General features: G+C 37.0%; 4 protein-coding genes and 2 long non-coding RNA genes across 7 annotated transcripts; 2 read left to right on the top strand and 4 right to left on the bottom strand.

Annotated features, from left to right (window-relative positions):
• The first annotated feature begins 6,559 nt into the window (after positions 1–6,559).
• Positions 6,560–73,783, top strand: LOC140136786 (uncharacterized). Of its 2 annotated transcripts, none has more exons than XR_011856762.1 (4): positions 6,560–6,634; positions 8,892–8,964; positions 10,989–11,111; positions 73,365–73,783. It is a non-coding gene; the product is annotated as an uncharacterized lncRNA (long non-coding RNA). The 2 variants fall into 2 exon arrangements; XR_011856761.1 differs by lacking the exon at positions 73,365–73,783 and adding an exon at positions 13,003–13,335.
• Positions 52,642–68,129, top strand: LOC140136781 (uncharacterized). The gene is made up of 3 exons (XR_011856760.1): positions 52,642–52,722; positions 66,795–66,873; positions 68,015–68,129. It is a non-coding gene; the product is annotated as an uncharacterized lncRNA (long non-coding RNA).
• An 8,757-nt stretch (positions 73,784–82,540) lies between the features above and the next one.
• Positions 82,541–106,848, bottom strand: LOC140146569 (DDB1- and CUL4-associated factor 11-like). The gene is made up of 15 exons (XM_072168442.1): positions 106,586–106,848; positions 101,051–101,151; positions 100,249–100,280; positions 99,347–99,442; positions 99,108–99,172; positions 96,726–96,929; positions 94,409–94,452; positions 93,100–93,223; positions 92,766–92,823; positions 91,440–91,625; positions 91,017–91,176; positions 89,471–89,580; positions 88,145–88,184; positions 87,418–87,524; positions 82,541–86,193 (listed from the first exon to the last, which is right to left on the bottom strand). The coding sequence occupies exons 1-15, from the start codon at positions 106,681–106,683 to the stop codon at positions 85,999–86,001; spliced, it is 1,620 nt and encodes a 539-aa protein (XP_072024543.1). The 5' UTR covers positions 106,684–106,848; the 3' UTR covers positions 82,541–85,998.
• A 7,112-nt stretch (positions 106,849–113,960) lies between these two features.
• On the bottom strand, positions 113,961–114,290 carry LOC140142496 (uncharacterized). Its single transcript, XM_072164485.1, has one exon. The coding sequence runs from the start codon at positions 114,288–114,290 to the stop codon at positions 113,961–113,963; it is 330 nt and encodes a 109-aa protein (XP_072020586.1).
• Positions 114,291–115,986: 1,696 nt separating this feature from the next.
• Positions 115,987–122,562, bottom strand: LOC140142505 (N-acetyllactosaminide beta-1,6-N-acetylglucosaminyl-transferase-like). The gene is made up of 4 exons (XM_072164493.1): positions 122,146–122,562; positions 121,530–121,658; positions 120,699–120,737; positions 115,987–116,823 (listed from the first exon to the last, which is right to left on the bottom strand). Exons 1-4 carry the CDS (start codon positions 122,560–122,562, stop codon positions 115,987–115,989), a joined length of 1,422 nt encoding a protein of 473 aa, XP_072020594.1.
• A 19,427-nt stretch (positions 122,563–141,989) lies between these two features.
• On the bottom strand, positions 141,990–142,370 carry LOC140142512 (uncharacterized). The gene has a single exon (XM_072164504.1). It carries the CDS (start codon positions 142,368–142,370, stop codon positions 141,990–141,992), a length of 381 nt encoding a protein of 126 aa, XP_072020605.1.
• Between the last annotated feature and the right edge of the window lie 1,809 nt (positions 142,371–144,179).

A 144,179-nucleotide genomic window follows, 5' to 3' on the forward strand; every position in this document is an offset into this window, starting at 1 on the left:
CATCAACTCCATATCAGCAGTAGATAGCTACTTCATCGACACCATGCATATCAGCAGTAGATTGCTACTTCATCGACACCATATCAGCAGTAGATAGCTACCTCATCGACACCATATCAGCAGTAGAGATAGCTACTTCATCAACACTATATCAGCAGTAGATAGCTACTTCATCAACACTATATCAGCAGTAGATAGCTACTTCATCAACACCATATCAGTAGATTTCTACGATATCTACTTCAATACCATATCAGCAGTATATATAGCTACTTCATCAATACCGTACCAGCAGTAGGCCTATATAGCTTCATCAATACCAGTAGGCCTATCAGCAGTAGCTTGCTACTTCATCAACACCATATCAGCAGTACATAGCCACTTCATCGACACCATGCATATCAGCAGTAGATTGCTACTTCATCGACACCATATCAGCAGTAGATAGCTACTTCATCGACACAATATCAGTAGTAGACAGCTACTTCATCAACACTATATCAGTAGATTTCTACTTCATCAACACCATATCAGCAGTAGATAGCTACTTCATCATCACCATATCAGCAGTAGATAGTTACTTCATCATCACCATATCAGCAGTAGATAGTTACTTCATCAATACCATCCCAGCAAACACGAAACGTTTTCAAAATGTTTGAAACGAGTTATATTATGGGTTTGTAAAAAACGTATTGATAAACATTTTGTATGAAAACACTACAACAACATTTTTAAAATATTGTCAAAATGTTAATGTAAAATGTTTTACAATAATTTTGCATTTATAACTTTGATGTATTTACATAGATTGGAGTGCACTATTAAGCAGTAAGGCCTATCTCTTGTTGGATGTTTGTAGTATTATATATTTGTCGTAGTATTTTTAGGTCTGTCAACTCTTAAAATGGTTGCTCACGAACATATAATGAATTCTTCACCATGTTGTACTCGTGGGTAAGGATAGATTTGGTGAGTATGGTGGCATCATAAATCATTTCAACTTGAGAACTAAATTGTAATATCAAGCTGCTGATATTTATGACGTTATCAGTGATAAAATAGTAATCATAGATAGACAGGAATCGAACGTTTTGTGCATTTTTCCCACCCAGTAAATATCAAGCAGTAGATAGCTACCTCATCGACACCATATCAGCAGTAGAGATAGCTACTTCATCAACACTATATCAGCAGTAGATAGCTACTTCATCAACACTATATCAGCAGTAGATAGCTACTTCATCAACACCATATCAGTAGATTTCTACGATATCTACTTCAATACCATATCAGCAGTATATATAGCTACTTCATCAATACCGTACCAGCAGTAGGCCTATATAGCTTCATCAATACCAGTAGGCCTATCAGCAGTAGCTTGCTACTTCATCAACACCATATCAGCAGTACATAGCCACTTCATCGACACCATGCATATCAGCAGTAGATTGCTACTTCATCGACACCATATCAGCAGTAGATAGCTACTTCATCGACACAATATCAGTAGTAGACAGCTACTTCATCAACACTATATCAGTAGATTTCTACTTCATCAACACCATATCAGCAGTAGATAGCTACTTCATCATCACCATATCAGCAGTAGATAGTTACTTCATCATCACCATATCAGCAGTAGATAGTTACTTCATCAATACCATCCCAGCAAACACGAAACGTTTTCAAAATGTTTGAAACGAGTTATATTATGGGTTTGTAAAAAACGTATTGATAAACATTTTGTATGAAAACACTACAACAACATTTTTAAAATATTGTCAAAATGTTAATGTAAAATGTTTTACAATAATTTTGCATTTATAACTTTGATGTATTTACATAGATTGGAGTGCACTATTAAGCAGTAAGGCCTATCTCTTGTTGGATGTTTGTAGTATTATATATTTGTCGTAGTATTTTTAGGTCTGTCAACTCTTAAAATGGTTGCACACGAACATATAATGAATTCTTCACCATGTTGTACTCGTGGGTAAGGATAGATTTGGTGAGTATGGTGGCATCATAAATCATTTCAACTTGAGAACTAAATTGTAATATCAAGCTGCTGATATTTATGACGTTATCAGTGATAAAATAGTAATCATAGATAGACAGGAATCGAACGTTTTGTGCATTTTTCCCACCCAGTAAATATCATGCATGGTGTGGAAATTCGCCACTTGCACGGTTCCGCCATTATGCACTATGTGCGGGGAGAGCCTCGAACTGGCAGCATACATGAATGGGAATTGAACCAGTCATATAACATTCTGTGTAAGGTTACGTAATTCTTCCTTTCATGTATGCTGCCAGTTCGAGGCTCTCCCGCATATAGTGCATAATGGCGGAACCGTGCAAGTGGCGAATAGCACCCCTTATATCACCCTGGTAATCTCCTGTATATAGGCTTATAATCCATACTGTTCCTCTTTTGTGTCAGCTTTACATGTGTCAATATTTGAGTGCAGACACAGCTAAGTCATGCTCCTCTCGGATCGCCTTATTTGGAATCAGCTAAAGACCTATACAACTTTGTCATGTTCACGACACTGATAGCACAGACCCTATAGTCGACACTGATAGGCCGAGCCTGTATTCGTTGTTATATTTTGTCATACGTCAAACAGCTGCAAATGCAATACAACGTGTGTTTCAAGGTATGCAGCCATCATGGTCCACAGACAAATGCATTGACGTTATATTCGCGTACTATGCAGCAACCACAGGTTGAACAATTTTTGATACGCCAATGTTAGTACAGGTGTCTGTTTGACGTATGTCACATTATGTTTAACGTAAAATGGCGTTAACTAACTTCCTGAACCCAATATGGCATCAACAATGTTAAAGATTTGAGTATACGCCAATCCAAAAATCAGGGATGTCATTATGACACGACATGTAAAGCAACGCAGCGCCTCATTCGGGCTGTTGTGGCGTTGCGGGGAATTTCCAAGCTATTGGGGGCGCAGTTATACTTGGTTTTTCATTCTGCTGCAGTGCGATGACGGGCGGCATTCAATAAATTCTTTTCATTGTTTAAACGGGTCACTCCAGTAAAAGAAAACAATTTGACAACAAAAAATCTTGGGCGGATGGGGATGGGGCTGAGTCAGCAGTAGATAGCTACTTCATCAATACCAATATCAGCAGTAGATAGGCCCTAGCTACTCCATCAAAATCATATCAGCAGTAGATAGGCCTAGGTACTTCATCAGCACCATATCAGCGATAGATTGCTACCGTACTTCGTCAACCCCATATCAGCAGTAGATAGCTAATTCATCAAAACCATATCAGCAGTAGATATATACTTCATGAATACCATATTAGATAACTACTTCAGCAACACCATATCAGCAGTAGATAGCTATTTCATCAATATTATTCCAGTAGTAGATGGCTACATCATCAATACCATGCCAGCAGTAGATATCTACTTCATCAACACCATATCAGCAGTAGATAGCTACTTCACCAATACCATATTAGCAGTAGATAGCTACTTCATCAACACCATATCAGCAGTAGATTGCTACTTCATCAACACCATATCAGCAGTAGATAGCTACTTCATCAACACCATATCAGCAGTAGATAGCTAATTCATCAACACCATATCAGCAGTATATAGCTACTTCATCAACACCATATCAGCAGTAGATAGCTAATTCATCAACACCATATCAACAGTAGAAAGCTACTTCAACAACACCATATCAGCAGTAGATAGCTACTTCATCAACACCATATCAGCAGTAGATAGCTACTTACTTCATCAACACCATATCAGCAGTATATAGCTACTCCATCAGTACCATATCAGCAGTAGATAGCTCTTCATCAGTACCATACAAGCTCTGGGATAGCTACTTCATCAATTACCATATCAGCAGTAGGCTATAGGTAGCTACTTCATCGACACCATATCAGCAGTAGATATCTACTTTATCGACAGCATATCAGCAGTAGACAGCTACTTCAGCAACACTATATCAGCAGTAGATAGCTACTTCATTAACACCATATCAGCAGTAGATAACTATTTCATCAACGCCATATCAGCAGTAGATAGCTACTTCATCAACACCATATCAGCAGCTTCATCAACGCCATATCAGAATTAGAAGTAGATAGCTATTTCATCATTACCATATCAGCAGTAGATAGCTACTTCATCAATACCATGTCAACAGTAGATAGCTACTTCATCAACACCATATTAGCAGTAGATAACCAGTTCATCACCACAATATCAGCAGTAGATAGCTACTTCATCATTACCATATCAGCAGTAGAAAGCTACTTCATCAACACAATATCAGCAGTATGGCTACTTATCAATACCGTGTCAGCAGTAGATACCCAGCAAACACAAAAACTTTTTAAATAAGTTATATTTTGGCTTTTGGTTTAGGTAAAAACGTTTTAATAACATTAAAATGTTGGGTTATATAAAGGTCATGATAACGTTTTAAAACGTTTTGTATGAAAACACACTACAACAATATTTTTAAATGTTTTCAAAAATGTTATTTTAAATTATTTGCAAACATTTTTGCCAAATATTTTGTCAATACTTAAATAACATTATGTTAAAATATTTGAACCCAGCAAACACAGAAATGTTCTTAAAATGGTTTTTTTTTTTAAACCTTTTAATAACATTTAAATGTCTGGTTATATAAAGGTCATGAAAACGTTTTTAAAACGTTATTGCAAATATTTTAGGCAAACATGTTTCACAAAATATTTTTTCAACCCCAATAACATTCTGTTTAGAATGTTTTGTATCAAGTTTTCAAGAATGTTTTTGGAACGTTAGTAAAACGTTTTATACCCTTTATATAACCCGACATTTAAACGTTTTCTGTAAAACATTTTTGTTTGCTGAGCAGTAGATTATCAAAAATGTTTTTTAAGGTTATGAAAACGTTTTATACTCTTAATATACCCTTTATATAACCCGACATTTAAACATTTTCTGACAACGTTTTATAACCTTTTGCGAATGATGTCGAAAACGTTTTGTGTTTGCTGGGTAGCTACTTCATCAACACCATATTAGCAGTAGCTAACTACTTCATCAACACAAAATCAGCAGTAGATAGCTACTTCATCAACAATATCAACAGTAGATAGCTACTTCATCAACACCATATCAGCAGTAGATAGCTACTTCATCAACACCATATCAGCAGTAGATAGCAATACTTCATCAATACCATGGCAAAATATGAGGTTATTTTTGTCAGAAACCCACATACAGGCGTCAAAATGGGGGGGCGATTGTATGGACCATTCCCGTATCAAAATAGTGGGGAATTTATTCCTCTCCCCCCCACCCGGGTTTCCACATACCCCTGACAAGAACCCACGCCACTCGCACTGAGGGTTGAGTGAGTGACTGGATGAGATGGTGAGTTAGTGAGTGAGTGAGTGAGAATTGCAAAATCATCCCGCTTATTCGCTTCGCGCAACAATTTGTAATTTAGATTCAATAACATCTTGGTCGTTGCCCCTTTACCGGTGTAAATGCACTCTACTATTAACAATAAATTACATTTGCATTCATGGTATTCAATTTTCAGAGAAATGGTTGTGTTTAAAATTTCAATTCGGTGGGTCGGCATGACGTCACTTACAACACCCTCTGACACGAAGGGGACACTTACCGTTGCATTCAATGGAGGGGGTGGAGGGTCACAAACACGAAATAAAAAAAACCCTCATGCATGGTGAAACAATTGATAAAGTTTGATTTATTATCAGGGGAATAAACTCTGAATAATTACAAAATAAAAGGCAGATTGGTATTTTCTATGCAGAGAGAATTGGCTGAACTGAAAGGCCCTGTACAAATCAATGGGGATTTTTGCGAGGGTGTCCCCTTTGACATTCGTGAGAAAAGCGCAATAGATGGAGCAATTGTACATTGGTTTAAGGTTATTAATTATTTTAAACTGTTGTGATTTGGTAGTTCACAGCATCTTACGAATGGTAGTGAGCTTTGGCAAAAACTGTATTGCTCAATTCATAGCGAGTGTGTAGAAGAATTAAAATATCACAGATATACTTTTATAGGTGCTGCGGTTCTTGAGTTACGTTGTAAAGAGGGCTGAAACAACAACACTTTTGTAAAACGTACATAACTCATTTAACAACAATAAATTAAGCAAGTTTGCAAAGTATATGATTTGCAGAATGAACTTTTGCAAAACATCAAGGTGTTATTTTTCAATAATATATTGATCTAGATAATGAAAATCGATTTTTAGGTTGCTTCGACCAACAATACCTCGGCTACCCTTAAAATAAAACTATCCTAGCATTTAATAAATGTAAATGGTTTTAATTAATATGTTGATTTCTCAAGACAATGGTTGTGATTAATATGCAATACATAGAGTTCATTGGTTGAAAACAATACCATCCTACCAATTAATTAATGTTAAATTCATAATGTTGGAATCTCACTCGACATGCACCTGGTCATGATATTTGTATAAATACGCATGAGTCGATCAGGAATTGATCATAACTTGTTTGAAATATTTCGGTTCGATTACAGGGACCTGTTGAAATCTTCACTTGATCATCAACATCAAGAGGGACATTTCTATCCAAGGTAAGACGAGACAATTATTTTAGTCTTATTCATTTGTGCACAAAAGTATAAATTTAAGTAATCAATAGATATGGGTAATTTTGTTCTGCGTATTTTGATACCTCATTCGGCACAATGCCATTTCAAAAATGGGATATTTCCTCTTTCAGGGCGATTCACACCGGCGCGCCGCGGCGTTTGTAACGGGTATATTACAGCGTGACATGACCAACATGCACTCGTTGTACTCAAAATTAACGTAGCAGTGTAGATTTTGCCAATATTAGTATAAGTTGTAGGCCTAAATGAAACCACATCGTGCCGAATGGGGGTATAAAAATACGTAGAAGAAAATTCTTCATTTATTGACTGCTTTCTTTGGGAATTTAGGTTGAGTGTCTTTAAGATATTTCTTTTGTTTTAAGTGAACGGATACTGTGCGCAGTAAACATGTGGTATAGGCTACACGATATTGTATAATGTAAGCGAAAAGAGAGGTCCTAAGGAACCAAATAAATTATCTGATCAACGCGTCGGTGGATTTTCATTTTTTTTTCGACAAAACACAGTGTATCCACAAGTTTGATATACGTGCGATTAGAAAATAATAAGCCTTTATTATACGCGAGTACGTGAGCAGCATCCTCTTTTTATGACATTTTACAGAAGATATCTACGAAATGCCTCTTTCAGCAAAACCTAATGTTGGGTTCCTTGCAACCATCAGCAAACACTCACCTGTGTTGGTGGATTTGGGTGGCCTTGTACAGGGTGTCCCATAAAAAACAGAACCCTCATTGCGCCCTCTTTTTCTTCCATTTCTGAAAAGTTGATCAAATATATTTTGGTACGAAAAGAACCCTTTAATCGTTAGCTTAAATAAACCAAAACAATTATTTCAATCGGCTTACAACTTTTAGGCACATGGGCCTATTACCAGTTGAAACTGCGTTTGAGTGGGGATGTCAATGCGAGGGCCCCGTGGGGTGTCAATATAAGGGTGTACAGGGATGTCAATCTGTTTTGAAAAAGAGTAAAAGAGGCCGAAAAGAACAAATTGAGTAATTGTGTCCGGGGGGGAAGGGAGGCATTTTTTGTACTTTTTAGCCCAGTTTTGACCATATTCGTGAAAGTTTGCCATGCCCCCCTTAAAAGTTGTCTCCACATTTGCCCACCCTCTGAAAAAGTACTGGCTATTGGCCTATACGCCACTGATGCTGTGGACTTCCACTGCTCATAACTATGCTTTCTTTATCTGTAAAATACTGGTGGAAGCTAAACGAAAAATGTATGAATGGTAATGATTCTCTTGTAATTCAAGCACTTGTAGATAACAGAAAGTTAGTGTGTACTAATAATTTCACATGGTCGACAGATATAAAAAATATATTTAGCCTTATCAATAGGATTGATATTTGGGATAAACCAAATACGATCACCGCCTCCAATTTTAATGAAATTATTATATCTAAACTTCAAATCGTCTATAACAATCTTTGGGTTAATCATATTAATAATTTTAGTCCTAAACTCAGAACATATTGTACATTCAAAAATTCTTTCAGTACAGAAAATTATATTATTATCGCTAAAAGATCTTCCAGGGCTGCATTCTGTAAATTAAGAATAAGCGCACTTAATCTCATGATCGAAAAGGGGCGTCACTTCTCTCCAAAAATTAATCCAGAGAATAGAATTTGTACAGTTTGTAATAATTAAATAAGGTGGAGGATGAATTTCATTTTGTAATGATATGTCCTTTCTATACCAACCCTCGCCAAGATTTATTATCTACAATACATGAAATGTATGATATAGATGGTATGGTAGACACTGACATTTTCAAACTTATATAATGAGTGCAAGTGATTTTGACAGTATTACTCCAATAACCAAATTCGTCAAATCAGCTTTTGATTCACGATCGAACATGGACTTCATAGATAATAACAAAGTTCCCATTTGGGCTTAGAGCAGCAACCCCCTGTCATATTTTCATTCTATAGGCTCAATGCAACGTGGACTTGAGCGCCACTATTAATATTGTCTATTATTATTAAGACTAATTTATATTTCTTTTATAATTATTGTAAATATTTGTACTTGTAACTTTAATATAACAATTTCAATTGTAAATATTTGTATTTGTAAATATTAACTATACCAGTTTGTTTGGTGAATGTTAATAAAATATTGATTGATATTGATATTATGCCAACTTTATAATTGTTGTAGGTCTACTCATCACATCTCTGTAATACTGACTTTGTTCTTTTAGTGTGAAATGGGTCGACTGTTGCTGTTCACGACGATCTGTCTCTGTATTTTAATACAAACTGAACTCAGTTTGGGTAAGTAGTCGTAACTTTACACAAATTCAGTTGCTTTTCACCCTGTTCTCAAGCCCGTAACCGATGGGTGGGGTGGGGTGGGGGCCGAAGCCGACCCCCCACACTTAAAACTGCAAAAGGTCTGCTTTGTTTGTAAGAAAAAATAGCGAAATTGGACCAAAATGTCAAAAAATTGACAAACATATACCTAAAGGCGTAGATCCCGATGGGAGTGGGAGGGGGAATAAATCCCCAATATTTTGCTAGGGGTATGATCCATACAATCATTCCCCCGTATGTGAGTCTCTGATCAAATCAACTTCATTTTATTTATTTAATCTTTCTCTAACCAGGATTTTATTTTAACATTAAAAAAAAATTTTTGCGCGCTTCTCGCGTATTTATTCCACTTTTGTATTATTTCCCAAGTTTAGGGGCCGTCTACAATTTTCGCCATTTTCACTTACGTACAAAGCGTACGTAAGAGGGGGGGGGGGTAAAAATCCTGGGCATGTGTACGTAAGAAAAATGGCGATTTATTTGAGCAATAAAAAAATGAAAGTGACAAATTATGGTATTTTCCTTTATTTGATATCTGCGCTATCAAGAGTGGATTGTCACTGTTTGCGACAAAAGATATGAAATCCATAGTTTAATTGCAAGAACATACACCATGCCAAAGGGATGTCCCCCTGGTTCCCCTATATATGTATGATGTGATCCCGGGGGTTCTTAGTGGAATAGAGAGTATTGGGGTGCATTAGTCATTTAGTTTAGATTCGGGCTGCATTTTAAGCTATATTTTAATTTATTGATGGCTCTCGTTTTCATGAAAATATGATTTAAATGGAAGTTTTTTTTAGCATTTCTTAACTTATCTGTAAAAATATTAATCCAGAACCAACTGGCCTCCTGGAACACTAACCCTAACCCTAATCAAACCTTTAACCTAAAGTCTAACCACAAACCAAACCCAACATCTCAATTTTGCTATAAGTAGTATACGAGAAATACTTCGCCATTTTATTTGTACGTAACTCGAGGGAGGGAGGGGGCGGGGGGTAAAAAGTTACGTAGGCCTACGCTTTGTACGTAAGTGAAAATGGCGAAAATTATGGACGGCCCCTTAGCTTGCATTACCAAAATTTTGTACCATAAACGTATTATTTTGTCGCCAAAAGGTGCTGGACTCACTCTACCAAGCAAAACAATTCCACCCCCCCCCCATGTCAAAAAGAAATCAACGCCACTGAATATACCCCCAAACCATGAACTTTCTGTGAAATTTTTTTTTTAAATGGGATCCAAAAATCCAAAAATTCAATGATGTACTTAAAGTGTATGTATAGCTGGGATGAAAAGCTGTCAATCATATATGAAAATTTTAACCTTTCGCCTGAAAATACAAAGTTTTGTTCCCCAAAACACCCAAAAAAATGTCTTTTTGGAAAAATTGATGGTCGGCTTTTCATCCCAACTACATACAATTGAAGTACATATCATTAGATTTATAAAGTTTATTTCGAGGACTGTTAAATATCAAAAATATAATAAGAAGTATCAACTTTTAATAATTTGCTATAAAATTATATCGCGAATTTAATTTTTTTTAAATCAAAATCATTTTCAGAACTCGTATTCAGAATGCAATTCTATATGTGACCGTACATGGCGAATGAGCCGTAAATTCCTCCTCCGGTCAATTTTGTTTTATTTCGTGTTTAGAACATATACATCATAAGCTTTAAAATGGTATATCATTTGACTTCAAACGATATCCAGAAGCGGGGTTATGGTTTGTTAAACTTTGCTCCTTCAACAAAATGGTAGCTTCTTTAGTTTCTACATGTGTCTCTTTTTCCACATTGCTGGCAATAAATATCAAACAGTCATAATTAGCGGTCATTTCAAATCATCCCCAAGTCAACGAGGTTTAAGAAAGTTCTCTCATTGTTAATTTGGACACCCCTTACGTAGAGTAACCTGAGGATCAATAAAACCGGGCAGAAAAATGACTGTGTATGATGTTTAATATCTGTGGACAGGTTGCAATGGGTGTACTGGCGATGGAAAATGTGCATGTTGTTGCATAAACGGCAAATGTCTACCGAATGGCGCATGCTGGTGTTCTTCAGGTTTTAGTGGCACATTCTGTCAGAATAACGAAGGTAAGTAATACGTAATATCTGAAAATATACCGTTTTATGCAGGGGGGGTCCCAAGGATTTTATGGGAACCCATGCTAGATCCAGGTTTCCTGGAGGTAACCCTATACTGGGACAAGTTTTAAATAAGGCCCCCCAGAACACCAGATGTACAAATAAGTTTTGAAAGTCAAAAAGTCACATTTTGTTCTTTATATCCCTTTGGAGACTAGAAGAGGCAAATTTGATATCTCTAGCGGAACTAGAAGAGACTTTTGGAATATGATACCCCTAGAGTCATTTTTTATGTGATACCTCCAGTCTCAAAACTAGTGCTAGTCTCGCTAAAAATGGATCCAAGGGGGTTGCGTGTTTAGTTGGGGTTCTACCCAGCAAACACAAAAACGTTTTAAAAACGTTTTAAATAAGTTATATTTTGGCTTTTGGTTTAGATAAAAACGTTTTAATAACATTAAAATGTCGGGTTATATAAAGGTCATGATAACGTTTTAAAACGTTTTGTATGAAAACACACTACAACAATATTTTTAAATGTTTTCAACAAATGTTATTGTAAACTATTTTTGCAAACATTTTTGCCAAATATTGTGTCAATACTTAAATAACATTATGTTAAAATGTTTGAACCCAGCAAACACAGAAATGTTTTTAAAATGTTTTTTTTAAAACCTTTTAATAACATTTAAATGTCGGGTTATATAAAGGTCATGAAAACGTTTTTAAAACGTTATTGAAAATATTTTGGGCAAACATTTTTCGCAAAATATTTTTTCAACTCCCAAAATAACATTCTGTTTAGAATGTTTTGTATCAAGTTTTCAAGAATGTTTTTGGAATGTTATTAAAACGTGTTTATACCCTTTTTAAAACCCGACATTTAAACGTTTTCTGTAAAACATTTTTGTTTGCTGAGCAGTAGATTATCAAAAAATGTTTTTTAAGGTTACGAAAACGTTTTATACTCTTAATATACCCTTTATATAACCCGACATTTAAACGTTTTCTGACAACCTTTTATAACCTTTTGCGAATGATGTCGAAAACGTTTTGTGTTTGCTGGGTAAGCTACATTCTTGATTTTCCTAAAATGCTTTGTGTTTGCTGTGTTATATGTGCTGTAACCAAGCAAAATCAGTCTGAAATCGGGCGTATTAAATTTTAATTTTTATACTTTGATGTATAAAGCATTTGCAAAGCTACATTTTGCAGAAAAAACCATTGAAATTGGACTGTTCCAAAGATATGAGCAGTTGAAGGGTTTCAAAACAATAGGAAAGAGAAGAAATTATTTCCTTTGTTTGACTATCTCAAAATCAATATTTCCGACTTCTGACTGATTTTGCTTGATCACATTACATAAAGACCCTTTGCGGTTATTCATAGAATCATTTAGAAAGGTTCTGTACAGAAGACAACAGTTTTTTATTAAAACAATCAATGTATAAATATAAAAAAAAGCATCATGGATTTCTTTTTATATCATTTTTTAATAGATATGCACAAAAAAGCTTACTCCCAAAATTTCATTTGATTCCGATTTTGCGTTTGCGAGTTATGAATGTTAATGTGTATTACGCTGCTCCGTAGACAATGTGTTGTAATTTCGTTCTGGTATACCAGAACAAAATTCAAATTTGACGATTTTTTTTGCTAAACGAATTAACCTGCAAGAAATTTTTGGTACATAAACATTACGTATCCAGAGGTTTCCAGTGGTATAAAAATCTCAACTTTTTGTGAGAAAAGTAGGGGATGAGGCTGTGGATCACGAAATGCCTTTTTAACGATCAAATGCTAAAAGATGATTATTTACAACTGATGATGGCTGATATGTTTCTAACATACTTAACATCAAATTTCAATTTATTTTTTTACTTTCTTTCTGTTCATGCAGGACTGTATGGATGAGATGGGGGAATCTTCCAAATCTACGACAGAGATAATATACAATAAGCATGTAATGCAGTGTGCTCTTTAATGAATCAGGGGGTTGACATTTCAATAAGGGGTCAACAATTTGAAAACAAACAAAAACAAGGGCACATTTTAGGTGGTTAGAGCTTTATTTGAGGGTGTCGGGTTCAGGTATATTAGTCTCAGTTCGTAGACTGGGGTGGTGAACTCCAAATCGGCTGCAAAGACCAAACTGATGTAATGACAACTTGAATGAATGTTTCATCGGAGAGAAATGGGTTTTTTAATCTAAGCAGAAAAATCCTAAAACTCTAAGGGCGAATTTCTCGACGGGTGGCTTAGCAATTGGCTTGTCTAGCCTCAAGGCTTAAGAGGTCGTAAGACCAGGCTTAACTGAAAACGTATTTCCCGAAGCACGGCTACCATAGCCTCGAGGCTTAGTTAGCCCGTGGGCCAGGCTTGTAGGATTAGCCCCAGGCTTCAGTAAAATTTGCATTTCTCGAAATCAGTCTACTGTAGCCGTAGTCTACGCAAGCCTGTTAGACCAGGCTTACAGCGGCTTTTCTTGGCCCTGCCTCCGAGCAGGTCTTAGGTCGTAAGCCTTGGTCTATTTCAATTTACAAATTATTTGAATTGTAACGCAACGTTTATCTTTCATATTTTTGACGGTCTTTCAATTAACATGAGTAAGCAGTCGCGTAACTGGGGGGGGGGGAGAGCCCCCTTGAAAAAGGTAAATTAGGCCTACTTCTGGTAGTTATTAATTAACCTCATATTTGGTCATTTTAACTTTAAAAACTCAATTTTTAAGGTTAAATAAATTGCATTTATCCCACTTTTGTACCATTGGCCTATATGTCACCAGCTTTAATAGCTTAAATATGGCATTTGTACCATAATTTTTTCAATCCCACCTCCCCCATGTCAAAAAGAAATCTACGCCAATGTTCCGGAGACACATTCCAAGCAGATCCCATAACTCCTCAGACCCACTCCACCCCTTACAAACCCAAACAGCATGAACGATGCCTGCTCCTCGTTTATTATGTTGGCCCCAACCTTCCCCCACCCCACCCCCAAATGAAAATGTCTAGTTACGCCACTGTGGGTAAGTAATTGTTCGATTTAGTTGAACATTTCAGCATTTTATTTTAGTGTTCATTTGAGTTAGTTGAATTTTTTTAAGTAGCTGTTGCTATCATAAAACCTACTCATTTTGAATGATGAATTTTTTAACAACGAATATAACTTTTTAAAAATTCTTTCATCATCATCATGATCATCATCATCATCATGATCATCATCATCATCATCATCATCATCATCATCATCATCATCATCATCATCATCATCATGAAGCCCCTTCAATGCTAAAACACTGATTTCCAAGGAGGCCCTGCATCAAAAGTACAACATTCTTAAGTTATAACAAATTTAAAATTACATATAAATACTGTACATACATGTAAATAATATAAATTATTTTACGATACAACTTAAAGATTACATATGAGCACACAAATAGATTAATATGATGCAGATGGAATAAACAAAATTATGAAGAATGAATCATATGCTTAAATTGAGAAAGGCTCATGGATTCATAATTGCATTTAATATCAGCAGAAAGACTGTTCCAAATTTTAGCAGCACGTGAATTAAAAGTCCTTTTCCCTGCATTAATATTCCATGACACTTCGTGGAGATTAAAGTTGGTTTGACTCCTTGTGCCTTTAGAATACATGCTATACATGAAATTAAATTGAGATGATATGTAACTTGGAGCCATACCTTTAAGGCATTTGAATATTAGAACTAACATTTGGTTAGACCATCTATCATTTAGTTTGTTCCATTGTAAGATACTCATCATATCATTAACAGGTGTTCTAATATCAGCAGATAGGATAATGCGAGCTAATCTGTTATGCAGAATTTGAAGAGTGTTTGAAAGATCAGCACAACAATTTGACCAAACAGAGCTACAATAATCGAAGTTTGGCATGACAAGTGCATTAGCAAGCATGATGAGAGTATCTTTTGGAACAAAATATTTAATACGTCTGATAATACCACAACGTTTGGAAATACAAGAAGACATTTTATTAATATGATTTGACCAAGACAAGATAGGGTCAAATGTGACACCAAGGTACTTAAATTCTTCGACACGCTCAATGTTATCATTATTATAATATATGTGAACATTTTTGAACTTTTCTAATATATGACGAGTACCAAAGACCATAAACTTGGTTTTCTTAGCATTTAAAGTAAGATTGTTACTCTTAAACCAATCAGCAATAATATTGAAGTTTGTCTGGAGTTCTGATTGAAGAGTTGAAGGGTCATTAGCAGTACAAAGAAGTGTGGTATCATCAGCATACATAGTACATTTACAATTTACAGTATCAGGTAAGCTATTTACAAAAATAATAAAGAGAAGTGGACCAAGTATAGATCCTTGAGGAATTCCAATATTGATGTTTTTAAAGTTAGACAGTGTGGAATTTATATTTACAGCTTGAGCTCTATTATTAAGGTACGACTTGAACCACTCTAATACATTACCTCGAACACCATAACAATAAAGTTTCTCAATCAAGAGAGAATGATTTACACAATCAAATGCTTTTTAAGGTCAAGAAAAATTGCTCCAGTAGCACGTCCACTATCCATGTTTTTCAATATATAATCTTCAACATCAATAAGAGTAGTTGCAGTAGAATGATTTGCACGAAAACCAGACTGATTATCTGATAGAATACCAGAGATTGTAAGGTATGAATAAAGTTGATTGTGCACAGATCTTTCAATAATTTTTGAGATAAGAGGCAAAACAGAAATAGGTCTATAGTTCCCAACATCTAATTTGTCACCAGCTTTAAAGATTGGAGTAACTTTGGCCAATTTCCAATTTGTTGGGAACATAGATGTACCAAGCGAAAGATTACAAATATAAGAAAGTGAATGACATATATACGGTGCAGCAAGTTTAAGAAGTTTTACACTAATATCATCAATACCAGTTGACTTGTTGTTAGGAATATCACAAATTTGCTTATAAACAAAATCTGAAGAAATAGAATTAAAGCTGAAAGAACTATCAGAATCTTTCAGAATCTATCAGAAGACCTATATGATACCACCTGTCCCTATCCAAGCCTTAATAGTTTGATACTTTTACTTTTCATAAGTAGGCCTATTATTTTGGAGTGCCTATATTATACCAGGTTGGACATCAATTTAATACAATAGAAGAAGGACAAAATTGGTAAAGATATAGTAAATATTTGACACAAAACAATAATGCATGCAGAATTAAAACTGAATTTACGGATAAGATGCATATAATATTGCTATATCTTCTACTTTAATAATTATAAATATTGTACCAACAGATAACTTCATGTGAGATCTGAGAAGACTACTGATATCAGCAGTAGATAGCACGTTGGTTGCTTTCCTTTTTAGGGGAATCACAGATTCCTTTCCATTTAGGCTTACAGTTTTACCGGGAGTTTTATGATCAATTACTTACTTTTGGTGCAAATTTATGTCAATTCACACCGTGGCAGGTGAAAAACAAGTGAGGCCCGACTTAAGTCCGGAGTAGTACCAAAGTGTCGGCTGACATGTAAAGCGCAAATCTAATGGTCAGGGGTCCAGGGGCAATGTTCCAGATGGGGGTCCAGGGGGCGAAGCCCCCTGAAGCTCCAGGATTTTTGAGATGCAAAACCATCTGACCCCCCTTTCAATAACTAAAAAACATCTGACCCCCCTTTTGGCCTGACAAAAACCATCTGACCCCCCCATGTATTCGCCCCCCCTCCGGTGGAAATAATGAACGGTCCCTTAGGCTTACAGTTTTACCGGGAGTTTTACCCTTTTTGGGATGCAAAAAAAAAATCACGAGTATAAAGCATATACGTATCATTCATACAAGTTGGACTCATAAAAAGTAAAGTGGAAATAAAACAATACATAAAAGACACGAAAACAGACACAATAATCTTGCATCAAGTTGTGTAGGCCTACGGTATTTAGCCCAAGCACAAGACCGCGGGTCCAGGCTAGTCTTTGCGCCGGGAACATTGCGATAAATGAGACGGCAACCTTGTTAGTACGGTAACCGTGAGGACCACAGCTTATGTACATCTACCTCCAACAGCCTATACAAAATAATACAATTAAGTCGCTGGTTGAAAGGGACGAGGTTGTCAAGCGTTAAGCCTACAAGGCCACTAAGACTAGGTTAAATTTGCGTTGAAGAAATCCGGCTAGAGTTAAGACTCGGGCTTCGAGAGCGGGCTAGGCTTAGTAGCCTCAAGGCCACCTTAAGACTACGGCTTAATAAGACTCCTGTCGGGAAACTCGCCCTAAATGTACGCTACACTGCAAAAATATTTTAAACTGTTTAAATATTTTAAACAACTCAGGTTGTGTAAGCATCAGGTTTAAATTTTTAAAAAATTACGTTATTTAAATGTGGCATTTAAAATAATCCGAGTTTAAAACATTTTTTAGTGATAGTATATAGCAAAACATACTTGTAAGCAATATTATTCAATAAATACATTCATTGCACCATAAAATGTTGTAAATCTGTTTACTTGAATGCTCCGTTTGTTGCTATAATTATGTTTGTAGCATGGTTTCAGAATGATGTAGAATTCCATCTAGCAAATATGCCTCTAAAGGAATGGGTTTTTTTTTTACTGGTCTGGTAGACGTCTGCATATAACCACACGGCTAAATATTACTTGGGTGTGCCGGGAGATGGTGTAATATAATTGTTTGACAGAAAATGTGCTTTCCATTAGTTTACATTATGGCGCTCATAATGTAGTGAATTAGCCTAAAATGGCGGATTTAAGGAGACTGAATTTGATTTTTGTGGGGGTAAAATTTCTGAATTCGAGCAACATTATTCTGATATCATCAAATTTATTGAGGTTTAAGGCGATTTTACTGAACCTAAATACCAATAGGTGTTCGTCAGAACCGAAATGCTCCTGTGATCTACCAGTTTTGAAAGTGGGAGGAGCTTTAAAAAATATGGCTCTTAAAAGTGGTACGCACTCAGAAAGTTTGAATGGTCCCCTGGAGCCAAATGTTATAAACTTACTGTACACAAAGAAATAGTGTGAGTTCATTGGACAACCAGGAAGCCGTACAGTTGTTTTTGTACCGTAAATTTATAACATTCGACCTCAGGGGGCCATTTAAACTTTTTGAGTGCGTACATCTTTTAAGAGCCCTGTTTTTAAGCTCCTCCCCTGTTCAAAAATTTGGTACATTGCTGTGATGAATGCCAGTTCCTGACGAAGTTTAAGAAGTATCACCTCAAACCCATATAGATTTGATAATAACAGAACCATGTTGCAAAAAGTCCGAAGTTGTGTCCTCCACAAAGCTTAAATTCAGCCTCCCTAAATCCGCCATTTTTGGCAAATTCGCTACATTATGAGCACCATAATGTAAACAAATGGAAAGCATTTTCTATCAAACAATTATTTAACAACATCTCCCGACACCCCCCAATTGATATTTAGCCCGTGCGGTCTATGCAGACTCCGTCCAGACCAGTCTTGGAATTGTACGAAAATTATTCCATATTAAATGTCAAGTCTGTATAATGAGACCAATCTATTGTAATGTTTTGTGGAGTGTATTTGCCTTTCATCTCTTTCATCAAAACCCCTCATTTAGAGGCATAGCCTTCTGATTGTATATAGATGGAATTCTACAGTATTGATTCCAAGTATTTTAAATACACTCTAAATATGAGGCAAAATCTATAATAAGTTCTCACTGCATATTTTGTGACAAATTTATTATAAACCAGTAAATCTGTTTATACTATGTACAAGAGGTTTTCACTCAGAACGCAGGACAACCGATTCTTTTGTTCTGCTTAGCTCACTCAGTCATTTAATGAGGCAATACAAACGATCGAATTTGGTGTTGAAATGTTCAAAATTTTGAGTTACACCTTTTCAATGTAAAATTAATTTTCTCGGCCAAATGAAAAGCAATAATTTTCATTTTTCAGGAAAAACTGTAATGCTTGATACTGTATTTTTTTCGAATCCTAGTGTTAAACTTAGGCGTGGAATTCAGTCATTTAGTGTAAGATTTTCGATTTTGATAGGCTTCAACTCTGCCCGCGAGCCTTTTTTTGGATCAACCTTTTAGCTTTTCAAAGTAATATAGTTCGCCAATGAAGGATTTTTCCCAACTTTCTAACGCACATCACCGTGAGCAATATATCATAGATTTGTCAGAATTTCCGTTTTGATTTCACCATTTTTTACTGCCGGCTGAAAATTATCAAAATCCACGTGTGAAATCTGAGGCTAATATTAGCATTGGGGATCGATATCTCTGGGTGCCCGGCCTGGCTACAGTGTTGCCAGAACTTCAATATAGCAAAGAAATTCCCAGGCCTAGCGCTCCTATGACACTGATCATATTATGAGGATCTTTCATGAGTGATTAATTATTTGATTTCTTCATCACCGTGATCATCGGACCAATGTGTTGAAATTTGCTTCTCCTCAAAACAACTTTGCCCAACATTTGGTTAAAAAAATCAACAATCTTACATCTATTGGTCAATATTTTAAACAAAACTTTCATTTACAAAACATAAATATTACGCTGTATGTTTTATCAAGCAAACTGTTTCGAACACACTTCCAAATAACCTTCGTAACATCCCCAGACTTTCGTTATTTAAACGCCAGCTTCAAACCAATCTTTGTAAATTGATTGTTTTTATGTTTGTTTGTCAATTTCGTGCTTTACGCGCTTTGAGTTCCTCATCGGAAGAGATTGTGCCTTATAAGAACCATTCATTTATCATTGTTAATTTAAACAGGTTTTTGTTTTTAAACAAAAACCTGTTTAAGCAATTAATTAAAAAATGCTTGCCTAAAAACAGAATAACTTGGATGTTAATACTTGACCTAATGTTTCAGGTGTCATGAAGGTGACTGGGTATGGTGCCTTTTGTTTGTGTTTGTTTGAAATTGCGTAAATTGGAAACCCACCAAAACTCATAATGAAGCAGCCAAAATAATACAAGGTTAAACATGGAATTAGTAGGTTTTTAGCGGGTTCGCCGTCGGACAAGTTTAGAACTGTCAAGCTTTCGTCAGGAGTAGCTCTGACTTCTTCAGGACAAAGTACCTAAGAATGAGACATGTAGACCGCCCTTGTCTACTGATGACTCTGAAAAGAGCCGCTTGCTGAAGACTGCCCTTGTCAGCAGAAACTAGCAGATCTCGCCTATCTGCTGATTTTGTAAGTTTAGTGGCTCTGAAAAGAGCCGTTCAATGAAGACTGCCCTTGTCTACAGAGAACTAGCAGATCTCGCCTATCTGCTAATATAAAGGTTTTGGTGGCTCTGAAAAGAGCCGTTTGCTGAAGACTGCCCCTTGTCAACAAAATCAGCAGATAGGCGAGATCTGCTTGTTTCTGCTGACAAGGGCAGTCTTCAGCAAACGGCTCTTTTCAGAGCCTCCGAATCTTACAAATTCAGCAGATAGGCGAGATCTACTGGTTTCTGTAGACAAGGGGCAGTCTTCAGCAAACGGCTCTTTTCAGAGCCACCAAACCTTTATATTAGCAGATAGGCGAGATCTGCTAGTTCTCTGTAGACAAGGGGCAGTCTTCATTGAACGGCTCTTTTCAGAGCCACCAAAACTTCCAAAATCAGCAGATAGGCGAGATCTGCTAGTTTCTGTTGACAAGGGGCAGTCTTCAGCAAACGGCTCTTTTCAGAGTCATCAGTAGACAAGGGGCGGTCTACATGTCTCATTCTTAGGTACTTTGTCCTGAAGAAGTCAGAGCTACTCCTGACGAAAGCTTGACAGATCGAAACATGTCCGACGGCGAACCCGCTAAAACCTACTAATTGTTATGAATTCCCGTCGTAAAAGCCTATCCCACAATTTAAACATGGAAGTTTATAAAAACCTATTAAATGACCTAAATGAAAAAACATTTGTGGCAACAATGAGCCTTGTATTGCAAGTCATGGTTAAAATGTGTTGAGTACGGTACCACCCCTACCATCCCTACATACACCCCCACTACCCACCTCACACACCTCTGCACCCACCCCACCCCCATAGGCCTACATAATATTACATGTATAACGTTACATAATAATATTTATATATAGCACGGCTATAGCTATACATTTAGATTAGACAAATAGGCCTACATGTCCAATTAAAAACAACCCCGAACACAAGTCCGAAGGGTGTAATAAAAATGCCAATCCGTGATTGGGGGGGGGGGAGGGGTCATACAAAATTCACCTGGAGATAGGAGTGACAGAAAATTAGAATCCCCTATAATAACACGCTAATTTTTCTAGGTTTGGACAGTGGATTTTCCCATGGACCTCATCCTAGGTAAATAAACAAACAAACAAACAGACAAAATGGTTTTCATAATCATGGAATCCATAGGCCCTATAAATTGAAATTGCAGGCTATCACGGGAGCAAATGTCCAAAATTCACCTCATTTACCAGAACACCCAATTGGGGATTTGGGCTACCAAATCGCTGGTCGGGCAATCCTTGCTTTCAATGGAAAAGGGATCTGGATGATAACAATGGAAATATCGATTATTTCTGCTGGTTGCTCTCGAAATAAAGTACTGAGTTTGACATTTTCGGAGCATGAAGGGAAAAAGGGTAAAATAAAAACGGAAATGCTGACAAAACTATAATATATAGACCCACACGATGTGCCTTACAGAGGTGGGAAATATCTTTCTTTAGCAAACTATATTAGTTTGAGACGCTAAAATGAATTCCGTAAAAAGCTCGCGGGCGAACTAAAGGCCTATACAAATAAAAAATGTCACACTAAAAGACGCAATTTCATGGCTAATTTTAACACTAGGATATTTAAAAAAATGTATATCCAAGCACTATGTTTTTAACTGACATTACAGAAGAAAAAAATAAATATTGCTTTATATTTGACCGAGAAAATCAATTTCATAGCAAAAAGGTGTATCTCTGAATTGTGCTGATTTTAACATGTATCGATCGACTTTTAGCGCGACTAAGCAGAACAAAAGAATCGGTTGTCCTGCGTTCTGAGTGTTTTGTAGATATAGAAATATATAATATAAAAGGAAAAGGTCCATATCACCATGGTAACAGTGTGGTACAATATTCTAAAGGGTAGTGCATCAGGGGGTAACCAAATTTGGTTGGTTTGGGTAGGTATGCCCCCAAGAATCTGAAAGAAGACCCATATTTATGCCAATTTTCTCAAATAATTAGGCACTTTTGTTTTACCAGAGGCCCAGATTTTTGGTCAAATTTAACACAAATCCGTGAAATGTTTACAAAATATCAGAAGTTTTGTGAAATTTGGGTTTCAGTTAGGTGAAATTGGATTCGCTGTAGAAGTGACGTAATAAATCGGATTAACTATCACAGCAATAGATTAATACAATTTTGACTATAACGCCCAGCATTTTTCTCATATTTAGTACTCTTATGCTGGTTTCATACTTTCCCTTTCTGCCGCTTGCCGCTGAGCGACGGGACGCTTCATCATGCCGGTTGCACTTTTCTGCAAGCGGAGCGGCACACTGCTGAGCGACAGCGGCATAACTCTGAAAGCCACTCTTGCCGCTCAGCACCGCTCCATAATCGTATTTTGTTCTGATACGTCAGAGCGGCACCGCTCCGAGTTGATTTGAATTCATCTCCAAGCGGTGCTGCCGCCGCGGCAAAGCGGTGGAGTGATCGATACATCGGCTTGCCGCTGGTCACCGCTAGCGTTTTTGGTGTGACTGCGCAGTGAAGTAAAATCATCTCCAGAGCGGCAAAGCGGCAAGCGGCAGGAAAGTATGAAACCAGCATTAGGGTCTTTTTATCTTTTCAGTTTTCGTAAGTCTATTGTTCAGATACGAAAACGCAAGGGATTAAGTAAGTTTACTGTAATCTGACTTTATTGTTAACTTTGAAGTACTAATCAGTTTATTTTAATAGAGGTGGATGCCTATGTTAATAAAGGCTGGAGAGACAAGATTATGGAACACCGGTGTTGTTAATGGCCTAGCGCCCTCTCGTCTTTGACATTGTTAAATTGATTCACATTAATATGACAAAATGCCAATCCGAATGAAAAGGTCCATTTTTTTCTGTAAAAACGTTAAAAATAAGCCCTTAAATCACAAAAGGTTCCCTTATGAGCCTGTCGTACCCCAATAAATCCTGGCTACGAGCCTGTACAGGGCCGCAGTGTCGCCCTTCCCTCGTATCAATGTCTATCTCCCTTGTTTCCTCCTCCCCCCTCCGAATGATCAGTCTCCCACTCCCTCCCCGGTCTCTTCTCTCTCCTCTCGAGCTAGATCGAGTTCTTCTCTTTCTAGTCTTTCCGTCTCTCCTTCTCCTCTCTTTCTTTCTCGCCCCCTCCCACTCTCACTTGTTCAGTATCAAGTATCCCCCTCCCTCTTTGCAAAATTTATCAGTATGATCCATGACTGAAAATAAGCTCTGCAAAAATAAACATTTAACTTGCATATAGACGAATAGATTCATCAGGATTGTATAAAGTCATAAAGTTCGTTAATTATGTAGACAAATCCAATATTCTACTCACGGTTAGACAGTTTCGTCAACCAGGTCGGTTGACTTCTTCAGTAATGCGATGATCCGCCTACACTCCCGCGAAATTTCTCATTCCTATGGTGCACAGCTCTTAACAGCGGATCATACATGTGATTCCCTCGTCACGGTTGATGGTCTGGGTGCCCCTCTTTCTGATCCAGAGTGCTTCGCGTATCCATCTGGTTTGCCTGTTAGTGTCCTTGTCAATTATGCTTGCCCCCTCCCAACTGATGACATGATTCTCTTGAGCTACGTGGTCTGTGATGGCTGATTTATGCTGTTCCGAAACTGATTCTTGTCTTTTTCCCCTAGTGTATTTGATGTCCTTGACTTTTTCTACGTCTTTCCTGTGCTCATTAAGTCTTGTTTGAAATTTCCTTCAAGTTTCACCGATGTAAGTTTTGTTGCAAGTTAGGCACGGAATTTCATACACACAGTCGCATGTTTGCAAGGCGTCGATCTTATCTTTCGGATGAACCAGCAACCGTTTCAAAGTAATTGTAGCACAACTAATTCTGCAACACAACATAATTGTAGCACAACTAATTCTGCAGCTCATACATGTCATATGTTTTAAATACTTCGTGTAGCTTTTGAATTATTTTTAATTACAAAAACTTGGTTTTCATGCTGTATAATATTTATATAAGGTATTTTAATGCTGTGTAATATTTATGTAAGCTCAATTTTTATGGTTTTTAATAATGTATAATCTACGTGTATTTAATGCTTTTATATGTTTGTCTCAGGGCCCTACTGAAAATCAACATTGTAATATTTGTTGAGTAGGTTACCCTGTTTAAATATGGTTAATAAATAAATAAATAAATAAATAAATAAGTATTATAGGGCTTCATATCTGTGTTTATGCCGTATTTCTTGAATGATCGCTGAAGTCTTTCCGAGACTCCTTGCACGTAAGGGATGACGACCATTCCTTTGCTCTGTTCTGTAGGCCCCTACTGTCTTTTTTGCTCTTTGTTTTAGACGGTTTGTTTTGCATTTGCTGCTTGGTTTTGTCAATTGACCACTTTAGGGTATCTGTAATATCGTTACGCCCATGCCTAAATGAAATACCACACAACACTACAATCAATGGCCGCTGCCATGAATATATCTCGAGTGAAGCCAGGTGAATAAATACATGTATGAAATGTTATATCTATTGGTTTAGTCCATTTCCTGTAGTTTGCAATACTATTTTACATTGGCGACGAATGCGGAAACTGTAACCTACGCTACAACACAATGAACAGGTACGATCTTTAAGCTTACCTATACCATGCAAAGTCCAACAGTGACTACAGTCAAGACAGAGTCAAGAGTGCAGTGACGATCGTCAAATGGAGTGTCAGCTAATATAACTACGACCCTGTACATGAATATCGCCAGAAATCTGTTAGACTATTTATCTGCTTATCTGAATATTGCCATAAGACTGCTTAACACGTATATTTTAAGCACAAAACTGGAGTTAATTGACACTTGAGCTGGATAAATATAAACAATAAATCATGTCATCGTCAATGCCCACCCTACCAGAATTTGATCCACACTCTGATCCTGCCAGCCTATCCATACGCTGGGATAAGTGGGTCAGCCGGTTCAAGACAGCGATGGTAGGTTTCGATATTAACTCAGAAGCTAGACAGCGTTCTCTCATGCTCCATTATGGCGGCGAAGCTCTACACGATATCTTCGACACACTACCAGACACTGGCACCACAACTGAGCTCAAGCCAGCAATCGATGCGCTTACGAAATATTTCAATCCCAAAAAAAACATAATATACGAGACAATCATGTTTCGGAGAACGACTCAAGACGCCGATGAGAGCGTCGATCAATTCTGCACTCGTCTGCGCAAGTTGGCCATCCACTGTGACTTTGGTGATAGTACTGAAAGAGAACTAAAAACACAAATCATTGCCCATTGCACCTCGGATACCCTCCGTAAAAAAGCACTAGAGAAGGTAGAGAAGGACGTTTCTCTGGAGAAACTCCTTGAATTGGCCAGGACCCTTGAACTCTCCACAACCAGGGCCCTAAATCTCACATCGCCTCCACCTAGCACAGTGGCTAAGGTAATTCAATCCGCCACTGCAGCAAGATATGCTCAACCCCGCAAACCTATGAACTCATCCAACAAACTCTGCTACTTTTGTGGATACGATTACCCACATAAAGGTCAATGTCCAGCGCACGGCAAAGAATGCACATCGTGCGGGAAACTTAACCACTTTGCCCGTGCCTGTCAAAGTAGTAAACGGACAGATACAAGATCAAGTAACTTTAAATCTAAAGAACCACAAACAGGAGAGACCAGTAGTAACAGAACACAAACACGGAGAGACCGAGTCAAAGCTCTGAATGATAATACAGGTAAACGGGTTGATGAGTATGATGATATCCACAACATACATGTAAAACAATACAGTTCAGAATCAGATGACGACAACTTTCATGTGTTTTCTCTCAGCAGCATACATACTGTGAACAACATGCACAATGACCATGATGACATATCAATGACAACAGTCAACATCAACAAAACACCAGTACGCATGTGTATAGATTCAGGCAGCAAATGGAACATAATTGATGAAGTAACATACAGCAACATTAAACATAAGACAGCACATAATATACAGCTTCAAGACACAGACATAGAGTTGACACCATATCGCAGCACTGACCCCATTCCTATCATAGGTGTATTTCAAGCAAGTATTCATACCGGTGAACGAGAACTTGATGCAGACATATACGTTGTGAAAGGTAAAGCTAACAATCTTCTTGGACAATACACATCAAGAGATCTCAACCTTCTTCACATCAACACAGTACACAACATCAATAATGATATTGCTAAACAATATCCAGAGGTCTTTAACGGAGTAGGAAAGTTGAAGGATGTAACTGTTAAACTCCATATAAATGAGCAAGTACAACCTGTTGCTCAGACACATCGCAAAATTCCCTTCCAACTCCGTGACAAGATAGAGAAAAAACTGCAAGAACTTCAAGACCAGGACATAATTGAAGATGCCACTGGTCCAACACCATGGGTATCCCCATTAATCGCGGTACCCAAACCCAAATCACAGGACGACATCAGGCTCTGTGTTGATATGCGTGCTGCGAATAAAGCGGTCATCCGCGAGAGACATGATACACCAACCTTGGATGAAATTGTGGCTGAGTTGAATGGTTCAAAGTACTTTTCAAAACTTGACTTACGATCGGGCTACCATCAACTCGAACTAAGTCCTGAGAGTAGATATATCACTACATTCGCAACTCATGTTGGCCTCAAACGTTACAAGCGTTTAAACTTTGGGATATCTTCAGCCAGCGAAGTATTCCAAGACACCATCAGACAGAGTTTAGAAGGCATACCGGGAGTGTTGAACATATCTGATGACATACTATTACATGCACCCACACAATCAGAACACGACACCAGACTCACACAACTGCTACAAAGACTAGCAGATAAAGGACTCACACTCAACAGGGAGAAATGTGAATTCAGTAAAACACATCTTGAATTTTTTGGTCTGACCTTTGGGGAACATGGTGTATCCCCAGACCCCAAGAAAGTCGAAGCACTCAAACATGCCCCACCTCCGCAGTCTGCTGCTGAAATCAGTAGCCTACTGGGCATGGCAACCTTCAGTGCAAGGTTTATACCTGACATGGCAACAATTACTGAACCGTTACGCAGACTAATCAACAAGGACACACCCTTCACCTGGACAGGAGAACAAGATGAAGCTCTGCAACAGCTCAAGAACGCCCTCTCTAGTGAGACAGTCATGTCCTATTATGACACTAACAGACACACAGAAATTTGGGTGGATGCCAGCCCAGTAGGACTCGGCGCTATACTGGTTCAGATCGACGAGCATGGTGAGAGGAGAAATGTTTGTTATGTGAGTAGATCCTTGAAACCAACAGAGACCAGATACAGTCAGATAGAGAGGGAAGCCCTTGCCATAGTGTGGGCTGTACAGCGTCTTCATCTCTATGTGTTTGGGAAACCATTCACTGTAATTACAGATCATAAGCCCCTTGTGCCGATCTTCAGCAAACCAAAGATCGACCCATCAGCTAGAATCAAGTCCTGGCTACTGAAGGTTCAAGGTTATGACATGCAAGTTCGGTACAGCACCGGCAAAGACAATCCTGCAGACTATATGTCTCGCCATCCTGATCCAGCAGGCAAGCCAGGTAGATCGTCAGAAAGAGCTGAAGAATATGTAAACTTTGTCAAGACCAACTCCAAACCACAGGCAATAACACAAGCTGAAATACAAGAAAAAAAAAAAAATGACATTGGACTCCAGATTGTCATAAAGCACCATCGTACAAACACAATGCACAAAGTCAAGGACACACACAGGTGTTATTGGAATATAAGAGATGAAATCTCAGTGACAGAAGATGGGACTGTCCTCAAACAAGACAACATCATTGTCCCTGAGTCCCTGACAGATCGTGTTATCCAACTCGCACATCGAGGACACCAGGGAATAACTAAGACGAAAGCCCTTCTGCGTACCAAAGTGTGGTTTCCCAACATGGCTACCAGAGTCGAACAGAAAATTAAAGAATGCATTCCATGTCAAGCCACGACACCAAAGGTGCAAAGATCCCCACTGCAAATGAGTCCTCTACCAGACTACCCATGGCAGAAAGTAAGCATCGACTTCTGCGGGCCGTTTCAATCAGGTCACTACATTCTAGTGGTTGTAGACGAATATTCGCGCTACCCCGCGGTAGAAATTCTGACATCGACATCAGCGAAAGCGACAATACCAAAACTAGATAAGATCTTCGCTGAGCATGGAGTCCCCGAGGTTGTCAAAAGTGACAATGGACCCCCATTTCAATCAGATGAGTTCCACAACTTTGCAGAACATCTGAACTTTAAACATAAACGCATCACCCCACTTTGGCCTGAAGCCAATGCCGAAGCTGAAAGGTTCATGCGAACACTAAAAAAAGCAGCACAGACCTCAGAGACTGATGGTCAACCTTGGCACAGAAATATCTGGACCTTTCTTAGACAGTACCGTGCCACACCACATGCAACCACTGGTATTGCCCCAGCAACAGCACTTAATGGAAGACCTATGCGAACCGCTCTTCCACAAGTCTCAGCTAAACTTCAACCAGTCAACCATTCAAGCACACACAAAGTGATCACACAGAATGATAAGCAAAAAAAAGAGGGATGAAGGAGTATGCAGACAAGCACAGACACACCAAAGAATCTGACATCAAAGTAGGAGACAGGGTACTTGTCAAAAGCCAACAACAAGGGAAATTGATACCATTCTATGACCCCATGCCCTTTACTGTGATGAATAGAAAAGGATCACAAATAACAGCCACAAACAACACTAAAACAATCACAAGAGATGTGTCACACTTCAAGAAAATAGAAAGAAGTAAGGATGCATACAGGAGAGCTGACAGGGAAGAGAAGTGTGAGGAAGTGGCATACACAAGTGATGAAGAAGACACACAGGAGATACCGGTACCGGTACAAGTACAAAATAACAACAATAACCCTAGACGTAATCCAAGACGTGATACAAGGCCACCGGTCCGTCTAAATGATTACATAACATAATACCATTCACTGTATATGCACACAAACTTGAGTCATGTAGTGTATTGGTGAATGAAGAAAAAACTAACTGAACCTTGTTACACACATGAATACATGTATTTACATGTAGCAACTGACTGAACTTTTTACACTTAATATTGGTGTGCACCATTTGTTTACACATCAGTGATAGTTGGTTATTATTGGATTTAGACTAGATGCTATTATACAAAGCAACCTGTTGACATTAGACTAGCTGCTGCTATACTAAGCAATATTTCTGTTAAGGGCATGTTGATCATGCCAGCGTTGTTGTTCTCCACATACATGTATACTTCTTACGCATCACAACAGGTGATCTACATTCACATTACATTCATCCATGTTTGCACAAACACTCTCTATTCCATTTCATGCTCATGAACAACGACTCTCTCAAAAAGAAGGGAGCGATGTAATATCGTTACGCCCATGCCTAAATGAAATACCACACAACACTACAATCAATGGCCGCTGCCATGAATATATCTCGAGTGAAGCCAGGTGAATAAATACATGTATGAAATGTTATATCTATTGGTTTAGTCCATTTCCTGTAGTTTGCAATACTATTTTACAGTATCCACACTGGGATAGTGCAGTTCTGATTTTCCTTTCTTCCTCTAATTTATCAGCATCCCAGACCATCAACCGTGATCATCAACCGTGACGAGGGCATCTACTCTCTAAATCACATGTATGATCCGCTGTTAAGAACTGTGCACCCTAGGAATGAGAAATTTCGCTGGAGTGTAGGCGGATCATCGCATTATATTACTGAAGAAGTCAACCGACCTGGTTGACGACACTGTCTAACCGTGAAGTAGAATATTGGATTTGTCTACATAATTAACGAACTTTATGCATATAGACGAATCTAACGAGCCAAGTCATGGTCAGAATTCAGTCGGCCATTACTGGATCCCGTCTGCACCAAACTGGTGTTGTTACTGCCAAATTGTGTGGATTAAATCCGCTTAAAAATCGATGTTGAGTTGTATTGTGTTGTAAATTTTCATCATTCTTTTGTCTACGTGTAACACGGTTGATGAAATGCAGTTTAATATCCCCGCCAAGGCCACATCATTTCACATTTTAGGTGGAATAGACCTAAGGGGGGGGACCCAGCCATGGCTGCCATTGAGGTGTAGGAATGCGTGAAAATGGATTCGTCTATTGGCCCAACCAATTATCAGATTAGCTTGCCATTGTTACGAATGAATAGAATAATTTATCTTTAATGCTCCAATGCAATTCTTTTGTATTTCATTTCAATATAAAACATGATTACCAAATCGCCACTTGTACGCACCTCATTGGGAGATATTTGGCTATTTCAGACATTAACATAATTTACCAAAACGAAAACTGAAATTCACTTGCTTCAAATTATTAGTAACTAACAAAAGGATAGAATAAAAGATTGGTCACACCTGGGAGGTTTCCACTTCAGAATAACAATGACTTACAAAAACGGATACGGAAACAGAAACTGATAAGATAAAACGACGGTTAGTTTTTAAAAATCCTCTAGCATATCGCCCTGAGATGTGGTCAATGTACAATGATAATTTCCAATCTATTAAGGGATCGGATAACAACATTTGCACAGTATTTTGTGTAGGACAGGAGAGCACATCAGACATCAAATTGCATTCTGAATACGAGGAATGTCCTTCTGATATCAAATATCAAGAGAGGGCGCTGTCGACTGAGCAGATACGAATTTTATTTCGCGGGGATATTTGATTTGTTTTCTTTCGAAAATTATCCCTTTTTATCCGGTGCATCGTCACCTTTTAATCATTCATACTGTTTTTAATGACTTTTACGTCGGTTTAAGCTTCGTTTTAGAAAATTTTGATGTCAATTTTGGATGTATTTTTGATGTTTGTAACTTGGTGCTATTGTGGATTTGTGACGCAGTGACTTTTTAACTACCACCAGCATAGTGCAATTGCCGACTTCAACTTCAAGCTTGTAATACGTGGGAATTTACCAGAGCAACCGGCCGTGCAATACAATTTAAATATGCGTTTTACCCTATATCTTCTTGCCATTTTCGCCGTCATATGGATGAAATATCTTGATTTTTGCTATGGAAATGTACATGTGGGCGTGGCTCAACTTAGTAACTCTACCAGCTTAGCTACATTCAACAACACTCGGGTGAGTCTGTTCCATGCTTCTGTTTTCACCACAATTAAAGGCCCAGGAATTTTCAGAAAAACTCATTTATCACCGTATAAACGTATGGCTAGATCAACACAGACTATGTTACTTTTGTTAATCTCTGGTGACGTGCAGATGAACCCAGGTCCCAAGTACCCCTGTGGTATTTGTAACAAAAATGTAAATGTAAACCAAAAAGCGATGGAATGTGAAGACTGTTTCGTGTGGTATCACAATAAATGTACCGGTATGAAGAATGAACTATACGGAACATGCCTCCTACACATGGATATGCTACAAGTGTGGGGTTCCGAACTTTACAGACTCGACTCTGTTTTTGTCCCTCAACATGTCAAACTCCTTTGAAGTGCTCGCAAATATGGATTCTGACATGTCCTCAATTGGGTCAGATGTTACGCTTGGGCCCCGGGGGGGGCACTCAAATTTTTTTTTTGTTTGGTTGTTCCACCGCCAGTTTTGAACTTGAGGTCTAAGGAACTGATCGGACAGCCAAAAAGGAGGGTCTAGGGAACTGATCGGCCGGTCAAAAAGGGGGGTCTTGGGAACTGATTGACCGACAAAAAGGGGGAGTCTTGGGAACTGATCGGCCGCCAAAATCCGAAAAATCCCGGAAACTAAACCCGCAGGCCAAACCAGGGTTCAATTTTGTTGCGTTTTTGCCACAGATTTTTGAAGGAATCGATTTCACTTTGAATTGTGCATTAGTTAAATGCAAAATAGGTCTGGTTTAGCCTATTTATACGATGGAAACCTCAACAGAGCAAAACAGCATTCAAATCAAAAATTACTAGACCCTGTAGACCTACAATCTATGCTATTAGCCTACTGACAATTATAGCAGCAGCCCACCATAAAAACAAACACACAAGATTTTTTTTTCAGTGCCGAAAAGAAAAACTTTTAGACAACATTGAACTGCCATGCGTAACATGAGATGATTGAGTGAAGTGTGCAGAATTTGACACCCATTCCACTCCCGATTTCACTAGACCAGTAGATCGTAAATTACCTTCTAATTCATTGTTTATGGAGAGCTGCAAGGATGTGTACATAATTATTTAAGGTACCTTTCCTCATATTTGGCAATTTTATTCCCAAAAGAGATCTCAAAATCATTTATTTCTAGCTAAATGTTCACCAGCTGGAGGCATCGCCGGCGCAGCAGCTAGCAGTGCAGCAATGTTTATAACCAGTCAGCCAGTGTTGCCACTATAAAAGGAGCCCAAATCCCGCCCAAAGTTCACTTTACAATGTGTTTCAATGGGGAAGAAATTAATGGAAAATTCCCTTTGAAGTTTTTGGGCTCGCAAAAGTAGCTTTTGCGTCTGCTTTTGGGCTTGAAATAGTAGGACAGAAAACACGCCTCTCAAGATGCCGATGAGAGCGGAAATCGATGATCTGAGGGTCTATGGAACGGCTAGAAAAATTTTGGGGCTTCAGAGCGGGCAAACAATGAATTCAGAGGGTCTAAGGAACGGCCAGCGGCTCTGAAAAAGGGGGTCGTCGCCGCGGCACATACCCGTATAGCTGGGAAATGTGAGTGCCCCCCCCCCCGGGGCTTGGGCACTTTGGCAGCCCAAAGCATTCTTCCAGCCCAAATAAAAACTTGGGCAACTGTACCCTGAATAAACCGCTCTCAAACAAAGGCAGACCAAAATCTGCCAAGTCTCAGAGACCTTTGAAATTTATGAACATAAACTTCCAAAGTATTGGGAATAAAATCCCTTCCTTTCACGCATTTCTTGAAAAAGAGAAACCTGATGTAATAGCAGGCACAGAGACTTGGCTTGATAACTCCGTTTACTCAAGTGAAATGTTACCGCTTACCTACCAAGTATTTAGGAAAGATAGAATAACCACCACTCGTGGTGGAGGAGTATTTTTTGCTATCAGAAATAATTTAATTGCTAAAGATGAACCAGAACTGTCTGCAAACTGCGAATCAACATGGGCTAGTATCCACATGAAGGGCAGCCAGGCTGTCTACCTCGGTGTGTTTTACAGACCTGATGGAGGATGTAAGGCTGTTGATTTGGATTGTATAAATAACCTTGAACAGATCCTTCATAAGATCCCTAAAAACTCTCATATTTGGCTCGCAGGAGATTTCAATCTCCCCGACATAGATTGGGAAATTTGTCGTTTTAAAACAGGCGGCAGATATCCAGCTGCCAGTAAACAGGTGCTGGAGATGGCCCTTGAATTCAATCTGCAGCAAATCGTAATGGAGCCTACAAGAGGCGAAAGTATTCTGGACTTAGTGTTTACCAATACACCAACTTTTGTGCAAAACGTTGCCGTGCTACCCGGTTTTGGTGACCACGATGTTGTTTCTGTTAATGCTTCGCTATCCCCTCAAAGAATAAAAATTCCCCGCAGGAAAGTTTACCTTTACAAAAAAGGCAATTTTGAACTCATTAATGAAGACATGCAAGACTTTAGAAAAACTCTCACTGATGACGTCATAAAACATTCAACTGTCAACCAACTTTGGATTGCTTTTAAGGACGAAATTCTCAATTCTGTGGAAAAACATATCCCCAGTAGATTGTCTAAAAGTAGCACCCAATTACCGTGGGTGAATAGTTCCCATATTAGAATGATTCGTCGTAAACAACGTATGTATAATAAAGCAAAACGTACAAACAATACTGAGGATTGGAACCAATTCAAAGACTTCCGTAGAACTTCGGACCGCAGTATCCGTAAATCTAGGGCTGAGTACTTATTTGAAGTTGGGGAAAGTTTGGAATCTGGTGATACAAAACCTTTCTGGCGGTTTATTAAAAACACTCGCCAGAACTTTTCAGGTGTCGCGGCGCTGAATACTGTGAAGGGCATCGCTACGTCAGCTATTGAGAAAGCTAACATGTTAAATGAACAATTTCAATCTGTGTTCACAAGTGAGGACCGCAGCAGTGTTCCAGTTCTTGCACCTGAGTACCCAGACATTTTACCTATTCATGTAACTACTCCGGGTGTAGAAAAGCTTTTAAAAGAACTAAATGCTCAAAAAGCACCCGGTCCCGATGGTTTAACCCCGAAGATTCTTAAGGAATGTGCTAGCAGTGTTGCTCCTATATTAACCATCATTTACCAGAAATCCATTGCAACAGGTGATCTCCTGAGGATTGGCTGAGCGCAAATGTCACCCCTTTATTTAAAAAAAGGAAACCGCTCTGAACCGGGAAATTATCGCCCGGTTTCCTTAACGTCAATTCCATGTAAACTTTTGGAGCACATCATTCATTCAAATGTAATGCATCATCTGGAAGAAAATGGGTTTCTCAATAACCAGCAGCATGGTTTCCGAAAGGGGCGTTCATGCGAGACGCAACTTGCTTTGACTGTCGACGACCTTGCAAAAATTCTTCACAACAAAGGCCAAGCTGATGTCATCATCATGGACTTCAGCAAAGCATTTGATGCTGTCCTCACGAAAGACTCCTTGCTAAGCTTAGTCATGCAGGAATACATGGTTCGCTCCATACCTGGATTAGGACATTTCTCACTCAAAGATCCCAGCAAGTTATTTTGGAAGGCGCAGTTTCAACCTCCATTCATGTAACCTCTGGAGTGCCACAGGGCACTGTCCTAGGCCCGCTGTTATTTTTGATGTACCTGAATGACATATCAGATGATCTTACGTCAGAAGTCCGTCTGCTAGCAGATGACTGTATCTTGTACAGGCAAATTGAAAACATCCAAGACAGCCTTGACCTCCAAAAAGATATTGATCGCTTGTGTAAGTGGGAAAAGCGTTGGCAGATGAAGTTTAACAAGTCCAAATGCTACGCTATGAACATCACCCATAAGAAAAATTTGCTCCAGACAAGTTATAAGATGGGTGATACCATCTTAGAAACAGTGACAAATCACACCTACTTGGGAGTAGAAATAAACAATAAATTGAGCTGGGCAAACCATATTCAAAAAGTCACATCAAAAGGAAACCAAATTCTTGGTTTGCTGCGTAGAAACCTCTACAGCTGTTCAGCTGAAGTGAAATCCGTGGCATACAAAACTTTAGTTAGGCCGCGGTTAGAGTACTGCGCATCAATCTGGGATCCATATCAGAAAGACTACAAACTCCAGTTAGAAGGGGTTCAACGTCGTGCCGCCAGATTTGTTTTAAACAATAACAAGAGGAAGGAGAGTGTCACTAAAATGCTTTCTCAACTTGAATGGGAGCCTCTGGAACACCGTAGAGCAGCCCAGAGGCTAACACTTCTGTACAAGTCTGTCAACAAGTTAATTGCCGTCGACACCAGTCATTACCAATCCAAAGTTCAAGGGGTCACCACAAGAAAACAAGCTTCCACTGCATTTGTCAAAATACCTGCGCTTAAAGACTGTTACAAATATTCGCTATTCCCAAGAACATTTGCCGAATGGAATAGATTATCACCCGATGTTCGGGAGGCACCATCTTTAGGAACTTTCAAGACAAAACTTCAGGCAGTCAATATTGGGGACGTCATCAAGCTGCCTCATTTCAAAAACTAATCGTCATCTGCTCAGTCGCGCCTGCATTATACATCCCACGATTGAGGAGATTATGCAGTAACCACCAGAAGCAGAAATGATTTTTAGTTTTAGAAATTGGCAAATTATTTAAAATTGATATTTTTTTATTTTTCATATTTAACAGTACTTGAAGTAAAATTGACAATGATATGTACGTAAATTTTATAGCTGGGAGGAAAAGCCGATGATCATTTGAAAATTTTGAACTTTCGTTTTGCAGATACACATTTTCCCCCAAAAGACCTTAAATTTTTAGGTCTTTTTGGAATATAATTTAATACGAAAAGTCAAAATGTTCAAATGTTCATCGGCATTTCGACAGAAATGTTCTGACAAAATTTACGATTTACATTTTCCTTTGGACAAAATGAACCCCATTTTGGCCCGTTTCGTATTACAATGCCTAATTGTCGCTTGGGTTACAGTTGTGATTACAGTTGTGGGGGAGGGATGTCTTCAATCCGATGCGGTGACGAGGCAGGGGTGGCAGTCATGTTGCCATGCCCAGGTGCCAGCAAAAGGTAAATCAGGCCATACAACCCCCTGAGAAAATGGTCTAGCGACGGCCCAGGCTGCCCGGGCCATCCATTATACTATAGAGCTCCATAGTTAAAGGCCCATTCAGTGATTTTATCATCAAAATTCAGATTTTGGTACCTTTGTCATTGTCATAGTAGATGTGCTAACATAGCCTGCTAGTGGTTCAGTCGAAAGCCGTGTATTTTTATATATCCTTCACTTTTAAGCTATTTATAAACAATTTTATTTTTTACACTTTCGCTGGCATCACTGAATGGGACTTTAAGTGGTCAAGTATGTGGTTTTCGTTACTTTTACTTCATGATTGCAACTTAAGATGGACAAAAAACCTTTCTAATTAATGAATACTATTTCATAAAGTTTGGCAAAGAATAAATAAATCCAAATTTAAATTTGACCAAAATCACGTTTTATTTCAATACTTTGAGTCAATGTGAAGAAGCGTCGATGTATTATTTCGACGTATGAGTTATAATTATTTTTGTCATGTTCACGACACAACCGTGATATGTTACCTGTTTCAACCATCGAGGTACCCCAAGTGTGATAGATTATGCATTATGTAGTTCCAACATATTAAATGATATTGAATATTTCCGTGTTCATGATTTAACACCATCCTCCATTCATTGTATGATATCTTGTACTGTAAAGTCAAATTGGTGTACCTACAATGACATCTTTGCTGAAGAAACTCCTCTTCATGTGCTTCCTGATCAGTTTATATGGAACACTCACGCTTTACAGGCATGGAAAGATTTTATTAGAAACCCAGATGCTGAATCATTTGTTAAGTCATTCACCCAAAACGTTCAAATTGACAATTTTTCAGATACTTCTGAGGAATTACGTAGTAATAAAGTCGTAGATAACTTTTACGATCTTATTGAAAACATGGGCAATTCAGCGGGCTTAGTAAAAGGCAAGAAGTGTTCTTCTGATAAATTACATAAATGTCGTAAACGCAAAGATGGTAAATGGTATGATAAGGATTGTAAACTGTCATTTCGTCAACTGCAAAGTTTGGCTCGTAATATTAAGAAACAACCATCTAACATGTTTTTAATTCATAAGTTCCGTTATATGAAAAAGCAATACAAGAAATTGCTTAATATGAAAAAACAGAGTTTCCGTGATAACATTTTTGATATGCTAGATAATATGCAGGAAAATAATCCTAAAGCATTTTGGAACTTATATGATGATTTATGCAGTAGTTCTCACACTGATTCTACTAATCCTATCAGTCCAAAAAAATGGTTAGATCATTTCTCAACACTGATGAACAGAAATATCGTACACAGTGATAAAGATTTTGAGGCCTCTTTAAACAGCCTCTGGGATCATTATGACTTCTCGGATAATGAATTAAATTTTAACATAACTCCAGATGAAGTCATTAAAGCAGGTCTGAAACTGAAGAACAACAAAGCACCAGGAGTTGATGGTATAAGAAACGAAATGTTAAAAGAAGGTATTCATATTCTTGCACCTGCTTTATGCATACTATTTAACACAATTTATACTAGCGGTAAATTTCCATCAAGATGGAGATTAAGTACACTGACTGTTCTTCATAAGAAAGGTGATAAAACAGATCCAGGAAACTATCGTGGTATAGCAGTGTCCAGTAATCTATGCAAATTATTTTGCTTAGTTTTACATAATCGTCTTGTTTTATTTACAGATAAATACAAGACCATTCCAACTGAACAAATTGGTTTCAGAAAGGGTAGCCGTACGAGTGATCACATTCTCGTTCTTAAATCTCTTATCGACAAATACTTGAACCAAAGCTTGAACTCAGTAAAGTCAAAACTTTTTGTTTGTTTTATTGACTTCTCAAAAGCCTTTGACACCGTATGGAGAAGCGCACTGTTATATAAACTGATGCAGGCTGGAATAGGTGGTCACTTGATTAATATTATCCGTGATATGTACTCTTCAGTCAATTTTGCTGTAAAATATGATAGTAAGTTAACCGACACGTTTTATACAACAGTTGAGTCAAACAGGGATGTATTCTTAGCCCAATGTTTTTTAATATTTTTACCAGTGACATTCCAAAAATATTTGACAATTCATGTGATCCAGTATTGCTTGATAAATATCGTCTATCTTGTATAATGTATGCTGACGATCTTGTCATTCTTTCTGAAAGTGCTCAAGGTCTCCAACAAGCACTTGATAATCTAAATAATTATTGTTTAAAATGGAAGCTTTCTGTAAATATTAACAAGTCTAACGTCATGATCTTTAATAAAAAAGGTCATCTCATTCGAAACTTCACATTTACTTATGGCAATACTGATCTTAAAATAACTAATGAATACTGCTACTTGGGTGTTATTTTCACACCATCAGGTTCATTTCAAAATGCTATGGTTAGGCTGAAAGATAAAGCTTTAAAAGCATATTTTAAAGTTCGTGAAAACCTTTATAGCAACTCTTATAAGTGCAGCTCTACATTATTCCGTACTCTCATTCAACCAATCTTAAGTTACGGCAGTGAAATATGGGTGCCTTATTTATGTAAAAACATTAATGATACTAATTTTGTAAATATTTGTGATAAGCCTCCTGGCGAAAATGTACATATAAAATTTTGTAAAACAGTACTGGGTGTTCATAAGAAAGCTACAAATAATGCTGTACGTGGAGAATTGGGAAGTTACCCCATTCTCATTACTATGATTGCTTTAGCTATAAAATATTGGTGGAAACTTAATTTAAACTGCATGTTAGGTTCAACCTCTCTTGTAACAAAGGCTCTGATTGATAACAGGAAACTAAACACCTTTTCTTGGTCCACCGGAATTATGAATGTTTTGAAACTGATTGATAAATATGACATATGGAATAGACCTACCATGATTAATAAGGCTAATTTTAACACATTAATTGTAGATAGTCTAAAAACTGTTTATAATAATTCATGGTTAAATGTTGTAAAAACCATCAGACTAAACTTCGAACTTATTGTCAATTCAAGCGTTCATTTTCATTAGAAAATTATGTTACATTATTAAAACGTAGGCATAGATCTACTTTTTGTAAACTTAGAATTAGTTGTCATAAATTAAGGATTGAAATGGATAGATATGTTTCACCTAAATTGCCTCCAGAACGGAGAATTTGTAAATATTGTAATCTCAATGAAATTGAGGACGAATTTCATTTCATTATGAAATGTTCCTTATATAACGATATCCGTAATAGATTTATGACGTTAATAGATGATATTTTTGTTACAAACAATTTAACTGAAAATGATAAGTTTCTTCTTATCTTGGGTGCCAATGATTTTGACACCACCAATGCAGTTGCCAATTTCATTTATACTGCATTTGAAAAACGGGATTTAAATAATAGGCCTATGCCTAGTTAATTTATATTATATTCTTTATAGTTGTAAACTGTATTGTTCTTGTACTTTATTTGTATTATATATATCGTATTATTATATATGTTTTGACCATATCTTGTTGTAAGATGAATGTCAATAAAATCTGATTCTGATTCTGATTCTGTTGGTTCCATATCCCATAGCTTTCAAAACGATATAATTATGGATTTGATTCAAAGCTATATATGTGACGTGTCTCATGTCAAAAGGAGACACTTTTGGGCAGGATCGTAAATGGGGATATAGACAAAAATTTGCCCGGGGATTATTTTATCACAATTTGGGTTTTGTTGCGAATTTGTGATGTTATTAATGTTTAAAATATTATCTGATAGTTTCAGACCGGAATATAACTGGCATCTTGTATTTTATGAGACATTTTCCAAGGCAATTCCTACTCTCAACATTGTCAATAATATTCTTAAAAGCCGATATCTCAATTTCCAATTTTATAATACCATAACTTACGAACTCAATATCTTAGCTTAGGAATGTCCGATTTCATTGGGGAAAACGGCGTTGTGGAGCAAAATATCTCTATATTTAAGATATGTAAAAACCTCAAAATTAAAAACCTGCCCAAAAGTGTCTCCTTTTGACATGACACATCACATATTTGTGCAGCATTTTATTTAGATTCGTTGGTAACTCAATTACATTGAAGTCTCCGTCATTCTCAGTAACGATACCATAAAAAGGCTAAGCAAAACATTCCAACATGCTCTTAAACAACTAAACAGAAGCAACACGAGATGCTGCATTAATCATAATGGAAATTCCTCTTAATGATATGCAACATTAATGTTATTTAAGTGCATATTTGCAAACGTTTCGTGAGAATCGACCATATAGCTACTTCATCAACACCATATCAGCAGTAGATAGCTTCGTCATCAACGCAATATCAACAGTAGATAGCTACTTCATCAACAACATACCAGCAGTAAATAGCTACTTCCACCATATAAGCAGTAGATAGCTACTTCATCAATACCATATCAGCAGTAGATATTTCATCAACAGCATACCAGCAGTAGATAGCTACTTCATCAACACCAATATCAGCAGTAAATAGCTACGTCATCAACACCACACCAGCAGTAGATAGGTACTTCATCAACACCATATCAGCAGTAGATAGCTACTTCATCAACACCATATCAGCAGTAGATAGCTACTTCATCAACACCATATCAGCAGTAGATAGCTACTTCATCAACACCATACCAGCAGTAGATAGCTACTTCATCAACCTCATATCAGCAGTCGATAGCTACTTCATCCACAGTGTGGATTCCACACCATATCAGCAGTACTAGCTACTTCATCAATACCATACCAGCAGTAGATAGCTACTTCATCAACACCATACCAGGAGTAGATAGCTACTTCATCCACACCATATCAGCAGTAGATAGCTACTTCATCAACACCATATCAGCAGTACATAGCTACTTCATCAACACCATATCTGCAGTAGATAGCTATTTCATCAACACCATACCAGCAGTAGATAGCTACGTCAGCAACACCATATCAGCAGTAGATAGCTACTTCATCGTAACGTAAATCACGGAGAAAAAATCAGATCAGATATCTTGACAGCCTTAAAAAAAATAATAAAAAGTGCCGACCAATCTTTCATAAGATAATAATATACATATTATCATGGGGAAGAAAATGAGTGCGACTGCCCACCCCCTGAACGAAACATATGCATTTAATTGTGGGCTCGTCCCTTGCAGTTGTGAAGCTATATTTTTGTGACTTTTTGCTTGCCCCTTGACAAATATCCCACGCTACTCGCACTGAGGGTTGAGTGGGTGATGGGATGAGAAGGTACGTTAATGAGTGAGTGAGAAATGCGAAGTCATCCCGCTTATCCGCTCAGAGTTACGCGCGAAGCGCGCAACAATTTGCCATCAACACCTTCAGACACGAACGGGACACTTTCACTCAGTGGAATAAATCACCAAACATGCCATAAAAAATCCTCTTGGTGAAACAATTCATCACGTTTGCCTTCTTTTCAGGGGAGTAAAGTCTGAGCTGAATACAAGTAATTACAAAAGAAGACAAATTTGTATTTGTGGCAGAACAGAAAGGTCCTGTAGGGATTTTGCGAGGGTGTCCCATTTGATAGACGTAAAAAATGGTGGGTATTAAGCGCATGAACAATAATTGTACATTGGTTTAAAGAACCCTTTTTTCTGGAGGATGCCATATAGGGGATAAAAGAAGGTTCTTTAAGGGTAGACGAGGTATTGTTGGTCGGAGCAACCTAAAAATCGATTTTCATTATCTAGATCAATATATTATTGAAAAATAACACCTTGATGTTTTGCAAAAGTTCATTCTACAAATCGTATACTTTGCAAACTTGCTTAATTTATTGTTGCTAATGAGTTATGTACGTTTTACAAAAGTGTTGTTGTTTCAGGCCTCTTTACAACATAACTCAAGAACCGCAGCACCTATAAAAGTATATTTGTGTTATTTTAATTCTTCTACACACTCGCTATGAATTGAGCAATGCAGTTTTTGCCGAAGCTCACTACCATTCGTAAGATGCTGTGAACTACCAAATCACAACAGTTTAAAATAATGAATAACCTTAAGGCTTTTTAGAACCTTTTTTGCTGGTTATGTTATGTAAAGTTGTTTTGTTTTGTGAATTTCATTTGATTTTAGGGAAAGGCTAACTTTCAGGCCTTTTTGGTTTCCCAACATTTTCCGCCATATGTATTGCGTTTGTAATTTTTTGATGTCTTTTGTTGAAATGATTTAGATTTTTATGGAAATAAAAAAGAAATATGAATGAATAGCAGCAGTGGATAGCTACGTCATCATCATCATCATATCAGCAGCGGATAGCTATACGTCATCATCACCATATCAGCAGCAGATAGCTACTTCATCAACACCATATCAGCAGCAGATAGCTACTTCCTCAACACCATATCAGCAGCAGATAGCTACTTCATCAATACCATATCAGCAGTAGATGGCTACTTCATCAACACCATATCAGCAATAGATAGCTACTTCATCAACACCAATATCAGCAGTAGATAGCTACTTCATCAACACCATATCAGCAGTAGATAGCTACTTCATCAACACCATATCAGCAGTAGATAGCTACTTCATCAACACCATATTAGTGGTAGATAGCTACTTCATCAATACCATTATCAACAGTAGATAGTTACTTCATCAATACCCATATCAGCAGTAGATAGCTACTTCATCAATACCATATCAGTAGTAGATGGCTACTTCATCAACACCATATCAGCAGTAGATAGCTACTTCATCAACACGATATCAGCAGTAGATAGCTACTTCATCAATAACATATCAGCAGTTGATAGCGCCCTTCATCAATACCATATCAGCACTTAGATAGCTAATTTATCAGCACCATATCAGCAGTAGATAGCCACTTCTTGAAAACCATATCAGCAGTAGATAGCTACTTAACCAATACCATATCAGTAGTAGATAGCTACTTCATTAACACCATATCAGCAGTAGATAGCTACTACTTCATCAATACCATATCAGCAGTAGATAGCTACTTCGGCAACACCGTATCAGAAGTAGGTAGTCACTTCATGAGCACAATATCAGCAGTAGATAGCTATTTCATCAATACCATATCAGCAGTTGATAGCGCCCTTCATCAATACCATATCAGCACTTAGATAGCTACTTTATCAGCACCATATCAGCAGTAGATAGCTACTACTTCATTAATACCATATCAGCAGTAGATAGCTACTTCATCAACACCATATCAGCAGTAGATAGCTACTTCATCAACATCATTATCAGCAGTAGATAGCTACTTCTTCAATAACATATCAGCAGTAGATAGCTATTTCACCAATACCATATCAGTAGTAGATAGCTACTTCACCATCACCATATCAGCAGTAGGTGGATATTTCACCAATACCATATCAGCAGTAGATGGCTACTTCATCAATACTATATCAGCAGTTACTGTAGATAGCTATTTCATCAATACCATATCAGCAGTTGATAACGCCCTTCATCAATACCATATCAGCAGTAGATAACTACTTCATCAACACCATATCAGCAGTAGATAAATACTTCATCAATACCATATCAGCAGTAGATAGCCACTTCTTGAAAACCATATCAGCAGTAGATATCTACTTAACCAATACCATATCAGCAGTAGATAGCTACTTCATTAACACCATATCAGCAGTAGATAGCTACTACTTCATCAATACCATATCAGCAGTAGATAGATACTTCATCAATACCATATCAGCAGTAGATAGCTACTTCGGCAACACCATATCAGAAGTAGGTAGTCACTTCATGAGCACCATATCAGCAGTAGATAGCTATTTGATCAATACCATATCAGTAGTAGATAGCTACTTCAACAATACCATTATCAACAGTAGATAGTTACTTCATCAACACCATATTAGTGGTAGATAGCTACTTCATCAATACCCATATCAGCAGTAGATAGCTACTTCATCAATACCATATCAGTAGTAGATGGCTACTTCATCAACACCATATCAGCAGTAGATAGCTACTTCATCAACACCATATCAGTAGTAGATAGCTATGCCTTTTTGTTTTATTATGTGTCTTACTTTCTTACTTTATTGTTTCTTGCTTTACTGAACATTTTCCTCAGGACTGTTGTTGATAAATAAGTGAAGAGATTTCATACTTCTAGTCCAATAAAACAGTACTCACTGTGGACGTTTCGAAGTCTTGCAGACTTCTTTTTCAACACTGATGTTGTTGTGATGATCTTCTGTTTACCGCGGTAAACAGAAGATCATCACAACAACATCAGTGTTGAAAAAGAAGTCTGCAAGACTTCGAAACGTCCACAGTGAGTACTGTTTTATTGGACTAGAAGTATGAAATCTCTTCACTTATGTTTCTTGCTTTCTTTTTATTGACAACATAAGTCATTTCTCTTTTTGGAATAAACGGTAGCCCTGAAAAGGGCTGTTTAGTTTGTCTTGGGTTCTTTTGAAGTGAGTTTACTTTGCTGCTCTGCCCTCTACCTGGTTGCCTCCTTGACGAATACAGGTTTCATCCCCAGTTCTCATTGCATCAATTGCCTTGCGTACCAAGCTTGTGCGCCGGATACTTGCGAATATAGCAGTAATACGTTTGCAAAGATCTTGGATTTTGCCACAAATGAAGAAATCAAGTAGTGTGAGGTCTGGTGATCTTGTAGGGCACTCCACAGCATGACCCATCCCAACCACTCTGTTTGCTATCCGTGGACAGAGTGAAAAACGGATACTTTTCTTTAAAAGGTCATATCTTCAAAATTTGTGAGCCGATTGAAATAATTGTTTTGGTTTATTAAAGCTAACAATTAAAGATTTCTTTATATACCAAAATATATTTAATCCCCTTTTCAGAAGTAGGCGAAAAAGAGGGCGCAATGAGGGGCCTATTTTTTTGGGACACCCTGTAGCTACTTCATCAACACCATATCACTTCTTGAAAACCATATCAGCAGTAGATAGCTACTTAACCAATACCATATCAGTAGTAGATAGCTACTTCATTAACACCATATCAGCAGTAGATAGCTACTACTTCATCAATACCATATCAGCAGTAGATAGCTACTTCATCAACACCATATCAGCAGTAGATAGCTACTTCATCAATACCATATCAGAAGTAGATAGCTACTTCATGAACATCATATCAGCAGTAGATAACTACTTCATCAACACCATATCAGCAGTAGATAGTTACTTCATCAATACCCATATCAGCAGTAGATAGCCACTTCATTAACACCATATACATAGGAATGTCTGTACTAATGAGACCAATACGTATATCCTTACTTCTTAATTGCTCGATATATTGACCATTGAGTCAATAAATTAAGTGAGGGATGAGTTAGGGGTTAGTGGTGATTCCACTAGAAGCATATGATCTGGGGTTGGCAGGGACGTAGCCATGGGGTGGGGGAACTGCCCCGGAATAAAATGGGGGACAGTAAAGACTAAAATGTCCTTAAAATGACTATAAGATGGACAAATGGGACGAAAATGTAGGGTTTAATTATGGGCCCGTCCCTTTTTGCAGTTGTAGAGCCATATTTTGCCTCTAAAAACTACGGTGTGAGCTTTTCCCTTTTTTGCTTGTAGGTTTTTGTAAAGAAGATCCTAAAGAAATGCACGCCAACGTGCACTTGCCCCTGGAAATCCCATGCCACTTCATCAACACCATATCAGCATTAGATAGTTATTTCATCAGCACCATATCAGCAGTATATAGGTACTCCATCAATACCCATATCAGCAGTAGATAGCTATTTCATCAATACCATATCAGCAGTAGATAGCTATTTCATCAATACCATATCAGCAGTAGATAGCTATTTAATGAACACTATATCAGCTGTAGATAGCTACTTCATCAACACCATATCAGCAGTAGATAGCTACTTCATCAATACCGTGTCAGCAGTAGATAGCTACATCATCAACACAATATCAGCAGTAGATAGCTACTTCATCAACACCATATCAGCAGTAGATATTTGCTTCATTAACACTACATCAGCAGTAGATAGCTATTTCATCAATACCTTATCAGCAGTAGATAGCTACGTAATTAACACTATATCAGCAGTAGATAGCTACTTCATTAACACCATATCAGCAGTAGATAGCTACTTCATCAATACCATATCAGCAGTATATAGCTACTCCATCAATACCCATATCAGCAGTCGATAGCTACTTCATCAATACCATATCAGCAGTAGATAGCTACTTCATCAACACAATATCAGCAGCAGAAAGCTAATTCATCAATACCATATCAACAGTAGATCAATACCACTTCATCAACACTATATCAACAGTAGATAGCTACTTCATCAATACCATGTCAGAAGTAGATAGCTACCGGTACTTCAACAACACAATATCAGCAGTAGATAGCTACTTCATGAACACCATTATAGCTACTTAATCAACACTAAATCAGCAGTAGATATAGCAAACACAAACACGTTTTTAAAACGTTTTAAATAAGTTATATTTTGGCTTTTGGTTTAGGTAAAAACGTTTTAATAACATTAAAATGTCGGGTTATAAAAAGGTCATGATAACCTTTTAAAACGTTTTGTATGAAAACACATTACAACAATAGTTTTAAATGTTTTCAAAAAATGTTATTGTAAACTATTTTTGCAAACATTTTTGCCAAATATTGTGTCAATACTTAAATAACATTGTGTTAAAATGTTTGAACCCAGCAAACACAGAAATGTTCTTAAAATGTTTTTTTCAAAACCTTTTAATAACATTTAAATGTCGGGTTATATAAAGGTCATGAAAACGTTTTTACAACGTTATTGAAAATATTTTGGTGAAACATTGTTCGCAAAATATTTGTTCAACCCAAAAATAACATTCTGTTTCGATGTTTTGTATCAAGTTTTCAAGAATGTTTTTGGAATGTTATTAAAACGTTTTATATCCTTTATATAACCCGACATTTAAACGTTTTCTGTAAAACATTTTTGTTTGCTGAGCAGTAGCTTATCAAAAAATGTTTTTTAAGGTTATGAAAACGTTTTATACTCTTAATATACCCTTTATATACACCGACATTTAAACGTTTTCTGACAACCTTTTATAACCTTTTGCGAATGATGTCGAAAACGTTTTGTGTTTGCTGGGTAGCTACTTCGTTAACACCATATCAGCAGTAGGTAGCTACTTCACCAATACCATATCTGCAGTATATAGCTACTCCATCAATACCCATATCAGCGGTAGATAGCTACTTCATCAATACCATATCAGCAGTAGATATAGCTACTTCATCAACACAATATAAGCAGTAGATAGCTACGGTACTTCATCAACACCATATCAGCAGTAGATAGCTACTTCATCCATACCATATCCGCAGTAGATCAATACCACTTCATCAACACCATATCAGCAGTAGATAGCTACTTCATTAATACCATGTCAGCAGTAGATAGCTATTTCATCAACACAATATCAGCAGTAGATAGCTACTTCATGAACACCATATCAGCAGTAGATATTTGCTTCATTAACACTATATCAGCAGTAGATAGCTATTTCATCAATATCATATCAGCAGTAGATAGCTACTTAAACCATTGCTGTGACGTCAGTCTATTCAATAAACTGTAGAATATTTTCTACGAATCAACACTTTTCTGCACGAATCTACAGTTAAGTGTGGATTCGTACAGAGAAGTGTGGATTCGTACTAAACAATCTAATAGAATTACGGCTGTTTCTAAATTAAGTGATAGGAAAAGGAACATTATCATGAACAAATAAAATAAAATGAACAACATTCAAAAATTATGAAACCATTTTACACTAAAGAATACAAAAGTACATGCGCTGATCTTACGTTTTCCAAAATTATATAGCCTATACCGAGCTTTTGTATAGGCCTACAAACATGACAAAATTGTATTGTAAAATAACAACGCAAATTTGGCATTTTTAGTGTAACTTGGCCATTACACTTTCATTTGTGTTATAAATCTATTATTCCACCAAGATTTGCATAGGCCTATGCAGGGACTGGCATTTGAAATTTTCAGGAGAGCATTAAATAGCTTTTCTGGGCCATCAAGGAGAGCTGTTCGGAGCATTTATAATAGAATGTAGGAACAGAATGGTTCACTAAGGAGAGTAAAAACACTCTCCAATATCAGATTTAAGGAGAGCATTAGGAGAGTAATTGCTCTTGCTCTCCTCAAAAGGCAGTCGCTGCCTATATGTTCTGTTTTTTTCTACTTATTTTAATTAAAAATGTATCTTTTGTCGGTTTTTTCTTTCCTTTTATGTTCTTTTTTCTTTTTCTTCCTTTTCATTTCAGTCGCTTACATGTTTTTTATTTAGGAAACTTTGCTACATAATACACATTCTGTATCAATGCATTTAGGCCTATGTATTTATTTGTTTATTTATTTGTTTGTTTTGCACATGTTTAGTAATGATAAAAGCCACCGTAGATCTATTTTCTGTTTAATTTTTATTTGTCTTTCGTGTACAAACTGCATTTTGTTTCATCTGGTGGTATTTTGGCACGCTTGAATATTTACTTATATCGATCAGTAGGCCTATCCGATAATTAAATATTATAATGTTAGCATGGTTATAGGGACACGCCATTTGATTTCCAGGGGCTGGAAGTTGAGGTCGAGGCTTTTTTTCCGTGTCGAAGGCGGCGAAGTTTTGTTGTGGTTTCTTTTTTGTTTGTTTGTTTTTTGCTGCTGCTGAAATTCAGGGACAGTAGGTATTATTAATAGGACCAACCAAATAAAACGAATTCTTCCTCTGTTTACACATTTAAAATGGACATATGCCTACCTTTGTTCGGCTAAATGTAGAATCATGTTTTAGGTCCTTTTCCCTTTTCGAAAGACATCTTCAAAACAAATCCCATGAATCAACAATATATCCTTTGAATGATTCCATCGAAAAATTGCAATTATCCAAATTACTATGAATACGGGATGCATTTCAACGAAGATAACAAGTTTCCATAATTGCATGGTTGTTCCTAAACCGAACACTCGATTTACGGAAGAATAGTTTCATTGCTTTGTATCCTTTCTTCTGAGTATTTTCGATAATTTCCATATGGCAAATAACTGCAAATCATCATGAAGATAGGACATCCTTCATCTTCAATAAAATCGTGTGTAGTAATATACAGAACACAGCACAGGTCTAGCTATCTTCAGGTGTAACACTGCAATGATTTTGTTATTGGCCATTTGATATGAACCCGTGACTATTATGGCAATTTTCCTTGTTATTAAAAACAGAGACCTATAAACGCATCTACTTCAGTACTATACATCAGAAGTGCATGGTATAAACAACTATTGATTGTCTAATTATGTACGAATCTACAGATATAGAAATTACAGGTGTGAGATACTTTGTAAATGTATATAATATATCAATAATACGAATCAACAGATAAAGAAATTACAATGGAACAATGTAATGTTTGCTTTTTCCATTTATTATTACTAGTAACTTACGAATCCACAGTTTTAGAAAATATTAAGTTGTTAGTATAAAGCAATGGTTTAAGTCAGAGAATACACTCAAAACTGTTGATTCTTGAAAATAATCCACTCGGCTAACGCCTCGTGGATTATTATTCAAGAATCAACAGTTCTTCGTGTATTCTCCTTAACATAATCAACACCATATCAGCAGTAGATAGCTATTTCATTAACACCATATCAGCAGTTGATAGCTACTTCATCAATACCATATCAACAGTAGATGGCTACTTCATCAACACAATATCAGCAGTAGATGCTACTTCATGAACACAATATCAGCAGTAGATAGCTACTTCATCAATACCATATCAACAGTAGATAGCCACTTCATCAACACAATATCAGCAGTAGATAGCTACTTCATCAACACCATATCAGCAGTAGATAGCTACTTCATGAACACCATATCAGCAGTAGATATTTGCTTCATTAACACTATATCAGCAGTAGATAGCTATTTCATCAATACCATATCAGCAGTAGATAGCTACATAATCAACACCATATCAGCAGTAGATAGCTACTTCATCAATACCATATCAGCAGTAGATAGCCACTTCATCAACACCATATCAGCAGTAGATAGCTAATTCATCAACACCATATCAGCAGTAGATAGCTACTTCATCAACACCATATCAGCAGTAGATAGTTACTTCATCAACACCATATCAGCAGTAGATAGCTACTTCATCAACACCATATCAGCAGTAGATAGCTACTTCATCAACAACATATCAGCAGTAGATAGCTACTTCATCAACACCATATCAGCAGTAGATAGCTACTTCATCAACACCATATCAGCAGTAGATAGCTACTTCATCAACACCATATCAGCAGTAGATAGCTACTTCATCAACACCATATCAGCAGTAGATAGTTACTTCATTAACACCATATCAGCAGTAGATAGCTACTTCATCAACGCCATATCAGCAGTAGATAGCTACTTCATCAACACCATATCAGCAGTAGATAGCTACTTCATCAACACCATATCAGCAGTAGATAGCTACTTCATCAACACCATATCAGCAGTAGATAGCTACTTCATCAACACCATATCAGCAGTAGATAGTTACTTCATTAACACCATATCAGCAGTAGATAGCTACTTCATCAACGCCATATCAGCAGTAGATAGCTACTTCATCAACACCATATCAGCAGTAGATAGCTACTTCATCAACACCATATCAGCAGTAGATAGTTACTTCATTAACACCATATCAGCAGTAGATAGCTACTTCATCTAAACCATATACATAGGAAATACTAATGAGACCAATACGTATATCCTTCTTAATTGCTCGATATATTGACCATTGAGTCAATAAACTAAGTGAGGGATGAGTTAGGGGGAGTGGTGATTCCACTAGTAGTAGCATAGGATCTGGGGGAACTTTTCAGGGATAAAATGGGGACAGCAGAGATGAAAGTGTCCTTAAAAATTAATGACTATAAGATAGGGCAAAAATGGACAAATGGGACGAACATTTAGGGTTTAATTATAGGCCAGTCCCTCCTTGCAGTTGCCATGGTTGCGGAGCTATATTTTGCGTCTAAAAACTACGGTGTGAGCTTTTTCCTTTTTTGCTTGTAGGTTTTTTGTAAAGAAGATGTGCCCCAACGTGCACTTGACCCTGGAAATCCCATGCCACTCGCACTGAGTAAGTGAGAGGGTGGGTTCGTTATTTAGTGAGTGAGAATTGCGAAGTCATCCTGCTTATCCGCTTTGAATTACGCGCGAAGCGCGCAACAATTTGCAATTTAAAAAAATGTCAAGACACCCGGCAAGACACAATCAAATAAGGTTTTGATATCCATGCATGCAATAACATTATGGTCATTGCCCCTTTACCGGTGTAAATGCACTTTACTGTTAACATTAATTTTGTATTCATGGTATTCAATTTTCAAAGAAAGTGTTATGTTTAAAAGTTCAATTCGGTCGGTCGGCATGTCACTTGCGAGCTATTCGGCTGTTCCATATCGCACCCTCTGAGCTCTAACACGAAGGGAACACTTACCGGTATCGTTGCACTCAGTAGGATAAATCACAAAACATAAAATAAAAACTTCTTGGTGAAATCATTCATAAAGTTTGATTTCTAATCAGGGGAATATACTTTGAATAATTACATAAGAAAAGACAAGGCCCTGTACACAATCAATAGGGATTTTGCGAGGGTGTCCCCTTTGACAGACGTGAAAAATGATGGGTAAGCGCAATGGATGGACCTGGAGCAATTATACATTGGTTTAAAACAAAACCATCCTAGCATTTAATTAATGTAAATGGTTTTAATTAATATGTTCATGTCTTACGAGCAAACACAATGGTTGCGATTAATATGCAATAGATAGAGTCCATTGGTTAAAAACAATACCATCCTACCAATTAATTAATGTTAATGGTTTGAATTCATAATTTTGATATCTCACTCGACATGCACCTGGTCGTGATATGTGTATATAAAGACCCATGGGATCAGGAACTTGTTTGAAATAATTTCGGTGCGAGTACATCAGGGACCTGTTGAAACCATCACTTGCTTATCAATATTAAGCGGGACTTCTCTATCTAAGGTAAGACGAGTCAATTATTTTAGTCTTATTCATATGGTCGAATCCAACCAAAAGTGTCCACGGGCCAAAAATCAAAGTCCGAAATAAAAATGTCTCCACAATGTTTTCCTTTTGCCCATTGATTGATGACATATTGACCAAAAGTGCCATTACTAATCTTGAAAAATAAATCCAGGACGTGTGATAGTAAATGTGATATCAAAACCCAATGTTACCTACGAATACCACTAGGATGCTTTCACTATCGCAATACTAATCAACCTAAAACAAATGGAATATTCCCATTAACGCTTTTTTCGTGTAATGTAGACCACAGTGTGTCAGGAAAATGCTAGCTCAACCAGAAAATATTTGTTTTTATTTTTATAACGCGATCAATATGATCTTAGTCAATTTATGCTAGTTTATTTTTGAAAATGAAGTTTAGGTCAGTTTCTGTATTTTATTTATCAAATGAGCATGAATCAATTTACACATTGTATAAGAACGAGTAGGATATATGTTTTCAAGAATATTAGGAATTATACGCATACACCTAACGCTTTATACAATGAAAAGGTGAAGAAACCCGGGTATTCGTAGGTAACATGAGCGATTTAACAATATCTATATTGAGTTTAGAGGTTTAAATTTTGCTATTATGGTAATGAATTAATAAAATGGTAGTTTTTAGATCTCTTTCAGATGGTACGTCCAAATGAATAAATGCTATTACCTTAGATCAAAATTTTGATGCTTTTAGGAAGATTTTGACCACTTCATTTTGATATACAAGTAGTTGATCAGCAATTTTACATAATAAATAATTGTTGAATGAATCCGTATATGGGTAATAATAGTGTCCTGGGGTACCGCTTAAAGTTTTTGACAATTAATTTCCATTGGTAGGGACACTTCATTACACATGTCATGTATTATCCCAGCAAACACAAAAACGTTTTAAAAACGTTTCAAATAAGTTATATATTGGCTTTTGGTTTAGGCAAAAACGTTTTAATAACATTAAAATGTCGGGTTATATAAAGGTCATGATAACGTTTTAAAACGTTTTTATGAAAACACATTACAACAACATTTTTAAATGTTTTCAAAAAATGTTATTGTAAACTATTTTTGTAAACATTTTTGCCAAATATTGTGTCAATACTTACATAACATTATGTCAAAATGTTTGAACCCAGCAAACACAGCAATGTTCTTAAAATGTTTTTTTCAAAACCTTTTAAAAACATTTAAATGTCGGGTTATATAAAGGTCATGAAAACGTTTTGAAAACGTTATTGAAAATATTTTGGGCAAACATTTTTTGCAAAATATTTTTTCAACCCCCAAATAACATTCTGTTTAGAATGTTTTGTATTAAGTTTTCAAGAATGTTTTTGGAATGTTATTAAAACGTTTTTATACCCTTTATATAACCCGACATTTCAACGTTTTTTGTAAAGCATTTTTGTTTGCTGAGCAGTAGATTATCAAAAATTGTTTTTGAAGGTTATGAAAACGTTTTATACTCTTAATATACCCTTTATATAACCCGACATTTAAACGTTTTCTGACAGCCTTTTATAACCTTTTGCGAATGATGTCGAAAACGTTTTGTGTTTGCTGGGATGCTGTATTCGTAAGTAACATTTCAGTATTTGTAGGTAAAAATTAGACTTTTGGTGGATATCGCAATCAAAACTTCATTTTATAAAGCACTTTGAATGTATTATTTTCTTTATGTGCGTTTATTGATACTTTAGACCCTATCATGTATTAATAATGTCGGTTCACAGCGGTTGAAAGAGGATTGAAGTAAGAAACAAAGGCACTAAAGTGACTTTAATTTGCTTAATTGCACACAAATCGCTTAAAACTGTTATTGCAGACTTGTGAAGTCCATCTTGGAGTCAGTTACGTCTTGTGGCCTTTCGTTTGAGGGCAACTACAATTAGCTTTATACCAGGGTCCATCACTGTGTTGTCTACATCATGAGACAATGAGAACAGTCGTTTTTCCATGGTATTCGTAGGTAACCTTAGCGAAAACGTCAAAAGTTACCTTCGAATAAATCAATTTGGACACAAATTACTCAGAAACCATTAGTTCGTTAAACATTTAAAATGAAGCACATATGACAGTTGACAAATCCAAGTATTTATCCCCTTCTAATCTTGTTTGAATCTGATTTTTCTTTCAAATGAACAGACCGTCGTCTATTTCAGTACATATTTTTCAACAATTAAGCCGTATTCACTTTTGCATGGTGGGCATGTATGTGAATTCGCAACTTTCATTGACATATGATTTGATAGCAAACATACAGGCCTTCGTTATGTACCAATATGGGCATTGGCATGAATGGCGGTGTTTCACAATACTGTCATGATGTCAAATTGTATTCGTAGGTAACATTCGGTTACCGAAATTGACCTACGAATACTTGCTTTTATTGTTGACATCTCAGAAATATTTAAACGCAGGCTATTGAAACTTGGTAGAAATAAAGAGTGTATTACCCTGCACCTATTGCTTAACTATTGTTTACTATTCTCTCACTTTGTGGAAATGACACAGCTTTTAACATGTATTCTGAGGTAATGCATATTTTTTACCAAACCTACCTTTGTGCCATTTAGAATTTCTGGCAGCTAAACACAATAATAAAGATGTCCGAATGCAATGCATTTCAGTATTGGACATATCAAAGCTTGTATCAATGGCGCATTTATTAGTGATTTCCATTTTTTAAAGATATATCTAGTGCTATGAAAAATTGTATTCGTAGGTAATGTAAAAAATACCACTCAAAAATTATCACAAAAATTCATAATTATGTACAAATATGTGAAAAATTGAACAGGCAATCTTTGAATACACACCTTTCAGGAAATCAATTTAGATTCAATCCAATGACTTCTTTTCATAACTGATTTAGATGTTTTTAAAATACTTTAAGAAATATTTTGAAAAATGGGTAAAAATAGCATGTTTTGGGGACTCTGTGTCTAAGTTTTTCACAGAAGGGGGTCTTATTATATATGGCGCGAAGCGTATGATCAAGGCGAATAAACACAATACAAAAACGAATGCCAATTGATTAATCCGATTCCCGTTCGTCTCTCTATGCGTTGTGGCCGCTAATAATCCTGCAGGCGTTTTATATTCAATCGTTCAACGTCCGACAAATGACCGGCGAATCCGTCGCATGTGGCACCAACAGAGACGTCCACCCTATCAGAAAAGTGGGGGAGGAGAGGGTGTTTGAGAGGGTTTTTGACCCCTAAGAGGCAAGCACTTTTTCAGAGGGTGAACAAAGTGGGGAACTTTTAAGGGGGGAAACTTTGACGAAAATGGTCAAATATTGGCTAATAAGTACAAAAGGGCTACAAATCTGATATATCAGGGCAACCAGCGTCCGGGGGCAATAGAGGTGAGAAACCTTTGGACAATGAAGGCCCAATTGAAGCCATTTGTCATTTTTTGGATAAATTTTAGCACTATTATTGGGTACTATTTTAGTTGGAAACAGCCGCAAATTGGTGAAACGAAAGCCTAATTGAAGCCATTGAAAAGTTTTCACCATTATTGTATAATATAAACAATTGTTTTAAAAATAACACGTGGATGTGTGGACATAGGCCTAGGCCTATTGTGTAAAAATTTAGTTTTAAAAATGGAAAATTTGGAAAATTGTTTTTAGTGCATCATTTTTACACTATTATTGTCTAAACAAAAAACAAAGAAGGCCCGAACTGAATTTGCAAAATTTAAAATGTTACACTGATCCACTGAAGACTTCAGACTCGTAATTTCAGGTAAAGCATGCATGGATTGATATGTTAAAGTCAGTAATAGACCTAAGTCCGTCTTAAATACTGACTTTGGTGACAAAATGTCACGGACCCTATATATCGACGGGCCGGCAGTAATTTTCACAGGCTTTTGGGCCAAGGAACCACATTAATTTTAAGCACTGCCTATAATAATCACATGCCTATACTTAGGCATACTACTATCCTGGGCCTACTCAATAACGTACAATTTAACTTTTTCCATGTTTTCTCTTCTTTTTTCTTTCTTGTCAATCACTAAAACTGGTAGGAATTTGATATTGCGTCCTCTACCCTTCAGAAAGTGCCCCTCCGTCCATGCATAGGCCTACTAAATTACGTGCAATTTAACCTTTTCCCTTCTCTTCTCTCTTCAATTTTTCTCACTTTCTTTTCTTTTTTTCTCTCCTTTCCCCCTTTTTCTACTTGTCAGTCACTAAAGTACTGGGGGAAATATAGGCCTACATCCGGCACAAGCGCCTGCGAAACCTTGCAAACACCTGCGGTATATAAACGAAAGAATAACGAACAAACCCAGGGTATATATACAGAGCAGTACGAACACACATCGGACAACTTCCGAACATGTGTATTCGGCACACTCCGTTTCAAGTTTTGTGCATGCACAAGACACATAACGTACATCACCGAATGCAAAAATATGCTATCCGGTGGTGAAGGCCTCACAGGAACGTATTTGCAACGAACACGGGCCGAGTGCAACGAACAAAGAACGAACATGAACGAAAGGAGAGCGAACAAACTCCGGCAATATGCAGCACCATACGAACACACATCGGATAAATACCAAACATGTGTATTCGGTACACTCCGTTTCAAGTTTTGTGCATGCACAAAACTTGCCGACGGACTTAACGAACATCACCTAACACGAAACGCATTTGGCGGATGATAGCAGGACATAAAAACGATCATTTTAGTTATTTACTCAAATATAATCCGTTTCTTGTACGGAAGATTAAGACCTATTCGGTGTAGTGTGACAGGCGCATACGAACGGGGTCGTTACAGCGTGACATGATCAACATGCACTCGCTGTCATCCATGCTGTGCTCAAAATGAGTGTGCCAGAGAAAAGTCTATAATTTTGCAACTTTTGAAATGCTCTTTTTTTTTCACTCAAATTGGTATAAGTTGTAAATGTAACCACATCGTGCCGAATGGGGTAACAAAATACGTAGAAGAAAATTCTTCATTTATTGACTGCTTATTCCCAAAATTTCAGTTGATTCCGATTTTTCGTTTGCGAGTTATGCACGATATGCATTACACTGCTCCATGCCACTGTGTTGTACTGTACCTAATTTCCTTCTGGTGAATTATAATTCAAAATTTAACCATATTTTTGCTAAATTAATCTGCAAGAAAGTTGTTGTAGGCCTATATATATAAACATCATGTAGCCAGAGGTTTCCAGTGGTATAAAAATCTCAACTGTTTTTTTTTATAGAAAGGTGGGGGATGAGGTTGTGGATCACGAAATTATCCTTCAACCAAATGTTGCAGGGGTTCCTTGCAACCATCAGTAACCCCTCTCCGTGTTGGTGGATTTGTGAGATCCGTAACTTGCGTGGCCTTATATTATTACTATAGTCATGATAGTGCAGATATTCAGTATCTTAAATTGGCTATTCTTTGCTATTTGTTATTTAGTAACAATTGTCAGGAAAGTTTTCTGGTCATTTTAAGCGAAACTAATGAGGTAAAATGACAGAATCATTATTATTCAAAGGGACCCTTGCCGAATGACGGCATATCTGCCAGATTTATTCTCCTCGACGTGGAAGAAATGACATTGCAGCGCCCCGATATAAACTGTAGGCCTAGGCCTAATACCGTCGCCTGAGCGAGTCGGAGGGAGCAGTGTCAAAGGGGGAAGAGGGGAGGTTGCCTCCTCCGTAATAAGTCTTACCCCCCAGGATGTTGGCTGCTATCATATTAAGAATTGTAGGTGTTTTTGTGCTTTAAGGGATGGGATCATTAAAGTAGCGTTCTCCGAAAAGTTTTTCGATAAATTCATTAATTTCTCAAAAAGTAAAAATCTCAGTTTAATAAATAACGGTTAAAATGAAAGCCATTATTTGGGGCCTAATTATCGTATCATTATAATAGGTCTGGCACCAATGCAAGCATTTGTTTCGGTGTCTCAAATTCATAGTAAAATATGCTGACGCTGGAATTGCATATTTAGGCTTCAGCGATTGCTGAAAAAAGTGGGGTATGTTTCTGAAAAGCGTTTCCGCTTGCAATGTAGATGCCTATTGTTGAGCTAAATGTCCGTGATTTTAATTTATAAGCTCTTTCATTGACAATTTTCATACCATACGGGTCGCCTGCTTGAATCCCGATATTTAAAAAAATATCGGGAGTTTTAACCAAACAACCAGCAAAAAGAGTTCTCTAAACTGTCCTCTAACCGCAGATAACATTAGATCGACTGTGCTATAGGTAGAATTTAAACGAGAACCAAAAGTGTTCGCCGAAGTCATGCAAATATGGACTATCGGAGAATATAGCGTTTTTGTAAGAAGTTGCATTTTGACAATGTTTTATATATGTTCTTGCTATGAAGAACATTAAGAATTTACTTCAAACGTCGTATGTAGTTTACATACCTATTCCGGTTCAGCTATGTACATACAGAAATCCTTGATCGTCGTTATTTGCAATGTCTTTTGCACTTTTCTCCTCCATAAAATGGCGAAAATATTCCTAAACAGAAGACCACCTCCAAGTCACTTTAAAATACCACAGCACTACCATAGCTTGCGTTGACAGTTCTGACAGAATACAAGCAAGGGGGTGACACTAACTTCACGGTTGTTCTATTATCAACGCAAACCTATGACAAATCCCGCTGGTTTGCTAGTTACAAAATGAGGCCAGTTATCGATCGGTTATGAATAATTAATTTCGATCCCTTTTAGGGTTGGCAAATAACGACGCCGTTAGTTTTGCGAACTCTGCCTGTTCAATGCGAGTAGCAAGCTTGAAAGTGCGCCAGCTAGCAGAGCAGGGAGTAATCCGGTGATGGCGCACTAGTATTTCCCATCAGGCACCAGTGATTTGTTTTTTACAGAAAGTCTACTAATTTGATAATGGAATAACCTTTCGCAATAGTAATGTCGAAATTAGGAATTGGTGTCAATAATACGACGGTAGTGTATCACTTGAATTTGATACGATATTCAGCCAGTGATTTAGCGATGAAAAAACCTTTGACCACTGACCTGACCTGAAGCACGTGAGGCGCCATATTCGTTTGTTTTTATTTCCTCGTGTGATAATAAATATCATTCAAACTATAGTTGTCGGCCGTGAACGTAGTTTATTACTGGCCTAAGAAGTTTGTTTTTAAAAACAAGTAAATAATCATCACTCACCATTCTATTTGATCTTGTGGATTTCCCAACACGTAATAAATTGAAACGCCACTACCGGATTGCTCTCAGGTAGTAAAGCGGGAGCACTTTCAACCTTCGAAGCTTGCTATTCACTACCGGTAGTAATATTAATTAAGTGATGTCACTGATTTGCAGCGTTTCTGGAATAGCACTTGTATCGTGCATGTATAATTTGAATGTAGCTTGCTGTATTTAATATGTGCATGCAATTTTGCATATTACAGGAGTTTAGGCCCATCGAAAAAACAATTGAATAATTTAGGAGATTATCAGGGGCTGTGCAATAATTATGAGTTTTTCGACGGAGATGTGCGGCCCGAGCTTACGAACCAATAACCATTTCTAAGGGTCACGATTTTACCGAAAATAGATATAGGCCTATATAAGGATTGTCAGGAAAGTAAGGACCCATATCTAAGAATTTGAGCTTGAAAATAGTAAAAGCAACATGTTTTCCCGCATGTTTTTCACACATAGCACGAAAAATCTAAAAGGGAGACCCATGTCTAAGGATTTTTCGTGGAAAACCTTGTACGTGAGTACCCCCCCCCCCCCCCCGGGGAGGATAACAGTAAAGGTCCGGAAACGCTTATGATATGGAAATTTTATTTTGAACCAAAAAAGTTTTTAAAAAAAAGTTTTCTTACTGTAGGCCTACATCTACAAATCTGATGTATTTAATCATTATTTGGGATCCCAATAATTTGAATGTCCAACAGGGGTGGTCACAATATTTTTGGCAGGCTGAGAGGGGGAAAGCGATTTATTTATTTATTTATTTATTTATTTATTTATTTATTTATTTATTTATTTATTTATTTATTTATTTATTTATTTATTTATTTATTTATTTATTTATTTATTTATTTATTTATTTATTTATTTATTTATTTATTAAGGCTTGTTCAAGTAACTCACCTAACATTTCACGCACTCATTTGCGCCGGCTCAACAAATCAATCAATCAGTTAATGAATCAATCAATCAATTCACAAACAATGAATATGAATAAATTATATGTTATTCAATTTCGATCAATAGATATATCAAACCATCAAACAATGAATAAATGAACTGATCGACCAAGAGCCCTTTTTTCTAAAGAGTGTGAGTGAGTGATTAAAGAAAATAAATACATGCATAATTATTTATAAATAAACAAATAAATAAATAAATAAAAATAAATAAATAAATAAGAAAATTTGAACAAATGGTATCGTAGCATTGCATTCCCAAAAATAAACATTGCTGACAGGAGAACTCGAACCAACAATCTTTGCGTCACTAGTCTGAAGCTCTACCACTGAGCTACGACGGCGTCTGGTGGTGCGGATCTAGTTTTTAGCCTATACAGTGTTCGTCTGTGACAATGCCGCCTCGTGAAATAAATATAAGTTATTTTGATATCAATCTTTTTTTTTTCTCAATAGAGCCGTAACATTTTGTTTGAAGATCTCAATTTTTATTTTCTTTAGAGCAAAGACAAAATATTTCCCCTTTTCTACAATTTGAGCCCAAAATAAGAATCTACTTCTTTTATTACTGATTTAATGTTACACGTCTCACAACTGATATAGCTGGCTTAGTGGTCTTGTACTGTGCTTTTTAACCGAAAGGTACCGAGATCGATTCCCACCTCTGCCTGTAATTTTTTTTCAAGCCTGGGAAATAATAGGTTTATTTGACTTCATAACGCTGAATTATTCATGACTTGCCCAACCTGGTGGTGTAAAGTGCTCCCCATAACATATGAATATTAAGCAATAACACAATGACTAATTTAAATAAGAATGCGTCACATGCAAATGAGGGATTGCCCTCTCCAGGAATTGCTTCATGATACAAGTCACTATGCATTGAGCGCATTGGAATCCCAATTCTTTCTCACATTGATTGATTTCAAACAATTGATTCGAACCAACGCCCTTGATCCTTATGTACTGTGCACAGAGAACCTATTCTTGAGAGGGCACTCTATTCACGTGGTTTCTTTTCCAACGCTAAAAGATCACGAATTTTGGTGGTTTGCAAATGAAAAGTGTCCGCACTATCGATCGATTACGTAACTGTTATGAATAATTTATTAGGTTTTTCAATGCAACCGCCTCGACCCATTAATACATATTATCTGTATTATCAAAGTACTTGGAATAGCAATCTGGTGAGTTCACTGAACTACGCCCTAATCATGCTAATACTCAAAGAGCTTTTAAATAGAAATAGAGTCGCAATAGATTATATAATCTTTTGTTCGTTTGATGCCGATTAGAAGTTGCGACAGGCTATTCATAAAAGTGGTACCATTGTTTCGAATAAAGGGAATCCGCCATTAAATTGGTCACTGATCCGGCATCATATTAACGCTCTACACAACAGGCGAGTATCAATAAGTGACCACACTACAGTCATGTGTAAGGGCAGTCATGTGTAAAGTGGTACCATTGTACTTACATATCCCAAATGTGTGCTTGTGTGGGTCTGGAGTCTATAGGATTAGCTGTCGATGCAATCAACTTTACCACCCACCTGACGTTAGGCGTTTCATTTAAATAAATTGAATGCTCTTGCTGATCGATTACACATTAGAATGTATGAAGACTGCCATGTTCAGTCCATATATCTATATTACACTATAATGGTAATCGCTATACGTATACATGTAACTTGTAAGTATAAGTATAGGCATATACTATAAAGGTTATTTTTAAGAAATGTCCATTTAATTTTATTTTAAGAAGGAGATTGGTATAGAAATAGTGGCGTACCCAAAGAGGGGAGGGGGTTGGGGAGGGGCATATTCACCTCTGTGAGAAGTCTTGGGAGGGAAGGAGGGAGGAAGATGGGAGGAGGGATATGGAGAATGAGAGAGGGCTGGAGGAAGGGAGAAATAAAAGATATAATAAAGACAAGTAGATAAATAGAAATATAAGGAACATGATGGGAATGAGAGATTGAGGGTGAGAGGGGACAATGAGAGCGAGGGAGTGATAAAGTGTAGGCCTAGGAAAGGATAAGTACAGAGAAGGGAAAAGAAAGGAATGATTAATACATTTAATAATAATTATTAGGCCTATATAATAACTAAACACATAACAGCACTGGGCAGCCATTCGATGATGTCAATGCCTTTATTCGTTACGTAATTAAAACGCCCAGTCAGGTGTATTTCACACCTACTAAACACAACTCACCCAATTTCGCAAACTGGACGTTGAATGTACACTCTCATGAATATTGATTGGCAACATTTTCCAATATGTCAGCGCTCTAATCGGAAACAATAGAACAATAGACCCTGCAGAGCGTTGCTAATACTGATGGAGTTTTAATGGCGTTAATCCTCTCCATACACAGATGAACAAATACAATAGGAGAAGGTCAACACATATGACCTCCTACATGACATGTTATATGAGATGTACAACAACCTGAATATCATAAAGATCAGTGTTCGTTTGTGCATATGAACTGCATATTTACAATACTAAATATTAGCCTACTCGTTATATATTATGACAAATATTGGTATTATGACAACACGGTATATACATTGTATATAAAACGACTAATAGATCCTACTATCATGGCGTCAGGTCATTGGTTCATCATATCCCGTATGTTTCTTAAAATTCATTCATATTTGAGACAAATTTCTGTGCCCATTTTATAGGCGCACAGGTGGATCCGGTTTTTTTTTCATTTTCATTTCTTTTTGATGAAACAATTAAGGTTTTCCACTGCACGGAGGCCACTAGGTGATACTAATTTAATGCTATTTGTAAATGAATGCGGATTCCCGGTTGTTGTTTTTCCACAGTGTGACAACTGTCCACCCATCCAGACAACATCATAACATGATAAAACGTCTGTATTTGTACGATGAGTAAATATTAAACTGAACTTTGCCTTGGAACATTGTGTAAGAATGTGTAAGATTTTGTGGGCGCCCTCAACATTACTATCCTCTTTGTATCCGTAAATGACATGGCATAGACTGTGTGAATTCTATGAAGACTACTTATACATGGGGTCATATCCATGGACACAAGTAACGAAGTGTATACATTCTGTTAATAATCAAGAATAATTGACAACACGATACGCGACTGTAGGCCTATTTAGGGGCTAACCACTAATAATTAATAATGCCGGGTCGCAGACCTGCAAAAACAGATAGTAATGAAACCAGTTTTTATTTTCCTTGCTCTAGCGAGTTCACAGAGAAGGTGTTTCTAGTACAATGCAGCGTCGGACTCTAGCTGAGAGCGTAGCAAACGGACTCCAAGAAGGGCTCTCCATACACAAATGAACAAACACAAAGGAGGGTAGTCTCCTCCGTGACCAGCTTGATTTCGACGGAGCGAAACCAAATTGGCTGCAGAGGAGACGGGTCATTTTGCTATGCAAATGAGCTGAGTAGCATAGCCCTGCTAAGCATACGCCTGTCATTATTTTGCTATCGGGGGAGCACTTCAATTATATGAGATCTACTAATGACGCCTACTAATTTCAAAAGACTTTTTGGCAACATTATCAGTGATAAATATAATAAAAGTTGTCAATGAAACAATAAAAGCGTCTAAATCATGATGACGATAGATCCAATGGGAAACAAGTGTGTGTGTGTGTGTTTGAGGGGGTGGGGTGGGGGGGGGGGGGTGGATGACAAACCATGTGCTGGGTGATAGCGAAAGGGGGGGGTCTTAATTTAAGGGCTATTCATTGATCCCAGCGAAAGTATAAAATGGTAAAACAAAGTGAAGGATAAATCATTAAAATTGTCATTAGATATTTTAAAACGTTTTGGCAAGAACCGAGGAAAGCAGTAGTATTGATAAAGTTTAAGCCCCGCACAGTGTCATCGACCCTATATCTTCATGGCAGAAATCGCCATGGTAGGTTGAATCCACAGCCACGATTGGCCATTTGGTTCAGACCTTTGAAGCTCTTTGAGACGAATAATTAGTCGAGGGACATGACTAAGGCTACTCACAATAGCCGGGTATTGATCTTGGTTGTGCGTGAATAAGCTTGTATACCCCATTGAGGTCAATGGTCATCGACTTTTATACTGCCTGCAGCTGTACTACACGCTGTAGCCATACTGGACCAACGCAATATAAAATTAGAGTTTTGGTTAGATTTTGAGTTCAAAGCGCACGGCCAATTTTCAAAGCGCATTCTAGCGACTATCATATCTGTTCAACACGTATTTTCAAGTGTATGAGACCAAATCTGGTTTCTTGAGAAAAATCATTTACGGGAGATATTCATCATTTTCTAACCCGGTATCCGAAGATTTTCGTCTGATATCAAAATCGTGCATAGCAATTCACGTGTATCGATCCCGTGTATTCATTTTAGTGTCCCTTCTGCACCAAATAATTATTAGCCAGGCGGTGTCGGTGTGCCCCGTTCCATATTTTGTTAATCTTTTAAATCTCCTCTTGGGATTGTTCTTCATTGCCAATGCCATGATTGCTTTTTATAGTCTGGTACAACTGTTATATTATGTTTGACATATTTAATCAGTGGCGTAGATTTCTTTATGACATTGGGGGGGATGGAGTTGGAAAAAAAATTGAAGTATAGTCAATCGAGCGACAGAATATTTTTATGGTACAATTGCGCGCTAAGCGCTCGAAAATTTTTGGTATTTTGAAGCTAAACTGATTAAATATGGTGTAAAAGTAGAATAAATGCGCGCGAAGCGCACGAAAATTTGCACTTGTGGGGCTAAAATGGGCAAATATGAGGTTAATTTCATCAGAAACCCATTATCAGGCATCGAACTTTGGGTGGGATGATGGTATGGATCAGTCCCCTGGCAAAATATTGGGGGGATAAATCCCCATCCCCGGGATCTACGCCTATGCATGATATTTTGGATTTTAGTATATTTTGATGTTTTTCATAGTGCAATAGTATTTTGGTTAAATTAATATTTTGCGTGCAATAATATGACCGAGTGCTTTTCTGATCTAATACTTTTTTCCCTATAGATGCAATTTTGATGTCTTTTAAAAGTTTTCTTAAAGTGTTTAATATTTATATGTATGTTCAAATTGTAATTTTACATGTAATTTGGCCGTTTGGCCACGATATGTGTAAAATAAAATACCGATATTAAATAATAATAATAGCTGATTTCTCTACTAAGTAGAGAAATTACAGATTCATGTAAAATAACTTACTTTGTCTTTAATACAGGGCTTAAGGTTTGCACATCGAAACTAACAAAGGTGCTGGGCAAGGTGCTAAAATCTAAATTTTGCTGATTCATGGATTTCTACATTCTCCGGATGAAATCACTGAACAGGCTTTTTACAGCCCTACATACATGTATGCCTACTACGCATCAGTCACATTCACCATATACCCTAGAAAATAACGCCACTGAGCTATATGGAATTCCCCCCGGACAAGACAAATTTCAATACCATTTAAAGTTAGAGGTAGGCCTACTTGCCCACTGAAGCATGATTAATAGCTGCTAGTATTGGATAATATTATTACTATAGTCTGGTCAGTACTAAAATCGCAGAGTGATTTAAAAATATTACTATAGTCTGGTCAGTACTAAAAGCGCAGAGTGACTTTATTTATTGCATTTTTAATTAAAAGAACCACTTTTTAGGTAAGTTACACAGCTGAAGTTGTGATAGTATTGAGATACAACAATATCATGGTATAAACAAGAATATGTTCCTTTGGTAAAAATTTCTATAGTCTCTACCCTTAACCAATATTTTAAAACTGATGATGTGGACTTTATGCCAACTTTATAATTGTTGTACTCATCATCTCTGTAATACTGACTTTGTTCTTTTAGTGTGAAATGGGTCGACTGTTGCTGTTTGCGACGATCTGTCTCTGTATTTTAATACAAACTGAACTCAGTTTGGGCGCCAGTAAGTAGGCCTAATTTCGCAAATTTAATTTACTTTTCATCATGTTCTCAGGCCCGTAGCGGGGGGGGGGGGGTGCGTGCGGCGGAGCGACGCACCCCCATAAAACTGCAAAAGGTCTGTTTTGTCTGTAAACAAATATAGAGCAAAATTGGACCAAAAAATGTTTTAAAAAATACTTTCTGTGATTCAAAAATCCAATCAATTGCAGAGGGGATAAAGTTTGGCTAGATTGAAGGTTGCTCTTTAAAATTAAAAGGTCTGCATTTCGGAAATCGTCACCCGCCGAAAAAATTATGGTTACGGGCCTACATGTGCTTGATCGAAACAATGTTTGTTTGGTTGATTGTTTAAGGTGGTACTACACCCCCTGATAAATACGGACTAATTTTTCATTTTTCTCAAAAAAATAACTACGGTACTCACTGGGAACAAAAGTTGTGTATATTACAGGGGTAAGGAATCCAACTACTTCACTGAAATTTCAGTGATTCGAGACAAGGGGTTCATTATATATGTTACGAAATGAGGTACATTCTAGCGGTACCTCTTTTCTTATCATAAAATAACGTACCGCTTGTCTTGAGTCACTGAAATTCCTTGTCCCTATAATTTACATAACTTTTGTTACCAGTGTGTTATTAGTTTTTGAAAAATATGCAAAAATAGTCACAAAGTTATCAAAGGATGTAGTACCACCTTAATGGTGGTCTTAACCCTGGCCCTGAAATTATGGAAACTTATGGGCCTCATAGCTTCTAAATTGTTGGTCTATTTAGAATGGTCCAAAAATGCTAAATTTTGCCCAAAAATCATAAAAAAGCCTGATTTTTGCCCAAATTTCAAATATTTTTGGCAAAGTTGATGAAAATTAAAAATTAAAAACAAAACAAAAACGGGTCCCAGATATTTTTATCTAGTTTTTAAAAATTAATAATTTTTTTTGACTCAAGAATTTTTTTGTTACATTGTCCGAAAAAATTTGGCCTAAAAATTGCTATCCGATTCCTTAACCATTCATTAAAGTATTCCATTCATTATAAGTTTTAAAGGGATACGCAGTTTAATTTCGACACCTAACGTAAATAATCTACAAACCGGGCATCAAAATGACTGTGTGTATCCCTTTAATATCCGTGAACAGGTTGCAATGGGTGTAGTAGCACTGGAGTATGTGCATGCGGCAAAAACGGGCTGTGTCTATCGGATGGCAAATGTATTTGTGCTCCTGGCTTTAGTGGCTTATTCTGTAAGAATAACGAAGGTAAGTAATACAATTATGTTCCCCTGTACATTACACAGTGTCATCGCCCCGATACCTGCATGGCAGAAATCGCCATAGGTTGAATCCACCGCCACGCATGGCCATTTTGTATCGACCTGTTTAATAGTTTTGAGTCGCATAATGGGCCGAAGGACATCTGACTAAGGCTACTGACAATAGCCCCGATTAGGCCGGTGACTGACCTCGCTGTGTGTGAGTCGAGCATGGTACGCCATAGGTCATATCATCGAGATTTTTATCTCGATGGTCATATGCTTTAGACTACCTCCACGATTGGCATATACACTGCGCTATATAATTCGGCACATATAAATCAGAATTATTGTCAGTTTTTGACTCAAGACGCAAGCTTGTTTCTCAAGACGCAAGCTAACGACTATCATATCTGTTCAAAATGTATATTCAAGTGCAAGGAACCATATCTGGTTTCTTTATACGAAATCATTTACGGGAGATATTCATCATTTTCTACCCCGGTATCCAAAGATTTTCGTCTCATAACAAACTCGTGCATAGTACATTCACGTGTATTGATTCCGGTATTGATTTTAGTATCTCTGCTGACAAAGTAATTATTAGCCAGGCGATGTCGGTGTGCAATGTACATGTTGTAAAATCTGAATGCCCGGGGGAGATCCCAACGATTTTCTGGGATCTGGGTTTCCTGGAGGTGACCCCTATATACTGGGACTAGTTTTAAATAAGTCCCCCTACAATCCAGGAAATAAATAGTTGGCACACTTGCACTAAAAGTGTGCCAACCTTTATTTCCTGGATTGTAGGGGGACTTATTTAAAACTAGTCCCAGTATATAGGCACGAAAATTTGCACTTTTGGGGCTAAAATGGGCAAATATGAGGTTAATTTCATCAGAAACCCATTATCAGGCATCGACATGGGGGGATGACTGTATGGACCATCCCCTGGCAAAATATTGGGGGGATAAATCCCCATCCCCGGATCTACGCCTATGCATGATATTTTGGATTTTAGTATATTTTGATGTTTTCATAGTGCAATAGTATTTTGGTTAAATTAATATTTTGCGTGCAATAATATGACCGAGTGCTTTTCTGATCTAATACTTTTTCCCTATAGATGCAATTTTTGATGTCTTTTAAAAGTTTTCTTAAAGTGTTTAATATTTATATGTATGTTCAAATTGTAATTTTACATGTAATTTGGCCGTTTGGCCACGATATGTGTAAAATAAAATACCGATATTAAATAATAATAATAGCTGATTTCTCTACTAAGTAGAGAAATTACAGATTCATGTAAAATAACTTACTTTGTCTTTAATACAGGGCTTAAGGTTTGCACATCGAAACTAACAAAGGTGCTGGGCAAGGTGCTAAAATCTAAATTTTGCTGATTCATGGATTTCTACATTCTCCGGATGAAATCACTGAACAGGCTTTTACAGCCCTACATACATGTATGCCTACTACGCATCAGTCACATTCACCATATACCCCAGAAAACAACGCCACTGAGCTATATGGCAGACTCCCCCCCCCCCCGGACAAGACAAATTTCAATACCATTTAAAGTTAGAGGTAGGCCTACTTGCCCACTGAAGCATGATTAATAGCTGCTAGTATTGGATAATATTATTACTATAGTCTGGTCAGTACTAAAATCGCAGAGTGATTTAAAAATATTACTATAGTCTGGTCAGTACTAAAAGCGCAGAGTGACTTTATTTATTGCATTTTTAATTAAAAGAACCACTTTTTAGGTAAGTTACACAGCTGAAGTTGTGATAGTATTGAGATACAACAATATCATGGTATAAACAAGAATATGTTCCTTTGGTAAAAATTTCTATAGTCTCTACCCTTAACCAATATTTTAAAACTGATGATGTGGACTTTATGCCAACTTTATAATTGTTGTACTCATCATCTCTGTAATACTGACTTTGTTCTTTTAGTGTGAAATGGGTCGACTGTTGCTGTTTGCGACGATCTGTCTCTGTATTTTAATACAAACTGAACTCAGTTTGGGCGCCAGTAAGTAGGCCTAATTTCGCAAATTTAATTTACTTTTCATCATGTTCTCAGGCCCGTAGCGGGGTGCGTGCGGCGGGCGACGCACCCCATATAAAACTGCAAAAGGTCTGTTTTGTCTGTAAACAAATATAGAGCAAAATTGGACCAAAAATGTTTTAAAAATACTTTCTGTGATTCAAAAATCCAATCAATTGCAGAGGGATAAAGTTTGGCTAGATTGAAGGTTGCTCTTTAAAATTAAAAGGTCTGCATTTCGGAAATCGTCACCCGCCGAAAAAAAATTATGGTTACGGGCCTACATGTGCTTGATCGAAACAATGTTTGTTTGGTTGATTGTTTAAGGTGGTACTACACCCCCTGATAAATACGGACTAATTTTTCATTTTTCTCAAAAAAATAACTACGGTACTCACTGGGAACAAAAGTTGTGTATATTACAGGGGTAAGGAATCCAACTACTTCACTGAAATTTCAGTGATTCGAGACAAGGGGTTCATTATATATGTTACGAAATGAGGTACATTCTAGCGGTACCTCTTTTCTTATCATAAAATAACGTACCGCTTGTCTTGAGTCACTGAAATTCCTTGTCCCTATAATTTACATAACTTTTGTTACCAGTGTGTTATTAGTTTTTGAAAAATATGCAAAAATAGTCACAAAGTTATCAAAGGATGTAGTACCACCTTAATGGTGGTCTTAACCCTGGCCCTGAAATTATGGAAACTTATGGGCCTCATAGCTTCTAAATTGTTGGTCTATTTAGAATGGTCCAAAAATGCTAAATTTTGCCCAAAAATCATAAAAAAGCCTGATTTTTGCCCAAATTTCAAATATTTTTGGCAAAGTTGATGAAAATTAAAAATTAAAAATAAAACAAAAACGGGTCCCAGATATTTTTATCTAGTTTTTAAAATTAATAATTTTTTTGACTCAAGAATTTTTTTGTTACATTGTCCGAAAAAATTTGGCCTAAAAATTGCTATCCGATTCCTTAACCATTCATTAAAGTATTCCATTCATTATAAGTTTTAAAGGGATACGCAGTTTAATTTCGACACCTAACGTAAATAATCTACAAACCGGGCATCAAAATGACTGTGTGTATCCCTTTAATATCCGTGAACAGGTTGCAATGGGTGTAGTAGCACTGGAGTATGTGCATGCGGCAAAAACGGGCTGTGTCTATCGGATGGCAAATGTATTTGTGCTCCTGGCTTTAGTGGCTTATTCTGTAAGAATAACGAAGGTAAGTAATACAATTATGTTCCCCTGTACATTACACAGTGTCATCGCCCCGATACCTGCATGGCAGAAATCGCCATAGGTTGAATCCACCGCCACGCATGGCCATTTTGTATCGACCTGTTTAATAGTTTTGAGTCGCATAATGGGCCGAAGGACATCTGACTAAGGCTACTGACAATAGCCCCGATTAGGCCGGTGACTGACCTCGCTGTGTGTGAGTCGAGCATGGTACGCCATAGGTCATATCATCGAGATTTTTATCTCGATGGTCATATGCTTTTAGACTACCTCCACGATTGGCATATACACTGCGCTATATAATTCGGCACATATAAATCAGAATTATTGTCAGTTTTTGACTCAAGACGCAAGCTTGTTTCTCAAGACGCAAGCTAACGACTATCATATCTGTTCAAAATGTATATTCAAGTGCAAGGAACCATATCTGGTTTCTTTATACGAAATCATTTACGGGAGATATTCATCATTTTCTACCCCGGTATCCAAAGATTTTCGTCTCATAACAAACTCGTGCATAGTACATTCACGTGTATTGATTCCGGGTATTGATTTTAGTATCTCTGCTGACAAAGTAATTATTAGCCAGGCGATGTCGGTGTGCAATGTACATGTTGTAAAATCTGAATGCCCGGGGAGATCCCAACGATTTTCTGGGATCTGGGTTTCCTGGAGGTGACCCCTATATACTGGGACTAGTTTTAAATAAGTCCCCCTACAATCCAGGAAATAAAGGTTGGCACACTTTTAGTGCAAGTGTGCCAACTATTTATTTCCTGGATTGTAGAACACCAGAGGCAAATTTAATATCCCTAGCGGAACTAGAAGATACTTTTGGAATATAATACCCCCAGAGAGTCCTGTTTTTTGATATGATAAACTTAAAGTCTCGAAACTAGTGGTAGTCTCGCTAAAAATGGATCCAAGGGGGTTGCGTGTTTAGTTGGGGTTCTAAGCTACATTCTTGATTTTCCTCAAATGATCATTTCAGCACTTTTTGGTAAAAGATGATCTGAGACAAAAAAAATTATAAAGCTGAAAAGGAACAAAAAGAGTTCTTTAGAGTTCATTTGCTTAATGACAAAAATGTTCTTAAAACGTTATAAAAACGTGTTGGTTTTATTCAAACCGTTTTAATAACATTTAAATGTTGCCTTATATAAAGGTCATGAAAACGTTTTTAAACATGAAAAAGTATTACAACATTTCAAGAATGTTGTCAACATGTAAAATATTTTTGGGCAAACATTAAAAAAATATTTTGTAAACACTTAAAGGCCCATTCAGTGATTTGCTCAACCGGACGATCATAAAAATCATAAAAATTCAGATTTTGGTACCTTTGTCATAGATGTGCTAACATCGCATGCTAGTGGTTCAGCTGAAAGCCGTATATTTAAGACAAACGAAGGCATTTACATGTAATCTGTAATTTATATACTGTCAGTATATAAATTAGCTACATGTACATGTATTATTTGAATGGGGCTTCAACTTCGTCAATACTGCTGTTTTCTTCATTTTTTGCCAATTTTTTCATTAAAAAAAATCAAATGACAATTTGAATAACTTATCCTTCACTTTTAAGCAATTTATATTTTTTTTTTACACTTGTGCTGGGATCACTGAATGGGTCTTTAAATAACATTGTGTTTGAATGATTTGCATCAAGTTTTCAAAAACGTTTCTTGAATACATTTAAGCGGGCATTCAAGGAGCTTTTTTGGTTCTTCAGAGAACTATTTAGAAAGGTTCTGTACAGAAGACAACAGTTTCTATTAAAACAATCAATGTATAAATAAAAAAACATCCTGGATTTCTTTAACGATCAAATGATAAAAGTTGATCATTTACAACTGATGATGGCTGATCATGTTTCTAACATATTCATCAAATTTCTATTTTTTACTTTCTTTCTGTTCATGCAGGACTGTATGGATGAGATGGTGAATCTTCCAAATCTACAACAGAGATAATATATAAATACAATGAACATGTAGTGTAGTGTGTTCTTTAATAAATATCAAGGGGTTGAAATTTTAATAAGGTGTCAAAAATTTGAAAACAAAAACAGGGCAAATTTTAGGTGGTTGGAGCTTCATACAGGGTGTCCCAGAAAAAGTTACAGAGTGAATAAAATTGAACGTAAGTCGAGAAATGGACATCAGAATCAAAAAATTTAAAATGTAGCGCATAGCCTATTTTATTGTGCATCACATACAAAAATTTTATTTGATTCAGTTGACTGGTTGCGAATAAATTAACGATTACATAATGCGCACATCAATGCAGTTCATTCCAAGTTTGATCAACACACGCTTTTTTCATACTCGCTCACCGCTTCCTAAAGTTTGTGTATCTCATTGAATTTAGTCCACATTATCTATTGAATCGAACGTGGGGACATGGGGAAAGCCTGAATATAGTAAATTACATTTACCTTCATTTAAATATTTATGACACGTACGTCAAAACAAATATTCAAACGATGATAATGTGTAATATAATAAACGTGAAATTTTAGTATTTTCTACGGTGTCTGATCTCCGCCAAACTCCCCCTTTTATAATTCATCTCCCCAATTTTCAGTTTTCACCCTTTTTGCGAAACTGCTTTCCCCCCTTTTCAAATATTTCCCCCTTTTAACTTTCCCCCTTTTCAAATAGTTCCCCTTTTCGACTTTCCCCTTTCAAATAGTTCCCCCTTTTCGACTTTCCCCTTTTCAAATAGTTCCCCCTTTTCGAATTTCCCCTTTTCATATAGTTTCCCCATTTTCGAATTTCCCCCTTTTCATATAGTTTCCCCCTTTTCGAATTTCCCCTTTTCATATAGTTCCCCTTTTCGAATTTCCCCTTTTCATATAGTTTCCCCCTTTTCGAATTTCCCCTTTTCATAGTTTCCCCTTTTCGAATTTCCCCTTTTCATATAGTTTCCCCCTTTTCGAATTTCCCCTTTTCATATAGTTTCCCCTTTCGAATTTCCCCTTTTCATATAGTTTCCCCCCTTTTCGAATTTCCCCTTTTCATATAGTTTCCCCTTTTCAATTTCCCCCTTTTCATATAGTTTCCCCTTTTCAATTTCCCCTTTTCATATAGTTCCCCTTTTCGAATTTCCCCTTTTCATATAGTATCCCCTTTTCGAATTTCCCCTTTTCATATAGTTTCCCCCCTTTTCATATAGTTTCCATATAGTTTCCCCTTTTCGAATTTTCTTTTCACCTTTTACATAATACCATTTTACAGATTTTTCCCCCATTAAAATAGTTTCTCCGTTATTTTTTTATTCCCTTTTTTTTTACTCCCTTTTTTTTATTCCCCTTTTTACGATGCGTAGGCACGGACCATCTATAGTACCGTGCATTCACGTCCCATGTAATAGGATATAGATCTACATTTAAGAAAAATCATAATCTGAATTATATCATGCAACTAAATAAAGACCCAGGAAAAGGCCAGGAGATTGGAATTCGAATCAATTAGATTGGCTTATTAATCGTTATTATTTTGGACTTGTCTCGACTTTTAAAAAGACTAGGCTTAAGGGGTACTACACCCTGTCCAATTTTGCGCCTATTTTTGCAATTTTCTCAAAAATTATAGCACATTGGTGTAAAGTAAGATATGTATATTATAGGGGCAAGGACTACAACTACTGTACTGAAAATACAGCAACACAAAGCAAGTAGTTATTGATTTATTGATCAAATATTGGGTTTCCCTCATTTTTGACTGTAACTCCACAACTGTTGGCTGTGCTGAAATAAAATTTCCAGTGCAGTAGTTGTAGTCCTTGCCCCTATAATATACATATCTTATTTGTCCCCAATGCGCCATAATTTTTGAGAAAAATGCAAAAATAGGCACAAAATTGGGCAGGGTGTAGTACCGGTACCCCTTAATTGCTACTTAATTCTTCATCTAACATATAGGGCCTACTAATTCTTTTTGGATTTTTGAGGCGTGCACCAGTGACCGAAGTCCCTGGTTCATTTGTCTGGTCAATTGAATATACGCCATAGAGCCTTTGATTAGAAAGCACATTTTTATTGTTAACGGGATTGTTGACAAACAAAGAATAGAGAAAATTACTCGGAACTGGCTTAAAAATAAAGTTGCATAAAATCACACAGCCACACTTGTCATAAATATGCAATGCCCATTTTGTCCAGGGCCGTTTTATAAATGTATGCTTTTATTGTCATTTCACTGTTAAGACCGCTTGTTTTAAACTTTGGTGCTAACTTTAAAAAAAACTTTTGAATAATTATATAGCACAAACAATTCTTATTATCTAGGCTTCTGTAACAATGGCAGCCAGTTGTTTGTTGTCTCTGACATATCACTGTTTATAGACAAGTTCTTCACAGACTTTCAAACATCATTGCTATGAATTTGACCAGCATAAATATTTATGCATGCCATTTCACCCGTTTAACATTCTGAACATCATTTGGTTTATCAATCATATCGGATTTGCTCTTTGTACAGCCCTCTATAAATGTGCATAAAGTTGACGGATCCCTAACCCATTGAATTTAGCGGCGCTTGCACAACAGGCTATAAATCTACCTACGTTGGTATCCAAATTCATGTAGAACGCCTTTCCAATAATGGATGTAGCGAAATGAGCTCTAGTGAGTGCACGGTACTCTCCAGGGTCCAGGCTTACTGGTAAAGCCTACGCACGGAAAACGGGGAGTACCCAAACAAAAAGGAGTATTAAAAACAAAAAGGAGTATTATTTAAAAGGAGAAACTATTTAAAATGGGAACCTATTTGTGAAAAGCGGGAGGAAAGTTAAAAGGGATTATTTGTAAAAAGGGGAACTATTACAAAATGGGTGAAAATAAAAGGGTATTATTTGTAAAGGGGTAATTCGAAAACGGGGAAACTATTTGAAAAGGAAATTAAAAAGGGGGAAACTATTTGAAAAGGGGATTCGAAAAGGGGGATCTGAAAAGGGGAAACTATATGAAAAGGGGAAAGTCGAAAAGGGGGCACTATTTGAAAAGGGGCAAGTCGAAAAGGGGAAACTATTTGAAAAGAGGGAAAGTCGAAAAGGGGGAACTATTTGAAAAGGGGTTAAGTCGAATAGGGGGAAAGTCGAAAAGGGGGAAACTATTTGAAAACGGGGAAAGTTAAAAAGGGGAAACTATTTGAAAAGGGGGAAAGTCGAAAAGGGAGAAACTATTTGAAAAGGGGGCAAGTCGAAAAGGGGGAAACTATTTGAAAAGGGGGAAAGTCGAAAAGGGGGAAACTATTTGAAAAGGGGGTAAGTCGAAAAGGGGGAAAGTCGAAAAGGGGGAAACTATTTGAAAAGGGGAAAGTCGAAAAGGGGAAACTATTTGAAAAGGGGTTAAGTCGAATAGGGGGAAAGTCGAAAAGGGAGAAACTATTTGAAAACGGGGAAAGTTAAAAGGGAAACTATTTGAAAAGGGGAAAGTCGAAAAGGAGATACTATTTGAAAAGGGGGCAAGTCGAAAAGGGGGAAACTATTTGAAAAGGGGAAAGTCGAAAAGGGGGCACTATTTGAAAAGGGGCAAGTCGAAAAGGGGGGAAACTATTTGAAAAGGGGAAAGTCGAAAAGGGGAAACTATTTGAAAAGGGGTTAAGTCGAATAGGGGAAAGTCGAAAAGGGGGAAACTATTTGAAAACGGGGAAAGTTAAAAAGGGAAACTATTTGAAAAGGGGAAAGTCGAAAAGGAGATACTATTTGAAAAGGGGCAAGTCGAAAAGGGGAAACTATTTGAAAAGGGGAAAGTCGAAAAGGGGAAACTATTTGAAAAGGGGTAAGTCGAAAAGGGGAAAAGTCGAAAAGGGGAAACTATTGAAAACGGGGAAAGCATTTCGCAAAAAGGGGGAAAACTAAAATTTGGGGATATGAATTATAAAAGGGGGAGTTTGGCGGAGATCAGACACCGTAATTTTCAGAGTTTTTGTATATTTTAGACGTTCTATGACTTTTGTTTGCTGTGTAGAGGCTGAATTGCACGTCAGTGATAGTCATGGGCAAATTGATTGGGGTGTTTGATAAAATTCCCTTAAAGGGAAAGCTTCCTGGAAAGCTTAAGCAACATAATACGTCACTAACTTTGTCCGATCGGGCTCAAATTTGGTGGGTGGAATCCTTGATACGAGGGGAATATATGCCCGAAATAAAATTGAGGTCAAGCGAGGTCAAAGGTCATTACGGAGAGGTCAAATTCAAAACTTTGTCCGATCGGGCTCAAATTTGGTGTGTGGAATCCTTGATACGAGGGGAATATATGCCCGAAATTAAATTGAGGTCAAGCGAGGTCAAAGGTCATTACGGAAGGGTCAAATTTCAAACTTTGTCCGATCGGGCTCAAACTTGGTGGGTGGAATCCTTGATACGAGGGGATTACATGCCCGAAATAAAATCGAGGTCAAACAAGGTCAAAGGTCATTACGGAGGGGTCAAATTTCAAACTTTGTCCGATCGGGCTCAAATTTGGTGGGTGGAATCCATGATACGAGGGGAATATATGCCCGAAATAAAATTGAGGTCAAGCGAGGTCAAAGGTCATTACGGTGAGGTCAAATTTCAAACTTTGTCCGATCGGGCTCAAACTTGGTGGGTTGAATCCTTGATACGAGGGGATTACATGCCCGAAATAAATTCGCGGTCAACCAAGGTCAAAGGTCATTACGGAGGGGTCAAATTTCAAACTTTGTCCGATCGGGCTCAAACTTGGTGGGTGGAATCCTTGATACGAGGGGAATATATGCCTGAGATACAATTGAGGTCAACCGTGGTCAAAGGTCATTATGGAGGGGTCAAATTTCAAACTTTGTCCGATCAGGCCCAAACTTGGTAGGTGGAATCCTTGATACGAGGGGAATACATGCTCGAAATAAAATTGAGGTCAACCGAGGTCAAAGGTCATCACAGAGGGTTCAAATTTCAAACTTTGTCCGATCGGGCTCAAATACAATACAACAAACCTGGGGGTCGTACACCTAACAGTATTAAAGTTATAAGAAAAATCATAAAATTTGGGTCCCTATTTTCAAGGTTACCTATTTCTCCAATGCTTAAGCAATGAAATATACGTCACTTATACGTTGAACACGGATCGATTGGCGCGAGGTTCATATTGGTGCGTATGCACCAAATATATATCTTGTAATCCGATGTGTTGTGTTAATCATGCTTTCACTGAAGATGAATAACAGTTTGTCCTAGAAAACTTTGATTTCTGTAATTGGAAGCTTTCCAACTTTAGGTTATGCATTCTTTAGGTTGTGCAAATATGTTATATTTTAACTTTCCAAAGAACATTTGAGCCAAGAATTACAATGATCAAGTGTTTACAGCTTAACGTGTGATTTTTTAAACTATGCAACATTAATGTTGAAGTTTTAGAAGATTTAAACTTTGCATTACAATTTTTTGGAAATAATTCCAAAAACATTAATGTGTGTGAGAAATTTTGTAAGCCAGCTGGAATTCTTTATGCAATAATTCTTCATGCAACATTCATATCTACGAGGGGGTATCAAAAAGTTTTAGAAATTGCCCAGAAGTGAAAGAGCTATATCAATGAAATTTTGTCAGTGCAATCACTGGTCCTTATGTAGTAATATGTACACTATGATGCAAAATTGGTCTCATAAGAATGTTTACTTTTTTTACAGGCGTAGATGTCAGTACCTGCCTATGTAACCGCATAACCAGCAAAATGGAGAAAATTGAGGCATGTAGCATGATTAAGTTCCATTTTAATGGTTACAGTGCCCAAAAATCTGTGATGAAATAAAATTCATTTTCCAAAAAGCAACAGTGACAATATCACAATCACCACCAAAGATAACTTTCATTTCATCATCAATTTTCTAGGCAATGCAACCCTTCAAAAGCAGGATCTTAATAACGCTGCTTGCCTCAATTTTCTCAATCTTGCAGTTTATGCGCAGTAACTGGGGCAGCAGGTTATTAGCATCTAGCGTCGCCTGTAAAAAAAGTAAACATACTTATGAGACCATTTTTGCACCATAGTGTACATAAGGACCAGTGATTGCACTGACAAAATTTCATTGATATAGCTCTTTCACCTCTGGGCGATTTCTAAAACTTTTTGATACCCCCTCGTACATTAACGAAGTGATATTTACAAGTACCGAGCATCATCTTACATGCAAGCTTTCATTTTCAATATCGTGCAGGTTTTCAAATTTTCAAAACCTAATTCAATATTTTGCAAGAAACAGATTGTTTAAAAAGAACGAAAAGGATTTAATCGAACAAAATATGAAGAAAGATAACCACTAGTGCGCATTGTGTTGAATGATCATTCTTTCAAACTTGGAATGAAGTGAATTGAAGCATGCGTTATGTAATCGCTCATTTCTTCGCAATCAGTCAACTGAATCCAGAAAAATTTGCATATAAGATGTAAAATAAGATGAGCTACACGCTGATTTTTAGATTTTTGGATTCTGATGTCTATTTCTCGACTTACGTCCTAATTCATTCGCCCGGTAATTTTTTCTGGGACACCCTGTATAAGGGTGTCGGGTTCAGGTATATTAGTCTCAGTTCTTAGACTGGGGTGGTGCACCCCAAATAAAAGCCCAAAATCAGCTGCAAAGACCACATCGATGTGATGACAACTTGAATGAATGTTCCATCAGCAGTGGCGGCGGCACGGGGGCAAATTATTATTTTTTTGAGGCAAACCCCCAACATTATGTAAATTTCCAGCTTTTGCGGCAATTTTGCACAAAATTGGTTGATTTTGCCCCCTGAAATTCACTTTGCTCCCCAATGCCCCCCCTCCCGAAAAAAAAATTCATGGTGCCACCACTGTTCATCAGAGCAAAATTGTGTTTGAATATAAGCAGGAAAATCCTACATAACTACTCTAAGCACCATGTTTAAATAAAAAAATTATGTTTTTTTAAGTGCCAGGTTTAAAAAGCCTAGCACTTAAACAACCCAAGTTTAAAACTTTTTCCTGTAAAAGTAGTAGCAAAACATACTTGTAAGTAATATTATTCAATAAATACTCTTATTGCACCATAAAATGTTGTAAATGTGTTTTCTTCAATGCTCCATATGTTGCTATAATTATATTTGTAGCCTTTCATCTCTTTTGTCAAACAAACGAAACAAAACATAATTTGATGCGTTTTAGGGGAATTCTACAGTACTATTAGTCGAGGAAAATTGCCGTATGAGCGTGAAATTGCGTATTACTGCAATTTGTTTCTTTTAAGATACAACCAGAGACAGATGTGTAAATTCAGACTCCGCCAGGAGCCAAAAATGGTACCCTTGAGCAAATTGAGGTCAAAGGTGACACAAGGGAGTAAAATTTAAATACTTAAATCAAAGTTTAAAATAGCAGACATTTTTCTTTGTGTCCTAAGGAGTCAAAAAGTCAATGGTCATATATCTCTAGAATGCCCAATTAATGAGATATACATCAAAATAGGTCAAAGGGTAAAAACAAAATTTAAAATAAAAATATATCAAAATGTTCCAATTGCAATGAAAATGATCTCAAATTATCTGTCTTGACAAAATGAAACACAAAATGTATAATTTGCTATATCTGAGAAGTCATCTTATTCTAGAATCATGGGTCCGAGTTCAACAACCCTATATATCCTACACAATATGTATAACCATGGCATTTCAGTCGTCATAGCATAAAATCTATACTCTGCATGCAGATATGGTAAACTATATATTTGGTGAGTGTACCAAATTTGAGTAGCGTAGAAGTATAAATTTGCTTTCTATTTATATATTTTATGTTTTATTTTGTCAAGACGGATTATTTAAAACATTTTAATTGTAATTGGAACATTTTGACAATTTTACCCAGTACACTTTTGTTTTTGCCTTTTGACCTATATCTCATTAATTAAATATTCTAGAGTTATGACTATTGATTTTTTTAAATCCTTAGGACCCAAAGAAAAAAATTCTGCTATTTTATACTTTGATTTAAGCACTTTAAAATTTTATCCCCTTGTGTGACCTTTGACCTCAATAACTCTTTGCTCAAGGATGCCATTTTGGCTCCCGGCTGATTCTGAATCTATACACGCCTGGCTGTTACTTGAAGAAAAAATGGTGGTAGTATGCAACTACATGCTTATACTGGGTTGTCAATGGTCTCTATCCTCGACTATATTGTTTCCAAGTATTTTAAAATACACTCTAAATATGAGGCAAAATCTAAATTAAGTGTTCACTGCATATTTTGTGACAAATTTATTATAAACCAGTAAATCTTTTTATAATATGTACAAGAGGTTTTGTAGATATATAGATTATATATAATATAAAAGGAAAAAGTCCATATCACCACGGTAACAGTATGGTACAATATTCTGAAGGATAGTGCATCAGGGGGATTTGGGTAGGTAGAGATGCCCCCGAAAATCTGAAAGAAGACCCATATTTATGCCAATTTTCTTAAAAAAATTAGACACTTTTGTTTTACCAGAGGTCCAGATTTTTGGCCAAATTTAACACAAACACAATATCGTGAAATTTGTACAAAATTTCAGAAGGTGAAACTGGGGTATTTTTTTTGAAAAAATTATAATTTTTAATATCAAAGCTGACAAATAGGGGTCATTTGCTATACCATAGGCTCGAAAATGATATCCATATTTCAGTGCAGCACATCTCTGTATGGTATTATAAACATAATATAGCCAGAGCTTTCCTGGTTTTTTTTTGAGAAAAGTGTGGGATGAGGCTGTGGATCACGAAATGCTCTTTTAAGTAGAGAAGTAACAACAAATTCTTGTTTAGGGGGAAACACAACTCGCATCAGAATACTGCCCAGACCAATGACAAAAAATTGCACAATACACAAATTATTAGTCACTTCCAAATTTCATTTCTGTAAGATTTTCTCCCTATATGTGAAGCTTAACTGTATAAAAACCTGTTCTTTTCCGTTTTTAAATTTTTGTTCATTTCTATTAAGCATGTTAATGAAAGTCCCAATCAGTGTGACTGAAAATTTGAGGTAAAAGTGTTAAATTGGTGTTGATATTATAAGTTAAAATAACAAAATAAAATGATTGAGATAATTTTCATTCTTTTGTGTAATTCCAAGATCATTTTAGTGAGATTTCAAAGAACAAAAAGATATAAAAGAACACATGATGTCTATCAACAGTTTTAACAGAAGCCAATTTACTGGATGACTAATGTACATAGAGATATAGGATCGACAACTAATAAGTTCCCCCTAATACTTTTTGAAATAAATCAAATGTTTTATGAAATGTAAAAAGGTTTGTGTAGCCTTATTAGTTGTACATCTGGATCAATTTCTCACATCACGCATCATTGCGATCAGTCACAATGGTTCATTATGAGCCTGTTTTTAAAGTTACATTCGAGTCCCAAATAGTGACTTTCCGTAACAAACGCATGAATAGGTCTGACCTACAGCATTGTTTGACAGTCTACTCCTATGGACTCGTATGCAACTTTTTAGTTTTTTACATAATGAATCATTATGACCGAATGCAATAGTGTGTGATGCTATAAATTGGTCCAGATGTGTAAAACAAATGTGATGTGATTAAGCAAAATCAGTCGTAAGGCGGAAATATTGATTTTGAGATATAGCCAAGTAAAGAATTATTTCCTTTTGTTTCCTATTGCTTTGGAAGCTCTTTAATTGCTCATATTTTTGGAACTGGTTGTTCAATTTCAGTGGGGTTTGCTGCAAAATGCAGGCTTTGCAAATGCTTGTTACAATCCAGTAAGAAACTGAAAATTGAATATGACTGACTTTAGACTGATTTTGCTTGATCACACCACTAATAAGGCTACATATACCTTTTTAAATTTCTTACAATATTTTTTCGATTTATTTCAAAAAGTTGTAGTTGTTAGCTTACAAGCTTTACATTGATGAAGATACCGCAATTCCTTGTGGAGTGGAGTGATATATTCTACATAAAATATAGGTAGTTTACAAAAATATTAAATTCAACCCATTATTTTCTAACACCCAGTATAAAGACCTCACACATAAAGTAACTTAGCCATTACATGATTACAATATGTTTTATTTATGTGCATTTTGATACCCATTCATCCAATGTAGTTCAATATTAACAACAGAGTAGTTTTCATAAAATAATAAAAAAATAAATAAACACCAGAATTTAGAAGCTGCACATACAGCGATCAATGATAATTAAACACAAGCATAGTGGCATTATCTCCGCACTGAATTCAAATTAATACAATTTACTGCAAAAATGAAAATGGGTACTTGTCACTCCATACTTACACTGAGACCACATTACTCAATGAATTGTAACAAATTTGGTGTCATAAGTACTGTAATTAAATTGCCTTTCTCTTAAATACCAAATATGATGAAAAGTTCATGAAAGTTCATCTGTGTTGGCATAAATCATGATATTTGATTTAAACTTTTGATCCAAAAACAAGGAATTAATTCCTACCTCAGAATTTTCAGATGTTATTCCATCTTTCATCAGCGAGTGAGTGACTGTATCAGGTTGTGATCTTTTGACTTTTAATCTGATAACAGACTCGTCACATCAAAGCCAACCAACCATCTCTCAACAAAGATGGGAGAGGGGGGATCCAAACTTTCAGGAGTCTACAAGTCTGTTATCAGATCAAAGGTCAAAGAGATCACGACCTGATAGTCACTCAATCACTGATGAAAGATGGAATACCATCTGAAAATTCCGAGGTAGGAATTTCTTGTGTTTGGATCAAAAATGAACAGTTTTTAAATTATCAGCATATTTCTAATGGCTGAGTTACTTTTTGTGAGATTATCGCATTGTATATATAAAACCTATATATAAAACAAATACAATACAGACAACTAAAAGACATAATTTGATGGTTGCACATATTCAATGGCATGTACCCTTCAATCACAACCTTGTTAACTTACTTTGTATGAACCTTAAAAGTGGAAATTTTCGCACTACATATATTTTCACGCTTTTCTCGTTCCAAGCTGCTACCGCAAAAATAACAATGCACAAATATATTCCTTTTGTGTATAGGTCAATGTAAGGAAATTTTGAATCGCGGATTTAAAAACAAGGGAAACAGTTCAAAATTGGCAAAGTGTGAAAAATTAATTGTGCCAAAATTTCCACTTTTACAGTATGTACAAAGCAATTATAATAATAATATAATATCACACACCAATAAATTCAACATGTGACCAGATCTGGTCCAATCAGGCTAAAGTCGGCAATATTGAAACGGAGATATTAGCAAAAAAGGAGGAGAAAAAACAATAAAAACATAAAAAAAATAGATATATAAAAGGTTCATAACTTTGCAACCAAGTATTCAAGAGACCTGGGGATTCAACATCAGTAATTGTAGGTACTGAGGTCATCGTAGTAACTCAATTGTCAAAATTTCCGACTTTAGCCTGAGTGGATCAGATTGGGTCACATATATGGATATAAACATAATTTACAAGATATTAATACAAAATCTTCTCCTCTTTTTCTTATAGGTACAATATTTTTATTCTTAAACATGATTAAAATTGGAAATCATTTTTTATCTACAGTTTCCAACAGAGTTGTGAACAGACCTGCATATGAAGAGCTTATTCCAAACCATGTAAGTCCACAACCCCATGTGTCTCATTTACTTGTGAGATACAATCACAATTGCTTTGACAAGTTTGACATTAGCAACAATGAGTTGTAAAATCAACAAGCTATTATTTACCATAACAATATGCAGACTATTGTTCTCATTTGGGAAACAAAGGCCTCACACAGTATTGTTACTGTGCGTCCATCCACTATTTGCTTTGTAATGGTGCATCCAACTGAAAATATAATTCCTAGCATCACAACATATTGCAATATCACACAGGGAAATCAGAAACATGGGATAGTGGACTTAACACGGTTTGGAAATAAGCTCTTCATATAGGGATATTCCAGTTGAAATCCATACACCTTGTGTATGGATTTTAACTTGAATAGCCTACACCAGGTGTATGGATTTTAAGTGGAAGAGCCTATTGGCTGCCATGACTTCTTCCATCTTCTCTCATCTTTTCCTGATTTTACTTACACATGACCTTAGTGCCCCAGTCGGGTAAGGGCAACACAATATTTGTTTTTTGTCTAATGTAAAGAACCATTCATGTCTTTACATACATTCATGTCTTTACAATACAGTGGCATAGCTAGGGGCGACGGAAGGCACATGCTCTAAGCACCATCTGGGGCGAGGAGGGGGGGGGGGGGTCGACCATTTCAGCACTCCCTGATCAGCTGCACCCCTCCAAGTGGTGACAGTAAAAAAATTAGTGCACATTTCAACATCAATAATCATTTGAAAGACCAAAATTTGACTAGATTATAATCAAATCAGTAGTATTCGTGCAAATTTTGGCCCAGAGCTAGAAATTGTGGGGCACCATTGTGTATCTTTTTCCCCTTGGCTACACCACTGTGTACATAGTTTTTATATGAACAATGAGTTCCCCAATATCGGGAATTGGGTGTAAATAGAGCATAGACCCTGATCTTACTAAAACCCTTGACCCGTTCTCTGTTGCCTTCGTTCTCGTTCTCGTCTCTGCTCCTGCAATCTGCGACTTTTCCTGCGAAAGACTTTAAATATGTCGGTCTCATCATCGCTAGATTCGTTTAGACTATCTTCTGGGTCTTCATCCTCAGGGTAGTCATCCTTTTTGTAGGTCCATAAACCATGAGTACCATCCCACTGAAGGAAAGAATTTAAGATAAAACTAGTTATGGATTGGAAATTATCATTATACATTGAACACATCTCAGGGCGATAAACTAAGAGTACTAAGTATGAGATGCGTCACTCTGATCGTAAAGCTGAGGGCAGTGTAGTAGCGGGATCTTGTGTAAGAGTTCGGACAATGTGACGTAATCAAGCAGACAATATTCAAAAATACTGTCTTTTTTCTCCTTCGTTGGATGATATAATTACGCATTTCTTTCATAGATTGTTACATTACCTTTTAGAAACAAAATGTTGTAGGAATACCTATTTATATCAGGGTTGTCGATTTGTTTGATATTTTTTTTAATTTAAAAAAACAAAACAATTTATTTGATTTAAATCACGATTTTTTAAAATTTAAATTCAATATTTTTATTTCAAGAACTGCTATACACCATGATTAAGTCAAAAGAGACCAGTGCATCTGAATGCAGGACTTATGCATAATCCTATCAGGTATTTACAAAAAATCAAAACATGTTTTACATGTGAAAATTTCAAAGAAAAATATGGTTAAAATCATGGGAAAAACCTTTTTTGCACCTTGAAGATAAATTTTAGCAATAGATAAAATTGCATCAGAGGTATTTACTTGTATCCAAAAGGAGTAGAAGCATTAGAAATGAAGTAAAGTAGTCAATTTAAGAAAGAAAGTAACTTAAATTTATCAAAACTGGTAAAAATTGAATAAGTTTAAATCAGTGATTTAAAAAAATCATGATTTAAATTGTGATTTAAATCAATTGATTTAAATTGTGACAACCGTGATATATGGCTGTTGGAGCGACATATTGATGGCTCTTGAAACAACATCTCTCATTGCTACACCAGATGTTAAAGTTCTGAGTATACACGGTTGAAATTGCAAGAAGGCTCATTGTATAAGGTATATCAATCTAATGGGCTATTCCATTTAATATCCACACTACCCCTGTGGAAGATTTTGGAAATATCTTTCACAGGGGGAGTATGAATTTCAAATGATGGAATGAACACATTAGGCAGCTCCATTTGAAACTCACCCTCCCTCTGTGAAAGATTCAGGTTGAATCTTTCTCAGAGAGTGTATGAAATTCTAACGGAGCTGCCTAATGTGTTCATTCCATTTGAAATTCATACTCCCCCTGTGAAAGATATTTCCAAAATCTTCCACAGGGGTAGTGTGGATTTTACATGGAATAGCCCAATACTTACTGATGTGCTCATAAGCTTAGGCTCATATGGATGCCAAGACACATCTCTGACAGCTCCATGGTGTTCATCAAGCTTGCTTACTATCTGCCCTGTTAGCACGTCATATACTAGAAGAAAAGACACAGAGTTTAGGGTTAGCAAATGGTTTACAATAAAAGCATTGATGAGATTTTTCAGCTAATCAGCTGAATTCAGCTTTTTTGACTATTCAAAATTAAGCATTTTTATTCATTTTCAGCCCAATTTTGGGTCTTCTTTGCCAATTATTTGCTGTTTTTCAGCTGTTTTTGTTCTACTTCAGCTTTTTTCAAGCAAAGCCACTCTCATGTCTGATTGAATATGTTTGATTAAGCAAATGTTTAGACAATAATAACTGTGTGCTATCTTTTTGAGGTCATTGTGTGAATTTGGAGGGGTTTGTTTTGGGACAGGTGATTTTCTGATGGAGTGTGAGCTCCTGAGGAAAAATACAGAGGCTAAACACAAACTGTGATGATTCACTCAATGACCGTATAAATAATGATGCAAAGTTATTATTGTCATTAATTTTCGCCATTTTACAAATTTGTTTCATGAAAATAACACAATTTATTACTTAAAAAGACTATTGAAAATGTATCTTCCATTCACTGTTTTAATGAACAAAAAAATGATGATGCCATTTTGAATAGTATGATTCCCAAACCTTTAAAAAGGGAGTTATAGTTCTCTTAGATAGTATACTTACTAACTATTTTTCCAGTTCCACATCCAGTGTATATGTACCTCTGTAATGAAAAAAGACGTAGTTAATAATCCATTATTTGCAGAAAAATTTGGGCAAATTGTCAGATTTTTGCCCTTGCTCAAACAAAATTCCTGTGTCGCCACTGTTTAGGGATAGGGTTTACAGCCACTGCTCACATACTGTGGGTCGTGGCCTCTTCCAAAAGGGGATGCGGACTTGCTGGAAAAATTAACAAGATATGTCTCCATGCATTAAGGTATATGGTACCATCGTATTGGTCATATAACCCCATTTTGACTCCTAAAGCAGTAAAATTGCACATTTTTGCGCCCTTTGCATGCATTAATCCCGATAAAGTCATTCTGGGAGCCAGTCAGCAGGAAATTTTGCTCGGTACACTGCTGCTGGTAATTAACAACATTTGTACTATACTGTGGAAAGCCTTGGAGTTAGGGTAAGTGTATGAAGGGCAGTTTTAAATTACTGCACAAAATGTAAACAAAACCCTTTGCACAGTGCCCATGATCTTGCTACCAAAACAAAGTTTTCCCTACAAACGCATGCACAAAAAGTGCATTTTTATTTCTTGAGCTTTTCTAGGAACACGCCAGAAGGCATTTGCAAAGCGTACATATGGTAATTAAAGCACACGTTTGACAATTAGCGTACACACACACAACATACACTTTGCGAGTAGAACCTCGTTTTTGAGATGACCGTGCAAAGGGTCAATTCAATTTTGTCTATTTCCTCTTTATCTGTTAGAATAACATCATGCTTTATTTTTCCCAAGGTTATAAATTCATTATGTACATAAAAACGCACTTTGAATGCTTCGTACAACCACAAAAGTTTCTCATCTCTCTAGCAGAGCACGGTAGTGGTCTGTGTCTGAAATAGGCTAATGGGGAGGTCGGCTGGTCATATTGCTAAGAGAGCATCTTGAACAAAACTAGATGAGAGTATGTAGGACTCCATGACCTCTTTATTTCATTAGGGACCAGTCACAATACTGATACCTCTCATTTGGGACTAGTCACAATAAATAAACTCACTTGCCCAGAAGAGAATGCTAGTGAGAAATAGCATTTGTTGAGAGTATGTAGCACTCCATGCCCTCTTTATGCCACCACGAACCAGCCACTCTACTCATACCTTTCATTAGCGACTAGTCACAATAAATAAACTCACCTGCCCAGTGGAGAATGTGGGTGAGAAATGACATCTGATGAGAGTATGTAGTACTCCATGACCTCTGTATGCATCAGGGACCAGTCACAATACTGATACCTCTCATTAGGGACTAGTCACAATAAATAAACTCACCTGCCTAGTGGAGAATGTGGGTGAGAAGTAACATCTGATAAGAGTATGTAGTACTCCATGACCTCTGTATGTCATCAAGGATGAATCACCAGCAATTGTTTTCTTCTTAGCTGCAGGTTGAAAACACAAGGTAATGTTTAGATGGGTTGTATATAAGCCAACCCTATTGGGCTATTTCATGTGAAATCCACCCCCCCCTATGAAAGACATGTTCATGATCTTTCAAGACTCCAAATTGAGTCACCCATTCAGGTAACTCAAGTTTGAAATACACACACTCCCTGTGTGACAGATTAAGGTCAGGTCTTCTACAGAGGGTGTATGGATTTCAACTGGAATAGCCCATAAATAGCACTATTCGCCCCATTGGACTTTGACCTGGTGAAAGCAGACTATCTAGCCTAAAAGCATAAAAAGAGGGAAATACAACTTATTTTCTAACATGAAAAATATGGCAAATTTAGGAAGATCACATAGGGCTTAATTTACACACTTTTTGTTGCATGCTGAACTTTTTTTTCCATTTACGTATATACATGGAATTTTTTTGAATTATAGACATGTAGGCCTAAATAAAATAAAATACATTGTACTTTATTCTGTGATTATAATGGTCAATTCTATATGCATGTGTCACATACTTAAGTCACTCGATAACGTTTACATGAAAATTTTGTCTCATCTATTCACTTCAATAATGTCACTTTCATCTCGTTCAATAAACTTAAATTTGAACCAATGCCTTCTTGGACCATTCTTGTACTATATGTGATGCGATCAAGCAAAATCAGTCAGAACTTGGAAATATTGATTTTGAGATATAGCCATACAAAAGAAATATTTCCTTTTGTTCCCTGTTGTTTTGGAAACTCTTTAATTGCTCATATCTTTGAAACTGGTTGTTCAATTTCAATTGCATTTTCTGCAAAATCTAGATTTGTAAATGCTTTTTACCATCCTATAAGAAACGAAAAATTTAATATTTCCCAGTTCCGACTGATTTGATCGCATCACATACATGTATGTGACCCGCTCCCACAAAACCAGACATAAGTCACTAATTTTGAAAATTGAGTTTTGATGTCATCATTTAATACAGGTCTTCAGCTTTTATTTGATACCAAAATTATGTTTCTGGGACATACGGACCTCATTCTACGGTCTTTCTACGGGAAGGGGGAAGTTACACATAAAGAAAAGGCAAATGCAAGAAAAATGGCTTTAAAGTTGTAAAATGACATGTAAAGGACTTGGGTTTGGCTCAGAAAATGCTAGATTTGGGTGCTTTAGACGTAAAAAATATTTTGTTTTCAATGGTAGGTTAAAGTAAACATATTAAGGAATCAAAAAATATTAAAAACTGAAAAACAAAATCTGCAAGGTTTTTCACCCCTTTCCGAACTTTGACTTGCCGTATCTCGAAATGGCTGAGTGCGACTTATGGCGGGTTTCGTCAGAGCGGGTCACATATCGTGAAACCGTAGAACTGGTGCCTTAATGCTTTTGCAGTCTGTAAATGAAAGGAAAACACAGTAATGTTACTTACATCTGGAGCTCCTTGGTATGCCCTGCCATCTATAATCCCAATGTTGAGTAGCCACAGCACGACGGCATTTCTCAATGGTACTGTTACTTGAAAACTTCCTCATGTCCCACAACTTGATGCTCTGGTCTTTGGAATTGGTTATCAAATGCCTAGAATCACCCTGTAAAAAACCATACACATCACACACAGTAATTATTAACCAGGCGATGTCGGTGTGTCACATATAAATACCAATAACAGCCCAGGGATTCTGACAAGCTAGCTATAGGAATGGTGGTTAAGTGCTAACATTCGTCATGTCGTTTGAAATTGCATTTTGTACAAATTATTAGTAACAAAAAATTACAAACATTTGTACTTTTCTTTCTACAATTTCTGTGCGAGTTATTTATCCATCACAAACATCACACCATAACACCATACCTTTGCATCAATATATGTGATGCCATCTTGATGTCCAGCTAATATGCCTACTGGTGTTGCATTGTCGTCCCCAAGCATACGCCTATCCCATACTTTGCACAATCCATCATCAGCGCCGGAGTAAATGATATGTGAGCTGTCGTCTGCAAAGCACACAGCATTGACATCATCTTCATGAGCATCAATCTGTGTTAAGATAATGTGGCAGAAAAAGAGTCACAATCCTACTATGTTTGTAGCAATTATGCAAAAGGTATACACACTGTGTATCACACAGCTCATCAACTCAACAAACAAATAAAATGCTAATTAAAAGTAAACAGTTTTGATGCAAAATACAATTACTTTTTGTCTTATTGTCGTTTAAGGGGGTACTACACCCATGGCCAATTTTATGCCTATTTTTGCATTTTTCTCAAAAATTATAGCACATTGGTGACAAGTAAGATATGTACATTATAGGGGCAAGGACTACAACTACTGCACTGAAATTCAGCAACTCAAGGCAAGTAGTTATTGATTTATTGATCAAATATTGGTTTTCCCTCATTTTTGACTGTAACTCCACAACTGTTGTCTGTGCTGAAATAAAATTTCCAGTGCAGTAGTTGTAGTCCTTGCCCCTATAATAAACATTATCTTACTTGTCACCAATGCGCTATAATTTTTGAGAAAAAGCAAAAATAGACACAAAATTGACCAGGGGTGTAGTATCCACTTAAGTAAAGTGATACACAGTTTGTAATCACCAAGTAGATAACGTATATTCGTCCCCAACTTTTTGCAAAGAAAAAGTGACCGAAATACAGAAATGTCCATGCCGTAGCATGTAAGCAACTAAGCATGGTAAGTAAGCTTAAAACTGACATGCTCATGATCGTGAAATTGAATGGACAAACCCTAACTAAAATTTCCATCAAATTCATTGCTATATTATAGTTCATATATTTAATAAATCACATTCTTACATAAAAATGCACTTACAGATCGAATTTAGTAGTATTTACCGATAATATGTGGCCCTGCATGAGGGCCACAATGTATTTCAAACCAGAAGTCACATTTTGTGACTTTTCCCGGAATTTTTTTATTGAAAATTCCTAAAAAATTCACTTCTGAAAAATTCATTTCTAATAAATGCTCCCCTTTTGAAAATGTTACATTTGTGAGAGCTTTAGAGAATATACAATAAGTAATAATAAAGGTTATATTCAGCATTAAAATACCATTTATTGTTAGCATGTATTGTCATAATTTCGGTCATGAAATCCACACTGGTATTTCTATAATTATATCTTTCTTAGTGTAACTTTGGATATAACTTACTCTTAGAATCCTATCATTTTTCTCCCTGTCATAAATGTAAAGATGGCCATCATTAGCTCTGAAAATTGAAAAAAAAGAGAAAGTTACATGATGTTAAATAATCAGTCCAGGGTCGAATTTCCGAGGGAGACCACCAAGGCCATTGCCTGGATGTTATTGTGCTCGACAAAGAACAAATTACGGAGGACTCGTGTGACGTCACTACTACCACAATGACGTCACAGGTCAATAATACAGAACTAATTCAAGGGCATTAGATATGGATATTACGTGATGAGAAAAGATGAAAAGATTTATAATAGTCCTTTACAGTATGGTAACAAACATGACTTACCCAGCTAGAATTTCCGAGTTGTCACTTGAGAATTTCACAGAGAAAGCGCAGAAATGTCCGTCACCAGGACGCAAGTTTAAGGCTTGATGGGTGTCGTAATCTCCGTAGATGTTGCATAGATGAACTGAAATTCAAAGAGGAGAATTGTAACACTTGTTCTGATGCACATTTCCATCTCACATTAGGGGCTGTGCAATTATGAGCCCAAAATTAACTGGCAAAAATAAATCTGGTATCTACATACACCAAGCTTAAATGTAGCATTCAAACTGACTTGTGCCATTTAGGTGCCATTTCTGCCATGCATCTGCTTTTGTGAACTGCTGCACACATCCATCTTGTGATCAATGGATTCAATTCTCGCTATTCACAATAAGGGCGCCGCCAGCGGTTTGCGATGTAATCGTGATGTATCATGGGAAAAGGTCGACATCCCAAGTCCGCGCAATACGAATATTACCATGCTATTACATAGGAACATGTGACAATATTTTTTAGTTTGTCAAAATAAAGGTGTTACACGGGAATCGATACTCAATAATACTTAATAATGTGATTTGAAATGTGCACAATTAATTTGTTCTCTATCTATTATTTTTTTCCTTTATGGAATGTAATACTGTGACCAAAGTTGCCCCAAAGGCGGGGTAACTTTGGTCAGGATATTTTTAAACCCTAGGGCACCCTTACGAAATTATTTAAAAATCTTTTTCAACTTCAAGGTGTAGAAGGAAACCTAATGTCACAAAAAAGAGTTAATTAGAAATGTAATTAGTTTTGTTTGGAAGCAGTGGTAAGGTCCCAGTTACTTGTTACCCTAGTATATCCTAAACCACGACAGATATGTTATAAGAATCAGCAGTCAATAGCTGCATCTTTAGCTCAGACTTAGACCTCATTCGTTGAAATCTTTGCATGCCTTATTGATTTGTACACAACATGTTCTCGAACGAGAGAACTAGTGCCATGCTTTTCATTGATTAGCACATTAAAACTAGTGTCATGCTTTCCACTGATTAGAACATAAAAAAGCAACTTATGATTTCATTGTAAATTGCTTCCTTTGGTTTTAGATTACTGAATTCTTTAATTCTCAACCAATTTCACCAAATGAAGTGTTCAATCAGATCTAAATGGTACGTACAGGTACTGGCTGCTAGTTTTAATTTTGATATAGGCTTTTTGTCTTTGTTTAGGATATACAGGGGTGAACATATAAACTGGTAGTGGTCTATGTATGTAAGCCGAACATATAATAATTAGACATCCTCTTTTTGCTACTGATACAATATTAAATAATTAAACTTACTGCATTCAGACCAGCTGGAGTAGATGAGGTAGCATCCATCAGGACTGCAAAAGAAAACAAACACACTCATCAAACTGCTGTATGCATGTGTCATATTGGTACCAGTTGTGGAACAAGTATTTATCATTTGTTTGCATATTGTTAAAAAAAAATTTGTTAGGGAACAACCCAAAAGTTCGATGAAGCCCTATAAACGAAAGTCCTTTCGTTAGGGGGGGAGGGGGTCAGAAAGTCCGATTACGTTTGTAAAAAAGTAGTTAAAACATCGGTCAAAGGTTATCTTTTTTTAAGGATTTAAAATATAATTTTCAAATTTTAGTATTTTTCGAAGTGCGATATTTAGATTTTACAGTGGTTTCTTCAAAATTATTTCAAATCAATATGGAGTGCAGTACTCGCAACCTGCAACGTCATGTAGGCCTAAGTTCATTTTTAAAGCAACTGTCCGAGCAAACACAAAACGTTTTAAACATTTTATATTTTGGGGTTTTGGTTTTGGTAAAAACTTTTAATAACATTTAAATGTCGGGTTATATCAGGGAAATTGTGGGATAGGCTTTTACGACGGGAATTCACAACAATTAGTGGTTTGTTTTTTTAGCGGGTTCGCCGTCGGACAAGTTTAGAACTGTCAAGCTTTCGTCAGGAGTAGCTTTGACCTCTTCAGGATAATGAGACATGTAGACCGCCCTTGCCTACTGATGGCTCTGAAAAGAGCCGTTCACTGAAGACTGTCCCTTGTCATCAGAGAACAAGCAGATCTCGCCTATCTGCTAATTTAAAAGGTTTTGGTGGCTCTGAAAAGAGCCGTTCACTGAAGACTACCCCTTGTCTACAGAAACAAGCAGACCTCGCCTATCTGCTGGTTTTAAAGGTGCGGTGGCTCTGAAAAGAGCCGTTCACTGAAGACTGCCCCTTGTCAACAGAGATTAAGCAGATCTCGCCTATCTGCTAATTTAAAAGGTTTTGGTGGCTCTGAAAAGAGCCGTTCACTGAAGACTACCCCTTGTCTACAGAAAACAAGCAGACCTCGCCGATCTGTTCAATTTAAAGGTTTGTTGGCTCTGAAAAAATTTAAAGGTTTGTTGGCTCTGAAGACTGTCCCTTGTCAACAAAGAACATGTAGACTGCATATACTGTAATAGAAGTATACGGCTTACCAGGAACGGTTTAGTCATGGACCGATTAGGGAACTTCGAACTTGGCATATCATTTCTTCTCAAATTGTGACCTAGGTCCCGACATTTATATAAACGTCATTTTTACCGTCATGAAAAAAAGTTATGTTTGAAAACATACTACAAAACTATTTCTAAAATGTTTTCAAAAAGTTATTGTAAAATATTGTTTAAAGAACATTATGTTAGAATATTTGCAGGAGGTTATCAAAATGTTTTCAAATCTTTAATATGAAAATGTTTTTTTACCCTTTATATAACCTTTATACAACCCGACATTTAAACGTTTTCTGACCACTTTGTCTAACCTTTGCTTGGCGAATGATGTCGAAAACGTTTTGTGTTTCATACCACATTCTTTTTTATTTGAAAATCCAGCCAAGTCCTATTTTTTTCCGTGCCAAAAAAGATAATGAAAAAATATGTTAAAATAGAATGCAATATTCGTTTCTTCCATAAACATGATCAATATCCTAGCATTGTCGCACCCCCTCCACAACCCCATGCACCATATAGCGACGGCCCCTGTATCCTATATGAATATACCGGTTGGAATTTTCGATATTTGTCACTTACGTTAGAGGGGAGGGGGGGGAGGGGGTTAGCCTTCTAACGAAAGGACTTTCGTTTATAGGGCTTCATCGAACTTTTGGGTTATTCCCTTACTCGCATGTAAGAAAAGAGATAAATGTTTAAGCGAATTATAATAAATTATTTCCTGTTATTATCAATGTATTTTGGGGCCGGTAGCCTATATATACTGTAAATAAAATCCTCTTTTGAGGAACGAATTGTTATTAGGCGAATAGGCGAAGAAATAAAAATCCGATTTACAGGCCCGACTGACCTAGATTTTGAGAGCCGGCTGTCATGTTGAGAACCGACTGTTTTCATTCGTTTTTATGGTCAATATGAGTTTTTTTTTAATAAAACCATGTGATTCATGCTTAATAATTATTTTTCTAAGATATATTTCTAACATTTTATTAGTTTTTATGGTCAATATGAGTTTTAGTTTGTTTAAAATAAAACCATATGATTCGTGCTTGATAATTATTTTTCTAACACATAAGCGTAATGTTACAATTGCCAGAGACTTCCTTTAAACTGGTTTCATAAAAATTAACCAAGCTCCTCACCTGAAGGCCGTATCCACTATACTCCACCCAACATCTCTGGCACGGATTTCTCTGAATTTCTGAAAGTTTCCCTTGGTGACATCATAGAGTCTTAGATACTGGTCTTGACACGCAGACAGGAAGACATTGCCATCTTTGGAGTAGGTACCACAGAACACTTTTGAATTAAGCCTTGCAACAATTTCCATCTGGTTTGGTAAATAACTGAAGGGGTTAAACAAGAAGTACAGGTATTTTATGTCACCTCTAGTAAAATACTGCAAAAGTGGAAATTTTCGCGCTACATTTATTTTTGTGCTTTTTGCACTACTACCACGAAAATAACAACGCACGAATATATTCCTTTTGTGTTCCTGTCAATGTATGGAAACTTTGAATAGCGAATTTAAAAACAAGGGAAACAGTTCAAAATTGACAAAGCGTGAAAAATTAATCGTATGCGAAAATGTCCACTTTTAAAGTATTCATCAGAATCATTTCATAGTTTGTTCAATTGTGAAAGGTTCTTTTTCAGGTCCAATAAACTGATTCTGATTCAGAAATATTTCAATTCTTGTCAGGAATCTTGTTCACTATGGTCTGGTGTTTCTAGGCGTTTTTAGCACTGGCAACACTCTTGTTTGGTTTTGATAATGTCACTATACTTCCATGTTGCTGATTATTTAGGAGCTGGTCATAAATTTGATCCAGCCCTAATCCTTGTTCAAGATATCTTTTCATGCACAAGGAAGAAAAAGGAACAAGGCCGTTCGTGAATCACTAGATCCCCTGTCTGAAATGAACTTAAATTGTGTTGTCAAGGTTTAAAGCAATATTGAATCCTATTTAGCCTTTTTTGACCTTTGACCCATGATACATTCTCTGAACTCAACCACTTCCTACTTGAGATACATCTAGGTTGCAAAGATGGACACCCATATTCACATGCTTTAATTTTTTTAACTATAGGGCCAAATACTGATCTTGAGGAACACCACAATATCTACTAGATTTGGATGTGCTCTATTCATTGAGGTACATTCTGTCATTATCAACCCATGTTGCACCAGATAGCAAATCTGTACAGAAAACTGAAATGGGAGAAATGCATTATGGGAAGTGTGAGATATCTTCTCTGGTTCGACCCTTCATGGAAATTGAATGTTTGCAATTGAGAACCCTGCCTTATGATATCAATGATATAGGCTACTAAATTCAAAATTTCAAGATTCACAGTGCACCTAAATAATTGAATACCTGAGTGGAAGAAGGGCCCAACTCCATTTTACTAAAATGAGTTTACCGTTGCCATTGAAACATATATCATTTCAAATGTATGTTATAATGTATGCTCATGTATCAGTACTCAAGGTCCCCTGAAGATAAAAACAGTCTGTCTCTTAAAACTTTTCCAAATAGTGTGTTTTTTGTTAGTATCTCAAAAAAGTGTTGATGGAATTGGGCCCTTCTTCCACTCAGGTATTCAATTGTCCCACCTGATAATTGAATTGTCATCATTAAAATAACAGTGCAGCTAAACTCAGTTTATATGGGCCCAAAATTGGACCTTGTGGAACTTAAAACTTGGTGTAGCTTATATACAGCGCACAAAAAGTATCCTTAATACACTTAAAACAGAAGCAATATCCTGAAGACACTAAACATATATTACCAAATCAAGTAATAAATAGATGAAGAATTTTGTTCTGTGTATTTTGACACCTCATTTGGCCCATCACTTGATTCAGTCAAGTTATGCCAATTTGAATGGAAAACAAAAGCATTCAAAAGTGACCCATTTGGGATATTTCTTCCTTCAAGGTGATTCCCATTAATTTTTGTAATGGGCTCAATACAGCATGACAGATCAACATTCACTCACCATGCTCATAATTTACATTAGTGTGTTTCAAGAGAAGTTCGTCTATGTAAAACTTTGTCAATTTGAAATGCTCTTTTTTTCATTCAAATTGGTATAAGTTGGGAATATAAAGTTGCATTGTGCCAAATTGGGCTATTCCATTTAAAATCCACACTACCTCTGGAAGATTTTGGAAATATCTGACACAGAGGGAGTTTGAATTTCAAATGGAATGAGCACATTAGGCAGCTTCATTTGCATTTCATACACCCTCTGAGAAAGATTCAACCTCAATCTTCCCCTGATTGAAAGTGAATTCCAAAATGGAGTTGCTAATGTGTTAATTCCATTTGAAATTCATACTCCCTCTGTAGAAGATATTTCCAAAATCTTCCACAGGGGTAGTGTGGATTTTAAATGGAAGCCATTAGATATCAAATTATGCAGAACAAAATTCTCTATCTAGCGACTACTTTATTTTGGTAATTTAGGTTTAGCGTCTTTTTCTTGCTTTTCTTTCATGTTTGTGGATAAACACTTACTTTGCACCTAACATTGCACAGTCATTGGGAGTAAAGTGTCCCTGTGAACATCTGCCTAATGACCTCTGAAAAAACAATATCCATGGATGCATGCAAACATTATATGTAATGAATAAAAATGATTTTTAAAATTACATGATTGAGTAGTTATCATCAGACACTATAGTAGCTAGGTGGTCATCATGTTATATCACATGCAAATCAAACCGATATCACATGGGATGTACATACTTATTTACCTTTCTCAACAATCTGTTAACAGACACTGCAGTAGGTAGTGAGGCATCATGTTTTAAACCAGCTTGACCTAGCATCTGCTGCTTCAACTCACTCTTCTGTGAATGAAAATAAAATCTTGAAATAAATATCTTGATCAAACTGCAATGTCCAAACCCTATTTTTGAAATTGTTTGTTTATTTGCGGAGTCACTCCAAAATCGTTGATTGTCCCTTTAGACACTATAGTAGCTAGGTGGTCATAATGTGGTACACTACATAATCATTGATTTTTCTTCTTTGATTTATCTTGGTTAATTGCTGTTGTGAATTTTGAACCTAAAACTAATTTTGCATGAGAAAGTTAAATAGTTATAATCGGTTCCTTAGTTTGATCAGCAAATAAAAGGATTTTCCCCAATATCGATCCAGATCATATGAGAAAATAGGACATATTCAGAAATTACTGATTTGAACGGTTCATCACTAATCATAAGGCCACCTTAAATTTTTTTTTTTTTTTGTCTCAAAGCCCTTCCCAAGTCAAAAATCTAAAGCGGAATGTGTTTTTTTAGTTTTTCTTTTTATCAAACTGTGGGACAAACTTTTTGACAAGAATAGACAACCTTTCATTGTAGACAAATAAAAAGACACAAGCCATTATTATTAAGGAAATTTTAACCTGTTTAACTATTTTCACATATGATAATGTCAGACGTGAAATTTTGTGTGGATGATTTGAAGAAAAAAATTAAATGTATTAAATCCAGCGGGTCGAATAGAGCGCCAATATATAGTGGTAGATTTTACTATTGTGTGTGTGGACTTTTAAACAAACTATTAACTTAAGGTGGCCTAGGGCAACTATAACAGGTTGAGAAGAACTGAAAATAAGGAATATATGCATCACAATGGCTATACTTACATCGATAGCTTTCGTATCAGGGCATTTGTCAGCTGCAAGAAATAACAAGGTAGAAAGAAGCATTCTTGATTAATTCTGTAGGCGAAAATCACATCTAATAATACCAGGGCTCCAAATAGCAGCTGGCCTGCATGGCCTGGACCAGTAACTTTCACTGTCGGGCCGGTGAACTTTCTGCCTAGCTGGTCCGATGGGGACAGTAGTTTTTTATACGTAAATATGTAAATTCCATACTTGCCAACATTGGAAAATCAAAAACAGGGACAAGATTATATGGAAAGCGAAGCTCTCACTTGTCACGGCCGGGGGCCGAGAGTATGACATGAACACAAATTATCACTTTGCATATTAAAACACTGACTTTTTTTTATAAGTCAACCATGAATGATCCTAGCATTTAGCTTTAGGTCCAGGGACACTCCAAACCCATAAAAATAGATAACCTAACCTTTATTTATTTTCTTTTTTTAATTTTCATGAAAAAGGAAAACTGGATAATCCAGTTTTTCAGTGTTTTGTGACACAAAAAACAGGACAATCCAGGGTAAAACTGGAAAGTTGGCAAATTCTGCAAAGTATGAAATTCTGCTAATACATACATAATATATTCCACTCCACTAATAATAGAAAACAACCTCAACAATTCCCCCGGTTGTTGTCAGTTCCTCTCAAAGGGTTTCGTATCTGAATGTGAAAACCCACCCATCAATATACCAAAATTGCTAGGTACCCCCAAACCATGGCAATTCCCCGTACAACTTCAACCAGGGGGAACCCCTTGTGGTCCACACCATGCACATACCTTCAGGTTTGCACTCTATGTATGGTTCATAATCATCATCATCGTCGTCATCATCCATGAAATCTAGGCTTCTGTCTTGAGTAATTAGACGTATCTGACCACTGAAACATAACAAATTGAAACGTGTGTCAATTTAGACAATATCTCTGAGAAGGAAATCTATGGCTTACACTCAGCAGAAAGATTAGTTGTTTAGTTTCAAAAACTTCCTTCACCCAATGGAATTTGGGGAGCTGCACAATTAATTGGTGGATATTACAATCTAAGTGTGGATAGGTTTGCACCAGTTTCTCGATCTGATTGTAATGATTCACCATGGCAGCGAAATTACAGCGCTTTGCGTTCTCCGAGATTTGGAAAATGGCACAATATAAATCCAAAATTTATTTGTTTATTTATTTTTTATTTATTCAAAAGACATATGCAAGCAAAATGAGTCGGATGTCTGGAATCTTGATTTTGAGAAATAGCCATTATACAGCGTGGGCCAAAAAGAACTTTACCCAATTTGGAAGGTTCATTTTTCGGAGATTAGAGCAGCTATTCTCAAAAGTGTTATATATGCTAAATATATATCTTTCTAAGAATATGTGGTGCAAAAATGAGAGAAAAAGAAGCTAAAGTAACAAAATGGCAGTAGTTTTACGTCAATGGGTCGAAAATCACTTTGTCCACACGTAATTCAATGGAATGTATTCGATTACTAAAAGTATTGCGTTAGGCTTGTATATTATTTGTAAATATGGCTTGTCATTCAAAATGTTTCACGCATGAATGAATTACTATCTAAGATCTTAATCCTCATTAGTCATGTTAGATGAAACAATGTGCCCGAAATTAACATAAACATTAACATAAACATTATTAAAACAGAACATAATTAACATAAACATTATTAAGCTAATTCCAATTTTAATATTAAACTAATGTAGCAATTATTACACAATGACATTGGTTTATGGTTTCACCTGATGCGATTTTTTAATTTGAATATTTTGACTGCGTGGATTTCTAGACAGGGTTTCAAGGTGTCAAGATAAGGCAATTTACAATACAACACAGAAATTTTTGACAGAAGTAAACTTAAGAACAGTGTGTTTTATTGGACGTGCTGCGTGAATTCGAATTCGCTTCTAGAATGTGAGAATTCTACCCAAACTTACCATAAGCCTACATTAGAAGTAACTATATGTTGAATAGATGTAAAGAACGGAGTGGGCGTAATAGAACTGGTCAAACTCCTGCCTAATACTCCAGCGTCAGTTATAAACGCAAAGGTTTGCCTCACATATCATGAATGACGTTTCAAATTGTTGTTGCATATTTTGAAAGAGTATTTGATGTAAGTTATTTAAAAATAAATTGTGATTGTTTTGTTAAATTCAATTTCTTTGTCATTCGGGAGAGTAAAGTTCGGGTACATTATTGTATCTAGCATGAATAGTGAGGATTAAAATCTTGGATTGTAATTCATTCATGCATATAAAACATTTACCACTTTCGAATGACAAGCCGACTGTGTTTACCAATTACATGTATGCCTAACGCAATGCTGATGGTAACCGGATACATCCCATTGAATTACGTGTGGACAAAGTGATTTTCGACCCATTGACGTAAAACTACTGCCATTTTGTTACTTTTCTTTCTTTTTCTCTCATTTTTGCACCACATATTTTTAGAAAGATATATATTTAGCATATATAACACTTTTGCGAATAGCTGCTCTAATCTCCGAGAAATGAACCTTCCAAATTGGGTAAAGTTCTTTTTGGCCCACACTGTATAGTAGTATTCAATTTCCTTTGTATTTTATTGTTCTCAGAAATACTAGAATGGTTGAATCGCTAGAAGCGTAAGTCTAATTATGATGGGATTTTCAGTCAAATAAAGCTCTGAGAATGGCTCAGGTTTACAATGAAATTGAAAACTGAATTAGATTTTAATCACAGACCTGAAACAGGGTCTTTATAAAAAAAGAGGTAGAACCTGAAAATGCTCAAAAAACGCTGAAAAACAGCATTAAGATTGAGGTAAAATGGCTCAAATTGGGCTGAAAATAAAAGAAAACATAAATTTCGGGAAAAAAAAAGATGAAATCAGCTGAAAAGAAGAAAAGTTTCAGGTCGATATCAGACTCATTTACCCTGATCCAATCACATATCTCCATAAGCTGAGTTTGATTGGCTGTGACAGGCAGTCGGCACACATATAGTGGTCTCATTCATAATTGTGAATAAAACATTCCATATTATTTGAGAGCCATGATGAGGGGGGATTACTTAAGTGTCAAAAGCTTAGGTAGGGCATAAACAGCAAGCAGGTCACAATAAATAACTTAATGTTTGTTTATATGCATGATCATGCACCCCTACAATGTACCTGCCCTGGCCCTGCACTGCATACAATGTACATGTGATAAGGGAAATCCTGAGTCATTGTTTACACCCAGTGTTTACAAAGCTAGCCTAGCAGCCTGGCATCATACATTGTATATGGCCACATACAATTATTTTTTGGTTCTCGTCCCTCCGTCTCCCCTCCACAGCCTCAATTTCTAGGATTAGTCATATTTTATTCATCGGGGCTTGAGATTGGAATTCCAATTCCCTTTCTCACAAAGTACATGTAAGGGCGAAGAGTAAAATTGTACAATTGTGTTTGGGAGTGGCCTTCTCTCCATTCTCCTTTCCTTCCTATTTTCTTCCATTTTCTTCAAATTTTAATTTTAAAAAAAATTGATATTTTTTTGGCCAAAAAATAAGAAAAAAGTCAAGGGTCGGACCTATTTTTAGGGTCAGTCAGGTTACGCCAATCAAACAATTTTTTTAGGCCTTATCAGGATATCACCTTAGAAAAAAAGGGAAAAAGGACTTCCTTGTTTTCCTCGAGCACTGTTATTCACAAGTTTAATACTGAATGTCCGAATCCACTGAAGATACTTTGTTTTTTTGTCATGTGGAAATCTATTGAACAATTTGTCAATATTCTTAAAAATAATTTGATGCATTCATTCATTCATTCATTTAAAATTTGTTTATTTCTATTCTAATACCGTACCACAAAATCGTGTGATTTACAGAGAAAATATCACTTTTTTGCCCAAATATTTGAAGTTGTTTACTTGAAGGTGGCGTGCGTATGTGTATAATAGCTTAGGTGTAAGTGACAGAGAGTATATTGAATGGCTTATTTTCGTGTGATACAAGAATATATTGCACTCGATAGAAAAATATATTCTTGTATCACACGAAAATAAGCCATTCAATATTATTATTATTATTTATATCAGGCTTTTGCTATGCGGTAAAATGAAAATTTAAGCTTACCTAGCCACCGCCACTGGGTTTAACCAATGTGTATTGTAATGTTTACAAGCTTACCTTTTGACCTTCTTGTTTTCTGCTCTTTACTCTCCAAAAACAATTTTGGAATAATTATATACAGGTTTATTTGTAGATGTGGATTATATTTCCTATCATCCAGAATCGCTGCGAATTAAGTTTGTGATTTTACTTGTTTATTCAGTACGAAATCTCCTGTGAGCTGTAACGATCTCTGTGTTATATTGTTGTGCTGTTGTATCATGACGCGTGTTTGTGCCATCACCAAGGTAACGCGCGACGCCGTACATGCGATACGTGTACAATATTCAAGAAATATTACTGCATCCGGGTATTTTGAAAATATTGTACAATATACAGTTTTATTGTATCGCTCTAAGGCCTGATAATAATGCAGAATATTGAACGCGTAACCAAGCGTAATGCTCTGTATAGAATGTTTTTAGTTTCAAATGCATACGGAGAGGTTACATGTAGTACAAACTGGAGTGAAGACTATACATCGAGTTTGTTTTCAAACTTGATTTAAACAAAAAGGAAAATAATTATACTTTATAAACGTTTGTGTGTGTTTGTGACATTTAGGGGATGTGCAATAATTATGAGCCCTTGGGAAACTCAGGGAGAGGGTAAAATTGGGGGGGGGGGGCAAGAAATTTTGGCGAGCCAAAAGGGGTGGGGACAAGCAATTTTGACAAGCCGAGGGGGGGGCCCGTGGGTTCAGTCTTCACTGACGATGTGTACGCATGATGGTTCCAATTAGGGGTACTTTTCGAGAAATATCCGCGGAATTTTCGAGGACAAAATTGTTCGCAATTGTCCAAATTAGGGGTGTTTTGGAGCTTAATTGTCCTTGAAATGAAAAATAGGGTGTATTTCTAGGACTTTCGTCCTCGTTTTACCACTACAGTTTTCGTTTTTTGTATTTTTTCTTTCCGTTTTTTAGTAGTTCCCCACAAAATTGATAGGGTATTTTTTCCGATAAAAATTGTCCTCATTTCCCCGTGAAATAGGGGGGAAAATTCAAAAGCGTCCTTGAAATGGTAAAAATAGGGGTATTTATTTCGGGGGAAATGTCCTCGATTCCTCGTGATAAGGGGGTGAAATGAAAATGCGTCCTCAAAATGATAAAAATAGGGGAGGTATTTGGGGAAATTTTCCTTGATTTCGCAAAAATAGGGGGTAAAATTGCTGCAAATGTCCTCGATTCCCCGTGAAATAGGGTCATTTTCAAATCCTGGAACGGTCATACGTCCTACCTTAAAATACAAACTGAACCCACCGGGGGCAAGCGATTTTGGGACACATTCATGGGGTGCTTTTTAAATAAAACGCAATAAAAAAGGGTTCGGAAAACAGTACGGAAACGCTTCAATATGCAAATTTTCCTGCCCGCTGCGCTCGCAACATAGCCTACATCTAGTAGGTATGCTAGGTAGGTGAATTCAAATTTGTCATAGCACTTTCCGTAAAAAAAAGTTACATCTTGTCAAAGATTGACTTTCATCAAAAAGATTCTGCTAACAAAATTCCCCAAAACGGCATTTAGGGGGGTTTCTAGATCTTTAGTCTCATGGCGATAGCAGCTATTTTTAATGGAACTGCTATCAAAATCCTTCTAAAATTCCATGTGCGACTTGATTATCACCATAAAAAATCATATATTTGGGTCAAGTGAAGTATAGAAAACATATTTATTTAGGTTTCCTTCACCGACCTATTTTCAAAAAAAAAAATCAAATTTCTATGTAAATATGCATTGTGTTTGGGCCCGGTCTAGTAGGCAAATTTCGCTGACTAGCAAATTGTTTTTTTAAACTAAGGTTTGCCTGGGATACCTCTAGATAACATCTAGACCATTTAAGATTTGCAAATTGGGATCCTATAAATTTGGCATGTTCAAGGGAGGGGGCAAAGAATTTTTGGCGGGCCAACGATTTTTGGCAGGCCGAGAGGGAGGGGGGGGGGCAAACAATTTTGGGAGGTGTTTGGAAATTTTACCCCAATAAATTATTGCAGTTTGCACAGCCTCTTAATTTAAAAACTTGGGACTGACGATACCCAAATAAAATGAACAAAAGTGCATAACTATAAATTTATGGTAAAAGGCCGCTTATAAATGAAACATTGAAAATAATGAATTATGTGAGCTGAAAAAAATGGGACGCTATTTGAAGGATAGCAGATTTACCTGCGAATCAACATAGCGAGTAAACGTGTTGCGTCTCTCTCTGATGTCGTTCCGTCGTCGCTGTCGCCCCCGTCGCCACTCGCATGTCTGGACCCCATATTATCAGAGCGCAACAAGAAAGACAACGGGAATAGATTATAGATGGATCATAACATCAAAATTGGTTGCAAAATGAGCAATTCGGAGTGCAATTCAGCCCGAATTCAGCTCTGTCTACCCATTCTTACGAAAACATCCAAATTCCCATGACCTTTGCCCTGTTTTGGCATCGGTATTTGTTTTGATAGGGCGCCACCATCTCTGGCTCCACTTGCCACTTTTTTTTCGGTGTGAGGGGGTAGACCACTGATCTGTAGATATTAGTCAGTGGGGTTAATTAATGGCAATGTTAACGTTCCGGGCACAGGTGCACCATTTAGCAATCATTTACCGGTTTTTGCTGGTGGTGATTTACAAAAAGTGAGCTTTGACAATTTCCCTGAATCTGCTTGTAACCACTAAACTTGAATCGTAATAAAAAATAATGGAATTAAATGAAAAGAGAATAAAGTAATTCAGAAACGACCAGCATTTTTAAAGCTCCGGAAGAATTTCAAAACGTCAGAGAGAAGTAATTCATTGGTAGAGCACCAGCGCAGTCACCTTTGGAGCCTTATTTCACCCTTATACAATGAGCACTCCATTATAATGCCTCTTTGAAGGTGTCTTGGGAAGATTTCTTGAACTGCATATCTCCTTGTCTTGGGTAGGCATCAATCAATTCTCTGAGGTCTCTGGACTTTAAAGGACCAGACTCTGGCGGGATAAACCGGTTTTAGGGGGCCCCAACCGTCCCGCTTCACTCAGAGATAGATTTAATTAAATCATCATCAGAGATTGGGCACTCCATCCTACTTTCGGGGTAGGAACAGCTGGTATGAGTGGCGTAAACCAGCGTGCTAAGTCAATGCCCCTAATTACCCTGGCAGAGACCATTGAGATATATAGGCCTACCGGTAGTCAGCTAAGCAGAGCTTGGACTGCTGGAACTAGGATGTGCAATAGTCATTACGGACAATGACTGGTCACAGGAACCTAGTCTTACTATATCAGTTGGAGGGATAGTTCATTGGTAGACCAGTGCGGTCATCTTGGGAGTCCCGGGGGTGCCACTGTAATGGTGAAGGTATCAGGCGCGTCCGTGGACTCACAAAAAGCACCCTAAACAAGTATTGCTGAGACTGAAATTTGCACCCCTAAACAAGTATAGGCCTAAGTAGCGTGATTTGTTACCCTAAACAAGTAGTTGTCTTTTCTCTAACCCTAAACAATTGATGCAATTATTACCCCTAAACAACACTCAGAAACAGGTGCTTTTAACCATAAAATAAATAAGAAGCTGTTGCCTTGGTCAATTTTGGAAATAACTTGGACCAAAAACGTGTTTTTGCTTCCTTTATTAAATAATGCATGTTATGAAAAGCTTGAACATGTTGAATGTAAAAGTGTCAACTTCAAAGGTTCATAACTTGAAAACTGAGCCCCCTACGTACATATGAACTGTATCAAGAGATAGAGCTCTTTAAAATAAAGCTTTTTTGAAAAAATTGGACAGAGCTCCGCCGTCTGACAGAGAAATTTAAGGTTTCCAAGAGCTTGCTTTTTAATCACAAGTCACTTATTCACAGAGCTTACCTATATAATAGTACTATAGTAGCCTCCATGAAAACAGTAGTTTAAGGGGTACTACACCCTGTGGTAAATTTGTGACTATTTTGCATTTTTCTCTTTTTTTAATAACACACTGGTAACAAAAGTTATGAATATTATTGGGGCAAGGGATCCAATTACTACATTGAAATTTCAGTAACTCAAGACAAGTGGTTCAGCATATATGATAGGAAATGAGGTACATCCTAGCGGTACCTTATTTTTTATCATAAATAACAAACCGCTTGTCTTGGGTCACTGAAATTCCAGTGTAGTAATTGGATTCCTTGCCCCTATAATACACATAACTTTTGTTACCAGTGCAGTGTGTTATTAGTTGTTGAGAAAAATGCAAAAATAGACACAAATTTATCGAGGTGTGTAGTACCCCCTTAAGGATGCACAACTATATGTTTTCTCAAAATTTGAGTTGGCAAAATCCCTAAAAAAGTAAGTCCTAAATTTATTAATTTATTCAATTTGGCAACTGGCTAAATTGCGAAAAAAACAAACAACCAGGTTTTGAATTTGGAGTTAAGGGATCCAAAATGAGCGTTTATTGCGTTTCGACAGTATATTTTGTGGGACATGAGAGCACCTCAGACCTATCGAATTACATTCTGAATACGAAGCATGTCTTTCTGATATCAAATAATTTTCATTTTTTAAAAATCACAATATAATACAAATTTTATGACAAATTATAAAAATTTGATATTTTTCAAATTTTTGATATATAACAGTCCTCGAAGTAAATTATATAAATCTAATTATATATTCTTAAAGTGTATGTAGCAGGGAGGAAAAGCCGACGGTCAATTGAAAATTTTGACCTTTCATATTGAAGATATGGATTTTTTCCCAAAAGACCCAATTTTTTGGGCGTTTTGGGAAAAAAATCCATATCTTCAATATGAAAGGTCAAAATTTTCAATTGATCGTCGGCTTTTCATCCCACCTACATACACTTTAAGTATAAATCATCAGATTTATAAAGTTTTCTTCAAGTACTGTTAAATATCAAAAATATCAATTTTAATGATTTGCCATAAAATGTGTATTAAATTGCGAATTTCAAAAATCAAAATTATTTGATATCAGAATGACATTCTTCGTATTCAGAATGCAATTCGATATGTCTGATGTGCTCTAATGTCCCAAAATAAATACCGTCCAAACGTTCATACCCCAGCCCTTAATAGGACATCAGTAAAGTGGTCAAACATCGTTTTTTTTTGGTATTTATCAATTATTAATTTAAATGAATAGGGCTGGCAACCCACTAATTTCAGAAAATCATTGATCAATACCTCATTAAAACAGTCAAGTGTCAATGTCAATTAGAATATACTATGATAGCAGTTGTCTATGCATGGTTAAAGAAAATATATTAATGTGCCCGTGCTGCACCATGAGAAAGTCACGACAAAACAAAGTCGAAAACCATCTTGTAGGCTTATTCTTGTGCACAAATAAATGATAGTTAACTAAATACCTTCAGAAGACAAAGCATGTGTGGCAGTTAGATAGTTAATAAAAAATATTAATGTGCATAAAAAATCGGCAAGTTGGATGAAAATCATTTCGGAAACCGTCTTGTAGGCCTATATAGTTTTTTTTAATGTGCATGCATCATGCGAAAGTCGGGAGAAAAACAAAGTCCGAAACCATCTTGTAGGCTTATTTTTTTGCACCGATAGAGCTAAATAGTTAACTGAATACCTACAGAAGACATAGCATTAGATGGTTAAGTAAAATATTAATGTGCATGAAAAATCAGCAAGTCGGATGAACATTATTTTGGAAACCATCTTGTAGTCCTAGCCATATAATTTAATGTGCATGCATCATGCGAAAGTCGGGAGAATAACGCAGTCGGAAACCATCTTGTAGGCTTATTCTTTTGCACCACTAGAGCTAAATAGTTAACTGAATACCTTCAGAAGACATAGTATTAGATGGTTATTAAAATATTATTAATGTGCAGGAGAAAATTATTTCGGAAACCATCTTGTTGTAGGCTACAACAAGATGGTTTCGCCTGGGGGGGGCACTTCGATTTGAAATGGATATAGGTGTAGGGCTGGCACTTTCGCACCCAGGGGCATTCGGTGAGAGCAAAATGTAAAAAATATGGGGTCATTGGGTGACAGCATGATTTTTGGCATTCGGTGAGAGCAAAATGTAAAAAATATGGGGTCATTGGGTGAGAACATGACCTTTTTTTTAAACGGAATCTTTGGGTGAGAGCCGAAACAGCGCGACATAAACCTCGAAAATCGAATTTCTCGTTCTAAATGGCTTCAAATTTCTTTGTTTTTTCAAAATAAGTGACAAAATCAGTGATAAATGAAAGTTGCTGTTAAAAGTGAACAAGTAAGGGTCTTTGGGTGACAGATCAAATGAAAAAAATAGGGGGGTCTTTGGGTGACAGAGCATGTGTTCGTAAAAAATATGGGGTCTTTGGGTGACAGCGACGCTGAAAAGGGGGTCTTAACAGCCCTACATACGCGTCACCTCCAAAGTTGAGTGCCCCCGGGGGTTTCCGTAGGCCTATTAAATAATTTTTAATGTGCATGCATCAACGAAATGATGTATATTTTTGCCAGTTTGGTATGGGTTAAGTGCCTAGCGTCGAAAGAATTGAGTCCGTTGGCAAAACCCTGGGGCAAAACTACCCTAAGTACGTAAGAGCTCCAAAAACATACCCTTTTACACCAATTTTACATGGATTTGATACCCTATTCGCGTTACGCACGTAACGTGCCCTAGTCTGAAAAAATACCCTTTTTACGTGAATTTACGGACGCGCCTGATACCCCCCTTCACCATTCGAGTGGCCCCCCGGTTTGGGAGTCTAATTTCACCCTTCTTAAGATGAGCACCCCTGGTGTAGTTCTCTCTTGGAATATCATGACAAAATTGGAAAAATCACCTTGTTTCAGTTTAACTAACAAACGAACAAAATCAGCTTGTTTTACTAGCAAGTGCATGCCACCCGGGGTGATGTAAGGCAGCAGGCAGGACTAGTATATATCTATGAAAGGTGTCGTTGAGGAATAGTATAAGTGTCACTTGGCATATTTAGGTCTGAGTGTCTTGTGCTGGTTCGTCTTCTTTATCTTCACATGGAGACGGTTTCCAGCTTTGAATCAGGTCTATCTGTCGGAATGCTTTGCTTTGACGGCATAACCATCACATAGCTGGATCTGAGTGCGGTTTTAGAAGCCACATCCATGATGTTACGTCTCTTTTCCACTTGGTACTCCAAGAGCAGCGATGCATTTTGTCAGCGATGTGTTGTAAATACCTCTGCTTCCAATTTCAATTGGGAAGTAGACTCAAGTAGTGCGTACACCATCCCCTATTTTCGCAGTCGGCTACAAGATCTTGATATTTGCTTTTCTTTCTTTCATTGGCATTTGACTAGGTTTTCTTCTGTTGGGACTGTAAGCTCAATGTTTTGTAGTCTCTGTGATTATGGGAGGAAATACTACTTGCATATGTTCTTCATCCATCAGAAATTCCCAGTCATTGGCCTTCTGTAAGAGGTTTGTTGGATCTCTTTTTGGAAGAGGCAGTGCTGGATTCCGGTAGGTTACACCATCTGCAGTGCGGAATTTGATAGTAGTCATATACCGGGATACCGGGTATATCTTCTGGGGCGGACATTTTAAAAATGAATTTAGAAGAGCAGCAACGACATCACTTGCATTACATTCCAGATGTTAAATCTACATCATATGCAAAAGTTGAGGAAATTCGCACGAGTCCGTTTTATTTTAGGGCCATTTGTCTATAACTGGTCTTTACGTAGCTCTACGGAGAGAGTGCCCGTTGAGAGCGCTATAACCCCCATTTTAGGAACAAAAATGTGATTTAAAAAAAACACGGACTCGTGCGATTTTTCTAAATTTTTCAAAGTATGTAGTATGAACATGTAGAAATATAATCAAGTAGTTGCCCTACCTGCTCTTCTCCGAAAAAATAAAAAGTCCTAAACCTCAATGATAATGAAACCTATAGGTGATAGGCCTATATATGTACGACTTCTGATTTGCCTCTTCAAGGAAGGGTATTATGCCATTTGCTACAGCTTTCAGTGTCTGATCATGTCTCCAGTTGTATCTACCACTCTGCAGAGAATAGTTACATCCATTTAAGATATGGAATAGAGTGCAGTTATTATGTTGACATAAATGGCAGGATCCAAGGTTGATCTTTCCCCACAGTCTCAAATTAGCTGGTCGTGGATGGCATTGACATGGAAAGATAGGAGCTCTGGTGTCCATACATAAAGGAGCTTCTTCCAAGATGTATCTACTTGCATGGCAGAGTCCCATCTGAGCCATTGTCCTTGTTTAGCGCAGCCATAGTGGTACACGGGGTGGTACACAAGCATGTCATCTTCATCCACGTCTTTTACCAGACTAGTGAGGCATTTCCTGTGTTCTTGGGGTTTCATGTCTCTTAACAGTTTCTGGTTCTTTTTGAAACCAAGGCCTGCTCTGTCTGTTTGACCTCTGCACATCTCATTCAGTTAGGGATTCAATCATGTTTCACCGTTGTTCATCACCGTTTAACAACGATGCGGCCGCGTCGTCTGCGTGGTTTACTTCGCGAAGGCAGCTTGCGCCCGAGCGAAGTAAACCACGCAGACGCGCCGGACGCGAGTTGTTAAACGGTGATGAACAACGGTGAAACATGATTGAATCCCTTTTCAACAACTCTTCCTATACCTTTGTACAGGAGCCAACCGTTGTTAATCCGTGATGAATCCACACTTTTACTGTAGCGTATACGCGAACTCGAGCGAGACTACGCGTTACGCGAGAGCGCGTAAAATTCGTCATGCCTGGAACCTTTGTGCGTATGCAAGCTTACAAGTTCAATTCAGTATTTTCAGATAGCGGCTAAATTTTGCCGTTTTATTCTGTAGTTTTATTAATGATATTAACAGAGAAATCATCGAAGTTTTTGTAAGGATTAGTGAAAATGATTAACTGACATTTCCCTGTAAAACAAAACTGAATTATACGACCTTTAGCTTCTTTTCGTTGTTGAAAGGATTCAATCATGTTTCACCGTTGTTCATCACCGTTTAACAACTCGCGTCCAGCGCGTCTGCGTGGTTTACTTCGCTCGGGCAGCTAAAGCTGCCCTCGCGAAGTAAACCACGCAGACGACGCGGCCGCATCGTTGTTAAACGGTGATGAACAACGGTGAAACATGATTGAATCCCTAATCAACAACGAAAAGAAGCAACAGATCGTATAATTCACGATTATTTAACGAGGAAATGTCAGTTAATCATTGTCACTAGCCTTACAAAAACTTCGATGATTTCTCTGTTGATATCAGCAATAAAACTATAGAATAAATAGGCAAAGTTTAGCCGCTACCTTAAAAATACTGAATTCAACTTGTAAGCTTGCATACGCATAAAGGTTCCAGGCATGACGAATTTTACGCGCACTCGCGTAACGCGTAGTCTCGCTCGCGTTCGCGTATACGCTACAGTAAAAGTGTGGATTCATCACGGATTAACAACGGTTGGCTCTTATGCTGCAGTGTATATCCAATCTGTTGCCCATTCCTTAGTCTTTACATAGATGTAGCTTTCATCATAGTAGTTAAAGATCATCTTCCTGATGTGGTCGGGAACATGGTACCAATCTAATGCAAACTAGATGAGGTTGTGTGGCACGGTACCATATGCATTTTGTAGGTCAAGCCACGTTGTCACAATCGGTTTTCCATTCTTTTTGGCGCCTTGGAGTATCTCGGAAAGTGCCTCAGTATGTTCTACACGTCCTGATATTTTCTCCATGAACCCTTTCTGGATGGATTTGTCAATATATTCATTCTCAGTCAGGTAGCTTATCGTCCTCTGAGCTAGGAGTCCCATTCCAAGATTACCACTTGTATTCTTGATTGTGATTGGTCTGAAGTTGGCAGGTTCAGATGTATTTTCATCTTTGGAAATATGAATGGTTTCTCCCACCCGCCAACTCATCGGAATGTCACCCGTTCTCCATGTTGCAGATTACTTCGTGGAGGAGTTCTGTTGTTTTAGGGCACTTCTTCCACACTAAGTAAGGCATGCGATTGATTCCTGGAGCGCTGGAGTTTCTTCGTTTCATAAGATAATTGATCAGTTCTGTGAGACTTGGGGGTTTGGTATTGAAGGGTTGTTTAGGACATGGCGGTCTTTTCATCCCTTTCAGTGGGTGATACTTGTAGCCACGTTTCTTATCATTGTTGACAGAATTGAAGTACTTTTCTGCAGCAGGTTTCTGAAATGTTGGGTTTCTATTTGTATCCTGGTTGAGAAGTTTCTTAGCAAACTGGTGTCGATTCGTTCTAAAATTATTGTGAGCTTTGCTGCTTGAGGCATCCTCCAGTTTTCAAAGTTCCAACTTCCTTGCTTTGTTATGTAATCTAATACGCTTATGAGAATCTTTCTTCAGCTCCTTAGCAGTTTTATTGTCTCCCTTCTTCAGAGCTCTCCCTGCTTCAAATGTATTTGATAAAAAGCAATATTATTGGATTAGGATTCTATGACGCAGCCGGGTGCGGCCACCGTTGTATCACCAACTAGCTTCAGCTGTAGTTTCAGTCGCCTCAGACGATAAAAAGGCATGTAAATCTCACAAAGTTTGTACACTTGATACATTTAATATTTGGGTTTTATTTTTATAACTAAATGGTATACGAAATATACCAGCTTATCAGTGGTGGTGCAACTAGGGGACGGCAACGTGCTCCGGGCGCCACCCTTAGGGGGCGCCAAATTGACCAATTCAGCATAGATTCTACGCCCCTCCATGCCTCCAAAGTCAAAATTTGCGCGCATTTCAGCACATAAAAAGAACATTTTAAGCCCGATATTCAACTTCTAGTAACCAACATTAATTAGTGGTAGGACTTATTTGTCCAAATTTTCTAAGATATTCTCGGAGGGGGGGGGGTAGGGTCGAGGGGTGCCAATTTTGTTTCTTGCCCCGGGCGCTACCAGCCCTAGTTACGTCACTGCAGCTTATAGTTAATACAAATAAGTGATAATACGTATTCACTGATCAATTTGGCATGGATGCAAGCCCCGTCTGCATAACATGACTACCGCCCGCTATAACTTATAAGTCAGGACGCAAATTTAAATAACAATACGCTATTTACATAACAATGGGTCACATGCTAATAGCTGTTGCCGAATCCAAGAATTGATCTATGCCAGTATAGATGAGTTGACCTCAATGTTTATCAACAAAGGCAAGGGACTGGTATATCTTAATGCTTGAGTGAACACCATGCAACCACTACACTGTTCAATAGTCTTATTGTGATGTGGCGGGAGCTTTATAAACGCGAGCCGTCGGTTTGTGTAAGGCTGTCGGTTCACGAAAGGTGTTGGTGAAAAATAGGCAAACAGGTGCACAATAGGCAATTTACAATTTCTTTACCTGAAATAGAATCATTACAGAAAAAGAGGCTGAAAATGGTAAAAAAGCTTTTCAGTTGTGTGAAACAAACGCAATTATACCTAAACATGTTCGTTTTTAGGTTGCTAGCGCCTATTATCCTTTTATTTTATTTTTTTGCTCTTCACTTTTTTTTTTTTTTTCAACTTCCTTCGGCAAAAATATTTTCTTCGGTACATTTACAAGTTATGGTCCCCGGTTCCAAAATCCTGGCTATGCCACTGGATTTGATCATAATTGTAAATCGTTTTTCTTGGGTGGTACATAGCTTTGCCAGACATAATCTTTCCTTGGGGAATCGTCTAACTGATCTGACAGCTCAGGATGCCATGTTCTATAATCCAGCATTTCTTCTAAGCATTGTATCGCAATAGGATCATACGAATAATAAAATTTATTAGCAAATAAAAAGGGTTGGCGATGAAGATACTCTAGATAACCAACACCAAACACACATATTGCCCTTACATATTTCCCTTTCCCTCGACATTTAGGGATCTTGCGGTTATCTCCCCATTTGATAAACCGCACGTTTGAATCCCACGTTCCATTTGGATATCCTCCAGGAGTGTAAAGCGCCCTCTGGAGTGTCACCCAATAATGTTCATCCGGACTCCAGACATCTCTCGCCCACTTTAATGAATCTATCGCTATTTTATCGTGAATAACAAAATCAACAAATTCATGCGTAGCTGCGTAGTACGCGTTCCCGAAGTATGCGGTGAGGTTATAAGGTGGTGGATATTTAATTCTTGGCACAATGTACGGTGGTGGGATGATACCATTGATGTCATTATGGCCATTATGAGCTTTCAATTGGTGTACAATCTCTAAATTGGTTTTCAGAGGAAAATCTTGACCACATAGATTGATTACGTATTTCCATTTCACATGATGTTGAACTAAATCTGCCATACAGTTAATATCAGCTAATAATCTAGTAAAACCGTAATATTCAACCTTTTCTACCTTCGAAGCGATAAAAACATTGTCAAAACAAGAGGCAAGCTTTCGTATAGCTCTTTGATAGGCTGCTGGTGATTTGGCATCCGGGTGAATGCAATAAATCTGAAGTTGCATCTTTCATATCTATTTTATCTTGTTTGAATATGTCTCAACATGTTTTGGAACCAACTCACAAACGAGGTCATACTCTTGACTTGGTTATAACGAGGTCTGATGATGATATACGAGGGTTGGTCAATAATATCCCGCAACCATTATTTATCTCCGCTCATGCATGACTTAGATAACTGTTACTTATGATCAATAAAGTTTGTACCTTTGTCTTTCAAAACGCACAACAATTAGTATCAGAGTACCTTTAATTACGTAATCTCATTTGCATAAAGTCATTGCTATATGTACACTGACAATTATTGTCAACATTGGCGAGAAATTTGAATTGGCTTTGAGGAACGTGTAATAAAAAGAAGCAGAAGTAGGGACCAAAGCAGTTTACAAGCCTTATTTTTGGTATGAGGTAATCTGAGTATATTCAATTGATAATTGTGAAAGAAGAAATGTATCCGTCAACAGATGAGGAAAGGGACCGTCTTTGAACTTCACCAGAAATAGGCCTATAACAACAAGCAAAAATGGTGTGAAAATCGCGAAAAAGAGCCCACACGGCAGGAGAAAGAATTCAAATTATCTCCAAAATAAAACAAAACCAAATATGGTTATTGGTATGGTATTAGAGATCATAGTCAGGACAATAGAATTTGTTGCAACAAAAATAGAAATATGCGCATGCGTTGATGGTATGCATGATTGAAAGTACTAAAATGTATGAAAAAGTAAAATTCATCAAAAACGCGCTAAAAATATGACTAATACAAGGTTTGCGGAACAGTAGCTGTGTGAGTGAATTACTATACCAAGTCTTATGCTAAAATTAGACACACCTTTCGAAATTCAAATTTCTTATTCAATCCAGAGTCTCTCTATGGTGTGCTACTTTAATTACAAAAACAAGACCTTTTGAAATTAAGGGTTCAATAAGAAAGAAATGTTTATGTTTTCACCACTGGGATCTCCCAGTAGATACCCAATCAAACCAGGTACCATTGGTTAAATTTTGTCATCGATTAATCTTTCTATCTCTTATTATGTAAAGAACAATGGGTGATCAAGCCTACTCAAAATTGGAGATATTCAACACGATTTCTTTTATTTAATAAAAATGGTATATGTCTAAAAAGAGTCCTGCATCATGCCTATGTTATCGGTCTATAAAGCTGCAAAAACCGTGCCAGATTCTATACTTTTATTCTCGAGATATTTAGAATTATGTAACAATACCTCAAATTGGCGCGAGATTTTCTTGACTACTTTTCACCATAAATCAGGCAGTGCCCATACGCTATTGTGTTTATGCTAATGTCATTACGTAATCACGCATTCAGCATCGCTAATACATATTCGTTTTGAAAGACAAAAGTACAAACTTGAATTTAGCGTAAGTAACAGCCATCCAAGTCATGCATGAGCGGAGATACACCATAGTTGCGGGAACTTATTGACCAGCCCTCGTAATTAAGAACTGTAATGTGCGCAAATGTCTCAGTTCTGACCATTATGTTATACATTTCGATGTGTGCAAAAAGAAACCACCAATTCAGAAAATCAAATCTGTATCTCGCAAATATAAAACAATTGATATGCCATCTTTCATAAATGATCTGAATCTGGATTTGTCAAAACTTGAACTAAATGAAAACATGAATGCTGATTTTGCTTATGACTTATTTGAACAAACCATACAAAATGTCCTTGACAAACATGCACCAGCAACAACACGAATCAGGACAGTAAGACCAGTATCACCTTGGTACAATGATGAAATCAAAGAGGCACGTCGCATTCGCCGACGTCTAGAACGTAAATGGCAAAAACATGACACTGAAGAAAACCGAAAAGCCTATAAAGAACAACATACGTCTGTAAATAAGCTCATACATGAAGCCAAGAAATCTTATTATAATGAACAACTAGCAGCCGCTGACAACAAACATGTTTTTCAAATTATAAATAAACTTCTCAATAAGGGTGCCAAAGTTCTACCATCATGTGACTCATATATAAAGAACTTAGCGATTCGTTTGCCGACTTCTTCAAAAACAAGATTGTCAAAATCCGAAATAATCTGGACAAAAATGGTAATAACATCCGAATACATACAGAAGTTCAAGAACTCAATCAAATACAGTCAATGCAAGAATTTAATTTGGTAGAGGAAGAAATCGTCAGAAAAATTATATGCAAGTTACCAAATAAGAATTGTTCTCTTGACGTTATTCCAACCTGGCTACTCAAGCAATGCATGTCATCAATTATTCCCACCTTAACTACAGTTATTAACATATCACTAAAGTCTGGCACTTTTCCCAACTCCTTGAAACAAGCTATTGTCACCCCTATCATAAAGAAAGCAACCCTGGATCCCAATGAACTTAAAAATTATAGACCTGTCTCCAATATTAAATGTTTTTCAAAAATTATGGAAAAATGTGTTATGTCACAGATGTTTTCCCATATGTCTACAAATTGTTTGCTGGAGCCTTACCAATCTGCTTACAAGCCTAATCATGGAACAGAAACTGCTCTTCTGAAAGTGAAAAATGATATTCTATGTGCACTGGACAACAAAAAAGCGGTTTATCTTGTATTATTAGATCTAAGTGCAGCTTTTGACACTATTGATTTTGATATTTTGAATGATAGACTTGAAAAATCTCTTGGCATTAATGGAGCCGTGCGATCCTGGATACTCTCCTACCTCAAAGGACGCAATAGCCAAGTTGGTATAGGTGGTGATTTTTCTAAAACTCAAACAATGGAATTTGGCCTACCCCAGGGATCAGTGGTAGGTCCTGGGATGTTTAGCTACTACACATACCCACTTGGAAAAATTATCCAGAAACACAGATTGAACTATCACATATACGCAGATGATACGCAAATATATACAGAATTTAATCCCCGCATACCTGGAGATAGTGTAACTGCTCTTTTCAAATTCGAATCATGTATTGCTGAAATCAAGAATTGGATGAATGTAAATAAGCTTAAACTGAATGAAGATAAAACCGAATTCTTTGTTGCTAGCTCTGCATATAATTTGAAATATATATATGAACCAACTCTTAATGTATGTGGAACAATTATCAAACCATCTGATTCTGTACGCAACCTTGGAGTTCTTTTTGATTCAACCATGTCTATGTCATCTCAAATATCTGCTGTCTCTCGCTCTTTAAATTATCATCTTCGTAATATAGGACGCATTCGCTGTTATATTGATAAAGATACTTGCAACCATGCTGTCCGCTCACTTGTTATTTCTCGAATTGATTATTGTAACTCTTTATTATATGGAACAACTGTAAAAACACACAAAAACTACAAAAGATACAAAACAGAGCTGCCAGACTTGTTTTCAAGGCAAACCGTATGGAACACACCACTCCTCTGCTGAAAGAGCTTCACTGGCTTCCAATAAATGAGCGTATTACCTACAAACTACTCACATTCGCTTATAAAAGTAGACATGAAACAACACCACTGTACATACAAAATCTCCTAAAATCTCACACATTTTCTGATGGTATGTTCCTACGATCACATGCTGATGGCAGTCTGCTTGAATGTAAAAGAACTCACACAACATATGGGAATAATGCCTTCTGCAATTCTGTGCCAGCTCTCTGGAACAAATTACCTTTAAAACTTCGTACTTCACATAGTCTGGCCACTTTTAAATCTAACCTGAAAACCTATTTGTTTCCAAACTAAGTTTTTTATTTTTAATTAAGTTGTACATTAAGTGTAGCCTAAGATGTAGTGTAAGTTGTACTTTTAAGATCATTGTAAAGCGCTTTGTTCATACTTATGCTAAGGCCCTATATAAATTCCGTTTATTGTATTGTATTGTAATACACATTCTGTGGTTGGTAAATTGATCGTAATAGACGCTCTACCTGTATTAGAAAGGAGAAAGTAAATATGAATTTATACTCGATAGCTTTTGTAGAAAAGCACTTCTCGCGCATGCTCAGTGTTTACTTCTCCTTTTCGGAGCGTCAAGCCGATCAAACGATACAAATCGCTGAGGCCAAAACGACATCGGTTTGGCGAGTTGAAGAAATCTCAACTTTCGAGCAAAATCGCTTGACACGTGAATGATTTAACCAATCGTTTCTTATCATCTGGATATATTATTTGGTTAAATAATATACCTTTCTCGATTACTAACTTTCGGTGATTAATTAATCAAAGTAATGATTATTGATAGCAATGGATATTCTAAAATGTATTTTGTGGCATTGAATATTTAATTGTCGTCTGGAATCGCTATCGCTGTGATAAGTATAGATGCGAAAGCGACGAGCGAAAATCTTACACTAGAAGCCTAAATTTCACTCATAAGTTTAACACCAGGGTTTGAAAAGAAATACAGAACCAAGCATTGTAGTTGTTTTCTGACATTTACCGAAGAAATTAAAATGTTTGCTTTTCATTTGGCCGAGAAAATTAATTATGAAGTGAAATGTTGCCAATTTCAACACCGAATTCGATCATAGCTAGCCATCGACTGACTAGCGTTCTGCGTGTATGCCTACTTCTCGAGCATGTCCAGTCAAAGTGCGAAATATCGTAACAAGAGAGGAATTTCTACACACATAAGATTCTCTTACGTCTGGCTTCCTAAGGGTTACGTTACTATCTTCAGTTAAGAAAATGTTATCAAAGTAAAATAAGGAAGACACTACCTGGACGACTTCTTTATGAGTAGTAATGATAAATGCTACAGGATACTCTTCTTCTTCGTCTGACAATGGTGTTTCTAGATAGTGTCGTTTTCCTGTAAATTCGCGGCAATCATCCATCCACTTCTCTATCTAAAAATAGAGATTACAGAAAACAATCTACAGATATCATGCAAAACACGTTTTTTAATAGCTAGCCACGACGTACTCGTCAAAACCGTGATCGTATAATTTTGACAACTACAATATCAGTGAAATGAGTATTAGAGTTTTTAGTCGGTCCCCGGATAAACTTAACTTGCATATTGGATTGGCGCGGATGTCAGGAGCAGAAGAACTGATTTCCCGGCAAAAAATGGAGGATTATGAACGAAACTTTTGTATCTAGTGAAGCGCCTTTACATGTCAGTATCCCCGGAATCGTCGAGTAAGTCAAAAAGGAGAAGGAAGAGGAGCAAGGAGAAAAACAAGAAAGAGGAGATGAAGAGGGGAAGAAAGCAGAAGAAAGAGAACATAGAGGAAGAGGAACAAGAAGAGAACAAGAGAAGGAGGAGGAAAGAGACGAAGACGACAACGATGTTGAAGAGGATCATGACCAAGATCAAAGTCTAATACTAACCTCTTCATCTGTAGGTATGGGTAAGGATCCATCTTTATCTCGAAGCTGGTCCAGCATTGTTGTAGTTTCTCTTACAATCTGATTGTCACCACCTAAAATCTCGGAACAATTGACATCCCAATGTTTATGAAATGGAGAGATAAAGGAATTCCTCGGGAACGCTTTTGGTCTTATCTTCCTAATCTTATCTGGTACCACTTTATCAAAATGGTCATCCTTTACTTCTTCTTCGTTCTTATTTGTTTCTTCTGTAACACGTTCTTCATCTGGCTTGATAACGATTTTATGTAGCCTTTGATGTAAGCCATCGCCATCAGATCCCAAGTCTGATTCATTGATGATAAAAAGACATAATTGCCATGCAATTACGAGGCAAAAGATGACAACGAAGAGTGTTCTGACGCAACGCCTTTTCATGTTGGTTATCTGGATGGCCTTAAAATTAAAATGTATAAATTCAAGCGGCTAAAAACAATACCTTTATTCTCTAAATATTACACAATCGCTAAAATTCCGATTATACTTAATGACACCAACACATCTACTTACCTCATTTGCTTATAGTCTTGAAGTACGTAAGCAGAACTAAAATGCGATGTCTTAAAGCAGATTTTACGCTAAACATTCATGAACTAATATTATGCATAAATTATTAGCAAAACAAAGCTTTTTTCACACCGTGGTGTTAACCATCGGTTAATAATCAAAGTTATTGATTTTAGTTAATTCAGTGAATTCAGACTACAAAGGATACCGTATAGATTTTAGTTCACGGGACCTTGGGTCGAATGCATGATGAGAAATGGTGAAATTATTATTCATTTCATTAATGATTATATTTATTTCATAATGTTCATTTTTATTATCATATTTGATTTTATATTTATATCTATATTTATATTTATATATATGTTTATTTTAATTTTTAATTTTAATTTTTCCTTTTTATATCTAATTTTAATTTTTAATTTTTCCTTTTTCCTTTTAATTTATATTTTATTCACGTTTGTTCTTGATGTTTTCATTTTACACCACGCTCCGTTAAATGTATATAAACATTGTTTATATTTATATTTTGTTTTTTTGAGTATTTCGAAATATGTTTCTAAACATTTTAGGATTTTAAAATGAGGTGCCTTGCAGTGCTTGATAAAATCTGCAACAATTATGTCATTAAATTGGTAGAGATGTTTAAAATGGATTATAGTTTGATCAGCTCGTAATCGGCGAGCCTTATAACATCGCGGATTAATATCAATATATTTTATTTGAAGAATTGTCTTGTGACATCTTGCCAGAAGTATTACAAATTATTATTTGAAGTCCTATACGTTGTCTAATTGCTTTAACGCACAAAATATAGACCAGGCAGATTAATTACATCCTTCTGAACGTGGGTCTACTTTTCGGCGTAGTGGTAAAAGCCTAATAATTCCCGCCGATTACGAGCTGATCAAAGTATAAGCATGTGTTCAGGATACAACGTGGGGTTCTCCGCCAAGCTTACCTGAAAGACTGAAAAGTTTCGGCCGATAATCAGCTGAAGAGACGAAATTCAGTGAGATCTGGAAAAAAAATTATTATGTGAATGATTTCAGTGAAGTGGAGATTTGCATTAACGGATATTACAAATTCATTATAGTTTTAAAACACATTTTCTTATAATCCTATTGAATTTATTTAAATGAGGCGCCTAAATTAAGATAGGTGGTAAATAGTTCTATATCGACGGTAAAGTGTGCTTTTGTGTTTATGCGACATCTCAAGCACATCCTTGGGTTTTATTATAACAAAAGGTACCTCTCGTCCGTATAGGCGCTTTCACGTGACTTTCATTTGATCACTTATTGCCTGCCTATTATAGCGTTAATTCGCTGTCAGGTCAGTAACCGATTTAATGGCAGAAGCCCTTTGTCCCGAACAAAAGGTACCTCTCGATGAATAGCTTGGCGCAAACTCTAATTGGCACAAAGGAACAATATGCGTTACGTAATCTATTTCCTCTCCTTTCTATATCTAACCTCCTTGTTCCATACGATTATTATCAATTACTCGACAATATATTTGACTTCTTGAAGACAAAGAAATAGATTAAAAAAAAGCATATTTTTCTCGTGGAGCACGCAATTTCTTTGAAAAAGTAAGAACCCAGTTTACCATTTTCCCTCTTGGGTCACTGTATTGCAAAATTTAAACTTATTTCCTTTGGTTTTTTTATATTTTTCTTTGATATTTTTACTCTGAAAGTGCACTTTCTTTTCGATGGGGGTGCGTCGCACCACTCGCACCTACCCCCATTTTTGTTTGGTGGATTTGGGCTCCCGCCCCATACAGGCTTGCTCCCCTGGAAAAAATCCCAGCTACGCCACTGGTAATCAGGCTTCCTTAGCATATGCATCAAATTAGCATTAAAATTTATCTTATTCTAACAGCCATTTAGAAAGACTTGGTGAATCGCGGCCACTGCTCTCAAACATCCACCACTACACAACTGCTCACACACAATTTTCAACCTCACATCCCCACTACCACACAAACACATACATATCTTACACTACTGCACCCCTCACGCACAAACTCACACTCTGTATACACACCCCACACACACATAATTATATACAAACATAAAATGAAGATACTCTTTACCATGATGTTTTATGCGCCTCAAACACTAAATAGGATAATAATAACCAAATTCATAAACATTAACCAAAATATACGACATACTCTAAATGCAAAATAGACCAATTATTGGTCCTAAAGCAACAAATCTTAAATGTTCCTCAAAAAAGTACATAATATACTACATGGAAATATACCATTTGATTATAAATAATAAAATAATATTATTGTACATGCGCTTAAAACATTAAATAGTTGGTCACTTTCTGATGTCAAGATTAATTTTGTTCCATACTTCAACACCACTGTAGGAAAATGAAGACTTAAAATATTCAGTATCATTCAATTGGAGCATTTCGAAGGTGAACCAGAAAGCCGTAATTCACTATGACCAGCTCTCACCTATGCTCACCACATTACTATGAGTATAGACGAATCCAACGAGGTCAGGATTTGGTCGGCCATTACTGGGTACCCGCAGCACCAAACTGGTGTTGTGACTGCCCAATTGGGTGGATTAAAGCCGCTTAAAATTCGATGTTAGATTCTTTTGTGTTGTAAACTGTCATCATTCTTTTGTCTACGTGTAACACGGGTGATAGGATGCAGTTTAAAATACCCCCAAGGCCGCATCATTTCACATATTAGGTGAGATGGAGCCGACGGGGACCCAGCTATGGCTGCCATTGAGGTGTAGGAATGCGTGAAATTGAATTCGTCTATACTGCTTGCTTTGGTCGTCAAAAATCAATATTTCATTAACAATGCCTTTTGTTTTCTATTCAAATTTGTTATGTTTAAAGGACTGTATCTTCTATAGCCTGTCGAAAAAAAACTTGTGCAAGTGAAAAGCGCCCTCTATTGCAATTAAAAGATACCGCTGTGACATGATGCTTACATCAATGTCAAGGGCGCAATCTTAGCTCTCAAATGCCGTTTGTCATGTTCAATTTGCTTGCGAGATATGTTTAGTAAACAACGAAAGGGTAAAATCACAATTGTGCCACTTTTACTAGGGAAGAGGGCTGCCCATGTAAATCAATGATAGCTGATGTTGATGCGTCTAAGCACTTCCCCTTCGGGGCTCGTGCATAAGACGCATCAACATCAGCGCGCATGCATTATTTTGTCTAATTTCTCGCCCAACAAATAATACGCGTTCATTAACCTATAAGTTTGCAATATTTGTTTGTCTTTTAACATGTCTTTAGTGACAAAGAAAACAGTATTACCATGATAAATCATTAATATGCACATTAATTTATTGTTAATGTCGTTTGCGGTAGTGACTATTATTTAATTCGACGCCAATTTGTGTCTACTAAAGTTGTTCAATGGTCATCCCTGCCCTGTTAATTGGCCTTGGATTAAGTGGAGGGATTAACGACTGTGTTCGTTCATTTTAGGTAGCCCTTCAGCAAACCTACGACAGTGTCCACCCTCCTATCGGACAGGGAGTCATGTTTACAGCTAAGCAGAGCATCGTGATATGAACCTCCTCCCAGGATTGTTCTACAGGCTCTCTTTTGGATAGACTCAAGTTATTTGGCTTGCTTAATTGAAATACTAGAATGCCACACAACACTGGCGTACTCAGGAATCGGTCTAACATAATCACTGTAAATGACCGACCCTCAGCTCTTCACTGTCAAAGCCAAACCTCTTGAGGGACCTAAGCATAAACAACCACTTATTGGTTTTTTTATGCATGTTATTAGCCTAGATGACCCATTTGAGGTTGTCCTGAAGATAAATTCCAAGGACCTTAGCTTCCGTGATGTATGTAGCTATCTACTGCTAATATGGTGTTGATGAAGTAGTTATCTACTGCTGATATGGTGTTGATGATTGTATCTGTGGCAAGAATAGACCACCTTTTCATCTCTCAGGGAGGTTACACTGTGGTCAAGATAAAGATTTTTTTATTGAGGTTTACGCCTTGGTCTATGTTGACGTCTGATGATATCAGACACGAGATTTTTGTGTGGTGGATCGGGAAAAAAATAGCGGGAAAAAAATGAAGTTTACTCAATCCCGCGGGAATAACGCGAAAAAACGGGCGATTTTATTAATGCGCGCGGGGCTTTGAGACGAATTATTAAATCAAGATGGCCTTAGCACTTTGATTATACTAAATAGATCACCGATTGATATTTGACATTTGAATCCGTGGAAAGGCTTGAAAATGAAGGAGTTTCGTAAAATTCTTATATTTCAAGAAGGGTATGGTCAATTGTCAAAATTCAAAAAGTATGTGATAGCTGATGCATTCCTCAACCACACAAAGTATTTAGTGATGTTTAGTTGTGGCGTTAAAATACCCAAACAATTACATTTCCTACGATACAGTTCTTTCAGGGACACCCTGTATAAAGATCATGGATACGTTTATAAAACATTGTTGTAAAATATTTTGGCCAAACATTTCTGCTGAATATTTTGTCAACAGTTATTTTGTTAGAATATTTTGCATCACGTTTTCAAAAACGTTTTATGAATGTTGTACTTCCAAAAGCGAGGCACTGTATCAGTAGACCTTGGAATACATAAGATGTGGCCTTAGTAGTCAATACACAATTACAAAGGAAAGATTTTTATAATTAATTTGTACCAATTTGTCAAAATTGGCAGATGGTGACCTTTTAGTATAAATCATAAACAAAGCTCTCTAATTATTACTCGATTAGCTTATTGAACTATATATAATGAAAGACAGAGATAAAAAGATTACTTCGAGTCTGAAATTCTGACAACTAGACAGAAAATGCCATACTGCGCAGGTCGGCAAGCAATTCCGGCGCGCCTTTGCCCTGACGTCAGACGCGAACTAATCTTTTATCTCTGTCTTTCATTATAGATACAGCTACAGGTGGAGTGCAGGCGGATATATTGATTAGAGAATAAAAGATAGGATTTTGTCTTTTGCCTATCCAATATCGTGTCATAATGGATGGGCTGGCCAATATTGTGGCGCAGCCGGTATCCACTACGATAAAAATATTATTCTCATTCTTATTCAGTTTTAATGTAATTTTTGCGAGAAAAACTGCCTTTTTTCAGAAAAAAATTAAGTTACTTTTGTGAGGACATCCCCGTTGTTTTAAATGAACGAAACCATCACGAACATCTAAGCCGCCGAATCGCGTTCTTAGTTCTCGCACGTGTATTACGCGAACGCATTATCGCGCGATCATTGAGGAGCAACAAGCGTGCCGCCATTGCGTGGCGGCGCGTGTCCTGACTAATATCACTATCAACTATTGTGAGGTATTATACACCAGAAAACCAATCAAATTACGTGAATTCTTTACAAGACGCACCCATTGAATAAGAAATGCGCATAACCCTTTGTTATGCTAAATAGCCTTCCCAAATTTACGTGTTGAAGGCCACAATCTCCACATCTCAGTAAACATCAAAAGAGAAGCTAGCTGTTTTCTGTGTCAAAAAATAACACGGAATTTCTAACGCACACGAGTATAATATTTGTGCAGTGGTTTGCCAAATTATGAGCATTATAGTGCTATATTTATGTATATTGCATGGTACGTGAAGGCAAAATACCCGGATGGTGTCCAAATTTGCCTCTAATATACTTTATGGTTGATACTATCGAGTAAGGTTTATATTTCTTTTATGAATGAACGTAGTATGAATGGTAGCATGCCACCATCCACAGAGTTGATTCACTACGAAACAGTAAAAATTACATCGGTACCTGAGTCGGTTTTTAAGTCTTTTGATTTTTTTGTTTGAAATACGAAGATAACATATTCAAATCAATATTAATTGTGATATTTTGGCCTTAATACATTTGTTTAGCAAGATACGGCTTTCGAAAGAAGTGGATACGTGCAGTTGGCCTATACCCTGGAGTGTGTTATTATTACGTATAGTCAGACACGGGTGAATGGGAGATTTTCTAATGCCTTCGCGCCTGGTTGGCCGCTCCGCTTCGCGCGCACCCCCTCGTGGAACTGGAACTAGTTCTAGTGTAAAATTAATGTACTGATGGGTGGGAGTAAAAGGTAGGTATAGTGAAAGTCATCTTGGGAAAGTCAGCGTGGCACATCCCCGTACAAAATGCATTGTAGCTACATCTTAAATGATGGGCGATTGTCCTTGCAGAGAGAACTAATCATTCTTTGTATCTTCAATCTTAATACTTGGCGTCCTTGCAGTGAGAACTAATCAGCCTTAAATAGCTGCAACATGTTTTTCCTGGAAGCACGCAGTCCTTGCAGAGATAATTAATCAGTCTTGAAATGATGCATTTGTGGTATAGTAGATTAAAATTGACTAAATTTTTTATTTATCGACAAATCCATAATTACTCACTGTTTTTAGATTTTGGCCATTTTGGCAGTTGGCTTCTTCAGAATGATCACTGGGATCCACCTTACCTGCGGGATTGGCTTTTGAATGTCAATAATCACTATACAGTGATCACTTAAACTTAATTAAAGGTAAAAAGAAAAATGAAGCTCCGAATTTGTTTAGATTTGCTTGAGGTATTACATGTATTAGGCATGTTAAGATCAACCGGAGACATTGTGCGGTTTTGAACTTCTTTTCAACAGCAAACCAATGTCTTTACGGTGAACCGACGTTCAAGTGATTGAAAGAATAAAAGAATCTACTACCAAACAACACGGTCAGCAGCCAAGGTAGACCAGTGTCTGGGGTCCATGTTGCAGGCCTTCAGAGATGACTTAAGGCAGTCTTTGTACCTTTTTAGAGGTACACATTTCTGGCACGTTTCTTTGCACAATTGCACATTTCCGGCACATATCTTTGCACAATTGCATATTTCCGGCACATTTATTTGCACAATTGCACATTTCTGGCATAACATCATGCACATTATTTGCTTTTTCAAATCTTGCGATCTAAATTGCAAGCCAATGACATATATTTTCAGAGTCTTCGTATTCAGTATTTCGTATATTTAAACAATGTTCCTGTCATTTGAAGACAAAGCTTTGAAGAGTAAACATCATGAATTCTATTTCTGCCTTCAAACCCCATACTTGTCACATGTGTGATAAAGGTTTTGGTCGAAGGTATAGCTTAAGACGACATATAGAGGGCGTACAAGCCGAAGAGAAATCTACAATGGATGAAAGCGTGAACTATGATCCTAACAATTCTATGATGATCAATTATGAGCCTGTATTTAAAAATCCTAGAGTTGAAGAGTCAGAAGAAGAAGATTGTGAAAGTGAATCTCAGGATGAAGATGGCAATTCAGAGGAAGAGGATTCTGAGATTGAAAAGGAGGTAGAAGATGATGAGTCATCGAATGAAAATGAGTCTAGTTCTGATCTGGAAGACAATACCGCCTATCAAGACTGGTTGAAAGAAGCCATGGAATCAACTGAAGAGATGAAAGTGGGAAGTATAAAAAGTATGTCCATGGAGGCATGAGGGAAGATGAAGCCAAGGAAAAAGCAAATATGAAGACCACTTGGGCAGTCATGAAGAACTTCTTCAACAAATATATGGACTTTTTGTCGAGTTACCTACACCTTAAAGACGACGACACTTATCAAGAGATTGTGGAAGATCTTGAAGAGAAAATGGATAAAGGCATGGATGTGAACAAAGCACTGAGCAGAGCTCTTTAAGCTTGTGCGTATGTACACCAGCGTTTTGAGCGAACACACAGGGTTTGAAGCTGCGTCCAATGAAATGCGCACAGACCTCACTGCCACATCATACCCCTATTGAACTTTTAACCCCTCCTAAAATATTTGAGCATTTTATTTGACTTGAATCTACTGCAGTTAGTTGTTTTGGATTCTTAACAAAAACAAATATTCATACTGATGACCCTAACTACCAATCTAAGTAACCTTGACTACCAGATACAGCCCCTGCTATTCCTGCTCTTGTCCCTGCATTTCCTTCTTGTGTACCTAACCACTGCTATTTAATCTTTAACTGACCAATCAGAGGATAGAATTTCGATGACTCACCCCGTGACCCATTGGGATTGTCCAGTCCGCAGAGGGCAGGATTTGTCAAATATTCATTCTTATGCAAATATTCCCGTGATCACCACTCAGCCCCCTCCCGTAAACCTATGAATGTGTTATACTTAGACAATAATAACTGCGCACCATCTATTTTGAGGTCATTGTGTGAAATCGGAGGGTTTTGTTTTGGGCTGAGATATTTTTCCGAGGGAGCTAAAAATACCGAGGCCCAAAACTAAACCCGACAATTTTACACAATGATCTCAAAATAGATGGTGCAAAGTTATTATTGTCATTCATTACCGTCGTATCTAATATTTTGAACAAATCAAAATGACATTTTATGTTATTTTATGCCATGAAACGCTGTTAAATATAACCAATTTTAATTATTGTTTTAATATACCCTACAAAAATCGACCAGGCGAATAACATTCGCGACGACAACAAGAGCTACCAATCACAGAAGCGCGACGGCATCGCGTAGGCGTGTGCGTTGCCACAACGCTTAGCTTATACACGCACGCGCGCGCAGAAGTCATTGTTGCGAGTCAGCAGTCATTGTGAGTTATTAATGACCTCGCAATTAGTGCGCGGTTAGGTAATCAATTTCTTTTGATTGGATCACAGGCTTCGCGTATATTAATGAGGTTATGAATATATACTAACGCTACAACTGGTGGCCATAGCTGATGCAGGTTTTGCTGCTCTCGTGTCGAATCGAAAAGTGAATGGTTAGACCCACAAACTGTACGCTTTATATACAGTTTACTTAATTAAAGCTATGTCCGATAGAAGCAGTTTGGACTGGTGTTTGGACGGACAATACCAATTTTAATTATTTCCATGATTGTATTTGGTGTATATTTATTTCATATTTATATATTTTTTCATTTTACTAGTTGAGACATACCAGGAACATGTTAAGATAGTCAGTACATCTTAATTAATGGATCCCTAAGACAGACAGTCACTCCAATTATGAATTTCCCCCAGGAAAGGGATTCTAGGGGTCATATCAGGTCACTCTAACTAATTCGATTCCCCCTTCCCTTCCGGTTCGACGTTGGGGTGCTCTCATTTCCGTCTCCAGTTTATCCCGTGTACTACTTACAAGCAAACTGTGCCGCAATGCATTTGATTTATTATGGTATTTTCATACACTCTTAGATAGCAAGAACCAATCAGAGCAAGCGTTAGAAAAATCCAAACCATGTATTGATTGTGTATATGCACATGTGCGCACTCCGCGTACTATGTGCAGTGCTTTCGGACGCGTTCATTTTTCTTGAGGGTTCATGCATTTATATTTGCTTGTATTTTCCAACACATTTACTGGCACTTTTGTTATAAAAATAGCAAATGGAATTATTTTTTTCTCATGTTTGTATGAAAAAAACCCGTGTCACTTGTTGCTCATGAAATTGTTCAAAATAATGCACGCGTGCATTCATTTGTACAATTTTACTCCCAGCAAGTGATACGCATTTATTAACCTATAAATATCTTATAGATTACAATTTAGGGGAGCAATATTTTATTGGTCATAAGGATTGTTTAATATTTTTTGTTAGAAGTCAATAATAATCTTCTGGCATTCTTAACTTAACTTGACAATTGGCCTTTTTGGTAAATCCCATAATTCATGCAGTTAGACCCCAGATGTCGTCAATTGACGTCACACCGACTTGTATTGCGCGTGAAGATGTTCGCTAAACACTGAGATTTACCAAAAAGGTCAATCAATAGCAATTCTAATTAGCATACAAAACAAGAGACTATAGGTGTCTCCGCAGGCGTGGCATGTTGGCAGATGGTGAACATATAAATGGGCCTAATCATTCATTAGCTCTGCCCTAATTAGGCACTAATCACTCAATATTATTTGTAAACAGGATTTTTGTCATGAGGATTATATTATACTATCATGATTATTGCCTAATTAGCCAAGTGAAATATAGATATGTAAACTTTATTACAGAAGAAAGGCAGACGGATATCGGATGTGCACGACACTTTATTATGATTATGAGCTTTTAGGAATTAAGACAAAATACAGCTTATTACTTTTTAGTTTTGTCGAGCTTTGCCACAAGAGTTGTTGGTCGACGTCTAAGGCCTGGAGCATGTGAGGGAGATCGTAAATATATGTTGGTAAACTTCATGCAGTGACTGCATAGTGCTATTGGTATCATAGCGGAGTATTTTTGTGATAATTAGCTGCAGTTGTTGCATTACCAAACCCATACTGATCATTTTCCAGACCCTTGGTGAATTGAATGTCAATATAAGTGTTTTATTAGTGGGTGACGCTTTCACACTATTGCTCGAAATAGAAGATATAATCTATTAAAATTGTACTATATACTTTCATCAGCGACTGTACTGGCCTGGACATGCTGGAAGCACATCGCCATTGCAGATAGAATCACCACTAAGACTTTGGTAGCTGCAACATCTTTTATGAAAGCTGAAGTCAAAATAAAGAACTCTTGAGACTTAGTCAGTAAGCGCTTCAGTTCCAGAAAATCATAAATTCTTAAAAATAAGTCAGTAACCGTTTCACTGTGTTGGACGAACAAATCACGGCTATAAAGCACGTTCATAGTTTCGGAGGTCCGAGTTAAACTACGACACTCTTCTTTTTTACTCATTTTGTCAGAGAGAAGACTTACACTTAATAAAACATTTCCAGGAGGATGGGTTTTAATACAACAGACTCTTCAACACCGAACTTGAACTCTAATAGTAATAGCGATATTGTCCCAAATCTTCACGTTTTTGTCAATGCTACAGTTTTAGTAGATCTCTTCTTCGTGTTCGGTAAAATAAGCAACACATATCTTTTAATCCCGGCATTTAGTATCTTAGCATTAAGTACTGGCCTTGAAGTATGTCGTCCTTGCAGATAGAAATTAAGTCTGTGGTAGCTACAACATCCTGGGACAACAACATCTTTATGAAAGCTAGTATGCTCGCGAAAGGGATATACTATTTCCGGAACTGCTACGAGTTCTTCTATAACTTTACAATTGAACGAAGCTACACTAATCAATTCGATCAAATTTATTGTACGCTTAAGCTTTAGGAAATATAACTCAAGAAGAAACCAACATAAACTCCTGAGACTAAGTCAGTACGCGTTTCACAGTGTTGCCATAGACGATAATCACGTTCTCAGTGTCGGAGAGTTAAACTACTTACGCTACTCTTGTTCCTTTATGCACTATGCCTTAAATACCCATTTTGTTGGAGAAAAGACTGAAACATAACATTGCCAGGAAAATGGCTTTAAATACAACAAACTCTTCATCCCCAAACTCGACGTCTAATAGTGATATCGTTCCATATTATCACGTCTTTTATGCACTATGCCTTAAATACCCATTTTGTTGGAGAAAAGACTTAAACATAACATTGCCAGGAAAATGGCTTTAAATACAACAAACTCTTCATCACCGAACTCGACGTCTAATAGTGATATCGTTCCATATTATCACGTCTTTTATGCACTATACCTTAAATACCCATTTTGTTGGAGAAAAGACTTAAACATAACATTGCCAGGAAAATGGCTTTAAATACAACAAACTCTTCATCACCGAACTCGACGTCTAATAGTGATATCGTCCCATATTATCACGTCTTTTTCTACGCTACAGTGTCTGTACATATCTTTGTCTTCATCTTTGGTATAATAAGCAACAGTTTGTATTGCACTGTCATTGTTCGCTTTCCCAAGCTTCGCACGTCATTTAATATCTTAGCCTTAATTTTATCTGTCACAGATTTATTGGCATCAACAATCTTAGTACCCCTGATAGACGCAGTGAATATCTACCACTATAACACTGGGTCACTACAAACCCCTCTCTGCAAAGTCTTTCTTTTCGCTGGGAATCTGTTTAAGTGGTTTGCCTATTTGATCATGACAGAAGTAGCTATCATACGCGCAAAATCAATGCTTTCAACACGTAGATGGCAAATTTCCTTCAATCAAGTCAAATTACTCGTGATATTCAACATTATGATTGTTATTCCGTTTTCAATTTATCGCACATTTATAACTACCAATAACATTTGCTACCATTACGGCCACGTGGACGATGATAATCATAATTCATTGGTAAATGCGATAGTATTTTTGTCACTATTTGCTATCATTCTCATTGGTTATACCGTGTTGATCATTGCAGCGAAGATTCGAGCACCGGCATCATCTCGAAGGGCCGATCGCAGCAATCCACACCGTTTTGAAATAGCCACGCTCAAAGCAAGTGCTGTCGTTATTATCTCATATATTATCTGCCATGCTCCTTATTTCATTTACTGGGTGTCAATTTACTGTGGGGTTATTAAGCGATCTTATTATTATCACGAATTATGTGCTTCATTTTTCTTATTACCTTTGATAATTGATTCGTTCATTCTTTCAATCACTTCGTCGGAGTACCGTAAACACATTGGTTTGCTGTTGAAAAGAAGGTCAAAACCATACGATGTCTCAGATCGCTCTTAGCATGCCTAATAAATCAAGCACCCTAAGGCACCGCGTCTTATTGGTCCTACAGCACTATTGGTGTCCGGTTAGGTACTAATGACTCTTTAGAAGTATGCTTCTACTATATGTGACCGTACACCACGAATGAGCTGTCAACGTCCTAAATTGTATTTTGAGTTACAGTGTAAAATGGGCATGAAGGTCGTATTCATAGGTACCTCAAGTTGGTGCGATATGTATCTCATTTTGATAGTCAAACATCCTTCAATAATCCTATTGTTGAAAAAGATAATAAACTTCTACATTAGATGTCTATAGAATTCTTAATAGCTCTGGTCTTTGTTTGCTTTGGCTAAATCCTGTTCAAGTGGTGGGTTACAAAGCATTTTATTTTGTCTAGGTATGTATAACCACCAATTAACAATGAGAGGACATTCTTGAACCTCGTTGACTTAGGGATGATTTGAAATGACCGCCACTTATGACTGTTTGATTTTAACAGCAATGTGGAAAAAGAGACACATGTAGAAGCGGGAAAAAGTACCATTTTGTGAAGAAGCAAAGTTCAACAAACCATAACCCCGCTTCTGAATATTGTTGAAGTCAAATGATATAGCATTTTAAAGCTTATGATATATATTTTCTGAACAAGAAATAAAACAAACTTGATCGAGGGAGGAATTTATGGCTCATTCGTCGTGTCATTCGTCATTCGTTACATATTTACAAATACGTATTTTTAAATACACATGTGACTCATGGGCATATCAAACCTTCATGCCATTGACCACTATCATACAGAAAAGGAAAGTAACTCTTTAGATAAATACACGGGGCGGTCAATAAGTTCGTAGAACAAGGTACTTGAAAGAGTACTAGACTAGAGTACTTCCAATGTGAACAAAATGGAAGTCTTCCGATTGCACCATGAACCACTGATCACCAGCAAACCTGATATTATGAAGTTAGGACTTACAAAAATAGCAGTCGTTAAAAATGGTATCATCAAACACAGAGCTGCATTGGAAATCTAAATCTCTAAGTCTTGATATTTAACATGGAATTTTTTTCCAATTTGTTTTCACCCGGATAAGTCTCTTATATCGACAATTCTATGACCCGCGGACACTTTGTTTTCACCTGTGGTACGTCATGCATGTCGACTTCTTTTTGGCCAGGGTGTTTTATGCTACGATGAGGTTTAGAAGCCAATAGAGGCCTTGCATGTGACGTATCATACTATCATCCCGTAAATATGGCGGACTACTCAAATGCATTCAACAAAAGCATGATTGCAATCTACCGTGACAGTTCGTCTCACACACGTAACCCTGCACTACGATCAAATAGGTTGATGACAACATTTGATTGAATGGACTGCACTCCGCCATAACTACGGTGAAGGACACCGGCTCAAATCCTTTGTTTGGAGCCAATCGATAATTTCATGCAGGGCCTCTATAAGGTTATTGAATGTATGATTCTCTTAGTATAAGCTCCTTTTTGCTCCGTTGATGAATGCATGGTCAAGGAAGATTTATCTGGAAGCGTCAATAAATAATTTGCATGAGCCGCAGTGTTATTAAAATAGCGTATTGTTATTTAAATTTGCTCCCTGGTCTTATAGCAGAGAGTAGTTATTCTTGAGAGGGCACTCACCTCATTTGCATGGCAAAATTACCCGTCTCCTCTGCAGCCAATTTGGTTTCGCTTCATCGAAATCAAGCTGGTCACGGAGGAGACTACTTTCCTTTGTGTTTGTTCATTTGTGTATGGGAGCCCTTCTTGGAGTCCGTTTGGACTCAGGCTACGCTCTCAGCTAGAGTCCGACGCTGCATTGTACTAGAAACATCTTCTCTGTGAACTCGCTAGAGCAAGGAAAATAAAAACTGGTTTCATTACTATCTGTTTTTGAGCTTTTTTTTTTTTCTGCGACCATGGTGTTACCACAACTGTCTTTGCGTCATTAACATGTGCTGGAGTCTAGCACAGGTCAACCAAAGTCCCGGATTTTAATAATAATGATTGACACACACACCAGGAAGTTTCTCATCCAAAAGAATGAGAAAATTTAAATTCTCACCATTTTGGCCGTTTCTCATCAAAATGTCCGTTTTCTCATCCAAAACTTCCTTTAGTGTATTAAGTTAGGCCCATTGATCCTAAATTTGCTGGTAGGGTAAAACTCGTTTTAGGGGGGTGTTTAAATAAGTTGGCCACACATGCGTATAGGCCTACATTATCATACTTGAGTGCCCCTCCCCCCCCCGGTGAAATTTGAGACTCATTTGGTCACCGTCCTATTAAAGCGTCCTTGCCCACACGAGTCGCCCAGGAGTAGGCCCTACCCGGCATTATTAATTATTAGTGGTTAGCCTCCTAAATACAGTCGCGTATCGTGTTGTCAATTATCGTTACTTGTGTCCATGGATATGACCCCATGTATAAGTATAGTCTTCATAGAATTCACACAGTCTATGCCATGTCATTTACGGATACAAAGAGGATAATAATGTTGAGGGCGCCCACAAAATCTTACACCGTCTTACACAATGTTCCAAGGCAAAGTTCAGTTTAATATTTACTCATCGTACAAATACAGACGTTTTATTGTGTGATGATGTTGTCTGGATGGGTGGACAGTTGTCACACTGTGGAAAAACAACAACCGGGAATCCGCATTCATTTACAAATAGCATTAAATTAGTATCACATAGTGGCCTCCGTGCAGTGGAAAACCTTAATTCTTTCATCAAAAAGAAATGAAAATGACAAAAAAACCGGATCCACCTGTACGCCTATAAAATGGGCACAGAAATTTGTCTCAAATATGAATGAATTTTAAGAAACATACGGGATATGATGAACCAATGACCTGACGCCATGATAGTAGGATCTATTAGTCGTTTTATATACAATGTATATACCGTGTTGTCATAATACCAATATTTGACATAATATATAACGAGTAATATTTAGTATTGTAAATATGCAGTTCATATGCACATTCGAACACTGATCTTTATGATATTCAGGTTGTTGTACATCTCATGTAACATGTCATATAGGAGGTCATATGTGTTGACCTTCTCCTATTGTATTTGTTCATCTGTGTATGGAGAGGATTAGCGCCATTAAAACTCCATCAGTATTTGGGCGTAGTTCAGTGAACTCACCAGATTGCTATTCCAAGTACTTTGATAAATACAGATAATATGTATTAATGGGTCGAGGCGATTGCATTGAAAAACTAATAAATTATTCATAACAGTTACGTAATCAATCGATAGTGCGGACACTTTTCATTTACAAACCACCAAAATTCGTAATCTTTTAGCGTTGGAAAAGAAACCACGTGAATAGAGTGTTATCCCCCTGCTTATAGAGTGCGGTATTCATGGCATGCAGAGGGAGCATGGCTAGTGTGCAGGTATGGCAATGTTGTTGGATGGGTGGCATGCGTATATCACCTTTCTGCTGTACTGTATAAGCTGGTATATTTCGTATATCATTCCGTTATAAAAAATGAGTATTATATTAAATGTTTTAAGTGCATAAACTTTGAAATTTACCTGATTTTGAAGTGCAGAGCTCCGAAATTTAGCTAAGTAGGGTGATGTGAAATTCCAGTGCCGTGTGACCCCCTCTGCGTATAGATACAGACTTTAAGGTACATATTTCGAGGTGCATAACAGACACCAAATTTGTGTCATAACAAACACCAAATTGGTGTCGATGACCTGACATGCATGCATTCTTTTGTGATGGTCTTTCAATTTGTACCGAGTGTCCTTGGCAGACTTGACTATGCTTCAGTGGTCATGAAAGGATTCAATAGATAACCTCTGCCCCACTAATCCCCAGCTATTGTCTGAAATTGCACCTCGGAAGATATATTATAACAACTCAGTCCCTCAAATGATAGTCATATAACGACCAAAAGATAAATGACTGACTATCATTGAGGACTGAGTTCCACAGTCTACTCTGCGTATTAGAATTTATATTCAAATAATACTGAATTCTAACAGATAAATGTGCACTAACCACAATTTATCAGCATTTAAAAGAGATGTTAATTAACGAAGATAAATACTCGAGAATACAAATGACAATTAACTATATGTAAAAGCTTGTAAACCAACATTGAATCTTAAATGTTGACCATGTGATTTCCCGAACACGTGATATGTCAACATGTGACTAGTCATCAGGCTTTTCAATATTTGGAGTCATTGATCCATAACTGCCTCACAGCCGTGAGTCAATTGTGATTTCTTTACCTACTTATAAAATCAATAATTCACGCCGCGAGCCAAATAAGATTATGTCTGATTCACTGCTGAGATTGATTTTATTTTGCACGAGACATGAATTAGAAACACACGATGAATACGGCGCCATGTTGGAAGGTCAGATGTGGTGTCAAAGGTTTTCTTGACTTGAAATACTACTTGTATTTCATACCTTACATCTGTCCTGCATTTCCATCGCATTACTGACTGCAAGTCCTAATTTCGACATTACTTTTGTAAAAAGTCATTCCCTTCTCAAACTAGCAGACTTTCTGTAAAAAACTAAACACTGGTGCCTGATGGGAAATAGTAGTACGCCGCCGGCGAATTGCTCCTTGGTCTTATGAGGGCGCGCTCTACTCGCATTAAACAGGCAGAGTTCGCAAAACTAACGACGTCGTTACTTGCCAACCTTAATTAACATAATCAAGGGATCGAAATGAATTATTCACAACCGATCGATAACTGGCCTCATTTTCTAGCCAAACCAGCAAGCGAGATTGTCATTCAGCTTGCGTGTTTCATAGAACAACCGTGAATTTAGTGCCACCCCCCTGGCATGGTCTTTCATCTATCGACATCCATATCTGACAAATGGTTTGAAGAATCTCAGTGAAACTCTAAGAAGAGATTTCTGAAGTGATGGTTCGCCAATTATTTGTCATTAGAGTTATTGCACTTTTGCACGGCAGTACAACTTCACGCAAGGAGAAAATGGGCTGTTCCATTTAAAATCCACACTACCCCCGTGGAAGATTTTGGAAATATCTTCCACAGACTATGAGTTTCAAATAAAATAGACAGTTGAGTAACTTTCATTTGAAATACTCACTCCAGTTGTGGAAGAAATAGGTAAAACCATAATACAGGGGGGGTATGGGTTTCAAAATGATTAACCCTGACTAATTACATTTGAAAAACATACTACCCTTGAGGAAGATATTTCCAAGATCTTCCACAGGAAGTGCCCAATAGCAAGATCCTGAAGAGGATTGTTGAGACAGGTGTACCAACTTCCAGACAATGCCATGGACGTCTTATCAATACTACCAGACGATTCAGACCATTACCTAATCCGAATAGTTTTGAATGACCGCACAAAGACTGCTTCAACCCTGAAGAAATGCAATAATCAAGAAGTATACTACATAATCGCTTGATTCAGACTGGTTATTCTGCTACAAGATCACTATGGAAAACCATTGCTGAGCCGACATCATCGTCAACAACGTCTTCAGTGGACCAGAGAGATTGCCTTCCTAGACAATTAAGTCCTATTTTTTACCTGCATGGAACGCACCGCCACATGGAGGTGCCCCACCCTGCATGACAGTACTCGAGGCAGGGTGCACTGTTCATTGAGACGCATGTGTGCACAGCTGTGGACTCTATTGCGATCATTATGGTGGTAGACCTCAAATCTACACCATCACTGAATTAGGCCAATTAAATTAAGGGAAAGCAGGGATAAACCGACCACTAATTGTAACAGAAACCATTTAATCACCATTCATTTCAGAAAAGTATATTAAAGAAAATATAAAAAGTCCCCAAAAGTCCAATAGTGGAACATTGCCTAATTTGCATAAATCCAAAGACCAAATGGCAAATCCCCGTTTGACCATTCTCTACCATGCAGTTCTGGAGTTATAGGCAAAAAGGTCAAAGGTCAAATTTTTGGGTCCTCAGTTGTTTACAATGGAAATATGCTCCGATTTTATGCAAATGGTCTTAAACTGTTCCTTTGGGAAAATAAATCAAAATGAGAAAGGTTGCATTGTTTTGGTGTTTTGTTACATTGGTAACATCACAAAATAGATCAAGGTCAACAGGGCTCAATGAAATTCGAGCTTCTTTGCCATGTCTCCAAGGAAACAAACCACCTGAGATATGGCAAACTATTCTTTAAAAAACATGTTTCTGCAAGCGGAGCAATATGAAACCATGAAATCAGAGCATTTTTCATGTATATCGGAGATAGGTCAAACTATACTTTTTTGAATCCTTATGATAAAAGGAATATATTGGTATGGTTTTAAACAACAATTGACCAAATTTTAAATTTCACCCCTGCATAAGCGGCCATTTTAGATTTGTGCAAATTAGGCACTGTTCCGCTAAGGAGATTTTGGGGACTTTAATAAATTCTTTAATATACTTTTCTGAAATGAATAGTGATTAAATGGTTTCTGTTTCAATTAGAGGTGGGTGATTCTTTATTTTGATTGGCCTAAATATAACGTAAGCACATTGTTGTGGCAGTGATCTCTGGCCCATTGAAGACGTCGCTATATTGTAATAATATAATAATAATGACGATTTAATATAGCGCCGGTATCCGCCTGTCGACGCTCAATGGCGCTTGACACAACAAGTTCAAAAGATAATAGAAAACTATATCAACATGGTGACACAGTTCATAAGAAAAAGAGTCAAATACTAAAAGAGTCACTCTTTGAATGCCTCATTGTATAGATGGGTCTTAAGTCCAGATTTGAAAGTTGCGATATTGTCACATGTTCTTAGTGCTACAGGCAGTGTGTTCCATAGTTTAGGTGCACCAACTTCGAAGGATCTATCTCCCCAAAGGGTTCTTGTACGAAGTTCCAGCAAGCATCCACTGTCCGTTGATCTCAATCCAGCTTTATCCGGAGTGAAAGCATCAACTAGATCACTCAAGTAGAGGGGTGCCTGACCATGCATGCATTTGAACAAGATCAAACAAACTTTGAAAGACACTCTTTGTTTAACAGGTAACCAATGTAAGTCCGCTAACACAGGTGTGATGTGGTCAGACTTTTTGGTGTAAGTTATGATGCGTGCAGCCATGTTTTGTAGTCTCTGGAGCCTATTAAGTTGCTTATCTGGCAGACCATTTAGGAGAGCATTATTTCCATCAATTCTTGATGTCACAAAAGCATGAGTGAGAGTTTATGCTGCATCTCTGGTCAAATATTTGCGTACACTTCCAATGTTGCGCAGTGATAAATAAGCAGCTTTGGACATGGACGTGATCTGATTCTCCATAGTCAATGAAGTGTCAAACATAACACCCAGATTTCTTATGTCAGTGGATGGTTCAATGTAAGAAGAACCAACCCTAATGTGCGGAATGTTGACTTTCTCCAATAACTCTTGAGCCAATGATTATAAATTCAGTTTTAGAGTCATTTAACTTCAAGCAGTTGCTTCCTTTCCACCCGCGAACATCGTCAATGCAGTTCTCAAGTTTGGCAAGGCCTGCATCAACAGCTTCTTGAGTAGGCTCAACAGATAGATATAATTGGCTATCATCAGCATAGAAATGATAGTCTACCTCATGCTTGCTTATAACATCACCTAAGGGAAGAATGTAAATTGGAAATAATGCTGGTCCAACACATGAACCTTGCGGTAGGCCATAATCCAATGCAACAGTGTCCGAAGTCTGATCATTAATACAAACTAACTGGCTCCTGTTAGACAAGTAACTTTAAAACCAGTTAAGTGCGGTGCTATCAATTCCAAGTCTCTCTTTCATGCGCAACAGAAGTATCCTGTGGTCTACAGTATCAACTGCTGCGGAAAGGTCAAGGAGTACAAGCAGCGTAATTTTGGTCTTGTCCATTGCACGTAGAAAATCATTTTGCACTCGTAACAAAGCAGTTTCCGTACTATTGAATGGGCGGTAGGCTGATTGATACTTTTCATTGTGCAAGTCTTTTGAGTAAAAAAATGTACAGGTCTATATTCAGTGCAAAAGGTCAACATTTTCAAATGATAGTCGGCTTTATATCCCAGCTACATACACTTTAAAGACCCATTCAGTAATCCCAGCGCAAGTGTAAAAAAAATCAAGATTGTTTACAAATTGCTTAAAAGTGAAGGATAAGTCATTCAAATTTTTGAAATGACAAATTTGGCAAAAAACGAAGAAAACAGCCGTACTGACGAAGTTGAAGCCCCATTCAAATACATGTAGCTAATTTAGATACTGTCAGTATCTAAATTACAGATTCGTGTAAAATGTCTTATTTTCTCTTAAATACACGGCTTTCAGCTGAACCACTCACAGGCTATTTTAGCACATCTATGACAATGACAAAGGTACCAAAGTCTGAATTTTGATGATTTTTACGATCGTCCGGATGAGCAAATCACTGAATGGGCCTTTTAAAGGCATATCAAAACGGAATGTTATTTTTAACTTTACAATACATTATTTTCAAAACATCAAGTCCAGAAGTTACCTCTGTGAACTTTGTTATCTTTAGGCCCGATTGATATTTTGTTTTGATGTCTATTTCCATTCTCTTTTCAGTCATTTTTATCTTATTTGTTGACGTAAACATGGCAAAATCGATAATATATTTCCAACGGACATTGGAAGTCAAATATGACGTATCATGTCAAAGGGAATCACTTTTGGGCAGGATCGTAAATGAAGAAATAGCCAAAATTCTGCCCGGGGAGATTTTTTCACAATTTGGGTTTGTTGCGAACGTATGATGTTATTAATGTTTAAAATATTGTTTGATAATTTCAGATCGGAATACAACTGACATCTTGTATTTTTTGAGACATTTTTTAAGGTAATTCCTACTCTCAACATTGTCAATAATATTTTTAAAGGTCGATATCTCAATTTCCAATTACATA

This window comes from Amphiura filiformis, chromosome 2, assembly GCF_039555335.1.
Source record: "Amphiura filiformis chromosome 2, Afil_fr2py, whole genome shotgun sequence".
Classification (NCBI taxonomy): Eukaryota; Metazoa; Echinodermata; class Ophiuroidea; order Amphilepidida; family Amphiuridae; genus Amphiura; species Amphiura filiformis.

What these genes read in the sequence shown, in the direction of transcription:
- LOC140142496 (XM_072164485.1), bottom strand. Translation starts at nt 114,290, where the DNA reads ATGAGTTGGCGGGTGGGAGAAACCATTCATATTTCCAAAGATGAAAAT.
- LOC140146569 (XM_072168442.1), bottom strand. Translation starts at nt 106,683, where the DNA reads ATGGGGTCCAGACATGCGAGTGGCGACGGGGGCGACAGCGACGACGGA. An exon ending in AACTCGGAAATTCTAGCTGG is followed by an intron (nt 92,824 to 93,099) that starts GTAAGTCATGTT and finishes TTCAATTTTCAG; the next exon opens with AGCTAATGATGGCCATCTTT. An exon ending in TGGAACTGGAAAAATAGTTA is followed by an intron (nt 87,525 to 88,144) that starts GTAAGTATACTA and finishes CTTTTCTTCTAG; the next exon opens with TATATGACGTGCTAACAGGG.
- LOC140142505 (XM_072164493.1), bottom strand. Translation starts at nt 122,562, where the DNA reads ATGAAAAGGCGTTGCGTCAGAACACTCTTCGTTGTCATCTTTTGCCTC. An exon ending in CCATACCTACAGATGAAGAG is followed by an intron (nt 121,659 to 122,145) that starts GTTAGTATTAGA and finishes CTCTATTTTTAG; the next exon opens with ATAGAGAAGTGGATGGATGA. An exon ending in CAATTTACCAACCACAGAAT is followed by an intron (nt 116,824 to 120,698) that starts GTGTATTACAAT and finishes ATGCAACTTCAG; the next exon opens with ATTTATTGCATTCACCCGGA.
- LOC140142512 (XM_072164504.1), bottom strand. Translation starts at nt 142,370, where the DNA reads ATGGCTGCACGCATCATAACTTACACCAAAAAGTCTGACCACATCACA.